The sequence below is a fragment of the Tiliqua scincoides genome, chromosome 3 (assembly GCF_035046505.1).
Source record: "Tiliqua scincoides isolate rTilSci1 chromosome 3, rTilSci1.hap2, whole genome shotgun sequence".
Lineage (NCBI taxonomy): Eukaryota > Metazoa > Chordata > Lepidosauria > Squamata > Scincidae > Tiliqua > Tiliqua scincoides.
The window spans coordinates 128,397,081-128,541,259 of record NC_089823.1 but is presented as its reverse complement, the minus strand read 5'-3'; the positions used below and the strand labels follow the sequence as shown (position 1 = coordinate 128,541,259).

Genomic DNA, 144,179 nt, shown 5'->3' with positions numbered 1-144,179 from the left:
TTGAAACCTGATTACAAATGAAAAGAGTTCCATTTCTTTTCTCAATCGCATGAGAGAATTGTTAGTGCATTTGCAGCAAATGCTTAAAGCAATTGTTCCTCTTAGACAATTTTTAAAAGTGCTGGCAGAAATCTTGATCTGTGGATGATGCGGCAGTAATTTGCATTGACAGATCTTTCTTGTTTGCCAAAGGGCAAATGGAAGCTACTAATGTGATAGCAAAGAAACCTAGGAGATCATAAGATGATCTGGGATTCTGTGTAGGAAATCAGATTGACCTGAAGCAGACTGAAGGAGTTTTACACTGCAATTTTATTCTCAAGTTACACCCCTCTGCACAGTGGGCAGGATTTCTACCAAACTCCCTTGCACAAGTTGCACTTGCAGACTACAAAGCTTCAATAGATACTAGATTTACAGTGGCATAGTGATATATTTGGGCAAACATTATATTTTGCAAGTGCTATACTCATGCTACAGTGGCAACATACAACATATAAAATCTAATATTCTCAGGGATGTCAGTGGGGAACCCAGATGACTGCCTCCATTCCCCCTCCAAATCATAAGAGAAAATGAGGATTTTGACTAATCCTACAGCCCATTGTAGTGCACCGCAAGCAGTACATAAGCCCTAACCAAGTAATGTACACTTTATTTTGTTTTTGATGTCTTGGCTTTTTAAAAATTTAAATGCTACAAGCTACTTTGGAACACTTTGGTTTAAAGGGAAGGATAGAAATATTTTTACAACATCATATTGAGGTGTGTGGGTGCAGGATGGAGTTGCATTGTAGACGTCTAGAGAACTCGCATGGCACAGAAGTAGAAAATCTGTTGGTAGGAACTCTGGTGAAGGGCACCTTTCCCATATAACAAGCTGGCAAGTGTGACAGCAAATAGAGGAAGATTCCTGTCTTCTCAGAACCCCTTACAAGGCCTTTGCCTCCAGCAACAAACACACTTTTCAACTCTACTCCTGCAACTGTGGCTGAAATTACAAGGCCTCTCACACAGGTAAGCAAAGAAAGGGGCACAGTAGAGGAGGGGACCATGTCTCAAGGTGGGACTTTACCCATCCTCTATTCATCTTTTCAAGCACACTGAGAAAACAGGTGAATGAGCAGACCACTCAAAAACTCACATTGACAGAGTTTCCTCATTACCATCTCCATGCTCAACAACCTGTCTTTAGGTTGAAATGGGTTGTAGCAATGTCCTCTCCCCAATGGATATGGTATGTGTGCAGTTTGCAGTCAGGGTATCCCAAATGCTAAGTAAGATCCCGCCATGCATCCGTGAAAGCAGATGTTACATTCACTGTAGAACAGCAGGCACGTTATGTCCCTTATTGCCTCTGCTAGCCAGAATACAGTACATCATATTCTTTCTTGCAGGATCCAAGGCAGACAACATGGAACTAAACCAAGTTTGGAGTTCCTGTGTGACTCTCTGTACTGGATTGATGAATATTGTCTCCACATCAGGTGAATCCCAAGCTGCCAATGGCAGGGGGGAACCAGATGAGGCTTGCAGAATGAAAGGGTGCCACGTCCTAACTGCTTTTGAAATACACCCTTGTCAGCCCCTAATGAACATCAAGTCAAAGACACTATCTGTTGTAGCTGCTTCCCATGACTCATTTTCCCTCCTGTGTTTCTCTTATTTCCTTACAGCCATTCAAGGAGTAGAGGCAAGATTTTTCCCCACTTGAGTGCCAAGCAGACCATAAACAAGACCTGCAGTAGCAGTCATAAGTGGCAAACCAACTGATCAGCGGTGGGGTTGCCATTTTTTTTGTTCTAGCAAAGCTCCTGTGTCTTCTCAGAGCTCATGACAATCTGTAGTATAATGAGTACAGCAGAACCCAGCACAAGGATGCAGTGATGCACCTGTTATTCTTCTGTCTGCAGGAGGCCAGCAGGAAGGAACAGTTTGGCTACCTCTGTGTTGCTTTCAAAACAGTAATGGCTGAATCCACCACTCCTTGGCTTCCAATTGCAGTGATATCCTGAGCAGGGCCCTATCTGAAGATTGTAGGGGACATGCAGGATTATATGGGAGAAGGTGGTCTTCGAGGTACCCTGGACCTACACTGTATATGGTTTTATGATCATCAACAACACCGTGAATTGGGTTCAAAATGGAATGGGCAGTATTTCATTTCATAAGAACAGCCCTAGTGGATCAGGCCATAGGCCCATCTAGTCCAGCTTCCTGTATCTCACAGCGGCCCACCAAATGCCCCAGGGAGTGCACCAGATAACAAGAGACCTCATTCTGGTGCACTCCCTGGCATCTGGCATTCTGACATAGCCCATTTCTAAAATCAGGAGGTTGCGCATGCACATCATGGCTTGTAACCCATAATGGATTTTCCTCCAGAAACTTGTCCAATCCCCTTTTAAAGGCGCCCAGGCCAGATGCTATCACCACATCCTGTGGCAATGGGTTCCATAGACTGACCACATGCTAAGTAAAGAAATATTTTCTTTTGTCTGTCCTAACTCTCCCAACACTCAATTTTAGTGGATGTCCCCTGGTTCTGGTGTTATGTGAGAGTGTAAAGAGCATCTCCCTATCCACTCTGTCCAACCCCTGCATAATTTTATATGTCTCAATCATGTCCCCCCTCAGGCGCCTCTTTTCTAGGCTGAAGAGGCCCAAACGCCATAGCCTTTCCCCATAAGGAAGGTGCCCCAGCCCAGCAATCATCATAGTTGCCCTCTTTTGCACATTTTCCATTTCCACTATATTTCCATTTCAAGATGCGGTGACCAGAACTGGACACAATACTCCAGGTGTGGCCTTACCATCGATTTGTACAACGGCATTATAATATTAGCCGTTTTGTTCTCAATATCTTTTCTAATGATCCCAAGCATAGAATTGGCCTTCTTTATTGCCACTGCACATTGGGTCGACACTCATCAACCTGTCCACTACCACCCCAAGATCTCTCTCCTGATCTGTCACAGACAGCTCAGAACCCATCAGACTATATGTAAAGTTTTGATTTTTTTGCCCCAAGATGTATGACCTTACAATGCTTTTCAGACTAATGTAAACAAGAAAAAAAGTTGGAGTGTGGGTTGCATTACAGATCCAACCTTGTTATACACTGATTTTTTTATACATGGATTTGACTCAGCATGAATGGCTGCTGCAAATGAGAAGGAATGTGCTGGTCTCTGGAGAAGGGGAAAAATGCATCCCTTTAAAATCAGTTTAAAAAACTGCTTTTCTTACTGTTATAGAGACAGTCATGCAGGCGATTACAGATATAACCTAATTGGTTGGCAACCTTCAGTCTCGAAAGACTATGGTATAAGCCTACAGCACCTGGTATTCCCAAGTGGTCTCCCATCCAAGTACTAACCAGGCCTGACCCTGCTTAGCTTCCGAGATCAGACAAGATCAGGCATGTGCAGGGTAACAGTTGCTGCTCCCATTGGTTTTTCACCCATAGAAAAATCCATGGATTTTTCCATCTCAACATGATGAGAAAGGCCCTTTAAATTAAAGGAAAACTGTTGTTTAACAATAGCCTCATTAATGCAAGAGAGGGCAGCTGGCTGACAATCTATCAATCATTCTCTCTCCAGACACTTACAACACTCCCTTCCCATGAGCATGTGAAAGAAAGATATTAGCTTTGCTCTTAGTGAAGGGAGGAGTGAAACCTTTCTAAGTACCTGGAGAAAGACTGATTGATGGATTGTCTGCTTAATGACTCCATCTTACATCACAAGATCAGCAAGGCTGTTTTTAAATCACCTGGCAAAAGGACATTGTTTTTTAAATGGATTTGCTTTAATGCGATTATGGTCATCCACTTGGGTTTTGCCATCCACAAGGAATGGAACCCTCACAAATACAGGTGGAACCTATTTGTGTTAGTTCCATTCCGTGACTCGGCACGATTAACAAAAAATGTGTTGTGCTAAATGCCATAGAGTTATGCAAACATGCTGCAGCCTGACACTTCTGAATGGAAGGAAACTAAGGCAGCTGTTCTCAATCCCCTCCCCTCCGTACTCAGCTCTCCTGGTGCCAGCTGTCCTGCTTCTTTCACAGTTGGAATGGTGAGCTTGCTTGGGAAGCCTCATCCTCTGTGTCCCAGGAGGCCTCCCAACAGCGCTGCAGGTTCTCCTCCTCCTCTTCACTGCTGCTGCCCCTGCAGCCCTCCCTGGCCACCACCATCATGGAAGCTTCTCTGCCCCGGAGCATTCTGGGATTTGTAGTCCAGCTCTCTGCTCACCCTCACCTGTCTCTCCAAGGCTTCCCAAGGCTTGCTTGGGAAGGCTTGCTGGAGCAGGAGAGCCTGTATGGGGGGGGGGGGGGAGAATTCAGCAAACACTCCCTGGGTTTTTTAAAGCAATCCCTTCCCCTCCCCCCCTCCTGAGCCCTCTCCGTTGCCAGCTGTCGTGTGCGCGTGTGCACGCACTCCACCTTGCTGCATGTGTTCTGGTTACACAGGGTTTTTGGCCCCCCTCTTCAGCCTCTTTGCTGGCTCAGGGGATCCAGGAATGTTACTGTTCCTTCAAAAGGGGAACCTCTTCCAGGGCTCCAAAGCTATTCCCTGCCTGGGTGAGGCAGAGCCTTTTTGCAGTGTTTTGGGCTGCCTGGAAAAGGAGTGAGAGGCCACCACAGGACAAAGGAGGCAAAGGTGTGTACTTTCAGTACCCCCACCTCCATTCGAGTTGAGACAAATCTGCAGATAAAAAGATCTGTGGCTAAATAGACTGCACCTGTAATGGGATTCAGCCTGTATATTCTGGGTGAGATGATAATGAGTGAAGAAAAGAAATGTTCCTCTATGTCATGAGAATTTATCAGAATAACCTGAAAATATTATATTGTTTGTCTCTAAACTGACACTTCCATCACGAGAACTTTCAGTTGCAAAATGTTCCATTGAGAGCAAAGTGAGATTAGGATAAGTTAAAAGCCACACACTTAGGAAGTGCTGGATTTAACCATATGTGACTTCAGGAGCATCAGTTGCCTTAATCCAGGGGTCTCCAAACTTACTGCTGCTGTGATACCCTCAGAACCCAGAAGTGAGTGGTGGAGATGTGAAATGTGTCACATGATGTTGTCACTGCTTCTGAGTTTGGAGGCCTAACTTGAGCCTCAAAACAGCAGTAAGAGGTTCAGGGCAGGCGGAAGGGCTTTTCCCAGCACAGTTTTCACATGCTGCAGCTCTGCATGCCATGTTGAGCCTACTGCTGCTGTTTGGAGATTTGCACAACAGTGCCGCTGCCAGGCAGCAGGGGTCCTGAGACACCCACTAAGGGCCTGAACCTACGCAGTGTCGCAAATGTGCCATTAGAGGTAAGTAGGGGTGTAGGAGGAAGCAGAGGGAGGTGTTCTGGGGTGGGGAAGGGTGGGAAAGGCATGGCAGGGGGAGGGAGCAGGATGGGAGGGGCAGGACTGACTGAGCTCAGCTCTGCTGGATCTGGAGCCCCCATTGGGCCTCTTGGCCTGACACGGGACTTTGTTACTCTGCGCTGGCTAAATAGCTAATGCAGAATTGAATAGCCCCATTGCAGGGCTACTTTCCTTACCCAGGGAATGGGGATGAATGTCCCCTTTGCCCAAGGAGTTGCCGCCAGCTGCCAGACATGCTCAGGGTGCAGTGGCAGCCATTGTGGCACTGCAGCAGCCCAGCGCACTTGGGTGCAAGTGTCTTACAATGCCCCTGGGTGTCGCAACACACACTTTGGGAATCGCTGACTTCATCATAACATGAGATAGTTTGAAAAGTTACACCACTGTAGCGTTCCTGAAAAACACATACCCATGTGAAATAAAGCCAGTGCACCTGAGTCAGCTAGTGACCATACAGTAAAGGGAGGTGAATTGATTGGGAATGCTGTGTAATGACGGTACTTTGTAAAGGTACACCATGTTTTTAATTTGTGTTTCTAATCATTGTAAGCTGCCTTGGATCCCTTCAGGGAGAAAGGCAGGGTATAAATAAGGGTAGCTACAGAGTTGAATAAGGTATGTGACCCCTACTCTTTCACAACTTCATGATGGTGCACGGAATTAAAGCTGTTATGCTAGGCTGTCACTGAGGGTGGGAATTGTTCAGTTTTGAATTTCCTTAGAGTGTTTTTGGGAATCTGATTTTTCTAACCATTTGCCTTTATTCTTCATTTAGTTCTACCATTTAATTCTGCCTTTACCTTTTACAGATTCCAAATATCCTTCCCACCAGTAGTATAATACAATTCTTATATGTCTGATTTTTAATTATGAAAGATACAGATAATTTTGTTGCCTATGAACAAATTCAACTCTGTCCAAAATATACTAAACACAAAGCAAAAGAACACAACTAGGATCATCAGAAATGAATATTATTAGTGGTTGACTATGTAGGTTATGGGGTTCATTAAATGTTAACTGCACCAGATGTACAGTTCAGTTCCACTGACAACATATGAACAGTGGAGGAGGGAATATATCTAGACACACACACAGTGGAGTTGTATTATCATGATGATTCGTACAATTTATGCATTAACCAAGAAATATTGTAGTTTTATCCAAATCCAATTATCCCATATTGGTGTTTTTCATTCGCTTGGTTTAAAAAGAACTGAGAATCTAGGTGATGGAGAAGGGTAATTGTGTAGGACCTTTAAGACAGGTTTCAATCAGACTTGGACAGTAAGTGAATAAGGTGACTTCAACAGTCTGTGGAAGACATTTGTCCACATGAAAAACCTGGCATAGACTTAAGGACAATTGAAAATAACAGGTGAAGAGTTGCTCCAATTTTATGAATGCTCAAATATATCTTTTCTCCATGTTCATACAGGAATAATTATATTAAATAGAAAAAAAAATCCAATTGTTTGTATTTGAAGGATTAGAGCTGCTTTTGCTTTTCATCTTGGAAACACTTGATTACCAGCATGAATAAATGTTCTGCTTTCTGATGAAGGTGACCCAGAGCACAATCCTAAACTGAAGCTCAGCTGGTAAAGCAGTCCCTGCACCTATGGAAGGTGTTGCAAACATGAGGCAAGGTAAAGCATATCATGACACCAGAGAGTAAGCAGCACTGGTGAGGAGACCTGCCAGTGCTGTATCCACAGGCTTGGCTGCCAGTGGAGGTAAGTATGCCACCAGGCAGCACGGGGCAGGGGGGCTGGGTTGTGGGAGGGCATCCTGGAGAGTGTTTCTGGGTGAAGAAGGGTAGAATTGGGGTGGGTGGGTCAGGCCTGGGTGGGAGCAGAAATGGTAGAACATGCTTCTGTCATATCTTAACCCCCTTCCTGGGTCTTGCTGTGCTACCCTGGGCCTCCCAGATTTGTGCCAGCTAAATAGCTGGCACAGATCCAAGAAGCCCCATAGGGCAGACTAACGCTTCACCCAGTGTAAGGGGAACAATACCCCCTTACCCCAAATAGACCTCCACCCGCCTTTAACCTGTGCTGGATACAGCTCAGGCTGTGCAACCTGGTTGTACCAGCCCAGGCTAGGATTGGGCTGTCAGTAATGTAAGTTCTGGGAAAGGCACAAACTTTAACCTTTCTGGGTCATGGATCTTAGATGTGATGAAGCTGAGATGAGCACAGGCCTGTTCCTTCTAGGATGTCTTTATTATTGAAATAGCTTACCTAATTATCTGTGGTGGAGCTGCTTTCGTTTTCTCACCTTTGGTTTTCAAGAAGAGCAACTTGAAATCAAGGTAACATTTTTGCAGTTTATCTTAGTCACAACAATATCTGTTATGAATAGTGAACTTTTTCATTGGAGATATAAAACACATCCACAAGACAAGCAACTACAGTACTTCCCTGTTACACAGGCAAGTTGCCTTGAACATTGCTGCCCCCAACGTTTCTTACAAGCTTGTACTATAGTCACACCTCCTTCTGTTTTTACTTTCAAAAATATTATCAAGTTGGTTTTCAAGTAGATGAGTATCCATCTCTTCTGGACAAAAGAACCAGGCAAAATATCCAATAGTTTCTGGCACAATCAACAGCTTGAATCCTTTTAGTGCAGAGATGGCCAGCATCTTCAGGCCAGGAAACCAGATACTCAGCAAAGCTACTCACGGCAGGATACTAATTAATTTGATGCCCCCCACACACACCCTGGCCAGAGAGCAACCTGCCCTCCATGCTCAGGCAGAAGCATCTTTTAAATGTCAGAGGACATACTCAAGACTTCTGTCTTGATATCCTCCTTTCCTTTAGTGCTGAAAGGAGTGTTGGCCTGGTGAGAGAGATACCAGAGAGCAGAACAACCTTTGTCTCACCCAAAACTTCAACCTTCACCAGTGACACTTCTACCTCTAGAATGGAGACTTTCCATAAGGCCCGCATCCACTCCACTGCTGGGAATATTAAAGGTCAGCCCCACTGCAATGGATGCTCCATTGAGCTAGGCTTGTACCACTCTCAAAGCAACACAGTCCAAGCTCATTGCAGCATGCCTCACCTCATGTGCTGCTTATGTCATGTCCTGTCCCTTGGTCTTGTGAGTCCCTGGTGTTTGTTTATTTAAAATATCTTTGTGCCCCCTTTTCTCCATCATGGGAGGCACCCAAGGTAACTAACAATTATCTAATTAACCCTAAGAGGTTATAAGAGCAACATTAAATTTTAGAAACTGTCGATAAAAAACAATCAGCAGGAACAAAAGAGGAACCCCATGAGAATAGAATCAACTGCACCTTGTTTACTTGAAAAAAATTAATAGGTTTTGAACCCAGAGCCCCACAAAATATGTTTCCAATTGGGCCCCACAACTCCTAAGGCCAGCCCTGTCACTGGCCCTAGTGGCTGCAAAATTTCCCAGAGCCATAAGGCCTTTTTGACCCTGTAGCTATGTTTTGGAACTCAGGGGCTCTTGTGTCTGATGCTAAAACCTTGTCCATTAATTTACTTATTTCAGACACTGGTATGATTTTAAGATACTGACAGCAACTTATGACATTAAGTTCTGGCATAATTTAAGATTTGGTGTTATAGCCTGCAAGCCTATGTGTATTTACTATGTGCGTTACAGTGAGAATAGGTCTCACTGAACTTGGTGGGATTTCTTTCTGAGTAAAAATGATTAGAGTTGAGTTCTAGGACTGTAATCCTATGCATACTTGGGAACAGGCTCCAGTGGACATGGCTTAACTGCACAGTCCTATACAAGTCTATTCAAAAGTAAGTCCCATTGTGTTCAATGGGATCTACTCCCACGTGTGTATAGGACTGCAGCGTAAGTAATGCATAGAATTTGACTTTAATTTGAGCTTCTACTGTTGCTGTTGAGTAAAATCAATATCACTTTCCTGAATGCCAGGACTGGTATTTGGAAATGACCTTAAAAGAGTCTGCTCCCCTCTTAAACTCAATCATGACGATAACCTATATGTGAAGCTCACCGATAGGACACTGAAAATAACCCATTTTATACAAGGATGCAATAAAACAACTATAACAATTACTTAGTATGTAGATGAGCTAACATAGTGCTGCTATTAACTATTTTATGTTCATTAAACAATTTCTTCATTAGTGCCAAAGTGTTTATCCAATTAAGCATTAATTAAGCTATTTGTTTTTAATTCCAGTGTTCAGTGGTGATGGGTTTTGTTCACTGAATTGCTGAGAAGCACAAGGGAATTTTGCAGGACGTAAAATGGACCCAGTAGATTTGTGAAACATTTCATGATTGTTCCAACATTTTCATAGCTTTGTGATGCTAGGCAAATATTAATCCAAATTAACAATAATACCAGTACATATCATTCCCTTTATTTTTTAGACCAAAGGTCATATCAAAGACAAAATACATAACTTCCAAAAAGTCACTTCAAAAACAACTTCACAGACAAAGGCTTTAACAATGGCATATAGCCCCATTAACTATAAATAGTCTCCCAAATAATTAACTCACATAAAGTTGTATAATGTTTTGGTGAATGTTTTTGAGTTACCAGTGAAACTGGGCAGTTAAAGCCACCCTGTAGTTAGTTTTTAAGCAACAACCTTATGGTTAAGAGTGATCTGAACGCGCCATTAATGGAGCAGCATCTCAGGTCATTGTCTTTCAGTAGCCAACTACAAATTTGGCAAGTTGTATAAATTTCATGAACCTTAAGGGGAAGGTTTGGACATAACAGCAACTATCCTTTCATGTCTTGCAGGCTACCATTATGATGGCATTCCATTCATATTGTCCCAGTAAGGTCAGTAAGGTATCAGCTTATACCTACCGTTCTTTGCCAGTGAAATCTTACAATAAGTTTATTTATGTTTAGAAGCTCTGCAGAAATTTGGAGTTTCTGTTGAACTCTTTGCCTAGTTCAATGCAGAATGTTGTTTCATTCATTTCCCTTTGACCCCATTGTTCCTTTGAGAAGTTCATGTCTGCTTACATGGGGCTTCCAAGTCAGTCTACCAGTCACATGCTTAGAAGAGCCATGTGCACATGCTGAAATTATTGGATGCCTGAGAACTACTGTGTCAGAGCTGCAAGGTCTGTGTGTGTTCCCTACAGGAGCAGTGGATTGATTTCATTAAAAGCCTGGAATGACCATGCTAGAAAATGATGTTCATGTGTGTGGGGAGCCTATAGAACTGTGTAATTGATGAGAAAACATATGTTATCAATATTCTCTATCTATTCCTGCTATTGTCAATGCAATCACTTTTTATTGATTAAAAGAGAGAGCTTACTTAAGGAAGCACACTGGTGAGCGCAGCAGTATTGTCAGTGGCTTGTTTGTCAGTGCCCTTGATAAATGAATGAGATCAGTGACCCTCATTTTCCTGTTCATGGAGATGATCTTTTACATAAAGATGCAAATATAATTCTGCAACAACATTCTCTTTTCTTGTGGATGGGCATAATTGCCCAGAGGTACACTCTGTTCCTTAAACTTGTCGCATTGAACATTTTCCACATAATTTCATTGGTAATCCACTTTTATTTCAAAGGCTGTTCAAGAAATTTGACATAAATCACATCAGCAAATTAATGAATGAATTAATTTAAGGTGCTGCAGAGCTTTAAATGATTCTGTAGCTTTTGACTTAGCTTTCCAAACGTATCTGGTGCCTATGAAAAGCGTATGTTGTAATAAACCAGTTAGTCATGGTACTTTTCATGTTCTGTTGGCTAGGGAACTCCTCCTTTAGAAAGTATTAGGACAGTAGTTTTCAAACTTTTTCAGAGGACACTGACTGGTCAGATGAGGAACTTCTGCATGTGTGCAATAAACCCTACCTTGCATTGCTGAGGACTTGGAGGCATTCTCTAAGGCAGTGTTTCTCAGACTGTGGATCGGGACCCACTAGGTGGGTTGCGAGCCAATGAATGTCCCCATTCATTTCAATATTTCTTTTTTTAATATATTAGACATGATGCTACTATGGTATGTGACTTCATTTGGGGAAATGTTACAGATCTGTACTTTTAACAGGCTACTCTGTATAAGCTTTTAGTAATGGGACATTTAGTACTGAGATAGTAAATGGGACTTACTCCTGGGTAAGTGTGGGTAGGATTGCAGCCTAGGATTGTTAAAAATTTTCCTGCTTGATGATGTCACTTCCAATTATGACATCAATTCCAGTGGATCCTGACAGATTCTCATTCTAAAAAGTGGGTCCTGGTGCTAAAACTTTGAGAATGACTGCTCTAAGGTACATACTTGGTTCATGGGGAGAGGTGGCTGGGCCTGTTGTGCCTCAGTCTTGTTCTGCATGAACTGAGAGTGCACCGTAGAACACCCCAATGCTCCCCACAGTTGTGCAGGAGCCAAGCACAGCTCATCTGGAATGTTTGTCTGCTATTGCTAACTTTCTTATTAAGGAAACCATGATATGGTTCCTCTGGAATCAGACATGCATAGGGCTTCAACTGTTAGGCTATTAAAGTTACACCAAAAAATCATTGAAACGAATGTGTCTTGTGCAAGAACACTTATTTGCCCTTTCATTTGAGGGAGAGGGGTGGAGATTGTGCTGAAGTCCTTATCAGTGAGTTGTGGCCAAAGAGTTTTTCAACTGACCTTAGAACTTGGTATAAATCATGCATATAGGAAATGAATTCGTTCTGGTTATACGAAATGAATTGGCTCTCAAACTGTGGGTCACGACCAAATTTTTGGTGGTTTGCAGGCTGGTGCTACCCAGAAGCCACAAGGCATTTTGGGGTACAGAGTGGCACTGTGGTCGACAGTGTGGGTCACAGCAGTAAAAAGATTGAGAAGCACTGAATTAGTTTGCTCAGTACTATGATATCATTTTGCTATGTTAATAAGTGTGTATGTATATCAATGGAGACAAACGGGTATATGTACCTGTGTACTGGTAGAAAGAAATACTATGCACGGACCCCTTACTCCCCATATTACAGAAGTCCAAGTAATGGGTGGCTCTGGCAGCCATTTTGAACAGTGGCATGTTCTTTGGTGGTGCTTTCTTGCAGGCAGAAAACAGCTGGGCTAGTTAAGAATTGTATGTTTTGACTAAAGTTGGGACTTGGTGTATCATATCCTTTCAGAAGATGGACTTTTTGTGTCCTTCCATGAGTGTCCCAAGTCACTCTAAAGTCATAACTCCAAGTCATAACCAAAACCCTATGCAGACATTCATGTAGCATGTAGAAGAATGCATTTTGGCAAATAACACTTTTTTGTTTCGTTTTTCTTTCTCATTTTATTCTCCTCTATTCATTGATTCATTGTGTTGCTTGTTCTTGCTATTGTTATTGTTATTGTTGTTGTATGATTTTCTTACATTTTAATACTTTTATGTAGCCACTTTAAGAACGTAAGAAGAGCCCTGCTGGATCAGGCCAAAGGCCCATCTAGTCCAGCTTCCTGTATCTCACAGTGGCCCACCAGATGCCTCAGGGAGCACAGTGGACAAGATACCTGCATCCTGGTGCCCTCCCTTGCATCTGGCATTCTGACATAGCCCATTTCTAAAATCAGGAGGTTGCACATACACATCATGGCTTGTACCCTGTAATGGATTTTTCCTCCAGAAACTTGTCCAATCCCCTTTTAAAGACATCTAGGCCAGATACCTAGGCCAAGGATAACCAAGAGTCAGACACGACTGAATGGATAATTTAATTTGAGGCCAGATACCATCACCATATCCTGAGGTAAGGAGTTCCACAGACTAATATGCTGGGTAAAGAAACATTTTCTTTTGTCTGTTTTAACTCTCCCAACACTCAGTTTTAGTGGATGTTGCCTAGTTCTGGTGTTGTGTGAGAGGGAAATGAACATCCCTCTATTTATCTATATCTCCTGCATAATTTTGTACATCTCAATCTTATTTCCCCTCAGGTGCCATTTTTCTAGACTGAAGGGTCCCAAACACTGTAGCCATTCCTCATAAGGGAGGTGTCCCAGCCCAGTAATCATTTTGGTTGCTCTCTTCTGCACCTTTTCTAGTTCCACTATGTCCTTTTTGAGATGTGGTGACCAGAACTGGACGCAGTACTCAAGATGGCCATTTTATTCTCAATCCCCTTCTTAATTATCCCAAGCATGGTATTGGCCTTCTTCACCGCACACTGGTTGACATTTTTATCGAGCTGTCTAGCAGAACCCCAAGGTATCTCTCCTGATTCATCACAGACAGCTCAGAACCCATTAGCCCATATCTGAAGTTTTGATTTTTTTTTTTTTTTGCCCCAACGTGCATTACTTTACACTTTCTTTGAAACACATCTGCCATTTTGCAGACCATTCTCCCAGTTTGGAGAGATCCTTCCAGAGTTCTTCATGATCGCTTCTGGTCTACACCACCCAGAAAAGTTCAGTATCATCCGCAAACTTGGCCACCTCACTACTTATCCATGTCTTCAAGTCATTTATGAACAAAGCTTTGAGTGCCTTGGAAACAAATGGGAAGGCGGGATAAAAATTTTAAAAAATAAGGTTACTCACAAGTGCACTCTTAAGCATCTCTAAGCATGGGGAGAATCTCTTCCAAAGGACAACATTGTCTAGCAGACCAACACTAGACAACAATGGAAGAGGGTAGGGCTTCAGCATGCCTCAATATGAGAATTGGACTTGCCGGTGTGCTCTCACTGCACTCCCCATCATGTGTTTTACTCCATTCGATGTGAAAATATGCAAAGGGTGAAAGTGTCATTTATTTCAATGGGACTTCGTCATGACTAATTCAACTTGGGAATTAACAGAATCCCACAGCTTGAACAGCAAATCCTGCTGCATAGTCAAAATGTCTATCATTTTTGATGAGTGACACTAGAGATGAACATTGTACTGGTTCTAAGAGGCAAGACATCTAGTGCTCGTTCTTGTTCAAGGTGTTGGAATGTACAGAACACTGAAGTTGCAGCATTAGGCTCTTATTAGAGCCAGGTTTCTAACTACAGGAAACTGTATGTGAATGGCAGGATGGAATTAACAATTCAGGGCTCAAAACAATCACAATTAAGCACTTTTGACTCTCATTGATTTCAAGGAGAGAGAATTAAGCAAGTGCTTAATTCTAGCTGACTGAAATCAATGGTACTTAATAATGTGTAACTTTAGCTGGATCATGTCCTTGGATTGCAGGGTTCTTAGCATACAGTTATTGCATAAGTGGGCTCTACTTACAGTCCTATCCCAAGCTCAGAACGTATTTCTCTGTGCAGTGTGCTGCTTCATGCTAACTGTTAATACATAGCTGCAATGGAGAATCTAAATGGGTGAACCTAAATTTAAAGAGAATAAAATATAAGAGGCAATTTTAGTAGCCCCACTTCAGTATTTTAAAATTCATAATTTCATTTGCCTGGATCCAAAGTTGCCCTTTTGCTAGCATATTTCTCCCACTCATGGAAGGGTTTCTAAGTTAATGGAAGAGCACTGCATGAGAGAGAGAATCCCAAATCTAGAGTGCTTCTGTTTACACAAGATTTTGCACAGGCTGCTTTTAAAATCTTTGCATTGTCCACAAGACTATATATCATACCTGACCCATATCATGGAGGCTTGGGGTGCAATCCTAATCCTTATGTTAGTGCAATTCTTATGTCGGTGCTTTCAAGCACTGACATAAGGGCAATGAACAAACATTCCCTTACTTTGAGGAGGCTTCCGTGAGTGACACCCAACTGCAGGATGCAGCACATGTCCCATTAGCATTGCTATGAGAGTGCTGGAGAGCACTGACATAAGGGGTTAGAATTGCACCCTTGGTTGAATAAAGCTGGAGGGGTTGGTCTTCCTCAGTTTTGTCCTCTAGGTTGCAGAGTTCAGCAGCATGCTCATCCCAGGACTTGGAGGTGGAGATGCAATAATCTTATTATGATTCTTATTATGATTTACCTCTTGCTAGGTAAATGCCTTGTCAGGCAGCTCCTAGAGTTTTGATGATTACATCTGAAGGTGGGTGTTCAGGATGACACTGAGCTTCTGCTGGTGTACACCAACATTCACACTGAGGTCCCCTTGCAGTCTCAATATTTCATGACCACCATGAACCTATCTCAATAGTGTGTCCCTTATAGGTTGAGGTGTGTTTTTTCAGTGATAACTAAATAAAAACACATGACACATGTTTCCTCACTTCTCATTTTTGTAAAAAAAAAAAACTGTGGGGAAAAATAAAACCATTTTCTAACACCTCTGCATATTGGTCACTGTAGGCTCCCCAGACCAGCCCTTACTTACCAGGTCGTGGGCTGGATATGGCATTCATCCATGTGCTGACTCAACATCCATGTGCTGACTCAACTGGCTGTTGTCATTACAGATGTGTCACATTTGCGACACACCTAGGCCTGCGCAAGGGACTTGCGCCTTCCCAAAGAGCACTCTGGATTGTGCTTTAAGTGTGGCTGAAAGTCATGTGGTCATGTAGCTGCACTTGAGGCAGCTTCTCTCCATGCTCCAGGGCTGAGTGATAACACTCAGACCTACTCCACACAGCAACCATAGAGCTCTATGTGCTCCTAAGAGAGAATTACCAGGAACACAGTTTCCAAATCACAAAAACATTGTTATATACAACTCCCAGCAAAACTGGAAAGCGACCCAGTGGTGGTCCATTGTGGTCAGTTTGCACAACACTTTGCAGATAAAATAGCTCAGGAGTACCAACCTAGACTTCAGATTATTTCCAGTGTCTGTGGCTGTGCTTTTGGCACTGGCTTGTTCAGTTTTCTGCAATACGGTGCCACCGGCACCGTGCGACCTTGAAGCAGCTGACAAGCTGAGCCAAGCTATTCCATCTGCTCTGAGCGTGGGAGGATGGAGGCCAGAATGTGCAACCAGATCAAGATATAAACATCTGAATGTTGTGGTTTCTTGAAAGATAGAAACCTTCTTTCAAATTGTAAAAATCCCTACAGGGATTTAAATAGCCTGTCTATGTAAAGCGCCTTGAATAAAGTCTAAGGAGAAATCTGAGGACCAAGAAAGGCAGTATAGAAATACCTGTATTATTATTACTACTACTACTACTACTACTACTACTACTACTACTACTACTACTACTACTACTTTCTATCAGGTTTGAAGAAGGTGGTGGTAATCATGTTGTTCAAAAATCCATTTTGGAATCTCTCCAATCTTGATAATTACCATCTGGTTTCTAATTTCTCATTCTGGGACAAGTCTTTGAGCATGTGGTGGTGACAACTCCAGATAATTTTTGAACCATTTGGGATCCCTACTGTTTCATCATGTCCCATATATTTTTTTTACATCTAAATGAAATCACTGGGGGAGGTTATCAGGAAGTCTGCACTGCAGTGCCACCAATATGCAGATAACACAGTTCTCATTCATTATTGATTTAAAATAGTGTTTCTCAAACTGTGATTGTGACCCACTAGATGGGTCGCAAGCCAATTTCAGGTGGGTCCCCATTCATTTCAATATTTTATTAATATATTAGACTTGATGCTACCCTGGTATGTGACTGTATTTGGGGAAACGTTACAGATCTGTACTTTTCACAGGCTACTATGTATATGCTTTTAACAATGATTGAAGTTACTCCTGGGTAGGATTGCAGTTTAGGATTGTTAAAAATTTTCCTGCTTGATGATGTCACTTCTGGTCATGATATCACTTCCAGTGGGTCCTGATAGATTCTCATTTTTAAAAGTGGGTCGTGGTGCTAAAAGTTTGAGAACCACTGATTTAGAATATTTATATCTTGCTAATACACCCCCCCCCAAATAAAAGATATTCAAGGCAGCTAATTATTAGAACAGAATAAAGGCACATTCAAGCATACAAAAACAGCAGCAAAACAAATTTAACAGAGAAGGCCCAATTCTATCCACCTTTCCAGTGCTATGCCAATGGGGCATGTGCTGCATCCTGTAGTGGTGGAGCAGTCATGGAAACCTGCACTGTGGCTATATCAGTGCTGGAAATTTGGATAAGACTGGGCCCAAAAGCAGACAAAGCCAAAGAAAGCAGAATCAGGCACTGCCAGAACATCTGTAAAGAGAAGACCAACTGCAATTCTCAAGGGAGAGGGAATTTCTCATCTGTGGTGCAACCATCAAGAAGGCCCTCCCTAACATCAACACCTATTACTCCTCAAAGAATGGTGGCATTCCCGGGAAGGTGGCTCCAGTTGATTTTAAGGTCTGTTGAACAAGCTACATCAGCTTTGTTGGGATTTAATTTTAATTTATTGGTCCTTATCCAGTTCCTCACTAACTGCAGACAGCCATTCATAATGTCCACAGCATTCCTACCAATAGATGGAATGGAGATATGGAGCAGGGCATCATCCATCTATTTATTGGTAACACCCGGGGATGGGAACTTAAGTCAAGTGACTCGAGTCCGAGTTCTGAAACACACATTTTTCATTGACTCATGTAGACTCATGTCAAACACTTGAGTCTGGAGCTGCTGACACAGGAGTCATCATGGAGTGATAAAAGGGGGCACCTATGCCTTGTGTGCTCATTCATCGATTGCGTACTCCAGCACAGCAGTAGTTGGTCTATCTGTACACTCTCTCTATTGTGCATGTCTGTGATGTGAAGGGGAGTGGTTTTCGTCATGGCTGGGATGGGATCGTACGGAAGCAAGGAACCAACTGGCACGTTCTGCACTGCTGCGCTCACAGCATGGCTTTTGCTTACAGATGGCCAGGGACAGCAGGGGAGTGTTTAAAGAGAACTCTGACACACCAGCAGCAGATCCTTTTTTTCCACAGAGCTTCGGCTTTCTTTTTAAAGAACAAGACTCATTACTCAAGTCTTTTCAAGTTACGAAAACACTCTGGGAAACTTGGAAAGTCCACCAGTTAGGATTTGTTTTTGAATTGAGTCACAGAGAGTGGAGACTCATGACTTGGCTTGAATCAAGCTGTGCTGGATTTTCCCATCCCTGGTAACACCACCCCAAATTCCCTGATGACCTATCCCAGCATTCTCATATGGATATTGAATAACTTGAGGTATAGAATAGAGCTCCATGGAACACCATAAGCCAGAGGTCAAGGCAAAGGGAAGGAGTTCTCCAGTACAACCATCTGGTATCTGTTGACCAGAAAGAATTAACCACAGCAAAACAGTGCCTCCAAGCATTAATCCAGCCCAATGACCCAGAAGGACTGAAGACTGATGTAAAGCCGCCTGTCTCCCTTGCCTTCAGAGCCATTCGGAGCAGGGAGAGAGAAGCAGAGGACAGGCCCTATGAGATAAATTTTAGCAGGGGGTACAAAGTTTCTTCTGGGCCCCTTCCCATAGGGGAAGGGGCAAAATAGGGCAGGGGGAGGCCCTGACAGCCACCATAGTCTTTGGAGCTCAGGTCTACTAGGCTTCTTGATGCAGAGCCCAGATCTACCTGAACATGCGACATTGGCAGCTAGATAAAGTAATATGAAAAACCAAACACATTCCTAAGTCTCTCTAAAATTTTTGAAATACAGAAAACCGATTGCATAAAATTAGCATCATCGTATTTAGGCTCACACTAGAATGGATCAAAATGAACTTCTGCAGTAGCTGTAGCCCCACACTTTGGTCTCTGAGCTTCTATACACTCCTTCATGGTTATGGGATGCACAAGATAAAGAGCTACTCTACTGGCCAGTTTCCTCCCAGATTTGACACTAATATTCAGGAGGGTCATGGATGCTTTCCATGGATACTTTTTACACACCTGGTGTGTAAAAGGCCTGGTGTGTATGGCTTGCAGCAGCAATTAACACTGCATGCATGTGATTGTGCCCCAGCATTATGCACTGGCAGCAAGTTCAGGTGAGATAGGAAAATGTCAGGTCCCAGGAACTTTCTGGGCCCTCTCCTTTGGCTCCTGAGACCCCTTTCTGACCATGGGCCTGGGTGCAAATTACCCCCTTCACTCCCCCTCTCCTAGGCCCTGGCAGAGGAGACACCTCTGCTTCATTCTTGCTGCTTTGAATGGCTCTGCAGACAAGAGGGAGGGGCTTCTTTACACTGGCATTCAGGTGCCTGAAAAAGCATTTTGCTCCCCCTTCCAAGAATGCCAGTGATGGGAGCTCTAGAATTTACCTTCCACACAGCTTTTCTGATAGTTTTTACTGTTGGTTTATTGTTTAATGGATTTTCTAAAAAAAAATTGTAGTTGTGTGTTTAAGCTGGCTTGGGTCATTTGTCAAAAAGGAAAATATATAAACAAGCAAACAAAGGCTACAGCCTTTATCTACCTTATTCACCATATTTCTCATACTGTAATGTATCTTCCGATATGGCCCTGTGAAAATATTGGGAGGGGGAACTCCTGCACAAGAGTTCACAGATTTGCAAGAATGCATCTTTGCCTTCCACTCACAGTTCTTTGGATCCAAGCCATTGACTGGAGTGTGTTGTGAAATCTGATGATGTTATATTGCTCACCAGCTGAAACTTCTTCTGCTCTAGTATAAATTTATTAGCATCATCAAGAATCCCCTTTTCCTGCCTGTTAGATGAAAAACTGTTTTCTCAAGTCTTCATTTTCCATAGTATGAATAGCAAATAAAAAGCACATTGAACTATATTGGGAAGGGAAAATGTATGGTGTCAGGGTTTATTTATGAATAGTTGTTGGGGGGAGGAAGTTTCCATCTCCTTCAGTATCTTCTAGTTGAATCATTTAGTTCTACACTAAAGATAACTAAAACTACAACAAAGGTATGTTTTAAATTATTGAAATACTTGATCATGCTCTGATATCCATGCAGCAAATGTGGAAAGCTTCCGGGGAAACAATTGGAATGTATTTGATTAGAGATCACTAGCTACATCTCCAGTCAGGTAAATTATTAGGCCCTTAAGTGCACGGCCATTATGAGTTAATTGTATTCTTCATAGATCCCTTCCACATATAGTGTAGTGTGTACTGCATTATGCAAGTCAGCTGACCCAGCCAGGCTTTAGAGCTGAACAAAATCTTTAGTTTGACATCTGACTCCTGAGCTTTTCTGATAAAGCCAATAAACCTCATTGGTGGCAGTTTTTCTTTTCAGATGCATTTGTTTATGAATCTTTCCTGAGTGCACATTTTAAAGAAACAGTGTTCAAGGCCACACAAAAGGTGCTTTGATTAGAGTCATCTTATGCATTTTCTATAATCTTACTTTTTATTAGATTTTTTTTAACTAGTTACATCCCACTTGTAGCCTCAAGACAACAAAGTGGCTTACAACAACATAGGATATAAAAACAAGATCATATAAAGTAGTTGAGGCAAAAGCTAAAAAAACAGCCATTTAAACAGTTATATTGGACACAAGACAGAGCCCAGTCCTATCCAACTTTCAGGTGCCAGTGCAACCACAATGCAGCCCTGAGGAAAGGGAACAAATGTTCCCTTACCTGGAGAAGGTCTCTGTGACTATGTCCCTACTACAGGATGAGCCATACCTCATTGGCACGGCTGCACCAATGCTGGAAAATTTGATAGGATTTGGCCCACAGGCCAACACCCATTTTGCTGTCTTAAACCTATTCCTGGGCATATTTGGAGTGCCGAGTCCAAAAATGGTTGACCATTTGGTCAACCCTATCATGATAGATTTGCCTTATCATGTCTAGTTTTGAAGATACAGCATAGCCTTGTTAGTGAATGGATGAAGCAGCACCTTCCTTGTGAGGAAACCTACACCATGGCTTCCTCACAACGAAGCTACTTGAACCATTCACTAAAAAGGCTATGCCTTATCTCTGAAACTAGACATGATAGGGAAAACTGACACCATTTTTGGAATCAGCACCCCAAATTCATATAAAACCACCATAAATTTTGAAAAAAGGTTTTCTGACCCTCAATTTTGCAGGCCTGTGTTCACATAACCAAACATCTTCTGAATGTTTAAAAAAAAAAGTCTTACAGTGCAATTCTGTTCACATGTACTTGGAAATCAGTCCCATATTGTTCACTGGGGCTTACTCCCAGGTAAGTGTGCATAGCATTGTGTTGTTAAAGTTCCTTCTAAAAATTGCTAGAGGGAACCAGCCACATCTCCCAGGGAAGAGAATGCTGCAGAGCAGGGGTGCTCAAACTTTCAACTTTAGGGATGCTGGACCTTTAACAAGTGTATAGAAGAGAGAATTTCAGCAGGTGCAACTTTTCCTCCCACAGATGACAAGCTGCACCTGCTGAAATTATCTCTCCTACACAATTTTAAAGGTCCAGGATCCCTAAAGTTGAAAGTTTGAGCACCCCTGCTGCAGAGAGTAGTGCAACACTAACAAGGCTATCAGCTCAATCCTATCCACACTTGCCTGGGAGTAAGACCCATTGACTCTTATGGAACTTACTTCTGAGTAGGCATGCATAGGCTTGGGTTGCATGTCTCTTCAATTGCCAATCAAATTTATGTCAACGATGGGCCAGTGAGCCAGTCATCTAAGGATGATTTTAAGGGCAGACAAATCTGTAAGACAGGAGGTGGTTCTTATGGTTCCATTTGTTAAAATATCATAGTTGTCTAAATAAAAGCAGAAACAAGAATGAAATTAGTATTTTTCATTTAGTATTTAGTATAAAGGGATATTGCTTTTTTTTTTGCTTTAATTTTGTTTTTAATTTGGAAGAGGTGTCTATCTGTTCTGCTCTGTACTTCTGAGTGGAGATAGTTCACAGTCTCTCCTGCCAAAGGTGTTGCTTTATCAGCTCACACCGACTTCCTTATGAAATGGGCAAAGGAAATTGTTTCTTTTTTAGAAGTTCTGTGGAAGTGTGATGGATTGTACTGCTTCCTATCATTATATTTGTGCTGTTTTTATTTACTGTGCTCACATAATTTCCAGCCACCTTAAGCAGGGGAAGCACTTGGGGAAAAACGCAGGGGGGGGGACTTGTGAGGGGGAAAGAAGAAAGGCAAAAATAGATTGTGTCCATTTTTCATCTATCAGCGTTTAGCGAAGAGCTGCAGCTAGTAACTAGCTGCTCATTCAGCAGCTGCAACTTGAGCTGCAGTCACTTACCAGTTCTGCCAGCAGTGCTCAACAGTGTGTGTGTGTGAGTGTGTGTGTGTGAGAGAGAGATTTTGCACAAGGTGCTTGCCCAGCCTTGCCTCCTGTATCAGGAGCTCTTGGCTCAAGTCCCACTGAAAATACGGAAGACTGCAAAGCAGCAGTGTTGACTGATGTCAGATGGGCCTCCCAACCTACTCTTATTCATTCAAATCTAAATTGTCAAGGGTATGAAAGGATGACTTTTGTACACACAGACAAAAACACTTGTTTGTGTATCATACCCATGGCAGTACCTTGATTGTTTGGTGAAAAACTTTCCTGAAGATCAGGGAGGAGAGCAGGTCCTTTTTTTCTAGAAAGAATGATAGACAGTCAGCTGAAACACTTTGTTCATCTTCAACCTCTTTAAAAAACAAAAATCAATGTAACATATAGACCAAAAGTTTATAAATTCCCACCCGGCATGTACAGTAGAACTAGAGATTTTCTTCCAGTTTTTTTGTTTATTTTTTTTTTGGGGGGGGGGGTAGTACTCAAATATTTCTGGTTTGGTAGAAGCTACTTGCAAACCACAAGCACTTTGCACAGACATCTGAATTGGTGCTTTTAAACTATATACAGCAGGGGGTGTCAAACTCTTTTCATACCAAGGGCCAAATGGCAATGATGCCTGCTGAGGGCCGGAAGTGATGTCATTAGGCCGGAAGTGATGTCATTAAACAACTCATAACCAAAAATGAGCACTTTTTCTCACTTAGGAGTTCATTAACTACAAATGACAGAAGAGAAAACACGCAAATCTTTATCATATTTCAAGATATGGGAGAGCCCAATTTTCGTAGTGGCTGCCCTTTTAGCAGTAACACCTCAGCACTACTCAGCAGTTGAGGCTGGATAAAAAGCTTCCACGGGCCGCATCCAGCCCCCAGGTCTTATGTTTGACACCCTGATACTGAACCAGGGTAGGGAAGGCTGGTGGGTGGACCAGGCCTGGGAGGGCGGTAGTGCCAGGATCTGGCATTTAGGCCGGATCCAAACCCCCCCTCCCAAGCAGGCTGGCCTCACACCAGCTTGCTTGGATCTGTGCGACCGATTTCAGTGGTACAGATCCAAGTAGCCCCATTGGGGCAGCTACTGTGCGACACAGGGAATTGATTCCCCTTATTCTGAGTTGTGCCACAGCCAGCCCCAACCCTGTGATGGCTATAGCACAGGTTAGCTGACCTGTCTGTTCCAGCGCAGATTAGGACTGGACTATAATTGTAGGAGTGTACTCTTCACAATTTCTTTGCAATTAAATATTTTTTGTGCAGTAAAAGATGGGTGCTGCAGTTCTTAAGAAACTTAATTGTGATTCAACTCCCTTACAGATATTTAGTAAGAATGCTACAAGATTTTCTGATAACTACATCCTGTTGCTGTACTTGTGTCTGAAAGATTTTATAAGCTGATTATTTCTCATGGCTATATTTCTTCCATCATTTGCCTAACACTGGACTGTTATACTGTGAAATAAAGACATAGCTATTGCTCAGTTGTTCAGTGGGATCCAGATCCTTTTCCTATAGAGAACCTAAGGCCCAATCCTATCCAACTTTCCTGCATCAGTGCAGCCACAGTGCAGCCCCACGGTAAGGGAACAAATGTTCTTGCATATCTTCAGGGGTTGTAAAACATGTTAAGTCAGTTATGACTTACCATGTTTTACAACCCCTGAAGCTATGCAAGAACTGCTTGGCTGAATTGTAGATCAGAGTCCATCTGATCTAGCATTCTGTTTCCAACAGAGGCCAGCAAGACGTTCTTGGAAGGTCACATGAAGGTGATGACCATCTCCTGTTTGTCTCCAGCATCTGGCATTTACAAAGACTAGGCAGTGTGCCCCTGAATACAAGTCTTATTTAGATGTCCTCTTAAATTGGGATTCCCATAAAAGGAAACTAATCCCTTTTAGATCCCCACTTCTTGTGACAGCGAATTCCAAAAGTTAATTATGCATTATGTGGTGGCTAAGGTAGAGCAAGGAAGTCCTTGGTTCCATGGTTCCTTGCATGAACTCACACTAGATGGCCTTATTCAAATCAAATTCACTAGTTGGCCTTAGGCAAATCAAATTCTCTCATCCTCATTCCCCAGTCAGTAGTATGAAGATAATAAAGCTCATCTACCATATAAAGTTCTTGTTAGGATTATAACATAGTGAATATGAAGCACTTTGAACACTCTGAAATACTATAAATGCAATTTATACGAAGTAGTTGTTTGAATGTTTCATACTTTGGCTGTGTTTATTGATCTCATGTTAATTTTTGTCACTGAAAATGCATTTCCCTACTCACTGCATACTGCTGGCTCTTATAGAGCCTGCCTTCTAATTTTGGGCACAGCACTCTAATTGTGGTTCCAATGATTATGTGCACCATGCAGGCAAGAGTTTGAGAAACAACCCAATTTGATGAAAAATGGCATTTTCCTGAGCCCTTTTTCTCATTTCTAAATGACTGTGCACATTTCTTCCACAGCACTGTAATGCACAATATCCATTAAAAAGAAGCTACAGCCTTAGGTGGTGTCTTGGAAAGATCCTCACCTCAGTGTGATGCTAACCGGTGGCAATAAGATGATGGTGATTCATTTAGAGAGGTCAGCTCCACGGTTCCATCCAAATGTGCTCTGTCTTTAAATAAGATTTTCGGTCTCTCACCCATAACTGCTAATCAGGTATGAGAGGAGGCAAATGCACTGTAACACTTCTTGTTTTATCTGAAGAGAAAGAAAGACATCGCTACTAAGAACATGCTAACAAGATTATAAGGAGTACTTTTATGTGGTCTGTCACACATCTCATTTCACAGTGGTACAAAATTATAGGTTTTGGTCCTCGAATACAAGATCAAGTGTCAATTGTGTGGACAGAATGCATAGTTTCTTCTTTGAGATTACACACACAAAAATGTAGTATAAAGGAGGTATAGATATTTTGCTGGCAGCTCAATCCTAAATTGAAGTTGAGCCTGCGCAGCCATCCCCACACCGTCTCAGAGTGTTGCACATGTGCTGTAAGGTATGTTTGTGGCTATTCGGCACAAAGGCCAGCACTGGCCTGCCAGCACCACATACAGACTCAGTGCTGGCAGGCATGGATTGTGGTGGGCAGCATGGGGCGTGGGAAGGGTGGCAGGAGGGTGTGTTGGAAGTGCTGAAGGGGGTTTTGGGGCAGGGAGAGGATTGGGCCCAGGAGGGGGCTGGAATGGCAACAGCAGCGCATGCCATATCTGCCTGCCTGAAGTTACACCATGCTTCCCTGATCAGCACCAGCTATATAGCTGGTGCAGATTCAAGAAGCCCCATAGGGTGGCTGGGACTTTACCTGGGGTAAGGGAAATATATCCCCATATCCTGAGGAGGCCTCCAGTCTGCTCCTAAACAGCTCTGGATGCAGTGCAGGCCCTGTGCCAGCACAGCTTAGGATTGGGCTGTCAGGGCCCAGTCCTATCCAACTTTGCAGTGCCAATGCAGCCACAATGCAGCCCCTGAGTAAGGGAACAAATGTTCTCTTACCTTGAGGAGGCCTCTGGAAAGTTGGATAGGAGTGGGCCCTTAGTTGTGCAACTGGAACACATCTGCCTAATTGCTTCCCAGATCAACAATAGTGTAAGAGCAGAGGCACTTTCTGTCCTTGGATGTTTAAGCTACTGTTTCTGCTGTGCAACTTTCTCCCACCCCTGCAGCAAGCCAAGGGATCATCACAGTGATTAAAATAGTTTTGATTATACAAACTGTGACTGATTTCAAATAACACAAAGCCAATATCAGGCTTTAGACAAGGCAGCCCTCTTCCGGAGGCCTTTTGAGAGGTCTTGGGAGGTATTATTTTTTATGATAATTGGTGCTAACTCTGCTTCTTAGTTGGAATGTTACCTGGAATGTTATTGGGTTGTATTCTAAGAAAGTTAGAATTCCTAAATTATATTGAAATAAATGGAACTTCAGTAATTCACAGCTAACTTTTCTCATTCCTTCCAGTGGTGTTTAGTCAGGAGGACGAACATTCTTAGGAGATAACAGATAATTTTTATTAGTTTGGATGTGTTTTTAATTGATGGGTCAGACGGCACAATTTATTTTGTTAACCACTGCAGAAATGTTAAACTGAAAGCTTGGTTATAAATGTTTCAATCAAATAAATGCATACAAAAATGATGATGGCAGGTGCTCAGTTTAGGGCCCAATCCTATCCAATTTTCCAGTGCCAGTGCAACTGTGCTAATGGGGCATGCACTGCATCTTGTAGTGGGGCAGCAGTCACAGAGGTCTCCTGAAGGTATGGGAACATTTGTTCCCCCTACCATGGGGCTGTATTGTAGTTGCATCGGAGGTGGAAAATTGGATAGGATTGGGCCCTGTCTAGGTGAGCTGTGCCTAATCTAGGCAGGGGCAACACAATGCTAGTCCTTCAACCCCAGGGCTGGACTAGGTAAAGTAAGGAAGAGAGACAGCCTAGGAAGGGGAGGGCTTCATAAGGCACTCAGGGCTGATAATAGAGGTCTCTGCACACAGGCTATCTGAGGGTTGTCCTGTGACTGCTCCCCTGGGGCTGGGGCAAATCTAGAGAAGGAGCCAAGTGGAGGAAGAGGAAGGGTGAAACAACCCCCTCCCCACTGCTGGCTTTTGAGGACTGGTTGGGCCAGCAACACTTCCTTTTGTCTCTACCCCTCTTTCCGGAGAGGGGGAGAGGAAGTACTTGGATCCCAAGTGCACTCCTCTTGTGGCAAACCTGTTGGGGCAGAGGATGGAGAAACTTACAAGGAAGTATTCCCACCATTATGTGTGTAGATGAAGAAAGCCTCTTTGTGGAGGACATTTGCTATCACTGAATTTTGGAAGTACTTTTAAAAATTGTTTCCCAATTCATCTGGAGCAAATTTGTAATTAATCAAAACTTGTAAAAATGGATTAATAAAACAAATTAATTGACAAATGGCCCAATCCTAATCTGCACCGGAAGATTGCGCTATAAATGTTGCAGTTCTAGAGTAAATAGCAACATATTCAAGTCTTTTATAGAATCATAATTTGCCTTTCATTCTGTAGAGACAGAACTAGATGAGATTGGGGATCTGAACATCTGGGTCCAAACTTAGCAATTTCATAGAAATAATTTAATCAATGCTGAAAATACTGTCAGGACCACTAGCAATTTAAGCTATCTAATAATGCAATGGTACTGTATTTGACAGAAAAACATATGAAAAATAACTTTGAAATAGTGTCACTATTAAGTGAAGATTAGATAAGGCCAAATGACTGAGGGCCAAATCCTATCCATTTTTCCAGTGCTGGAGCTGCTGTGCCAATGGGCATGCACTGCATCCTGTGGTGGGGAGGCAGTCATAAAGGCCTCCTCAAGGTATGGGAATATTTGCTTCCTTACCACAGGGCTGCATTGCAGCTGCACCAGTGCTGGAAAGTGAGATAGGATTGGGTCCTGAGTTGGCAAATATTGCCGTGTGTTCTTGGATCCAAATCTACAAGGCTATACTAAGCTCCTGGTTCATAGTCTATGGAAGGCAAAGGTACAATTAAAACTGACTGTGCTAGACATTTCGTTATAATGGTCCTAAACAGTACTGATTCTCTTCCTTTGGATGGCATCAGTGGCCAGTGAGGTTGGAAACTAACCGAAGGCCCACCCAGCTGGGCTGTCCCCTCAGTACTGGTGGTAAAAATAGTACAGTATTAAATATGCCATCAGGCAGGTCAGAAGACACAGGGATCCCAGTATAGTTTTTTTGCCCCAAGGCCCTGTGCAAGCTGACACTGCTTGTCCTCCTCTTGCATGGTTAATACCCACCATCATTTCTGGGATGAGCTAGAAAAGCCATTTTCAACCTTTCTCATCTCATGGCACATTAAAATTGTCAAGACACACCATCAGTCCTTTCAACAACTGACACAGCAATTAAGAGGTGGGAGGCTCACATCCCCCAATGGCCCACTAATAAATGAACCTCCCCCAAACTCCCACAGAGCACATGCAGACCATTTCTGGCAAATCAATGTGGTTGCAAATTGCTGCGCCAGGCACTAAACAGAACAATCATGGGACCATTTCACACCTTGTTGTCTAAGTGTGCACCTCAGGTGGTGTGTTTTTTTAAAAGTCATTTCTGCCCAGTGTTGTATATAAGCAACAGGGACCAAATGTGTTCAGCTGTGGGGCGGGCAAAAATGGGTTAATACTTAAAATGGTATGTCTGAACAGCAAATGAATCACATAGGCTTGGCAGGAAACCAGGATTGGCTAGAGCTCCTGTTAACTGTAGGTGTGTTAGAAAGCTTAGGCTGCAATCCTAAAAGACACACTTTCCTAGGAGTAAGCCCCACAGAACACAATAGGATTTACTTCTGAGTAGATGTGCATAGAATTGTGCTGAAAGATACACTTCATGTAAAATGTGACAGGTTGGTGTACATTAAAGAGGGCATCAAAGGCCTGAACCCATCTCTCCCTCAAGCTAAGCTGAAACAAGCCATGTGTTTGGTCACCCTGCCCTAAGGCATGATAGCTCTCACTTGATTGATTGATTGAATTTATAATCCACCTATCTCACCAAAGTCACCCAAGGTGGCTAACAACAATAAAACATCATATACTAAACCAATAAAAGTCACTTATATTGATAGTGACTATTTCTAGTTACTTATTTCACCCATTCTTCTCTGCTTGCAGAGACCTCCCAGGGGTAGGTGGGTGGGTTATGCCCCCCAAACGGAGAGCAGAAGGATGGTGAGGACGTTTGCTGCAATGCGATCCAGATGTTGGTGTAGACAAGCCCTAAGGTGGACAGACAGCCTTTTCTGCTTGCAAAATTTTTGATGTGTTGGCTTGTCTGCCAGAACCAGTCCCACAGGGCCTAGGAGAGAGGGGTAAAGGGGGTTATTTGTACCTGGGCCCCGAATCAAAAAGGGGGCCCAGGAGCCACAGAAATTTCCTGGGGTCTTACGTTTTCCTGTCTCCTCAGACTTGCTGCCTGCATGGGATGCTGGGGACGCTACCACGAGCTACTGGCAAGCCATATATGCTGGGTGGAGGAATGCATACCCCACACTCCTCAACAGGGGATCAAATCTGGGAGGAAACTGGCCTGCCCCAGTCACTCTTTGGCTTGTGGCTGTGCTTGTCATGGAGCGCTTGGGAGCCCTGTAGGGACCCAGCTGTGGGGCTACAGCTGCTGCAGAAGCAAGTCTTGGTACGCACAGGGCACTTCTGGACATCAGGATGCTCATTTTCTGCATGATTTCAAAGATTTTAGAGAGATTGAGGAGTGTGTTTGGTGATGCCACGTGGGTGGGTAGACCAGGGCTCCGGAGGCTTTTCCTGCTGCCCCCTCCCTTTCCCAAAGGCTTGTTCCAGCTGCCCCCACCCTGCTCCCCCACCCTTTCACCCCTCCCCCTTGGCAAAGAAACTTTGGCGTGCCCTCTCAGAAGCACTGGCGGGGGGGGGAGCGAGAGGAGGTAGGCAGGGCGCGCGCACACTCCGGGTCTACATTTTCCGCCCTCCCGCCCACTCCGCTTTCTCGGCACAGCGCCTGGCAGGAAACAGGAGATTAACGTCGCCTGCCGCCGCCGCCGCCTTGAGCTCCGCCCGCGTCGCCTCGCCTCGCCTCGCCTGTCTCTCCCTGGCAGTGTGTGTGTGGCTCTCCCTCCCTGCCGTGCTGCGCGTGAAGTGCCTCCGCTGCGCTCGGGGGAAGGGGGTGGGGGGGCCGCCGTATGCTTCGGAGCGTCCCCAGGAAAACCCCGCTGGAGTGCAGCCCCTGCAGCGCCTTTCAATGGGCAGCTCCCACTTGCTCAACAAGGGCTTGCCGCTCGGTAAGGAATGCCTGCCCGCCTCGCTTCCTGTGCGGGATACATTGTCGCCTCCTCCGTCCGGGCTCGGCTGCGCGCAGAAGGCCAGCAGCGCAGCGCTCCCCTCCCCCTCCCCCGCTGCTCTGGAGGGCATTGTGTGTCCCTCCCTAGGCTGCCCCCTTTGGGGGGGGGCCCACTGGAGGGGCAGGCCCAGCGCTGGCTCCTCTCCCCAGCAGACCATGGAGGAGGAGGAAGGAGAAGGGGGGACGAACTTGGCTCCAGGGTGAAGGAGGGAGGGGAGGCGTCCATCCTTTGCATGCTCATTTCAGTGCATGCTCTTGGGGGTGGGGGAGACCACCGGCGGGGCAGGCCCAGAGCTGGCTCCTCTCCCCAGCAGAGCTCCTTTTCTCTGCCTTGGAGGAGGAGGAGGAAGGACTCGAACTTGGCGGGGGGGGGAGGCGTCCATCCTTTGCATGCTCATTTCAGTGCATGGTCTGGCGGGGGGAGACCACTGGAGGGGCAGGCCCAGAGCAGCCTCCTTTCCCCAGCAGAGCTCTCTTTCTCTGCTTTGGAGGAGGAAGGACTCGAACTTGGCTCCAGGGGGGAGGGGAGGCGTCTATCCTTTGCATGTTCATTTCATTGCATGCTTTTTGGGGGGAGGGGGGTTGCAGAGAACTTCCCAGTCCCGCATTGAAGCAAGCAGGGAGGATAAAACCCCCCTAACTGGTTCAAGAAGCAGGAAGTTGCATGGGGACCTTTCTGTTCGTGGGCAGTGCTTTCCAGGCCTGCAGATGATCCGGCTGCACCCCTGTGCGGGCTGGTTGCCTTAGCGGCAAGGGAAAAGGGGATTGGGGGTGGCTTTCCCCTCCCGGACGCCTCTTCTCGTGGGATCGGATTGGCACCTTTTATTCTGCTCTCAAAATCGAGCTGCTGGGTGGGGGCAGAGTAGGAGGGGGGGGCGATGGGGGCGGGTGATGCCGAAAATATGCTGGGTGATATAGGCGTTCATGTGGCCGCCTGGGAGGTGTGTTGCTGGTCAAAGCTGCAGTTGCAATGCAATATCGACACCCCCCCCCCATTGGCTTAGAGGTGGAGTGGAAGGCGCTATCCTTTTCCTTATAGATCAAGCAGCACTCTGTGCATGGGGGTCCGCCATAGCGTAGGACTTTTGGCAGCGACGAGGAAGCTTTTCACCCCACTCAGGACCAGCCTGCCCTTGGAAAACAAAAACCCAGCACCGATCTTGTGGCTGAAACCGAAGCACTGGATTTCATCTACATGTACTAACTGTTGAGAGAGACATTCACCTCTCTTCCAAGATGGAGATGCTGCAACATACTAATCTCACCTCTTCTTCCTTTTGGAAATCCTGACTTGCAGTGCGCTCTACATTGGAAGGTGTTCTTGTGTGCCATAAAGTTATCAAAAGTAACCATCGGGAAATGGGTGGTTGTAGTTTTCAAAGCCAAGCATGGTGTATGCTTCTTCCTTATGGAGGGTTTTATGGCCTTTGTCATCAGCAGGGCCTGTGTTCTGCCATAGTATCAACCTTGGCCTTTTCTTCCAGTAACTGTGAACCAGATCTGTTCTAGTTCAGAGATCTGCAGAATCCGCAGGGATTTGGAAGTACCGCATCTAGTCCCTTGACATACTTCAGCTTCTTTAGTAAATAGTGATTGAGGAAGCTAGGTTGGCAGGGAGAGATATTTTGCCTAAGCTGATCAAGTGGCATATCTATCTGACACTCTGAAGGCTATTATTAGCAACACAAAGTTAACTTGGCCACTGTAGAAAAAATGTGCTCGATTATAATATTGTGGTATAATGGATCAAATGAGCAGATTTTATGCTTTTAGTATATTAAGGGAGTGTTTTGATAATGGCTAGACTGGACAGGTGTACATATGCACACTAGCAGCTCACTGCAGCATCATGCACTGTTAATTTATTTTGGTTTTATTGAGCAAAATAATATTTAAACAGTGATTAAAATTCACATTTTATGCTGCTAGTGCTTTTTAATTTTAATTTTTTTTCTTGATGTTTTAAAACATGGATAGCTATTGTGTGATGTGGTGGTTTTGCTGAAGCTACACAGAGTAGTGCCTGCCCCAGCATCTGCACTTTCTGATCTGATGATTTAACTCTGAATGATGATATACAGCTTTCCTTTTAGTTCCAGGATAGTGATGTTGTTGTTTTAAATAAAGGAAATTGGTAACCAATACTTAAGGAAAAGAATTCTAGTTGTTGCAGCTTCTACTTTGGAGGTTGTCCTGTGATTTTTGAAGAAAAGATTATCATGTTTAACAGAGACAAGTGTTTGTATAAAATTACAGCTGAATGCAAATTCTGCTTGTCTCTAAAGAGATGTCATGACTATTGTTATATATGAGGTGATGTTTCAGCCTCTAATGCTGATAATATGTAGACGGTATGAGTGCAATGGTAAGATTTGTTACATTCAAAAAATATGTCTAGTCTAGTTTGTTACATTCAGATGTAGCAATGACTAGTTTGTTACATTCAAAAAATAAAATCTGTCTGAACTGGTGATAGTTGTATTAATATGGAAGTGGATGAGGTTTTGTTGTTGGTTTTTGGCAGGGTTTTGTTTTATGTTTTGGTATTTTAAGTAGCCGACCTGTCTGTGGAAAGAGAATACTTCATTTATTAAGAATTGCATTGCAAGAATTCCTAATTTGTTAGTTGTTTTAATGTTACCTGCATACCCAAACCCTCATTTTATTTTGTGAGTTAGAAGGACACATTGACTACTATAGTTCCACATTTTTACTTTGTTGCCATTTTAAAACCCACTAAAGGAATATATATATTCATCATAATAAAATGGTTTAATAATATGAAGACTGGAAATACCCCTTTCCCATACCCATCACTTGTACTTGCCAATACAGGCCTGTATCGGTCAATCTAGAATAGTCGGAGTATTAAAGGATGACAACACATCTTATATATTAATAAGCAAGAAAAAGTAGTAAGAAAATGGATGAGGAACATATTTGGAAAGGAAAAGAAGATGGCTAGACAGAATATTTTTCCTTGTCAAAACTGTTTCACGGATATTTCATTTGTTCTGTAGTGGTAACCTCAAGATTTCAGTTTTTGACTTTTTTAAAAACACACACAACACCATCAAACAAACCCATTTTTTTTTTTTGTTATGGCTAAGATCCCCATTTTTTAAAGCCAGTCTTGAATATAAAGTTCCTGGGTGATGGTGTGAGAGTAGGGTAGCTTCTGCTTCTTCAAGAAACAGCTACCCAAAGCCATTTGCTGAGATACTGAGAATGTCCAGCTTGTAGGAAAAGAGCCATTGTTCTAAAATTGTTAAATGTTACAAATTGCAGAATGACAGAATCTGAGTGGAGCTTGACATTTGCAGCACTGATTGCAAGGTATATTACTATTTCCCTTGCTCCTGTTGAGTTGAAGATTAAATCAGCTTTTCACTGGCTAGGTTGTATGATGATTCTGGGGACTCTGGCAATACGCAGAGCAAGATTGTTTCACATCAGAGCAAACAGCTGCATTTTAGGTTGCCACGAAATTTCAAATAAAATAGAGAAATTTGGGGTTCCTGTGTTTGAAACAGCTGGTGCACCAAACAGAAGGGACAAGTTTCTGATGAAAATGAAGGGGCTGAAGGATTGTACATTTTCTTAGGGCAATTGATTATTTTGGAGTCTGTTGGCTCCCTCAGTCTTTCTGAAGAAATCTGCTCTATGAATTGCAGTGGCGAGTGGTGTTCTACAGAACTCAAGTACCTGGTTTACCCTTCACTAGATGCATGAGGCCAAACCTCCAGTTTTTTAGTGCCAGACACACCTGACTGTGACAGTTGTGAGTTCCAAAAATTAGTAGTAGGTGCCTTTATAGTTTGAAATAGGACTAATATTATTTCATGATATCTTTGTGTTTGTTTACCTTCACACTGTTGACCAGTTGTGTATCAGAGAGAACTCAGTTCAAGGACAGCATTGGGCTTCAATATCAGGGCTTGGAACACACTGAAGCGGAGACACACTCAGCCTCTAGGTCTTGCGGCATTTCAAGACTGTAGACTCCTGCAGCAGCTGGCAGTGGAAGGAGCACTGCAGTCAGAACCTCCTGGTCCCTGCCAATATTTATTTAATGAAAGTGTAGTAAAGCATTGCCTGGGATGCAGCAGAATCTAGAGCATGAAAATAATAGACACAAAATGGGGACAATAAACAGTGTTAGTCAATTCTATGCGGCAGAAATGAGTTTCCTTTGATAAAGTAATAGAGAACTCCACAACAATTCCTCTTGTGATGTCCTCCAACTGAAAATAAAAACCGAGGATCTGACAAATCTTCAGTCCTGATGGGAAAAAGTCATAAAATAGTAACATAAAAGTAATATTATTGACCTGTTCGTACAAGAACAAAGCACTGGAACACTGCCATTTTTAGTAGAGCTACATAGTTGGTTAATCTCATTGACGCAAGTTAGGAAGTTCTCTGGCAGCTGTTTTTGCAAACAGGGTCCTAGGTTTCTCAGCGTAAACATTTTTTTGAAAGGCAGGGTGTAGAAGGTACTGTAAAGTTTAAACCCACTGCTGCAGCTCTGGTTATGGAACTTCCTCCAGGACTCTCTTTTGTTGTTCTTGTTTGGGACTCTGGAGCAGGGGTGCTCAATAGGTGGATCGCGATCTACCGGTAGATCGCGAAGCAAAATGAGTAGATCGCGGAGTGCCGACCCCCCCTTCAGGTGCCTCTGGGAGGAAACGCCGGGAGTAGGGCCCATTGTACTCAATGGGGCTTACTCCCAGGTAAGTGTGGCTAGGATTGCAGCCTCACAGCCTAATCCTAGGCATGTCTACTCAGGAGTAAGTCCTGTTATACTCAGTGGGGCTCAAGGTACACCAACATACATTGTACACATAAATGTTATATGTTATGATGGCGTGGACATTGTAAAAAAAAACTCTGGTAGATCTCCGGGCCTTGCTGGGTTTCAAAGTAGCTCTCGAGCCAAAAAAGTGTGAGCACCCCTGCTCTGGAGTCTGACAACAGCTGCAGCTTGTCTCACCAGTTCCATTCACCATTCAGATATTTCTGCCCATCACTGCCACTGCTTGAGGCAATGTCCTCTGCCCCTTCCCATGGTCCATTACAAATGAGTATCTGCATGAGTCAGGTTACCTTGAATCAACTGACTTGCCTTTAGGGGCATAGAAGCATGGTTTTCACAGGTAACATATGCTGCTCTAAATGTTTAATACAAACAAAAACTACCATCTTGGTTACAATTTACTATGAAGCCTGTTGGAGCCAGTAATGAAAACTTTAAGCATCACTTAAACACTGGCAAATTGCAGGATGTCTGTCCATACATGTTTTTCTGAAACATAGAGGTGACATAGGAAGACTTGTCTGCTTTCATCCTGCTGTGCTTTTAGTGTAGTAATTAGGCCTGCACTGATTCCCATTTGTTCTCCAGAATTAATGTACATCAGGTGCAAATTAATCATTTTTAACTTTAAACTTGTACTTTAAAAGTCCAGTGTGAATAGCAATCAGTATTTTTCTGTCCTTACATATGCAGAAAGCTGGCTGAAAGATCCCTGAATAGAATCCATGAAAAGCCTTCTGAACCCAATCAGGCCTGCCAGATTTAATAATGAGTGCAAGCAAGCATTGGGCTGTGCCCTGACTAAGCTTTGGGTCATAGGGTCAGTCCTTGCCAAGAGTCAGAACTTCAGCATTGTTTGGTTTGAACTTTCATATGCATTGAGTTTTTTAGTCTTGAGTATCTGGATGTAGAAGGTGTCTTTCTGTATCATACTTCTGATTTGCAGTAGTCCAGATTAAAGGTTGTCCATATGTACTATATTTATAGTAAATTTTGTCAGAGTTATTGCCTTGATGTTCTCTTTTCAGTGCTTTTTTTTGGGGGGGGGGATGAATATTGGACAAAAAGGAGGCCCTTCTCTTATTTTTGAATATGTGTTTAGAGATACACAGACCTTGATCCAAAGAATCATAGAACTAATATGTTGTGCCAAGAGTGGATTTGATTTGTATTTTTTTGATAGTAGCCCTTCATGCAACGTGGCACACCTCTTTTGATCGGAGAAAAGTTTCATATGGAATTTTTGATATGTCTTGGATGGGAGGGGTGCCTGCTTTTTGAAGAGAAAAGGCCCAAAATTGTATTGGGTATGCCTAAAATTGCTTTCTGGATCTGATAAAAATACCACCAGTACTTCTTTAACAACTACAGATTCCATTAGAGGAGTCCTCTCTGTCATTGTGTTTACATGCTACCAGCTGGCTGAGGACAACTTGGTGAAGAGCATAAAGCATAGAAGTAATTTCTCATGGGACATGTGTCCTTTGCTACTGATTTAGGCAACCTTAATTCATTTAACACTAAATAATAATAATGCTTTGTCCACTGATCTACATGTTGTTAAGTTCTAATTGCAGAGCTGAGTATTATTTGAACTTTAACTAATGGGCAGAGGGTTTGCATGTTTATCATGTATCTTCCTTATTTTAATAATTTACCCATTGTTTGAGAGAAGGCTTAGTTGAGGCCATGTTCAGGGAAGAAACAGCTCTGCAGAAGAGTCTCCTATTTTTATGTTGTCCCTAGTCAGTGTTCCTCTTTGTAGGATGAATGAGCCAGGATTTTGCAACACAGTAGTAGGACAAAAATATGACCAGTCCACCCAGAGTGGTCACTGCCTGCAGCAAACAGTCTTGCCTGGGGCAGCATCAATTTGCACTTGTATTTACCATGACTCCTTTTTTTGCAGCAGCAACATTGCTGTTGGTTCATATCCAGTTCAGGGACCTTGGAACCAAGTGAAAGCAATGGCACTGCATCTGTGTCATGGCTAACTAGGGCCTTGGAATGAAGAATGTGTTTTACCTTGCACAGATAAGTTATGATATCTGCCCTTATAGTGAGTTTCCAAATGAGACACGTTTCCTGCTTGGTTTGTTGCTGACATTTTGCTAAGGCTGAAGCCTGAACCCTTGGAGACCTGTCTAAGAAACATAGTTTGGTACAAATAAAATGTCTGTCAGCAGACTCTTGTGACATTAACTTTTTTCTTTTTAAACTTTTGAGGCCAAAAGATTTATTTCAGTTGGATAATAAGCATGCTTATGTTTTGTGCCATGCCAGTTGTCTTCCACAATTTTACACAGGTTGCAGATATTGTTAATGTTTGGCGTTGCTAACTCTTCTAATAGGGTTGGCTTTCCTGTTCATAAAATAAACCAGATCAAGATCAGTAATCTGATTAGCTATACATCTTTATGTGAATTTGCATGCCTTTATCAGATTGACCAGATTGTGTTATAACTGGAAACACACTGAAAGCTGAAGTTGGAGGTGATGCCAGTTTGTCAACTTGGGCCTATAGAAGGCATTGACCAGATTGTGTTATAACTGGAAACACACTGAAAGCTGAAGTTGGAGGTGATGCCAGTTTGTCAACTTGGGCCTATAGAAGGCATTGACCAGATTGTGTTATAACTGGAAACACACTGAAAGCTGAAGTTGGAGGTGATGTCAGTTTGTCAACTTGGGCCTATAGAAGGCATGTGAAAACCTGTGAAAACAGAAACTTAGTTTTCACAGGTAACTTATGCTCCTATAAGTGTTTAAAACAAACAAACAAACCCCAAAACCTACCATCTTGGTTATGATTTACTATGAAGCCTGTTGGAGCCAGTAATGAAAACTTTAAGCATCACAAACACTGGCAAACTGCAGGATGTTTGCCTATGATAACTGAAGTGGAGCTCTCCCCATAAGAACATGCAGAACCTGGAAGTGCTTTGGGACTTGTCCTTGTTGATAAAACTTCATTTATTGCATTTACTCAGCTTCTTCTTGTGTGAAAGTGATTTTCCTATTCTCATGTATGCTTGTGTGTAACTATTGTATTATGCTGTATGTTGAGCTACCCTTGAAATCTACCTGGAAGTTTCAGCTATTGCAGGATGTGATTGTCTGCCTTTTTGTGAATTTTGTGAGGCATCTGAACTGGAACTTGTTAATAAATGATCTGTTGGTTGGAGTAGGCTGTGAGGTGGTTTGTAGAGAATTCCAAGGCCACCAGAATTGCCCTGATCAGATGAACATGGAGCTTAACAAATGCTCTAGAAGGCGCTCCCCATCATAGTATAAAAAACAGAGGCTTGAGCAGCTGGCAAGGCAATTTTTTTGTTTGTTTTAGACTTATGGTGGGTCCTGATAGAGTCTCCTTTTAAAATATGGGTCCTGATGCTAAAAAGTTTGGGAACCACTATACAGATTTATGATGTGCCTGCATCTGGCATATTGTGTATAGTTCTTGTCACTGCATCTCAAAAAGAATACTGTAGTGTTAGAAAAGATGCAGAAAGGGGCAATTAAAAATACAGGAATCGGTGGCAAGAGCATCTTCATTTTGAAGAAAGGTTACAACATTTGAGGCTTTTTAGTTTAGCAGAAAGGCAAAGGAAGACATGATTGAGGCTTATAAAAACTATGCATGATGTGGGAAAAATTTTTTCTCTCTCATGGAATTGAACCAGGAGTCATCCAATGAAAATGGTTGGCAGGAGGTTTAGGTTAGATAGACAATTTGAACTGCTCTTTCACACTGTGCATAATTATGGTATTTGCTACTACAAGATGTGGCAATGGCACTAGCTTATATTGCTTTAAAAACAGTTTAGATCAATTTAAGGAGGACAGGTATCTGTGGCTACATGTTCTACCTCTGCGTTCAGTGGCAGCTTGTCTGCAGTTGCAGGGCAGCAGTGGCAGGAGAGGTGTGTGAATTTTCCAGAGGTGCCTGGCTTCTTTATAACTTTATTTTTCATTTCATGAAAAAACAATTTAAAAAAATCTGAACATAAAAATACACAAAGTAACAAATATACCAATCCAACAAAAAATAAATGCGCGCTCACAAAAATTTAAACTGAGGATATTTTGAGCATTCGTCAACAATATGTTATATACTTCACAATACGTACACGTCAAGGAATGGCTTTAAAATGTTTTCAGATACGTCCATCTGTAATTGACGTCAATAAGCCATTTGCTCAAAAGTGAATGGAATAAAAAGGCTTTCAATCCACTGAGCAATAGGAGGAGGACACTTATCTTCCCAGTTTTTCATTAGCAATCTTTTTGCCATTGTAAGAGCACAGAGTCCATTTTTGTTGGCCCACAGTTAATCTCTAGGACACAGGTAGATAATTCAAGATAGCATCTGGTTAACAATTGTGGGAAACAGGATGCTGGTTCGAAGGGTCTTTGGCTTTTCTTATATTCTTAGATTCCTTCCTTTGCACTCTCTGCCAACATACTCCTGGGCACACTCAGGATGCTGATTCCAACCATATTTCATGGCTTTAGTTCCACCAAATTATTAAAAGGGCCCAATTAATTATCAGGGTCCTTAAGACAGACCCTGGTTTGTATACTCTGTGAAAGTGAAAAACTTGATGGATCTAACTGAACATATCAAGTGAAAAACTTGATGGCTAGCGGAAGGGCCATTAGACAGCATCCCTTGGTTGCTTTTAGGCAGGGTTACAAGATGCTTCTATTCCAACTGGTATTTGGCTAGTCTGGTTAAGGCCTTTCTGTGCAACTGGAGTCAGTGGATGCTATTATTTTGATCATGGTTGTTTCTTTAGGTCTTTCTTTGCCTTTAAACTATATTTTAGCTATAAACCAGTTCAGCTTTGTGGTGAACCAAGCCTATATAAACATTTGGAATTTTTAAAAAATGACCAGTATCTCTAGATGACTAGGGTCCTCCTCATCTCATGCTATTTAGTCTATAGTTAGCCCAAGAGAGTGTTTATGTCCTTCTGGAATGTTTTGAAATTAAACATTCTGCGCCCAGAATCATTTTGAAAACTTTTAAAGAAAAGATTAATTTTATACTTCTAGAGCAGGGGTGCCCAAACCCCGGCCCTGGCACCACATGCAGCCCTCGAGGCCTCTCAATGCAGCCCTCAGGGAGCCCCCAGTCTCCAATGAGCCTCCCAGAGATTTGTGGAAGCCCGCACTGGCCCAACACAACTTCTCTCAGAGTGAGGGTGACTGTTTGACCTCTCGTGTGAGCTGTGAGATGAGGGCTCCCTCCACTGCTTGCTCTTTCACATCTGTGATGCAGCAGCGGCAGCAAAGGAAAGGCCAGCCTTGATTTGAGCAAGGCCTTTTATAGGCCTTGAGCTACTGCAAGACCTTCATTCATTCATATAAGTTCATCTTAAATATATTCATTTATGTAAACTTATGTAAATTTATTCAAATTTTAAGTGTAACTTAATTATTTTTTCCCTGGCCCCCGACACAGTGTCAGAGAGATGATGTGGGCCTCCTGCCAAAAACTTTGAACACCCCTGTTCTAAAGTATTATGGAGTGGGGAGGCTTGTGGCTGTAGAAATCTTGGGAACATGTGAAGTGCAGGGTGTCCGGTGCATTCTGTGACTACTCTCACCCAGCAGAGGTCAGGCCACCCTTGGTTAGGAGGGGTCAGATTTTCCTTCCATGACTGTGCTGGTCCAAGTGCTGTGTGTCTCTTCTGTATTATATGAGGAATGCAAAGGCTGTGTACTCAGTGACAGCATGTGGAAGGGGATGATGTCAGTTTCTTATGGGGGGGGGATTTGCTCTGCACTAACCATCACACCATTATATAACTTAATGGGAGCCATGAAAATCATGTGCGCTTGAAAAGAGAATTGAACCTAGGAACTGGAAACTTATTTCACATTATCTTTTGAATGATGCTTAGCTTTTGCTTATGCTTTGGCTCAGAGCTATGTCTCAAGTTTTTAATATTTTTGTGTGTGGGGGGGTATATGTCCAAAAGTAATATATATTAAATTTTGCCCTCTGGGCACATAGATGATAAATGGCAATGTAACCAACAAGGGATCTGCCGTTTTCTGTGGGGTCATTCAACCAAGTTGGCTCAGTTGGTGGAATACAGCTTCATTTGGAGGGGATTCTTGCCATTTCCTTATTGATACATATGAATCTTGTTTATGTCTTTGCTTACTGCAGTTCCTGGTTGGTGATTTAAACATCAGAACTTTATTTCTTCTTGCCCTGTGGTATCTTTCAACATGATGCAGCTAGACAGGAGATTCTATTATAAGCATAAGTAGTATCTAAGGAAGTAACCTTTTATCTAGGATAGATCTGAATATATTTTAGGCTCAACTGTTCAGATAAAGAGAACACTGCAGCTACAAATGCCAGAGGGGAGAGCTTCCCAATAGTGGCTTTCTTGTACTTGTTCTGCAGGAAGTAACTAATTAGGTACAAGAAAGGTTTGTTTTGAGTGGATTAGATAATTTTCTTGATTCCTCAGTTTCAGTAAAGTTTGTGAAACATTCACAGTGGGATTGAATTTCCCTAAGGATTTCATGTTTGTATTTAGTAACTTTCTTCCAGTCTTTCCAATTATCTGGGTTGGCCAAGATGCAGCAACTTAGGGTGCAATCCTAACCAGCACTGGCATAACTGTGCCAGTGGGGCATGTGCTGCATCCTGCAGTTGGGGGGCAGTCATGGGGGCCTCCTCAAGGTAAGGCAGTGTTTGTTCCCTTACCTCGGAGCTTCATTGCTCTTATGTCAGTCCTGGAAAGTTGTTTAGGATTGCTGCCTTATTATCTCAGAGCCTTTTTGGCTTTTGTCATGTATGGAGTGAAATCTCCTTTTTTTTTTTTTTTTTTTACTGAAAGTGAAAAATTTGACAGCTTATCTATATATCCACAAACATAGATAAGGCTACCTCTCCTTTTTTGCATGGCCTATCCTATTCAAGATCAAGAATATTCCCCTTTAAATTTTTCCCTTAAAAGTGATCTTGACTAGATTGAAATCTTCTTGAATCTGGCTTAATCTACTTCCTACCCCATTTACTTACATTGCACTAGACTAGACAGAAGAAGCTGCAGTACAACTTAGCTAAAACAGAACCTTGCCTGCAACAAGTCTCTCATTTCCCCCATTACAGCTGTAATGTTTTAAAGCTGATTTATAACTGGAACTGATCATCTGAAAGTAGAGAGAGGGGGTTGGCTGACTTGCCATAGTGCTGCTTTCTATTTCCCCAACTGATTGCTGCATGTGCTTCTTTTCTTGCCAAGGAAAGAGAACACATTCATGGAAACCTTAGTTCTCCACATTGTTTCCCAGCTGGAGAAACGCAGTACAGTAGCAGCAAAATCCCTTTTCTTCCTCCCTCCTGCCAAGGATCATTACTAGTAAGTCCAGGCAGAGAGGTGAATGATGTATTGTGCAACTGCAGTTGTCAATTTAGTAGTGTTTGGTGCAGGAATGTGCAATCAGGGGAGGCTGAGCCTCCCCGTCATACAAAGAAAATAACCTCAGCCCTTTCCTGTGATTGCATGTGCGCTCCTTCCACTTTTTAGGGGTTGTGTGATCACAGGGGAGGCTGAATGCTCACTGCCACAGCTCTGTATTCTCCCTGAATAGAGACTGGAGCTGTGATTGTGCTTATGCTGTAGTAAAAATAATGGGGAAGCTTGGTGACCCAGCAGTTTGGCAGTGATGTGGTATTTCCATCCTATCCCTCAAATATGACTGTCATATTTCTGGATCACCAAGCTACATGTGCAGTGCCTTCTTAGCTTTGGACCTCACCTTACCACACATCTCTGATGTGGTGCCATCATCTCAGTGATGCCTTGCAAAGGCTTAGGTGTCATACCTAAGTTCTACTGAAGTTTTTTACTAGGAAAAAAGATTCACACTCAACAAAGAACTTCTTTTTAAGTTAATGGAAACTGTATCTGTAGAGGCTTGAAGTTGTTTCCTTTAAACATTCTTTATAAAGGATCACCTATTTGTGTCCTAATGAGAGATGCTTGCAAATCTGAATGGAGGTTAAATTCTGCAAATTCTCATCCACAGAAGTGGGGGGGAGGGGTTTGATCTTTGATTCTAGTCTATAACTTTCTTTTTCTTGACCTTAATGAGACAATTACCCTGTGGTGTTTCACACTCTTGCATGCACCTATTTACTGGAAGAGTGTTGGGATCATTTTTACCCCAATTGCATTGAATTAGAAACTGAAATCAACATGAAGCTGTTTGTTTCAATTCTGCATGATTTTTTTTTTCTACAATTGCTGCTGTTGATCCCTTTGATGTTTTGTCCTTGCAGGGCCAAAGGAACACAGGCACCCGCCTATAAGTCAATACCACAGATAAGTCAAGGGCAGGTTTTGAACAAATAATTATGGAATTTTCTATGACCCTCGGATGAGTCGGGGGTTAAACTTAGGGAGGTGTCTGGCTATAGTTTTATCTGATTTTACCAGAGGCCAGATCCTGAAAAATAACCTACTACTAATTGTTACCTAAGAACTGTAGTCTCTAATTTATTAAGAACATAGTAAAAGATCATAAGATACATTTTTATTCTTTTTTAAATTCTGGTCTTCACCACCTTTTGGTAAACACTATCAGAGTAAGTGCATTGTAAACAACATACCAGTAAAACAGTGGTTCCCAACCTGGTATTCCTGTACTCCCAGGGACACTCAACAGGACCATTAGGGGTACTTGGAAAAGAATGGAATAATGGTAAAAAAAGGCAGGTTGTGCTCCAGAATGCCTTGCAAGGACCAGCAAGATAGGAAGGGAGGTAGCTAGTTGACTGTGAGAGCCCTACCAGTAGCTAGTTTTTGGTCATCACTTCATGTATGAACCAGTGATTGAAAACCAGCACAGTAAAAAAACTGAAACATAATATGGAAAGTGATCAATCACCCAGAATTTCTCAGGACACTTCTGGTGCAAAACAGTGCAAAGGCAGTCTTCTGTTCTTCAAACAGATAAAAAGAGAAAACACTGTGATGAATACATGAAGTTTTCATAGTGAGGAGATGAGGGTTTGTATTATTATAGACATTTTGCTAATATGAAGGGTACAATTTATGGAAATGGGCTGCCAAGGGATATGCAAGTGAAAAAGGTTGGGAACCACTGCAGGGGAACTATGAATCAAATCCACCTTTAAGGTGTCAGGTGTGTTAAGCCTGAAGCTCTACATACAACATGCAGCCCATAACACATAACTGAGTGTGTGCAATTCAGTTCACAACAGAGAGATGCAGCTGCATCTATTTGCAACACTTTTTTACTCAGAAGTAGACCCACTGCTTTCCATGGGAGTTATTCTTAAGTAATGGTACATTGAATTGTAGTCTGGGACTTTGCTTCAAATGGAAAGGAGGATCCCATCCTGGTGCTAAAAAAAACAGACCTGCTTTGCAAGCATTTGCAAAGCAGAACCAGGCTGCAGCAGCATTTGCAAAAGGTAAAGAAAGAAGGAGAACCACAGGTTAACTTTGGCTTGAATTTCCCAGTGAAGTTGCTGTAGAAACAATCTCTGCATTGCTTCTAAAGAGAGGTGCCTGCCTGCTGCTTGAGAAAGAAACAAAACTTTTCAGAGTTGAAAAGCTCTGCCCTTTGATTGACCCGGATATAAGGCAAAGTGATAATTGGAGCTTTATTACTTGGCAGAAATTTACGTATAGGCGAGTATCTACAGTATTTATTGAAGCATTGACTTAAAAAAAATAGAATTAAAATGTATATATTGCATCTGGTGGCATGATCAAGGCAGGCCTTATTCAAGTAAGAAAAATGAATTTATGCCTATTGGAGGATGTGAGTGCCTGAATGGCAATACAGCATTAGTATTGTGACGACAACCATGCTGAATATACAGTAATAGGGAGGCAGTTGAGCTTGGGTGGTGTGCTGTCTGGCCCCTGTAGTAGCTTTGTTCTTGGTAGCGTCTTGCTGAATGGTGAGTCAGATTTTGTGAAACTGTATTATATTGAGTCAGACTTTTGGTCTGTCTAGTCCAATATTGTCTACATTACAGCTTCTTTAGCTGAAACGACCACCTTTTTGCTTTAATCCTGTTCGGTCTTGTCCTATCCTCATTGGAACTGTTAAGAACTTTATACTACAATACATCCTCTAATGCTGTGGATATATTTCTGGAAAGCAATGTGCTGTGTGAAACAGCGCTATCAGATGCAGTTATAACACTGTTCTGATGTAGATAATGTGCATAGCACTTGCCAGTACATTAGGTCAGAGCCTGTTGCATAATTGATTACTGCTGCCATCACCTCTCCTACATGGCAGAGGTAGAAGATAATGGGAAGAGTTACTTCCAGGAGGATGAGCCAGGTTGTGACTCATCTTTGAGAGCCACCAGCTTCTTGTTTAAGAAGGTGTCTAGGGTAAACGGTCTTGCTCACCCCTTTCCTTTCCCTTTCATTTTATGGTACAAGTGACTGACCCTGTGCTAGCCAGAATAGATCACTCTCATTTTCACAATGCTATCCAAAATACACAACCTTCATTGGTTGAAAACATGGTGAAAACATCTGTATTTTTCTCCACCAAACATTTGAATGATTTTATGATTTGAACCTTTTTCATAGTACAGTGGTGCCTAATAAAGCTTGACTTGACTTGACTTGACTAGTACAGTGGTGCCTCGCAAGACGAAATTAATTCGTTCTGCAAGTCGTTTCGTATTGCGAAAATTTCGTCTTGCGAAGCGCGGTTTCCCATAGGAATGCATTGAAATTTAATTAATGCGTTCCTATAGGCAAAAAAAGTCAGAACAAAGTCAAATTTGGTTTACAAAGTGTTTATTAAGTGCTCCTTAAAGGCATACATACTGTACATCCTGGAATAAGCAGCCCATCCTGCTTATATAAATGCTTTTATGCGAATGCCCGAAGTCTACGAGCAAAGGTGGGAGAACTGGAATGTCTGGTGACAAGGGAAAATATTGACATAGTGGGCATAACGGAAACCTGGTGGAATGCGGAGAATCAGTGGGATACCGCAATCCCGGGCTATAAACTCTACAGGAGGGACAGGCAGGGGCGTGTTGGAGGTGGGGTGGCCCTTTATGTTAAGGAAGGGATAGAATCCAGCAAAGTAGAGATTGAAGGTGGGTCCGACTCCACCGTAGAATCTCTGTGGGTTAAATTACCAGGCTTGTGCAGCGATGTAATACTGGGGGCATGCTATCGTCCTCCAGACCAGAAATCTGATGGGGACCTTGAAATGAGGAAACAGATCAGGGAGGTGACAAGGAGGGACAGGGTTGTAATCATGGGGGACTTCAATTATCCTCATATTGAATGGGTCAATTTGTGTTCTGGTCACGATAAGGAAACCGGATTTCTTGACGTGCTAAATGACTGTGGCTTAGATCAGCTAGTCACGGAGCCCACCAGAGGACAGGTGACTCTGGATTTAATATTGTGCGGTATGCAGGACCTGGTTAGAGATGTAAATGTTACTGAGCCATTGGGGAACAGTGATCATGCTGCGATCCGTTTTGACGTGCACGTTGGGGAAGAATACCAGGCAAATCTCTAACAAAAACTCTTGACTTCCGACAGGCGGACTTCCCTCAAATGAGGAGGCTGGTTAGAAGGAGGTTGAAAGGGAGGGTAAAAAGAGTCCAATCTCTCCAGAGTGCATGGAGGCTGCTTAAAACAACAGTAATAGAGGCCCAGCAGAGGTGTATACCGCAAAGAAAGAAGGGTTCCACTAAATCCAGGAGGGTGCCCGCATGGCTAACCAGCCAAGTTAGAGAGGCTGTGAAGGGCAAGGAAGCTTCCTTCCGTAAATGGAAGTCTTGCCCTAATGAGGAGAATAAAAAGGAACATAAACTGTGGCAAAAGAAATGTAAGAAGGTGATACTGGAGGCCAAGCGAGACTATGAGGAACACATGGCCGGCAACATTAAGGGGAATAATAAAAGCTTCTTCAAATATGTTAGAAGCAGGAAACCCGCCAGAGAAGTGGTTGGCCCTCTGGATGGTGAGGGAGGGAAAGGGGAGATAAAAGGAGACTTAGAGATGGCAGAGAAATTAAATGAGTTCTTTGCATCTGTCTTCACGGCAGAAGACCTCGGGCAGATACCGCTGCCCGAATGGCCCCTCCTGACGGAGGAGTTAAGTCAGATAGAGGTTAAAAGAGAAGATGTTTCAGACCTCATTGATAAATTAAAGATAAATAAGTCACCGGGCCCTGATGGCATCCACCCAAGGGTTATTAAGGAATTGAAGAATGAAGTTGCAGACCTCTTGACTAAGATATGCAACTTGTCCCTCAAAATGGCCACGGTGCCAGAAGATTGGAGGATAGCAAATGTCACGCCTATTTTTAAAAAGGGAAAGAGGGGGGACCCGGGAAACTATAGGCCGGTCAGCCTAACATCCATACTGGGTAAGATGGTGGAATGCCTCATCAAAGATAGGATCTCAAAACACATAGATGAACAGGCCTTGCTGAGGGAGAGTCAGCATGGCTTCTGTAAGGGTAAGTCTTGCCTCATGAACCTTATAGAATTCTTTGAAAAGGTCAGCAGGCGTGTGGATGCAGGAGAACCCGTGGACATTATATATCTGGACTTTCAGAAGGCGTTTGACACGGTCCCTCACCAAAGGCTACTGAAAAAACTCCACAGTCAGGGAATTAGAGGACAGGTCCTCTCATGGATTGAGAACTGGTTGGAGGCCAGGAAGCAGAGAGTGGGTGTCAATGGGCAATTTTCACAATGGAGAGAGGTGAAAAGTGGTGTGCCCCAAGGATCTGTCCTGGGACCGGTGCTTTTCAACCTCTTCATAAATGACCTGGAGACAGGGTTGAGCAGTGAAGTGGCTAAGTTTGCAGACGACACCAAACTTTTCTGAGTGGTAAAGACCAGAAGTGATTGTGAGGAGCTCCAGAAGGATCTCTCCAGACTGGCAGAATGGGCAGCAAAATGGAAGATGCGCTTCAATGTCAGTAAGTGTAAAGACATGCACATTGGGGCAAAAAATCAAAACTTTAGATACAGGCTGATGGGTTCTGAGCTGTCTGTGACAGATCAGGAGAGAGATCTTGGGGTGGTGGTGGACAGGTCAATGAAAGTGTTGACTCAATGTGCGGCGGCAGTGAAGAAGGCCAATTCTATGCTTGGGATCATTAGGAAGGGTATTGAGAACAAAACGGTTAGTATTATAATGCCGTTGTACAAATCTATGGTAAGGCCACACCTGGAGTATTGTGTCCAGTTCTGGTCGCCGCATCTCAAAAAAGACATAGTGGAAATGGAAAAGGTGCAAAAGAGAGCAACTAAGATGATTACGGGGCTGGGGCACCTTCCTTATGAGGAAAGGCTACGGCGTTTGGGCCTCTTCAGCCTAGAAAAGAGACGCTTGAGGGGGGACATGATTGAGACATACAAAATTATGCAGGGAATGGACAGAGTGGATAGGGAGATGCTCTTTACACTCTCACATAATACCAGAACCAGGGGACATCCACTAAAATTGAGTGTTGGGCAGTTTAGGACAGACAAAAGAAAATATTTCTTTACTCAGCGTGTGGTCGGTCTGTGGAACTCCTTGCCACAGGATGTGGTGCTGGTGTCTAGCCTAGACGCCTTTAAAAGGGGATTGGACAAGTTTCTGGAGGAAAAATCCATTATGGGGTACAAGCCATGATGTGTATGCGCAACCTCCTGATTTTAGAAATTGGTTATGTCAGAATGCCAGATGCAGGGGAGGGCACCAGGATGAGGTCTCTTGTTATCTGGTGTGCTCCCTGGGGCATTTGGTGGGCCGCTGTGAAATACAGGAAGCTGGACTAGATGGGCCTATGGCCTGATCCAGTGGGACTGTTCTTATGTTCTTACAGAGGATTTCAAAAATTTCAAGCACAAAACTTCAACTTTTTAATTTTAAAAATTCGTCTTGCGAAGCACGGCCATAGAAAAATTCGTCTTGCGAAGCACGGCATAGAAAAATTCGTCTTGCGAGTCACCAGAAAAAATCGCAAAAACGCTTTCGTCTTGTGAGTTTTTCGGTGTGCAATGCATTCGTCTTGCGAGGCACCACTGTACTGTAAAAAATTGCACCCACAATAGAGTGCTATAAATGAAACAGTGTGAAAAGGAAGCAGAGAAGTAATTAGTGTAGTCAGTTCAGTTAGATCCTAGAATTTTGTTGGGAATATTTTTTGTATGGTAAAATGTCTTATCCGTCTGATAAACTTTCTTTGTAAATATATAACATAAACTAATTCAAACTACATATGCTTTTATGTAATATATATTTAAACTATATTTATTTATAATTTATATATGAACTATGTAAGCTAGTGATTCCCAAAAGATGGCTTAGCATCAGTTTCACTTTTAAGAAACATGATTGCAATTAATTGCAGAACACAAGAGGATTTTTGTAATAAGCATGATATCAGTTTTACTTCCTTGAAGATAGCTGTACTTCTGCTAGTGATAGTGTCCCTTACCCCCAAATCATTTGCTAGACTAAATAACTCTTGTTATAAAAGTTGAGTTGATGGAGGGGGGGAAGGGAAATACAGGTTGAGCCTCATTATTCGAGCAGTTCCAAGCACTCATGTGGATGGCTGAAAACACACTATAGCAAATCAATTTAAAAATCAAAGTTTCTTTGCTCCCGTGATTTAAAAACAGCCTTGCTGACCTTTGTGATGTAAGACAAGAGTCATTAAGAAGACAATCCATCAATCAGTCATCCTCCAAGCGCTTACAGAGGAGCTTCAGTCAGCCCCTCCCTTAACCAATGCAAAGTGATCACCTTTCTTTCATGTGCTCAGGGGGAAGGGAGGGGTCGCCTGGAGAGAGAAGGATTGATGGATTGTCAGCCAGCAGCCCCCCCCTCATCAAGGAGGTTATTGTTAAAGGACTGTTCAGTTTTTTAAACTGATTTTAAAGGGGTGCATTTTTCCCCTTCTCCAGGGATCAGCACATTCCTTCTCATTTGCAGTGGCCATTGGTGTTGAGTCAAGTCTGTGTATAAAAAATCCGTGTATAAATAGGCTGGACCTGTATGTGAATTTAAATTTTGAAAAAGGTTTAGGCATATCTTCAGTTTAATGATGAATTCACAGCAGTTCCTTGGGATCTGAATTGGCGGCCAAGAATGTCATGACACACTTCTAATCAACTTTGGCTAAAATGACCCATGATATATAAAGATGTTCTTGTTTTGTCACAGTTGTAACATGCTGTAATAAGTGAAGGAAAAACCTTTTCAGAAACTAATAATCTTTGAAAGTACCTTAGCAAATATTTAGCACAAGATGATCCAACATTCTTGATCATCAAAATTCTTCAGCCCCCCCCCCCCCAAGTGGTTGCTAAGATCTAGTTGTAAAATTCTTTGGATCCAAACCAATATTTTTTAGTTGCTATTATTTATTTATTTTATTTTATTAGATATGTAATCTGCCTTTCTCACCAAAGGGCACCCAAGGCGACTAATACTTAAAATAAATGCAACACATAAAAACACTATGTAATGAGTGTGGCCTCAACTTACTTTTGGCTATAGCCTGTGTGTCACCACTCTTCTTGCACAGAAATAGCAACATCTAAGCATATTTAGAACACTTGCAACCCAATCCTATGGGCTGTAAGTACTGGCAGAATGCTAATTCCAGGCTGCAGTAAAGCAGCCATAAAGTACTTTCTGACAGCAGATTCCCGGCTGCCTGCTGAAGGGGATAAGATGGCAGGGGAGGGTGGAATGTGGGCAGGGAGGGGGTGAAACGGAGTGGGTCAGGGGCATATTGGGGGCAGGAAGGCTGTGGGGCTTGTAGATCCAGCTGTGATGGTGCTTTCCGGGTCCTGTCCTCGTTTTCTGCTGCATCCCCTCCCTCTTTCTCTCCTTGGATGTGCTCTAGTGAAATTGCTAGTGCAGGTCCAAGGAGACACATTGCAAAGCAGGAGTCTTATGCATGGATAAGGAGATCTAAATCCCCTTTCCCTGCTGGGAAAGGGATCTACCTTCCATGCACACTGGATATAGCACACTTGTTTTTGGCGTGGCTGCACCAGTTAGGGGGTGGAAAGGACTGGGAAATCAGTAGTGCAGCCTTGAATATTTGTGTCCCATTGACTACTGGGATGTTGTTGCATCTACTTTTTAAATTGATTTTTCCCATGGTAGATCAAGTGAAAGACAGTCAGGGTCAGTTGGTGAATTCAAACACAGGCTTTTGAACCTCGAAAGACTTTTATTCAAACAGAAGAAAGAAAAGTGAGCCGAGAAACTATAAGAGAGCTTAAACAGGTAGTTCATACCAAACAAATTCATTACAGCGGCAATAATGCTTGGCCTTGTTCTTATGTAACATGCTCCAGAGTAATTGGAGCTTTCCTTTCTTGACTTGACTTGTGTAATGTTTATTCTGTATTATGTTAAAATAAACTTCCTGGCTGAGATGTCATGAGTGATTACTGTTGGGTCCTCTATGGTAGAAAGTGCTTTTGGGTCTATTGTAGAAAGTGCTTCACTCTGCCCCCATGCAGGTTTTTTCTTCTTCTTTAAATAGCACTTCATTTGTTGCATTTTTTCTTCTCAGCAACATGAACTATTTTAATTGTGCTTCTTTTCATTTTTGTAGTGAATTGTTCATATTTTGAATTGGTTGTATTACAGTTATAAGTATTTGGCACCCTCAATTCTGGTGCCTTTCTGGAGTGGGGATGCGTTTAGATTACTCCCATTTGTTCCTGGTTGGCAAGTCCCTGAAGGTGATGCTGGATGACAACCAGCCCTCCCCTTGGTCTTTGGCCTGCTGCTTGTCCTCAGGCTTCTCACAGCTTCATGAAACCTGCTTTGGGTGGTCATCTGGAGATTTGGATTGGGGCATCATGACTATACTGATAAAACACAATTATACTCATATACTTTATGGAAGCAGTGTAAACCCTGAAACAACATCTGGGGCAGGAAGACAGGGGATATAGGAGAAAAAATGCAGAAATAAACCATATAAACCATATAAAATGGAGTTAAAGTTGGTCTGGGGAACAGGCAGTTGGATGTGGTTGCACTCCAATTTGAGGTACATTCTTGCAGTTTATGAAGTACTCCTTGACTCAGCAAGGCTACTGCATGCTGAGAGGATGGGGTGATCATCAGTCACCTAGCAATAGTCTTTCATGCTCTGATAATTCCCAGATGAGACTACTGTAACATTTGCTAATGTTCCAAATGTCAGTCCTGTTGAACAGGACACAACTCTGATATGATGCAATCTTTGCTGGTTACCTGTTCATTTCTGGGCTCCATTCAAACTACTGATTCTTGCCCTTAAAAGCACTAAATGAAATGGAACCTGAGCAGAGCACCTTTTCCTGTATGTTCCTTTCTCTGTGCCTGCATCTGAAGTTCCGCTCTTTGCTCACCTCCCTACTGAACCTTGACAGGTGGCCATCAGCCATAGCAATGTTGGCCTAAGCATGGCTAATTGGCCTCATTATTGTTAGTATTGTGTCACTTGGTAAAACAAATGTCTTGGGGAGATATCTGCTAATCATGGCTGTGTTTTGATGCCCTGTGAGAGTGCTATTGGTATTTTCATAGTATGGGGCAGGTGAACATGATGTCATATGTCTTTTTGTTCTATGATATTTTGGGGTTGTTTTAAATTACAGGTATAACATCATTATCCACCGATTTTTCACCTGTGGTTTTATCTCAATGCGATGAGAAGGGCCGTTTAAATTTAAGGAAAAAAGACATTTAACAACAGCCTTGTCAATGTGGGAGGGGGCAGCCGGCAGACAATCCATCAATCATTCTACCTCCAGATGCTTAGAACAGCTTCACTGCGAGGCAAGCGACCCCCTCCCTTTCCCCTGAGCATGTGGAAGAATGCTAAGTGGAAGTGATGATCACCTCCTCCGTTCTTTCCCTGTGCTGTGGCTCCCGGTGAAGGGCGGGGTTGCAGCCTCAAAGTGAAGCCTTTCTAAGTGCCCGGAGAAAGACCTATTGTCTGCCTGATGCCTCTGTCGTGCATTACAAAGGTCAGCAAGGCTGTTTTTAAATAGCTGAAAAGAGGGACACTTTTTAAAATAGATTAGCTTCAATGCAATTTTTACCATCCTCGTGATTTTTGGGAACAGAACCCTTGTCAATCCCAAGACTCAACCTGTACTTGCATTGTTAGCCAGCTTGGGTTTCTTGGAAAGGAGAGGCATTATTAAAAAAAAAAAATTGAAACATAAATATGATCAAATAATCCATATGGTGAGTACTTGTTAAAATACATAATATAGGTGGAGCCTATGTATCCGCGTTAGTTCCGTTCTGTGACTCGGCGCGATTAACAAAAAACGCGTTGTGCTAAATTCCATAGAGTTACGCAAATACACTGCAGCCTGACACTTCTGGATGGAAGGAAACTAAGGCAGCTGTTCTCAATCCCCTCCCCTCCGTACTCAGCCCTCCCCATTGCTAGCTGCCCAGCTTCTTTCACATGGGATGCTGATCTTTTAAGAGTCCAGCCCTATGCATTTCTACTTAGAAGTAAGCCCCATTGTAGTCATTGGGGCTTACTCCCAGGAAAGTGTGGAGTGGATTGTAGGCTTTATCTCATGCTTTGCTTGGTGGGAAGGCTTGCTTGTGTCCATGATTGCCTGCACCATGGGGGGGGGGGTTGCTTTTGTCTGTGATTGCCTGCACCATCTCAATGGGGGGGGGAATTTGGCAAACACTCCCTGTGTTTTTTAAAGCAATCTCTTCTATTGCTACCACACCTGCCCCTCTGTGTGTGTGTGTGTGTGTGTGTGTGTGTGTGTGAGAGAGAGAGAGAGAGAGAGAGAGCGCGCACACACACACATGCTCCACCTTGCTGCATGTGTTCTAGCTACAGAGATTTTCGGCCCCCCTTCCCCTCTTCAGCCTCTTTGCTGGCTCAGGGGCTCCAGGAGTGTTACCGTTCCTTTGCAAGGGGAACCTCTTCCAGGGTTCCTGGGCTATTTCCCTGCCTGGGCGAGGCAGAGCCTTTTTGCAGTGTTTTGGGCTGCCTGGAAATGCCAGCGCAGGACAAAGGAGGCAAAGTTGTGTGTGACTTTCAGTACCCCCACCCCATTCTCATTGAGCCAAATCTGCAGATAAAAAATCCGTGGATAAATAGGCTGCACCTATATGTGGAAGTTGATGGTATCTGTTTTCAAAATGTTGTAATAAATAAATTAGAAGCAAACCAAATGACAATAATTAACACTGAGTTATTTTTAAGTCTAGTTCTTATTCATTGCATTCACAAGTAACTGCTTTTTAAAGTACAGTATGAAATTAGATTTTAGATTGTAAGTCTCCTCTTCACAAATATCCACCTGCTGCCTTGAGGAGTGTTGTTTGAACATTTGGCTGAAAAACTCATTCCTTCTAAGGGTAGCACAGTTGGCAGAGTGTTAGGTTTGGAGGCAGGAGATCAGGCAAATCTAACGCAACTCTTCTGATGCTGTATGCCTCTCCAACTAACTGGGATACATTAAGTAATGGCTGTATTATGCAGTGACCTACTCTGAGCCCTTGAGACAGGAAAGGAAAGAAATCTAAAGGGGATCCTTTGTAAACAATTTGGAATAAGCACGGAATTTTGTGTTTTACCTTTGTTTAACTTAACCAGGATCCACAAATATCAGCTTGGCTTACTACCCAAGCATCGATCTATCCCCACACACACTTGCATGTTTCTGCCAAGCGAAATGATTGTGCAAAGGACTGTGACTATTTAAAATGCTTGCTTTTTCTAAAGACTTGTTTTGAGATGCATTCTGTCGCTTTCGTGGCCAGCGCTGCTGTTATTACAATTAAAATTATGCAGGTTTAATGGCTGTGTCTAATAAAAACTTATTTTGAGCTTTGGAGAATTGAGAGAAATAGGCAGCCCTGCCCTCTATGATTCTTTGTCTTCTGGGCAAACACAGAGCACACCCTCTGCCTGATTTTTTTAAAGCCTGGAATCCCTGCTATCTCTGATTAGCAAAGATAAAATAATTTAATCTCCTCTCCCCAGATGAGTACTTTGGCCAGCTTGTTCCCTCTTTAGCAGGTGTGCTAAGATCTAAGCAAATAGTATACTTTTTAGGCCTGCGTACTGAATCTCTTCCTCATCAGCTCATTGATTGTCTATTCTAATAGGCAGCGGGTGTCTCCAGAAAGAGTATGGCAAGTGTTTTTTGTAGAAAACTGTCTGTTAACCAGCTATTACAAGGCATGCCAGTGGAATAATAAGTTGTTAATTGACATTCACTTTTAATATTGTGCAGTATTGTAATCTAGAGTTCACTGTTTAATGGATGAATAAATTACAGAGGGCACAGCAAATCTGACTGTAATCCTATGCACTTCACTACGAGTAAAAACAGAACTGTTACAAGAAGTGCCGGGACTTCAATAACATCAACCATATGTTGACTGTCCCTTCCATACTATTAATTTACCCACAAGTCTTGACACCATCACCCAAAGCACTTCACCACCAGAAGCCACCAGTGATGCTTAACAAGGTAGGAAAGTGCAGAGTACAATATGGGGATGTGAAGATGCAGAATATGGTGGTCCAGATATTTCTGAAGGCAGAGAACTCTGTAGGGCAGTGGTTCTCACACATTTAGCACCGGGACCCACTTTGTAGAATGAAAATCTGTCAAGACCCACAGGAAGTTATGTCATGACCAGAAGTGACATCATCAAGCAGGAAAATTTTTAACTATCTTAGGCTGTGATCCTACCCACACTTACCCAGGAGAAAGTCCCATTGACCGTCATTGTTAAAAGAATATACACAGTAGCTTGTTTAAAAGTACAGGTCTTTAACGTTTCCCCAAATGCACTTACATACCATGGGGGCATCAAGTCTAATATATTTTTAAATTGGGACCCACCTGAAATGGGCTTGCAACCCACAGTTTGAGAAACAGCGCTATGGGGAGTTGCTGGCTTTGGTGTTTCTTTTAAGGTTAAATTCTGCTCTAAATCTCATTGAACATCAGTAAATGCTTAGGATTTGGGCTGTACAAGGAATAAAATAACAAGAAAATAATTTAAAAGTATAGAATAAAGCAGCGGTCCCCAAACGTACTGTGGTCATTGGTGCCTTTCCTCCACAGTGCCACCATCTTGGATTGTGCAAAGTCTCACAAGAACTTGTGCAATTTAAGATATTGGCACCAGGAAGGCTGCCAGGGACATCCCACCACAGTGACACGCAGTTTGGGAACCCCTGGAATAACAGAATAGGCAAATATTCTAGTTCGAATCATACCTTGCTTCAAGAGAGGAAAAAGCCCTGCCCTTGTTTTATTCATTTGGTTATTGTAAAAGAACAGATCCACAGCGCAATCTTTAATTTGTATTCAGCATTTGGATCAGAGACTAAAATCTGATGTTGGGAGATGAGGCTCTCTTTGTACATCTGCACTATCCAGGAACAACTGCTTAAATACAGGGTTTTTGTAGGATCCCCCCCCCCCACAAAGTATATAGATGAGTGTAGAATTCCCAACAAACCAGAAGATTTAATGTATCTAAAGAGGTCATGTAACTAAAAGGTGCTCTGGGTGTATTAACAGAGGGTATTGGTTTATGATAAATTGATACCCACTAAATCAGCAGTTGATATTTTATCTTCAAGGTTTTTAAGAGTGCTGCAGTGGAGGACATTAGAATAGGCTAGTTGCTAAAAATAAATATGCTATTGATCCATAATTTTTAGTGATTCCAAATAATGGAATGGCTAAATTGAAATATAAGCCAAAAACCACAGTAACTGTAACACCCATCTTTATCATAACCTTTAAGCAACATCCATCAAACAGCTGTGATCACTGCTGAATAGGGCTTGTCTCCATTTCATTGCTAGTAATATATGTTAATAAAAATACATAGTATATCTGTATATAACACCAAAAGGGATAGTTGTTCAGTGTATCAGAAGTTTTCAGAATTCCTTTTTGTTTTTTAGATGACAGGTAGGCAATTGGCCCCTAATTTTGTGCATACATTATTCAAAATGTACCTAAATGTTCAGTGTTTGAAAAACATGGGCTGCAACAGAAGAATTGGGTGGCCGGATACTGTGTCTTATGCCAAATACTTGCTGTTGCACGTTGCATGCTGAATTGGAGAAGCAGCTCTCTGTGGGATGTAGCGGGATGCCAAACAGATCTTCCACACTCTTGTTATCGGTATAAATATAAAATTATTTCATGTTATCTTTGACTCATTTTCTGATAGTTAAGAAATAAGTATTGACTTTAAGAAGCATGTGAAAAGCGAAATTGCCTAGTAATGGTAATGTGAAGATTGTAATATTTTTTCTTGGTTTCTCACTCTCTAGTCATATTACTTGCTTGAACTGGACAAAAGAATGACTTTATTTTTCTTTCAATTAATCCTGACGCTCCTACAGAACTGGGGAATGGAGATCGTGCAATGCTTACGTATTGGGAGATTGTTCAATGGCTTTCGAGAATCATTGTTAGAATTGAGATTTCATGGCCACTCTTTGCTCTCTGTCTTTAAAGCATGTAATTGAGACCTGTTTCACACAAATGGGCAGGTGAATGGTAGTTGTTTTCAAATGAAACTTGGCGTAAGTTTCTTCACATAGCAAATTGTTTATGTGCTGGACATACCAGACAGAACTGGCATTTTGCATCTTTGCACAGATATACTTTTTGATTTGGCAGTTTGTAGAAACTGGATCAGTGTAGTAATGAACAGCTACTGCTCTTCTGCTCCTTCTTTGTGCAGTCTTGGCCTCAGTGAGATATTCTGTACTTGTGTGTTTTTTGTTTTTATATTAAACTATTTTTCTCAAAATCAGTTTCTAACATTCCGTCGCACTATAGAATGATCAAGAAGCAGAACCAAAGACAGAGTTTTTCATTAGCTTCAGATCAATAGATGTACACTGGTAACACAAGAACCATTCTACTTTGGAAGAGCTTTTATTGAATCTAAAGCCCGTTTCTATTTAAGTTGCATGATTATTTTTGGTTTTTTAAACTTGTTTTGAGCAAATGCCACTGTGGCCAGTTTTGTTTGTTGTCTGTTTTTCCAAGCGCCTGGGAAGATTCAATCTGTCATGGGTGACAAAGAAATTTCAATTAAGCAGGGGAGATGACATTTGTATAACGCATACGCAATTGTGGGCAGATTTCCTAAGTGCAGTTTGAGTACAGATTGATAAATGCAGAGACTAAAATTCATTTTAAACATGAAGCAGGAGTGCAAAAGGCAAAGCAGTCCTATAGAAAAATAGCTGAACTGCAGTCAGCTTGTGGATGTAACCATTGAATTATTGTTCAGAATGTTTCCTGACTAAAATTGGACACTGCATATCCATTTTTAAGTTACAAACAAATATTTTGTGTTACTGGTTTAATTGCTTCAAAACTGCAAATGTGGTATTAATTCCTGCCCTGAAAAGTTTATTCGAAGCCCCTTGCTATGTCACCTTCCATTTGTAAGTTAAATATATTATTGACAAAATAATATTCTGAAAGATAAACATGTTCATAGTAGCATAAGATTTTTGTGGCCAACAGTCCACTTCTTTAAATGCTTGTAATGTGATTTTTGACCCCCATTAGATCTAAGCTAGGTGATATGTTTATTTTGTGATTATCTGCTTCCATGCTTGTTTTTAATGTAGAAATAGATATAGGGGAGTGACCCTGGTTGGAACCATGGTGGTGGAAACTTAACTCTTTGCTCCTGCTACAGTCCTAATCTGGATCAGGCCCCACCCCTGCAATTTCTATTTGCCCTGGAAGAGGAGCTCACATTGGCGCCAACCAAAAAAAGACCCAGCAGTACAAATCCTGTTTTCACAATCCTGCCATTACCAGGTTTCATAATTCAGGGGAAATGCTTGTACAGTTTATGGGAGATCACATGAGGTTTAGAACCAGTGCTAGAGACAGTATCAGTGTAGGCCTGCTCAAGGGACCACAACTTTTCTCTTATTTTATGTACTAGATTAAAAAAATAATACTCAGCTGACTTGGGCCTGAAGACCTTCCATCTTTTCCCCCCAATAAAATCATCAGGCCATTTTTGATTAGCAAGTGACAAGTCCTGATTCAGATTCCCCCCCCCCCCCGTATATATAGGGTTTAGAGACAGTGTAAAGCTACTTGAAAATGTGGACTTTAACCTGATGTGTGAAACAGTTTGAAAAAAGTTTGAAATAATCATAATAATGAAACCTAAATTCTAGACCACATTAGTCACTGGGGTGTGTGGGAAGGAAACATTTGCTTTTCTGAACTGGCAAGTGAGTAAGTCATAATTTTATCTCTCTTTCTGAGCTGTACTTTTAACCCCAAAGTTAATGTAGTGCCCATGTATTTGAAACAGTCTGCATCGTACAGTAATAGGCTCTTTCTTGTTGGAGAGGCTGGCTAGCCTCCTGTCAGGGATGCTGTAGCATTGGGTAAGGGGTTGGACTAGTTGACTTCCAAGGACACCTGACAACTCTTTTGTTCTATGGTGCTGTGAACACTGCTTGTATTTAGCGAAGAGATTTAACTAGAGTATTATATTCTTTATCTTGGATTGTACCGAAAGAAAATGAATCTTGATTAAGCACCATTAACTTCCATGAGGTTAGTTGGTTCTGATTAATTCCATGGTACTTAGTCAAGTTTTGCTTTCTTTGAACACAGTCTCTGTGATTAATATTGCATAATCAAAATCAAGGTTGTCTTAAAACTATTTTCTTTGTTCATTACTCTGTTTCTGGCCTATTCCTGTTTGCTTACTTTTTAGAATGCACAAATAGCAAATACCTTTCCGTGAAGTCTTCACTTAAGTCACATGGGCTTAACTGTTTTACTTTTCTGATCATTCTTTTTTATTATTATTCTAATTGATGGGGAAAGAACAATCATTTTTTGTCTTTAGGAAAGAATGACTTTTTAAAAGTTTTTTAACGGATCTGAAATTGACATGGTTAGACAATTACTAACTGGCAGGAATGAGATTTTAACAACCAACATGGCAAAGTACTTTTATTGTGTATATGTACAAGAATTGTCTCAAGAAGTTGAGTCTAATGTACATGGATATTCTGTTTTACACCCTAGTTTTATTGTTAATGCCAATAAAGGATTGATTGATTGATTGATTGATTGAGAGAGAGAGAGTGCTGTTTTAGAGTAAGACCATTACTGGCTCAAGATGAATACAAAATTTTGCAACTCCTGTACACCTGATATTTTGTAAATTTATCTTTAGCACATTGGAATAAGTTACCAATTGGTAAATAGTAATCTCCTTGTTGTGCAGGGAAGAACAGTGCATTGTAGCACAAGAATGCCTTCACTTCAACTAACAGAAAAACTACACTGTGGCTGATTGTAGAAGATTTTAATATTCAATTCAATTCAACAACCTTTATTGGCATGGAGGATTTTAATATGTTCAGATGACATTGAAGACTGTTGGGGGAATTATAGGTTTACAGTGCAATGCTGTGCATGTAGTCTTGGAAGTAAGTCCCAGTGTGTTTAATGGAACTTGGTCCCTAGGCAGTGAATCTAGGATCGCAGCCTTAGTCAGTCATTTTTAAAAGTAACTTTTTTAATTTTTTTTTTTACTGTTCTGCCAACTGTGCCATGATGTTCTTCCACTGGAAACACTGCTGCCACAAATAGCAAGTTTAGCCAAAGGGGAGATGAATCACAGTGAAAGCTTTGCTGAAAAGAAAGCCTTCAGAAGTTAATGTCTCAAGAAAATAATTCAAGTTAGATAAATTAGCTAAAAGATGAGTTCTGGCAATGACATTCAGAGACATAAAACTAATTGAATTTTTCATAGAGTGTAATTGGAATTCTCAACTTGTTTTCTTTAGAGGACGCAAGTACTGACTTGGGTAGCAGTGGTAGTGTTTGTCAAAATACAAGGTTTGATGCGTAGGCTACTTCCAGTTTTGGGGTGAGAAGCTCCAGTTCATTCTCTAGCTTTTCTGCTAGATTTATGGCTGTGGAAGTTCTGGCCCTGATCCATTTGTTCCTGTGTGCAGCTGCTGGGACTGCACTCTAGGAATTGTCTTTAGAGTAATAGTAACCACACTAATCAGCTGTTTGTCAGACAGGCATGAGAAGCAGGAATGATATCCCAGGTCCTACTTTTTGAAGGGGTTGTTATGCATGTACCTTGAGGACTAAATGGGGGGGGGGGGTCACATTTGTAGCACCAGTTGAATGTGCACTTCCTAACTGAGCCAAGAATGTCTTGTCCCTGTGAATATACGCTTGTAGATGGGCAGAGGAGAGGCATCATAAGTAAGTGTAAAACAGCAAAAATACAGTAATTTTAGCAAATTCATTAATTTTAAATAGAGTTTTATTAAGCAATTTTAAACGTGTCCACCAATTTATTCTGAAAATGAACTCGCAGAAGCTGATGTCTAATAGACTGAATGGCCACTGATGATCAACTAAAGCAAAATGACTGCTTGATCTTACAGATGAGGGCAGGGGTGATAAATTCAGGTTGCCATGGCAACTCAAACTTTGTTCTTTGCACTGGGGGAAGGCCTGCAAAACTTTGGATGAGGGGCAGTCTTTGTTGTAAACAGTTGCTGTGGTTCAGAGAGCCGGCCAGGCTTGGGGAGGGTTGTAGGAGGAGCCAGGAGTCCTGGGAGGAAAGGAGGGAGGAAGGAAGAGAGGGGATTTAGTTAATGGAGGGAGTCTCTCTCACACACTCGGGGCAGGGGTGTCTGGGCAGGGGTGTCGCAAGAAGCCTCCTCCCTCCCCTTCCGGCAGGTCCTCAAGGAACTTTTTTGTGTCTTTTTCCCATACCAGCCTAGCTGCATGTGTCCTTGGAAGTAAACCCATCTGTGTTCAGTTGGACATACTCCTATGTAAGTGTGTATAGGATTTCAGCTTCAGTGTCATAAATTTTAACTTTACATCAATCTTTTTAAATTTCTTTTACTTTTGGATCAATGTCTTGATTTTTTTTTCTTTTTTGCTGTCACCTTGACATTTGCCAGGTTTTCCTACCACCACAGGGTTAGGAAGACTGCTTTCCTTATATGTAAAATCTGATTTATAGTATTAATGGTGCATGAGATTTTTGACAGTGGCATTGTGAGATAAGAACATAAATAAAGCCTGACAGGATTGGGCCAAAAGCCCATCTAGTCCAGCCTCCTGTATCCCACAGTGGCCCACCAGATGCCTCAGGGAGCACACAGGACAATGGGAGACTTGCTTCCCCTTGCATCTGTCATTCATGTTTTTGGCTCGCATTAAAACATAAAACCCTGAAAGCTGAAAAAAATTGCCTGACTCTTCAATCCAAAGCAAACTCGCCAGGCCTTGTGTTAGGGGAAGTTTGGAAATCCCACTCCTTCTCTTGATTGGCAGTCGTGAAAAATAATTGCTTCTCTTGCCTTTTGCATTAATTGTTTGCACATTTGGTAAGGCATATGGGATATCTCTGAGTAAACCCACCTGTAATGTGATTGTTAGCTAAATGTAGATGTAAGTGTATAGAAGTAAGTAATGCACATATTTTGCTGCATTCGTGACGTATCCGAAATCTATGCAGGTAGGATAGAGGCGGAATTTAAATGTGAAGGAGCATGTCTGAAACTGCTGATGTAGTTAAAGGCCTGTCTAGTGTTGTATTTTTATGAGATCAGTGTATGATGTGCTGGGTAGAAGATACCTTACAAGAACATTAGTTGTATTCCTTTTCCTGTGTGTTGCATTACCATTACACTATCCTCTTGTCTGATCCTGAAAATAGCTGCTTTATCAAAATTAGTCAGTTTGTTTATACCCGACCTCTAGATCACTAAGCAGAGGTTGTTGTGTACATTGGATCTTATGCAGATGTATTTTCCTAAAGTATTATACTTCAAACTTGTTTACACATCTATTTGATATTCTGAAAACACACTCAGGAATCTTTCTTTCTGGATCCAAGTGCCTTTGTAGGTGATTGACAGGGCAAACACTTACAAGACAGGTGTCAGCTATGCCATTCACTATGTTGATTGTTGCTAGGCTGAATGTGCTCGCAGAATGGCCATGGGAGGAAACTGCAACCCTCAAGCAAAATCAGAAACATAGTCTACCCCTTTGTAATAGCAGGTTCCTTTCCTATGAGATGTTTTCTGCTTGCATTGAGACTTGCTGGGGAAGCTGACATCTGAAGCACTCTAAAATGGCATAATTGGGAACAAGAGATTGCACCAGATTTTCATTGGTTTTTAGAGCACTTGCATCAACAGCTAAGCAATATTATTATTATTATTATTATTATTATTATTATTATTAACAGCTTTTCAACAAAAAGTTCATAAAGTGGTTTATTACAAACCTGACCTCCCTAGAAATAATTATGGTATGGGCTGTTATAAATGGGATGATATCCATATATCAGAGGGTGCATATTACAAGTTCAAGCTCAAGACTACCTGAGTGTTTTGCATACATCTAGGGTAATTGTGTCATTTAAAAAATGTTTATTTAAAATGTTTAAATACCTTTTGTTAGCATTTTGAAAACAAATTTGGTGACTTGCATAATAAAATTGAAGATTAGCAGGTGTTCAGGTTTTGAAAAAAGCTATGTTCAAAGGGAAATTTTTTTAAGAGTAATTATTTAAAATGCTTGTTTGCTGGGACGTCTTAGCTGCGAGAAACTGAAACTCCTTTCTCCCATTTTACCCCTCCATTTCACACACTTGTTGGTTTGTTGTTTATAGGGTTACTCATGAGTGTTATGCTTTTTTGACATTCATATATTTTTCAGAAGAAGAATTCAAGCATTTGTTTTGAGGAAAAAAGAAAAAAATAAAGAATTACATGGACTTTGCAAACAGATGTTAGAAAATGAAAGGTAGGTCAAATGTTGGGCCTACAAATCATAGACTTGCAGAGTGATGCTTTGAGAAATTACTTACAGTGATAACTCAGCAAATGGCATACAGAGATGCTTCTTAATTTTTAGTTCAAAAAAAAAATGTTGTATTTGAGATGTGGTGATGTTTAGAAAATGCCATTTTTCAACAAACTGTAATGCATACATCTTTAATCTCTTAAATATTGTTAATGTAAAAAGCAGTGCATAAAACACAGTTGGCTTGGGTTCCTGGGGAGATCCTGTAATCCTTCATTGCATCTCAGAGACACAGTATATAAATAAGGATGTTACAATCATATTGGAACGTGATGGGAATTATGTTTGTGAATTTTTCTTGGATGATGAACTGTTTCGTGAAGCACAGTAAGATAACTGTTACAAGTTCACATTCTGGATTGATGGCTTGTAAGATGAAGACTAGTCAAGAGATTTAGCAGGTTTGAACATATCCTGCCTTGTATTTTGTGCCAAAGTGGGAAATAAATCTCTTTCACACTTTGTAACACTTGGGCCAGTCACTTGTACTTCTTGCGCAGGGGTAGCCCAGCAAGAGGCCAATTGAAATGGTTACTTCAAGTGGTGGGCTGGGGAATGTGCCAACTAGCACAGGATGCTCTGCACCCTTTGCCCACCCTCCACCTGCTTGAACCTATTGCCTTGCCTACCCATTGTCCTATCTCCTCCTTGCACATTCCCCTGGGAAAGCGCATAAGAGGTAGATAGAGCTTACAGTCTTTTCCAGTGTTAGGACTGTGGCAGCCGTGCTGCAGGTCGTCACCACAGTGATCCTTTTCCCAAGGTTGCTTCTTCAGGGAGCACGTGGAAGAAAGGTCCACCACCAGCACTCCTCCTGCTGGTTCTAAACTGGCAGGACACTAGCAGGAGAGATGCTGGTGGCAGACAGGTTCAGACCCAGCCAGTTTAGAACCATCAGTGTTGGTCCAGCAAAGGATGGTGATGTGCTTGCTCTGTGGGAACAGTGAGTTAATTGGCTGGCATGGAGTATGGGGGCAGGATTGCAGAAGGAGGTGAATTTGGTGCCATTTGGGGCAGCAGATTGGCTTGAGCTACTCCTGTTCTTGTGCGTAGCTTACCCGTTTTCAGGAGATGGAATTTACATGGATGCTATGAATTAAGCTATGTCAAAGTGTCTTCATAGGCACAGTTGTTGGACCAGCATTAAATATATTATGGCTAAGGAATTAACTACATGAGTTCATTCATCAGAGGTTAAAATTTTGAATTTTAGGCAAAACATCACTTTAAAAAAATTAGCTCCCTGAGAATGACAGTAGTAAAAATCTTTTTGCATCTCTTGACCAGAAAATGTTGAAAATAACTTTCTGAATGTTGTTTGACTGTATTGGTGAAGCGTACTTTGTATCTTTTAATATCTTCAGAATTTTGTCTGATGAAATGTTATACTAAAAATATATATTAAATGGTTAAAGGCAGGTCAAATATGCCTTGAATGGGCTGGTGCACATTAAAGTAGCACTATTTCTCGGTGCAAAGGCATGTTATAATAGTTGGTATCCTTGAGTTATATAGTTACAGGGTAGAGTGTGTTGGTGATCCGTTTCCTCAGTAGCCAGCAGATTAAAGGTTGTTAAATTTTTGAATTATTAGATAAATCATTCAAAATACATCTGGAGAACATTAAGGGCACAAATTCAAAATTAATGTTTCTCACTGGTTTCTCACTTTTAGTTCATGTGTCTGCAGTAAGCTTTCTGCGATCCTACTATCCTCAGGTGCCTACACAACTTAGAGAAAAGACTATTTTTTTTCCAAATTCTTTGGTATACAATACTTCATGACATGCTCATTTCTTATATTTTATATCTTACCACCTTATACTGGTGAATGCACATCATTTGTTCATTTTGCAGTCTCACTGTTGCCCTCAGAATATTTTGCACAGACTTTAAAAAGAGTACATTTTTTAAATAATCTAGTGTTGGCCATGGCTGTCAGCAAAACCTGCTCCTCTTGGTGAGATTGTTCTCTTCTAGTCCATCCAGCAGTTCTTGCCTTGTTCATGTCCATTTCTTACTTAAAGAGGCATTTAAATGCACAGGCAAAGAAATATTGGCAAAGATCTTCAAACAAAATAAGAGTGGGGATAGGGCCAGGAGTTTTAGTTTCCAAGCCATGTGCTCACCACTCTCTTCTTCATGCACGGAATTTCTGTAGGTACCCTGGAGAACAGTGCAAGCCAGTGACAAGGGATATTGCATCCTTATTTGACTGTCTTCATGTTCATGGTGATGGAATGTTAATGGATGATTGGTAACCTGCAAGTGGACAGGAGATTCAGTGAGAACCTTTAAATTTGAACTTCCCAGTTTTCGTGGCTGACGGACCCTTAATGTTGTCTTATTGTATTTTTTGTGTTTTTTAATTTTTAGTAAAAATTTGAACTCGATCCAGGATACAGAGCTTGCAGTGGATAAGAAGTTTTAAAACTTTGGTTCAAGATTGCAGGAGGCTGAACGAAAAGTTAAAGACATGAAAAGGAGGATCAAGTGACAGGTTACTGTATTGCCTTCCAGTACTGAAGATTGTTAATAGCTGAGAAGTGGAATTAATGACTCTGAAACTGAAACCCAGTTTAAGAAATGTCAGGTTGGTTGGGGTTCCTGGAAGTCTGGATTAGTTTACAACTGTTTTTAATCAACTTCACTTCGTATTATAGCAAGTGCTTGTCAAAACATTGAACCTTAAATGGTCATTCATGTTTGTGATTATATAGTTGATCTGGATTTATGGCCTTTACAGTGTAAGAATGTTCTCTTCTAGATAAGGAATAAGCACAGTGCTTCTAAAAGTATTACTGAGATTCTTGGGTTGTTGAATTACTTGGATAAAGTTGCAAAACACACAGCCTTTGTTGCAGCTTTCTGGTTAATGCAATGTTGCTATATTGGCTCTCAAAATTTATTTGGGTATCCAGGAGTCAAAATATTGGAGTCCCGCAGTTGTTGGAGTCAGATTTGGAGGGAGACAAAGGAACATCTATAGAGAACAACTGCCCCAGTTAAAGGCGGCAGTTGGTTCTCTCTGGTACATGATGGTTATGTGCATGCTAATTTGAATGCTTATTCACCATTGCCCCCTTCTAAGTAGGGCTTAATTGAGGGTTTAAGCCTACCTGAAAAGCATAGCTTTTGACTTGGGTCTGATCTTATAACAAGTCCATTTCTGAGCACTACATTTTAAGGAAGACATTGACAAGCTCAAACTGGTTCTGTGGAAGGCAGCAAAGACAAGGGCTCTGGAAATCAAATCTTACAAGGAGTGACTTACAAGGGGTGCCTCTGCAGGGCTCCTCAAGCCTCTGTAATTGTAAAAAAACATCAAAAACTACTTCTGGAAAGAAGGAAAAAGGGCAGTATTGTGGTTGATACAGTAATATTTAAAAAATAAAGCACAAAGGTCCTTTGTTTTTGACTTCAGTTGAAGGGGGAGCCCTTGATATGAAAATATTTAAGGCAACTTCGTAAGTTAGAGCAGGGGTCTCCAAACTTTTTGGCCAGAGGGTCGCATGAAATATCTGGCATGGTGTTGAGGGCCGGAAAAAAATTTGAATATAAAATTTAAATAAATTAGAGATGGAACTTAGATGAGTGAATAAATGAATGGGCTCATTCATTCAACCTCTCTGATCCTCAGAACACCCTCCAGACACAATCAGAGCACAGTTCTGGTCATGTTCAGTTGAGTGGGCCAGAGGCTTTCAAGGGACAAGAGGTTGGCCACGGGCTGGAAAGAGGCTTGCTGCGGGTCGCATCTGGCCCCCGGGCCGGGGTTTGGAGACCTCTGATTTAGCATTATACACTGAATGCATGCACAGTTGGTTCATTCCTTATTCTTCTTTTACTCTAATGAAGTAAACGTGCTTTTTACCATTTCATTGGAATGGTTTATAAACTATAGAGAAGTCTCTCCAGACAGAAGGATTCAAAATGAAGCTTTTAAAGAATTTTCATTATATTCACTTAATAGTATTCATTTAGGATGCAATTCTATACAAGCTACCTAGTTGAACTTGCTTTAGAGTAGATATGCACAGGATTACTCTGTGTGCATTTGATCACCTTCAACCTGGAATGTCCTCAGTTATACCTGATCTCTCTTCCTGCTCAGCCACGTATACCAGCTTCTTTCTTCTAAATTAGCTGCTATGCACAATGAAGACTGGTGCTAGTGGAGCTGGGATTTGTAGAATGGTTGCAGTATCTCTTGGAAATAGGTATTTCCAGCTACTGGAAAAAGACGATTACAAGAGCTGATGCATCCCATTTCATAGTGGTCCTGTAAATATGTCATAAGAAGTTCTTGAGGAAATGTTGTGCTAGCTTGCCTGCCTTCCCCATGCCATTTAGTAATTAGTCAAAAGTGTGTGGGGTAGGGGTTGGTAAAGCTTTTCTGTCCAGTCACCTGCAGGTAACATTTGCTTGCCACAGGTGACCAGGCATATGGCTGTTTTTGTATGTCTTATCCAAAACCTGTGTTTTCAGTGCCATGAGAAATGTAATTTTTAGCTTTCTGCTGCACAGTGTTTGGGGTCTGTTCCAGTATTGATGATCAGTGCAGTGTGTTAAATTTAGCCAGTATTGGATCTGAAAACCTCTTTTGTGCCGCTAATCAGAATTCTATCTCCGTTACCTTTCCCCTAGTGTTGCTGCTAATTCTTCTAGAAAAGCAATTGTTTACATCATTCTGTTTTTGCTAGGTAGTCAGAAGACCAGGAGCCCTCCACGCCACCCCCAGAATAGCTGCCATATTCAGAATTGCTGCCTGTTCCACATACAGGAACAGCTGTGCCCAAGTAGCTGAGGGGTTTAAGATGGCAAATGTGGTTCAGTGTAAATAACTGTAAAGCGATGCACTTGTGGGGTAAAATATCTCAACTTCACAAATACCCTGACGGAATCAGAGCAATGAAGAAGAGAAGGGAAGAGACCTTGGAGTCATGGTAGATAGCGCAATGAAAACATTGATCCAGTACGTGGCAGCTGTGAAGAATGCAAATTCTGTGCTGGGGTCATTGGGAAGGGGAAGGCAAGTAAGAGCCCGATCCTGAGGTCTGCGGTGCGGCTCCGCACCACAGACCTCAGTTACAAACGTGCCATAAGACGCATTTGTGGGGCTTACCGCTGGGCTCCCGCCAGAGCTAGCCCAGCACCAGCCAGAGCTGGGCTGGCATGCGGTGGGAGCCCGGGTTCAGTGGCTTGGTGGTCCCCTGGACCGCTGGGCTGCAGAACAAGAGGTGAGGGCGTGGCTGGGGCTGTGGGGGAGGCGCTCTGGGGAGGGGGGGAGGCCAGCAGGAGGCATGGCCGAAAGTGGGTGGGAAGCATGTCAGTGGGAGGATGAGAGGCGGATCCGTGGAGCCGAGCTCCACAGGATCCAAGGCGCTCGAACAGGGTTACTTGCCATACACGAGCGCCTTTACTTTAGCGTCAACCTTTTGGTCGCTGCTAAAGTGAGTAGCCCCATTGCGGGGCTGCTTACCTTACGCGGGGGAGGGGGGCGATCGTCCCCTTCTCCTGAGGAGCCTCCTGCAGTTGCTCAAGAGGCGCAGGATCCGGCAGCAGCCCTCTGTGGAGCCGCCAGGTCCGGGAGCTCCGGGCAGCTCAGCATTGGGCTGTAAGACTGCTAATATTAGCATGCATAAATCTATGGTGAGGCACATTTGGAGTACTGTGTACAATTCTGCTCACCACACCTCAAGAAAAATCCTGTAGAACTGGAAAAGGTGCAAAAGAGGGTCAGCCAAGATAACTGGAAGGCACGAGCACCTTTCTTACAGGAAAAGGCTAAAAGATTTGGGAAATCTTTTTGGGAAAGATTAGCTTGGGAAAGAGGAAAGGGGAGGATGTGATTGAGACTATAAACTTATGTGTGGTGTTGAAAGATCGATTAGAGAGAGTTTTTCTCCCTCTCTCATAGTATTAGAACCAGGGGTCATCCAATGAAACTAATTTGTGGGAATTTTCGGATAAACGAAAGGAGATAACTTCACATGACTGATTGGTCTGTGGAATTCGTTGCCACAGGGTATTGTGATGGCCACTGACTTATCAGTGGCTACTAGTCACAATGGCTATGCATTACTTTCAGGTTCAGTGGCAGTATGCCTCTGAATATCCCTTGCAAGGGATCAATGGAGGGAAAGAAGTACAGTAATACTTCTTGGGTGTCTTTCGGGGAGAAAGACGGATTACAAATCCAATTATTAATAATAATAATAATAATTTCCCATAATGCCACTTCCTTCAACATTGTTTTGTTGCAGTGCTCTTCATCCTGGGTACGATTGTCAGCTGTTGTGGCCAATGGGAGCAGTTCATTCTGGGTAGAGCAGGGCCAAACAGCGCCAATTTCCAGCCTCATTATCAACAATGTCTCCTATAGCACTGTATCACACCGACTTTCTAGGGAGGTATTTCCCCGCAATATTGGAGGTGTTACTTTATGACTTTCTCTCCTGCTTGTGGGCTTCTCAGAGGCAGCTGGAGGGCTACTGTGGGAAACAGGATGCTGGACTACGTAGATGCATCAGAGCTATTATGGTCTTATGAGAAGATATTTACTGTGTATATAAAAGATGTTTTCTTAATTTATTTTAGGCATTCGACCACCAATCATGAATGGGCCTATGCACCCACGGCCTTTGGTAGCATTGCTGGATGGCAGGGATTGTACAGTAGAAATGCCAATCCTGAAGGATGTAGCCACAGTGGCATTTTGTGATGCACAGTCCACACAAGAAATTCATGAAAAGGTAAACCTGAACACTTGCTTTAAATATTTCTGTAATATTCAGAGGGTGTAATATGCTCTTAGTTCTGCAACAGCACATCTTGCAGTCGTGCTAGTTTCTCATATTCTGCGGTATATCTGAAAAGGCTCCCAATTAGTGAGCCTTTATATTCTCTCATGTGTGTAATTTGGAAAAAGTGCCTGTTCTGGATTCATAACCCTCAGCACTGTTGCTTCCTACAGCTCTGGCCCTTCAGCCTTGGCAAACCATAACCATCCCTGGTGCCCACAAATAGCTTGATCTTGATGATAAAGCTGCTCCCTTCTGGCTGGAAGGCCCTGATCCCTGACTAATACCCTGTGATTTCTCCAGCCTTAAAAGCTTGAGAAGCCAGAATAAAATGAGAATTCTAAGTTGATTTCAGTAATTTATGTGTTTTGTTTTGTTTTTAAAAAAGGATTATTCTGGCTTAATTAACACATACCTCCCTGCTGGGCCTCGTAAGGTTTTTTCCTAATGTTATTTATAACAACCTTACCTAATAACCTACCTTATAAGAGCTATTGTAGAAATGACTGAGAATATACATAAAGTGCTTTGAGCACTTGGAATGAATTATATAAAGGCTAAACGCTTGCCTTTTTAACAGCCCAACAATCATTGGATCAACCTGAAGAACCTTTACATGGGTCAACTGTGGAATTGTCCATAACTGCTGTAGCTTGGAATATTAGTGTGATTGGGACTGGGACTATAACTGACTGTAGGTGTTATGGCTGTCTAACTGCTGACCACGGTGTGGTGATACAGGAATGAATGGGCCTATGCACCTCACACATCATGCAAACCTCACTCATCATGCAAACCTCACGCATCATGCTTCCCATGCTGTTTTGAGTTCCTCAAGGGGAGAGCAAGGCATGCCTGTCCCAGCCAGACAAGCAGGATGTTTCAGTCTATGGAAAGAGTTTACTGAAGAGAAAAAGACATAACACCAGATAAGGGAATTAGACAGTTGTGCTCAGAGGCAGTGCAACAGAAACCTAAAGACACAGTCTAACTATGCAGTTCCTGCTCTAAGCATTCCATTAGGCAGATAGAAAATACGGTATCTCTTCTCTAATTACTAGGGAGGTGGTTTGGTTAGCTTTTAAGTAATTGACCCTGTTCTTTCTAAGGCAAAGCCCAATTTAACCTTTTTAAAGGGTGTGTGTGTGTGTGGGGGGGGGGGGTTGACCAGCCTCTTCTCACAGGCTAGTCCAGAGATGAGAGAATCTAGCTCGACCCTAGGATCTTCCCATAGCCTTGGCTGGTTCAGTGGAACCTTCCAAATAGACAAATGGGACCAGAACTCAGCAGCTTACCACAGGTATCTTCCTTGTCCCTTGTTCAGTGCCAGCCAGTGCACTGAAACTGCAGAGAAACAGTGCCAGCCAGTAGTTGTTTTTTGCAACCCCTTTTTCTTCTTGGACAGCCTAAAGGTGTTATCAGGGCTTCTAGACTGGAACATGGTGATGTGAGAGAAATAGAAGTGTTCTTAAATGTGTTCTTATTTTTTTGCTGATTTCAGGGTTGTTGTTTTTTTTTGTTGCTTTACAAAAATGAGAAGTGAAGAAAGCAGTGTTATGTGTTTTTTATTTCGTTATCACCGAAAATCACACCTTCAGGTATAAAGGACACAGTGGTAGTGGAACCAGGCCAGTTTCATTTGGAATACAGGGCAAAGTGTTCCTATTCAACACAACCAGCAAATGACTAGTTTGTAAAGCAGTTTCTCCTTTCAGTCTTGTACCTGCAGGCATGGCTGCATGATGAAATAAATGTGCACCAGTGTTAAACTTAGCATAATTGCTAATCTGCTTGATGTAAAATATCATAAAAACATCAGTTCCTTAGCAGATAAATTAGTATAATTCCTATAAATAGTTGGTGGCTGACCTTTTCAGAGAAATGTCAAATTTATTTTCTGTAATAAATGGAAGTATGCTCTAAATATGTTGACAGAATCTCACAAGACCACTTGTTTTAGATTGTTGCTTGTGAAAAACATTCAAACCTTTTTTCATCCTACATGGGTGACTGACCTTTGAATTGGGGTTTACCAGAGTTTGTCTTTGGCATTTTGAAGAGCTCATTTTCATGAAAGAGTAGCAAATTCAGTTTTCTCATTCACTGGATACTGGTGAAATGTGTTGCTCCATTCTATATAGTATAAACATAGGTCTTCTCTTGGGAGATTGTGCTTCATGTTTCACTCCTGCCTGAAGTATAGTTAGGCATAGTATAGTTGATTTTAGGGCGGCATCATTGCCTTTCTTATTTTATTTATTTATTTTTCACATTTTTATACTGCCCTTCCTCCAAAGAGCTCAGGGAGGTGTTGCTGACCTGGACATGATCTGGGAGTAGGCAGGGTCCTGAATCAGAGTGTCCAGGAGTCCTTTTTATCAGCTTCATCTGATAATGTCATTGTGCCTCTTGTTGGATATCTCCCATGTGCTTGGGAGGCTCAAAGCTACGAAGGTCGCCCAGAAAGTAATGCACCACATTTTTTTTCTTCAACAATTATTTATTGAACACAATGAAACTTACACACAAGAAAGAATAATGTTTCTTCTACACTCCCTATTTTTCCACGTAATCTCCATCCAGTTCTATGGCCTTCCTCCAGCGAGACACAAGGGCATGTATGCCCTGTTGGTACCACTCCTTGTTCTGGTCACGAAGCCATTTCTGCACTGTGCGAATCACCTCTTTGTCATCCTCAAAATGTCTTCCGCGAATGGCATTCTTTAATGGCCCAAACAAGTGCAAGTCTGAGGGAGCTAGGTCAGGGCTGTAGGGTGGATGGGGTAACACACCCTGTTTAGTGATGTGTTCCGAAGTCCTCAAACTTGTGTGAGGCCAAGCGTTATCATGTTGAATCAAACATTCACCTGGGTTGTTATGGCGCCGAAGTTGCTGGAAGCGCTTCTTGAGTTTGGTTAATGTCTTCACATAAGCTTCAGAATTACTGGTGCTGCCTCTTGGCATCACACCAATGAGTATGACGCCCTCACAGTCCCAAAACACAGTGATCATGACCTTACCGGCAGAAGCAGTTACTTTGAATTTTTTCTTCTGTGGAGATTGAGGATGATGCCATTCCATCGAGTGTCGTTTTGTTTCGGGCTCAAAATGGTGAACCCAGGTTTCATCACCTGTCACAATCCTGGACAAGAACGCTTCCCTCTAACAGCAACAGCAACAGCAGATTTATATACTGCTTTTCTTGGTCTTTATTCAAGACATTATTCAAGGCGGTTTACATAGGCAGGCTTTTTATTTAAATCCCTTATTAAATAGGGATTTTTACAATTTGAAAGAAGGTTCTTTCTTTCAAGAACCACTACATTCAAGGTGTTTCGTTCCGATCTGGCTTCACATTCTGGCCTCCATCCTCCCACGCTCAGAGCAGATGGAATGTCTCGGCTTCAGCTTGTCAGCTGCTTCAAGGTCGCACGGTGCCGGTGGCCTCGAACTGGCGACCTTGTGGATGTTATCTTCAGGCAGATGGAGGCTCTACCCTCTAGACCAGACCTCCTGCCCTCATCTTCAAAATGTTTCAGCAACTCAGAAGAAATGTTTTTTCTGAGAGATTTGTGGTCCACTGTAAGACAGCGCGGAACCCATCGTGCACACACTTTTGAGTAATCAAGAGCACGGATGATTGCATCCACACTTCCTTTGCTGATTGACAGCTTCAGCGCCAACTGCCTAGTCGTTTTGCGTCGGTCCTCGCAAATGAGCACATCAGCAAGCTGCGTCCTGTCAGGTGTGACAGCCGTGGATGGCCGCCCCGAATGCTGCAAATCTTGGAGCTCTGCCAAACCGTCTTCTAATGGCCTCACCCTCTGTGCCCAGCGACTAACTGTACTTCTGTCGACTGCGGATTCTCCATAAACTGTACACAAACGTTTGTGAATGTTCCCAACAGTTTCTTTCTCCGCAGTGAGAAATTCAATGACGACACGCTGCTTGTAACGTACATCACTTACAGACGCCATTTCGAAACACTGCTGCAGCTACGCTATCTGCCTGAAGAAACCAAAAATTTGTGTGCGCACTCCTGAAAATTCAAATAATGTATATCTAAAGTTTCGTATTCGTACCATTACTGTAGGCTGAGAAAAAAAATGTGGTGCATTACTTTCTGGGCGACCCTCGTAGTTACTGTAGTGTATCTGTAATGCGTACATGTGTGGGGACTTCCAAAGTCTTCCACTGGAAACTGTTCAAATTCTGCAGCTGCTCCATAATGCAGTTTGCAACCCTTCTGATAAAGTAAGGATGTAAAGAACGTGCCATTCCAGTGGCCCTCTTGGTTTACTCAGTGGTGAATTTCAAATCCATCAATAGCTGGGTTTATCATAATTCTGTATGAACTTTGATGGCATTCGAGATCTTCCTAGAAGGCATCCATTTATATTGCATCTTTTCAGAGAGGTTTGTTTGTAGAGAATGTGTGGTAATTTCATTTTGGCAGAGGTGCTAGAGATGTTGAATGCCCTTTTACAACACTTCTTCCTTCAAACAATCTGTGAAAATATACTCATTTTGCCAAGCGCTTGGATCCAGTTCGCACTTCTTGATCTCCTACTTGTTTGTTGCAATTTTATTGTTGTATTATGACATTTGTATATTGTTTTGTATATTGCCTTGGGTGTTTTAATTGGAGAAGTAAGATATAAATATACAAATACAATAAATAATACTAGAGCTCAAAAGTTCCAGAAGTTGATCCGGATGGAGGTCTGTTTAAAAAAAAAAAAAATCTATCCTGCCCTTCTACCACCTCGAGGGCAGCTTATAAAAAACGTTTTAAATAGGACAATTAATGTCCTCTTGTGTAGCTAACATTGTGAATGCATCAGGTAGGCATATGAAGTAATAAAACAATATTTAGACAGATCATACATAGTAAAATAAGAATTAGGCCTGTGCTGAAAGAAGTGCTTCCTTTCACTTAAGCACAACCAATGTGTCGGCTGAGATCTTGTAGAGAGGTGTGGGAGAATTGTGATATGCTTTCTTGTGCTGTTCTGATTGGTTGCCCACCAGAGAGAGAGAATCACAATAACTTTAGTAGTTCTCCTTCAGCATCTCAGGTGCATGAAAATTGATAGGGTGGCAGAGCCAGGATGGTGTAGTGGTTCTGCAAGATCCAGGTTCAATTCCCCACTCAGCCATAAAGCTTCCTGTGTGACATTGGGCCGTTCACTATCTCTCAGCCTCTCCTACCTCACAGGGTTGTTGTGAGGACAAAAGGAAGGAAGGTACTCTGTACACCACCCTGAACTTCTTGGAGGAAGGGTGGTGTGAAAAATAAAGAAAATAAGCACGGAGGAGGTCCTCTGTGCAGGAATAGATGGTAGGCAGGCAAGAGGCAGGTGGTGCAGTTGCTGCTGTTCAAGCCAGCTAGCTGGTCTTTTCTTGATCTGCAAAGTACAGTGTCTGTATACAGAGTTTGAAAGTGGTGAGGTGGATGGCAGATGCCAAAACCCTGTTTGGGACCATTTGTGCCACTTCATGTGTTTTGCAGCATCTTTGATCCTTATCACATTGGTGTTTTTACTTGCTTTGCAGAATAAGGAAGTTCTTGTCAGTGAGGGAAATGCTCTTGTCAGGGTTCTGCTTTTTGAACGAATTGGAAATTCTTCGCTGCTTAAAAAATTTCTTACTCAAATTAACACCAGCCACTTTGAATAAAACCACTTTGCCTGTCTTGATATGGATGTATGAAGCAGTTTTATATTGAGTCAAGCTATGGGTCCATCTAACTCAGCATTATCTGTGCTGCCAGGCAGTGGCTTGGCAGGGTACTTTTTCCCAGTCCTAACTGGAGATGCTGCTGGGAGTTGAACTTGGGACAGGTATCCACAGGTGCTCTGCTGTTGAACTGCAGTTCCTCTCAGAGTGCTGTTTGGAAAGTGCTTTCCTGTCATTACTGAAAGATTCTTTTCCATGAAAGGATAGATATATGCAGGATTGTCCAGCAATTACAGTGTTTGAATAGTTTGTTATAGTCCTTGTTTTGTTTGTGAAAAGAGTTGAGTATGTTGTCCCTTTTATTTTCTTATTGTATGTGATCCGCCTTACCAACTGAGGCTGACTGACAGGCCACAGTTTCCCCAGGAGTCCCTGCAGCACTTGCAGGCTGGGCTGTGGCCCCCAGGCTCTCTTCGGCTACCACCACTGCTCATGGCCCTCAGTGTCGCCACCCTTGGCTTTTCCGCCACAAGGTCCTCTGAGGCATGCAGTTGGGTTGGCAGCACTAGGGGCACTGGCACCTGAAAGAGAATGGTGTGTTCAGTTCCCGGATTGCGCAATCTCAGCATGCCACTCACAACAAGCGATGCAAAGTGGGCCTCTGGAGGGTGGGGGGGGGACTGGGCAAAGAGGAAAGAGGCTTAGGAGACCATTATTTTAGGGATGACTGGGCAAAAGAGTGGGGCAGCCCCACAGGGAGCCTAGCAGCTAATAAAATCCTGGCAGGCCAGTGAGGAGACCGCTGAAGGCCAGGGTAGCAATCTGCTGGAGCCAAGCCTGAGCACGTTGCCATGATCTAGCTCCATGAGCAAGAGATAGGAGGAACCAGGGTGCCGTAATTACCTTCCCCCAACCCAGTCTGAGGCCTGTCCAGGTTGCCCCAGAGTGTGTCTGCTGCACCTGAGAGCATAAACTTGTATTCATTTTTTAAAAGTATATCAGCCATGTTTCATGGTGCCTATAGAACCCAAGTATACATTTCAATTACACAGTAAAAGATCAAACAAAGAATTCTTGCTCTGCTTTCTGAAATAACTTCTTGTGCTAAAACCTTTCATGAATACCAAGTTTAAACATTATTTTCTTGTTTCCAATTTAAGTTTAAAAAAATAAGCATTTTTTCACGTACTTTTAGAAAAAGGCTGTCAAATGTATCTTCCTGATTGTTTGCAAAATGTAAAAGCCTTTGTTAGGATGTAAAAAAAGATGGCTTTCTGCTGAGATGAAATATAGCGTTTGGAGAGAATTTTTATTAGTCTTTTCATTTGGATAGACTGTTCTGTATCTAAAATTAGGTCTTCTTTAACAAAAGTGTTATTTTTTAACATTTTGCAGTAGGATGCAAAGTATGTTGCATTACTCAGTATGGATAACCCCATATTACCCTACTGTACCGAAACAGCCATTGCTAGGGGCATTTGGAGCATGGCATTGAAAAGGAAAACCCCTGCTAACTGGGCGAGAGGCATTTTTTCAAGTGGTATTCCTCTAATATTTAGCAGGGGGAGAGTAACCATCCCTTTGACCACAGCGGTGTCTTTTCTAGTGACTGTTGCTGGTGGTCTTCATGTTTTACATTGTGAGCCCTTATGGGACCGGAAGCCATTTAATTATATGATTTTACCTGTAACCACTTTGTGAACTTGTTTGTTGAAAAGTGATATATAAACGCTATTAAAAATAATAAATGCAAAAAGCCAAAAAGGCTAGTCACGCAGGCACACTTACCACTGTAGCCACACATGGCAATCCAATATGGCCATACTGAAATCTAAATAACCTTGTCCACCTATTCAGCAAAATCGTGGGCACCAAGATATTTCCCTAAGACACTGATAAATTATCTAAAATAGTCGGCTTTTGGCAGTCTCCCTTGGGTTAGTCAGTTCAGTTGCACTGGGTACGTGTCCCTGGGTGCAGGTTGTTTAGCACCAGGCATAGAGAAACAAAACTCTTGCTCCCAGGAGAAACAATCTTGAGAGAGCTGTCCTGCTAGAGAAGAACTCTGAATTCTGGAATATAATTTTGCCTGACATTAATGGGCCATTTTGTGTTCTACAGGCGGGCTCCTATATCTGCAGGTTCACTTATCCATGGATTAGGTCTGCAGAGGCCGCCCATGCACGCCCTCTCTGGAGACAAGGGGGGGAATGTTCCCTTTGCCTCCGCAGGCTCCTCTGAGCACAGCAGAGAACTCTCCAGAAGCTAGGGGGCTCTGCTAGTCTCAGAGAACCCTCTGGAGGCTGGGGGAGCTCCTGTTGGCTCTGGAGGGTGGCCGGCATTCACTTGTATCCACAGTTTAACTGTAGGCGGTTCAGAGCACAAGGCAGCTTATAGTGTTAAAAAACAAACGCCTAGTCTCACTGATCTAAACAATGCATCAGATAAAAGATAAGACATTGGTAAAGCATCAGAAATAAACATGTTGATTTTATTGCTCCTGTTGAATTTTAATATACTTGATTTAAAATCTAGTTTTAATAAAATCCAGTAGCAGCAATAAAATCAGCATCTCTGTTCATTAAAGGCAATGCAGGGCCAAGGATGAAATTGCTTTCTTTGCTTTCTTTGGCACTTGAAGAAAGAAGCGTTGGTGCAACGTTCAAGAGCGTTGGTGCAAGGCAAGCCTTACTGAGGAAGGAGTTTCATCATTAGGATGTCATGATCAAAAAACTTTTTTTACCTAAAATTGAAAGGCGGCAGCATTTGAAGATGGATCTCTAAAGATTATGTTTGTAGCCAGGCAGGATTGTATGGAAGCAGAAGGGGCCTTACGATACCTAAATCTGAAATCAGAAGGGGGCATTCGGTGTCAAAACCAGCACTTCAAATTGTGGCAAGAAATTACTTGAAAGTCTGGTGAGATGTGTTCTGTGCAACTATTACCAGCCAATCACCTAGTTTGTACCAACTGAAGTTTCTGAGCAGGCTTCAATTGTAGCCCCAAATATACATTTCATTGCATTAATGTAACCTGGATGTTATAAGGGATGCAGATAGCTGTGACAAGCTATCCCAATTCAGAAAGCATAGCAGCTGGCATACCAGCTTAAACTGGTGAAAGGTACTTTGTGCTACAGATGTCACCAGGACATCCAAAGTTAGCTGATTCAAGCTGCTAATCTGCTGCTTCAGAAGAAAGTGCAACCCCACTGACAACAGGTGACCACTGTCTCCCAAGTCAAATGAACTACTGACCACATTATCTTCAGTACTGGTTTCAGATATTCATTTGCCTTACCTGTATCTGATGAAAAGGAGAAACAGAGCTGGGTGTCATCCGCCTACTTAAGATATCTCACCTCAAAATCAACTGTTAATATTATGATTATAGGTGTTTGGCAATGCAGCCCTTTTCGATTATAACCAGAACCCATACATTTGATGCGTGGTCCAAACTTTTTGACCTTTTTCATCATGTTTTGATGACCTTCCATGTGCGTCTGTGACCACAAGCTGCTGGTTCATTTTACTGAACTTGTATATATAGTGTAGTGTTCATAAGAACATAAGAACATAAGAACAGCCCCACTGGATCAGGCCATAGGCCCATCTAGTCCAGCTTCCTGTATCTCACAGCGGCCCACCAAATGCCCCAGGGAGCACACCAGATAACAAGAGACCTCATCCTGGTGCTCTCCCCTACATCTGGCATTCTGACTTAACCCATTCCTAAAATCAGGAGGTTGCGCATACACATCATGGCTTGTACCCCATAATGGATTTTTCCTCCAGAAACTCGTCCAATCCCCTTTTAAAGGCGTCTAGGCTAGACGCCAGCACCACATCCTGTGGCAAGGAGTTCCACAGACCGACCACGCGCTGAGTAAAGAAATATTTTCTTTTGTCTGTCCTAACCCGCCCAACACTCAATTTTAGTGGATGTCCCCTGGTTCTGGTATTATGTGAGAGAGTGGTTCTGGTATTATGTTCAGTGTTCGTGATACATAATTATATTTTTTTGGTGGACAAAATGCAATTACAAGCTAAAAAAAGACTGTGTTCCGCATTTCAATGATTTTTGGTTTTTGTTAGTGCTCTAGTCCCTAACCTGTCCCCCCCTAAATAATCCCTAAATAAGTGGGGGAAGCCTGTATTCTGGAAACCACTTTGGGTCTCAGCCCATTTTGAAAGATTATCTGGAATCTTTAAAAATAAAGCATAAATAATTATCCCCTTTCCCAAAGCTTCATTTCACTTGGCTTAGCATTTAAACAGAATTAAAAAGTGTATATACATGGATTAAAGGGGTAAATTCAAGCCCATGTAGCTTGAAAGGAACTTGAGAGAAAGTCCCACCCCATCCTGGCTCACTGACTTACCCTTTCATGCTCCAGGCAACAGTGGCACTCCTTAGGGCACAATCCAGAGGCACACTTGGGCTAGCCCAGGAGGGTCGCAAATGTGCCATAAGGCACGTTTGTGCCTCTTCAGGAGTCGGCAAGGCTACCGCACAGAGGCACACTGGCCTGCGGAGGCTGACATATACTTCTGTGCTGACAGAGGCACTGAGCCTTGCATTGGCCCAGCTGGGCTGATACAAGGTTCTTGGGTGGGCAGGGAAGAGGCGGGAGGAAGGTGTTCCAGGGCGGGCAGGCTGTGGGCAGCCCTGGGGGCAGGTGGGCAGGGAGTGGGAGGCAGGGCTGGGATCCAGCATTTATACTGGATCCCAACCCCTGTTCCCAGGGAGTTTGGAGAGGCTTCAAGCTGCTCAGACTTGTGCCACCTCCGGAGGTGGCGCACGTCCGAGGAGACCCATAGGGGTCAGGGCACCTTACCTCTGGCTGAGCCGCTTCAGGCCCCTATCCTGCGCTGGATACAGTGCAAGCATCTTGGCTTGCCTGTTCCAGCACAGGGTAGGATTGTGCCCTTAGTCTTGCTTGGTGCCCCTCCCCCATTGTTTGTATGATATGGCACCAGAGTGAGAATAAGAAGTATTGCCTTCACTCTGAAATGGTTTAAACATGTTATTTAGTAAAACCTTGTGGTGTGGACTTGTCATAAGCCAAATTAAAGGGCAATATGTTCTACCCTCACTTCAGTGTTTTGGAGACTGGCAAATGAAGCAAAAACAAACCAGGAAGTTGTGGCCACTGTCACAGGTAAGATAGGTGTATGCTCATATTGGCAGTCTATCCCCTGCAAAATTACTGGAGGGCTCCTTGAAACCAGAGCAGGGTGGCAAAATTGGGGGAAAATGTAGGCATTTCAGTTCAGACCTAGAAATACAGTATATATATGTATGCAGGTGGGGAGAGGGGGGTACAATGAGAAGACTTTTACAAAATGTCTGTTTCACTGAAATGGAGAAACTTCCTTTATTCTGTATTTTTTTTTAGAATTTAGCAAGGAAAGAAATACTTAGTGCTTTGTTTCATCTTGCTATTAAATGGTTATGAGGAATGTATTGACGGTTATGCCTGAGAATATGTGCTCTTCACTGAGTTAACACGGTGACAATTTCAAAACGACAGAACAAGTTGGCAGGTTGGAAGTCGGTCTCCAAATGTTGTTCTTGGGAGAAGTCCCCGTTGAATACAGTGGGATTTATTTCTGAGGGAGCACGTATAGAATTGGACTGCTAGAAGTTAAACAAAAATGAGAACAGCTGTTGTGAAGCTTATTATCCAAGTCTAAATATTGCTAGCACAATCTTATTTTGTCAAGCATGACTAGAATTTTGTTTTTCCTGTTTTTAACAGATTGGACAGAATGGGGGCAAACCTGCTAGTCCAGGCAATATGGCTGAACCTCCCAACAAATGTCAATGAAAGCATTTCTTTCACTAAAATGCTCAAAGATGTATTCTAGGAATCCTTCCCCTGCTTTTTGACTTGCTTCTGCATGCAACTCGGTGTTTTTTGAAAAAAATTAAGATAAAGGAAAATTGAGAAATGTACAGAAAAACACACCTCACTTGCTAAAGCTATATATAACACTTAAGATTTATGAGTACATACAGTTTAAGGTATTGGGCAACTAAATTAAACCTCTGCTCAAACATTGAATTATTTAGTCTTTTTTTTAATCGAGTAATTTTATGTCTCATGTCTAGGTAAAACTTTGAGTACATTTTTCTGCCCATATTTGATGTACAGTGTATCCTCTTAGCATTGTCTTTTATAAGAAAAATAAATAAATGGTCCTTACATCATTTACATTCTTACATTTATAGTCCTTACATCATATACATTTTATTCTGTTCTGTGTTTTAATTTTAGAATAAATCATACCACAAATATTTGCTGATGCTTCTTTTCATTTAGTTCAGCAGTTTAGAGCACCACTTATAATAACAAAACTGTGGATAGTATGTATATGGAACAATGTATGCATATTTAATAAATGTAATAAAATATTAACAATATTCTAATGTTGCAAGTAATTTGAAATGCAAAAAAGTTTATTTCTGTGCTAATGTCACGCACACGTTACTTTTAAGTTAAGGGATTTTTTCAACTGCAGAGAAAATGTAATTATTCCAGCCATATGGAAAAGATAGTGGATGTGATCCATCCCAAGGAAACTTTGAAATCGCATTGATTTCAATAGTTGAGTTAAGCAAGTGCTTAACGATACAATCCTATGCATAAATGTGATTTATTACTCAGAAATAAATCACATTTTGTTTCTTGGGACTTACTATTGGGTAATGCTGCAATTCTGTGTACACTTAACCTGCAAATGGGCACAACTGAACATACACGAATCTGACTTCTGTGTAAACATGCATAGGATTGCAGTCAATCTGTCCCATGGTAATAATCGAGACTTCAACATGCTGATCTGGCTGGGTTATACCTAGATAATTTAAATATACTGGATTTTTTTAAAAAATTGAATCTGCATTAATGTTTCATTAGCAAGAGAACTTCTTAAAATTTAATAAAAGCAGTTTAATACTCTGTATAATCATAATTATTTTAATAATTGCTGTCACTGTTGCATTTGTCTTCATCAGTATTAGGAATGTTAAAACTTTTTTCTCTTGACAAGTAAAAAGTACGTTGGAGACTATTGCTTCTACACAAACTTCAATGCACTTCATACATTGTTTTGCCATTGCAGTGAATCTCATTGAGAAGATTTTCTGGGGCTTGTCATTCCTGGCTCATACATTGCCCATTTGTTTGATGACAGTGTGCATCCTATCCCGCCTGTGCTTTGCAAATGTACTTTCAGATTGTGATACTGAAGAGCTGCTAGAATTGTTTTGTCAACACAAATGAGGTTTCATTTGCTTGCTTCTCCTGCAATCTTAATCTTAATGAAAGAAGATTCTCATTTCTTTTGTGGTTGTAAATTTGAAATGTACCTTATTCCCCAGCTTTTGCTGTCCTTTGGGATGTCTTGTGAGCAAAACAATTGACTGCTCTTGCAGCAGATTTTGTTTGTTCTCTATAATTTTAAAGCCGCAGGTATACCAATACCATCAAAATGAGATTTTGTATGACAACAGAAAATGCAGTGGGTGAATAATATCTGACTTCATCGCTGTTTCTTTTCCCTACCATTCTTTTTGTTCCATATTTTGGCAGAAAGCTTTCTTTTGTGTAAGCTCATTTTTAAGTACAGTTTATAGTTTTGTGTGCAGTGCCCAAAAATGACTTGGCCCCAGTACAAACTTGGTACAAAAAAACTTGAGCATCCTTTGTCTCTTTGAACAATTGCAGGATTAATTGCTGTTCTTTAGTTTTTTTTGTTCCCTTTGTTTAATGTCCCTAAGTTTCTGGCTCTTGTGTATTTGTAGCACATCGTGACAATATAGCGTGTATGTATATTTATCTTATATGCAACTGACAAATGCCCTTTAGATACTGCTTCCGCTCTCTGGGATACAGTGACAGTTCTTCTATGCACTCTGGAGACCAGAGAATCTAACTCATTTACTCACGAAGGCTTTACAACCATAGCAGCAGCAGTGGCCACATTGTTCCTGGGATTGCAATATCCTTAACTATAATGGCACATTTCCCTCCATCCTGATGCCAGTCTATTTCTACACCCTGTTGGCTCACAGACTTGCAAGATGTGAGAAACCAAAACAACGGTGGGAGAATGGAGATGTGTGCAAGAAATACAGAACAAAAGTATCTCAGTATTTAAGAAGCTTGGTGGAAAGCCAGGGAAGATGTTCAAGAAGAGCTGGAGATACCTCCAGAGATATCTGAATGAGGCTTGGAACTGTTTCTATATAGGGAACCACACCTCCTCCTCTAGGCTGTTTCCTTTGGCTGTGATACCACCGCTGGTGCCTGATCTACCTGCTCCAGGTCCACGTTCATGCAGTGATTGTCACATGCTGACTTCTGTTTCGGCTGCTCCTCCCCTCTGACAGCATGAGTGTTCTGGACCACTGAAGAAAGGGGCAGATAAATATGTGTATTTCTGCCCAACAATTAAAGTAGCACTGAGAATGTTGAGTATGGGTTTTGGGGAAGGGACTGAATTGCAAAGCTTGGAATTCTCAGCGCACTACTGCAAATAAACTAGTAATCAACCCATTCACTGCAAATGGTGGTCTGCCTATCCCTAAGTTAGAATTCCTGTGATGAAGTCTGTTGAATGATGTTTCAGCAAACGTATCAGAGACAGTAAAAATGAGCATTGCAGAGTCCTGAATGAGACATGAATTCAGTGCTTCCTCAAAGGTGTTCTCTGCATTTTAGACATCCCATAAAGCCATTAGTCAAATGTTTTGAAATTTAAATGACACTGAAGTTGAAATTATTTTTGATATTTTCTTGAAAACTGCAGGATGTTAGGTAGGGAACTGGTTGGTGGTTGGTCAGAGGAGGGTCGGACTTTTTGAGAAGAAAAACACAGGTGTCATTTGTGATTGACTGGGAGGGATAAACAGAAGACCAGACAATTTCTGGAAAAAGCTGATACAAGCAGATAATGTCAAGTTACTGGTATTGCTGCTTGAACTGCATTAAGTACAGTACAAGTGCTGAGACTTTTTTCTGCCTCCTTGTGGAGCTAACTGATCCTCAGAATGAGGACTGGAGCCCTAATGGGTTCATACCACACAATCAGAGTAGGTGGTAAACTGCTGCTGTTGGTAATGAATTCAAGCGGTGTGCCAAGGGGATTCCTGAGTGCATATTGATAACAGTGAATGATCATTCCATTGCTTAATGATGTTGTTTGAGATTGCAAATACAGACATTACCCAAACTGGAGGCATAATCATTATGGTAATGTGGGCTCAGTTTTGCAGCAAAACACTTTGGTTCGTTTTTTTTAAAGTGAAGAGAAGACTCTCTGTAGCTTATAGAAAGAACCAGCCAAATACAGTATTTGCATGCATTGAAACATTGTTCTATTGAAAACAAGTACATGGTTAAGTCTCAGCAACGGAGGAAAATAGAGATGATGTTCATGCAATCATTTTGCCACATGTTTGCATCTGATGAGTGTAAATTCCTCCTTGCCAAACTATCTGAGGTGACAGAGCATCTGAATGGGCCGAATCTTGCTGAATTGAGTCCATTGTGTTTTGTAGGGAGATATCTCTCTTGCACAGACACGGAGAGAGTAAATATTGCAAAGAGAAGGTAACTGGATTGTGTATTGCTTTGTTTTCCAGGTACTAAATGAAGCTGTGGGTGCTCTTATGTATCACACCATCACTTTAACTCGTGAAGATTTGGAGAAGTTTAAAGCCCTTCGAATAATTGTTCGAATTGGAAGTGGTTTTGATAACATTGATATCAAGTCAGCTGGAGATTTAGGTATTGCATATGACACTATGTAGAAATATAACCTAGGCTTTGCCTTGCACTTCGTTGCCAAATCTTGCACTAACTTTGTCACAGATTTTATTGACGTTATTTCAGTAATGTCAGTGTGAACGTGTTCGGTTGCTTGCATTTAGATGTTTGCTATTTTGAACTGACTTGGATTGCTCGCTCCCAGTATACCAGTGGTTCCCAAACTGTGACATGTGACTTGGGGAACTGTGGAAACCAGCCAAGGGAGCTGCAGAATCCTCAAAAAAAGCCTGCCATCATATACAATGTATAGGATTGTAACCCTAATGGGAAGTCACAGCCAATGATCCAGTAGGTCAGGGGAGCTACCAGTCAAAAATTTTGGGCCTCTCTGCAGTGTTTTGTCATTGCTTATACATACCCCAACTTTTGGCTATGGACCTGCATGAGATAGACTATAAAACATTCTACGATGTTTTATTCTCATACATTCTATTCTCGTACAAATTAATATCAGATGACAATATTGCTAAGAAGTTTTGTATAGATGCATTATATGTTTGTTTTTTCCTCATTGTAGTGCAACTGTCAGGGATTTTGTCTGTCCAGATTGCAGCCTTGAAGCATCTAGAAAGCTCTGCCAGCTGGAAGAGACTCTGGCCTCTTCCTTCAGCAGCACACTTGAATCCAACCTCTCCTTTTCCAGTTTTGCTTCCACACCCCCCCCCCCCCCGGAAGCAAATGATTCCTTTCCAATGCTTTATTTGTGAAGCATTCCTTTTCTTAGATGGTGAGCAAGTACAGACTGGCCATTTTTAATCTTGGCAAGTGTGTCTAGTCTCGTTGGGGTGTGTAGGTCCTAATGATTCTGGGAGCCAGGCCCTTGCTTTTTATTAAAAATACTGAAGAAGTTGGGAAAAGGCATCAATTTGGAGTGGTTCCATGGGGTGTTCTGTGGTACTCTGGAGCCACCCAGAGAGTGGGATTTAAAAAATACCAAGAATCCAGCAGGAAAAGTCCGTCTCATAGATATGTTGCATACCTGCTTTGACTAGACAAGAGCCATGTACATTATAAGAAGCACAAGAGAATATTGGGAAGTATGAAGTTGTATGTTTCACACAGGATTCTTTAGATATCAATGCCAGTGCAAGAAGTATTTCAAGGTTCTGGTTCTTTAAGGATCCAAAATGTGAGCTCACTCTTCCAGAGAGACTGGCCTCTCTTTCTTGGGGTGGGGGGAAGAGAGAGAGAGAATGAGTGTGTGTGTATATGTGCGTTCACAGAAAAACTACAAATGGCCGTTAGGCTGTTTCATTTGTGGTGTTCATCAGCCAACCAAACATTTGATTTCCAGCAACAGAAAGATAATGATTAAAAGCAAGATTTTTAGGCTTTAAAAAAATCTTGCAAGTGTTTCTGACTGTATGAATTTGTGTCATTAACAATCTGGCAATAATTTCTTTAAAATATTTTTTCCTTTTTGAACTGGTGATAAAGCAGTCCTTTGCTCCTACTATATTTGAATTTAAGTTGAAACACATCAATATTGAATTTGTGCACTGTCGATTTCAGTTACTATTCTATCTGTAAAAATTTCTCAGATAGTCTTAGAAACACAGTGCAGTTAAATTGGACTACTGAAAGCACTGTACAGGATAGAGACAAAACCAACCATTGTAGTCCACCACTGAAAGGCATTTTCCTTTTAAAAAGGATAGTAGAGTTTGTATACCGTACATTCAGTGTTCCAAATGTTGCTCTAGGCTCTCTCTACTAACTATGAGCAAAGGTGCCTGAGGTGGCCTTTTTAGACAGCAAAGTGTTTTTCAGTAAACTAAATTTGCAAAAGGCAGGCACTGTTTCCATCTCCGTGCTGGCTGAGGATACAGATTTTGAAGCTCCTTCCACACCCTCCTTTTGAATGTTTCAAGTTTAATGTAGTTTTTGTTTGGCAATACTTAGTTTTGTCAGTTAACAGTTAAAAGTAAAATGTTAAAACTGGGCTGTGTGCAATTACACTAGTAGTTGATGCGCTGTTCATTACAGGGCTTATGCTCTTATCTGCCATGGCTAACAAGAAGGTCAAGAATAGTTTTCCTTCTATACTGGTAAAGAAGTTACAGCTTGTTTAAACCTTTATGTACATAGCCCAATTTGCCCTGACAGTTTCTCAAACTACCAAAAATTGGGTCATGACCCACTGGTGGGTCCTAGACATACAGTTTGAGAACCACTGGTCTAGACTTTCAGGCTACAGATGAATATTCTTTGCTTTAAAATTATCTTCTCAAGCCAACTTTTGAACTTCATAACCAGATTATGAAATTCATTCATTGTGCTTTATTATTTAAGGGATTGCAGTATGTAATGTCCCGGCTGCATCAGTAGAAGAGACAGCAGACTCTACTATGTGCCACATCTTAAACCTGTACAGACGAACCACCTGGCTTCATCAGGCCTTGCGAGAAGGCACAAGAGTACAGAGCGTGGAACAGATCCGGGAAGTTGCTTCTGGAGCTGCAAGAATCAGGGGGGAGACTCTGGGCATTATTGGCTTGGGTATGTCAACTTGGGCAAAGCATTTGATTTGGTTTCCTACTTGGACTGAATTATGGGCATGGCATACAGTTATCTGGTTTCTTTTTTCAGAGTATGTTTCTTTTTACCGGATGTATATTTGCTTCTGGTTTATGCGGACCTCCTATTTGCCTTCTATGCACGTGGCACTTTACAGAGGATAGGCAAATACCCTCAGTGGCTTACTATCTTGAAAACAGATACAAGAAAGGCAAGTGGAGAGGAGGGTGCAAGTGAAAGCTATGGAAAAAATATGCATGTTCAGTAGTTAAGCTGGGCTACATTAGGATACGAAGATAGGGTATTGTGTGAAAGACTTCATGGAAAAAGTAGGAATGGAATTATAAATCATTCAACATGCAACAGTTTTGCATTCTCCTTGCTGATTTGTTAGGTTTTGGCTTATATTCTTGAATAACTTTATTCCAGCTTTGCATAAGAGACTTTCGAGAGGCAGGATTCCTGACTGGTTTTACTTTTTTTGGGTTGGGGAGTGCTGAACAGAATAAGTTAATCCTATAAAAATGTTCTTGTGCTGTATTGTGTGTGTGTGTGTGTGTGTGTGTGTGTGTGTGTGTGTGTGTATTCTGACAGCAGCATAAAAATCTCGTATTTTGGACAGAAATTGTTCCAGAATATTTATGACGCTTTTCTGTAGAGGACAAAAGACAGCCACAAGCCTTGTTTCTAGTTTGGGAGTTGTGGTCAGATAAAATGTATATTGTGTATAAAGCATCTATTGTATGTGTGAGTGAACATGCATACACACCATAGATTTATACCTATATTGCTGAGTAATTAAATGTTTCTGAAATGAATTCCAGAAGAGCAGCTATATCACTCTGGAAATAGAAGAAAATAGTTTAATTGTTGTATGATCTCTAGTGGACAAATACCTATTGCATATGAAGCACATAATTGCTTGAGAGAATAGAGTGAGTGTATCTGTCCTAATGGAACTATTCTTCTCCCCCCCCCCCACTGTGCTTTGTTAGAAATCTAAGCTTGCACCATTGTGTATGTGTTTTACATAGGAACAGTAGCTTGCTTTAACCTTGACCATATTTGACCAAATCTCTCTCTCTCTTTTTTTTCAGGGCGAGTTGGGCAAGCAGTTGCACTTCGTGCAAAAGCCTTTGGCTTTAATGTCATTTTCTATGACCCATACCTCTCAGATGGCATTGAACGTGCTCTTGGACTTCAGCGAGTGAGCACTTTACAGGATCTGCTCTTTCACAGTGACTGCGTCACCCTCCACTGCAGCTTGAATGAACACAATCATCATCTTATTAATGATTTCACCATTAAACAGGTAAATATCTGTCAGAAAGGTTGGGAATGATGAGATCTAATGGACAGCATCTTAGTGATCCTCACAACAGCTCTGTAAAGTAGACCAGTCATTAACCCTTTGCTGCAAGTATAATATTGCAATCTGTCTTGCATCTGGAAACTACACCTTGCTAAAGTGTATGCTTGTATCAGTATCATTTTCATCTGTTGTTGATCAGTAGCTTCTGTTTGATGAGAAAATGACATCGCCTGCCACTGCAACTTAAACGTATTGCTCTTCATTTACATGCAGAGTTAAAAACTGAATTGGATCTTCCAAAATAAATACCAAATATCAAATCTGCAAACGTTTGTAATTTGTAGTCTTCACTTTTAATTTTGAGCCGTTTCATCCTGTTATCTTCTCTTATTACGTTATTCAATATTTCTAGTGTCAAAATAAACAACAATGGTGAAAGTGGACAACCTTGTCTTACTCCTTATTGAATGTTAATCTGTCTCGTCAATTCTCCATTTACTCTTACCTTTGCTTTTTGATCCAAATATATTCCTTGTATCATCTTAGTGTATTTTGGACCAAAATGTAATTCTTGAATTAGCGGCAAGAATATTGTTTGTGCAAAAATGGAAATCTACAGACGTTCCAACTAGAGAAAATTTAATAGACAAAATTTATGCAATAGCAGAAATGGAAGTTTTAACAGAAAGAATGAAAGAGAGAGATTTAGGTAGAGTAAGAGAATATTGGAAGCCTTTTTTTGACTGGATAGATAATTTTAGTTAAACAATATTGAGTGTTTAGATAAATCCAAATTTTTATACTGACAAATATGATAGCTTTTGATTTGTTGACTATTTTGCCTCTTTAAGTCGTTCGATTGCTTTTTTGGAATAATGCATGTTGTAATCTATGGCCAATACCCTCATGTGTAACCTGTGTAGTACCAGCCCCAAGTCTAACCCGTTTTCCTCACCTGTATCTGTAATAAATAAATAAATACTAATTAAAAAATAAATAAAAACGGAACAATTACGCTTTTGAGAAGCTTCTCCAAGCCATAATTCATAGTTTGCAATGAGTAGCTAGTGCCCCCTTGTGCTCATTGCTAATACTCAAACGAATTCCCCCCCCCCCCCATAACATTTGGAGGATAACTTGCAGAGAACAGTACATAAAAAGATTTGGGCATTGACTGTAATTTCCCCAGCCATATCTTTAGATATACTTTACTGATCCCAATCGTCAAAAGTACTTCCCTATCAATGAAAATGACACCAGTGTATTATCTTAGTCCTGGAGGTAGAAGAATGCCAAAAATATATAGGTGGTACTCTTGTAAAGTCATGTCCTAATAAGTGGATTATGCAGCGATCGCTCAGAGATCTGCTGATCATACATCAATGAAATGGGCCCTAGTTCTCACAAGCTTACGCCACAGTAAATCTGTGGGTGTTAAAGAGGTAGCCACAAGAGTCTTTCTTATGTCTACTGAAATGGACCAACATTGTTATCCCCTTTGAAAGTTGCTTTAAGGTGATTATGTGGCACCTTTTTTTGTGAATATTGATGGGAGGTAGTTCATGATTTGTAGCGCATCATGTAGTAGTGATGCTTTGATCTGGTAATGAGCTCTACAGTGATCTGGCCTCTACAGCTTTCAGGGTCTTAAGTTAATTTGGTTTAATTGCTCAGTAATTGCTTAGTAATTTCTATAAACTTTAGTTTTTAAAATGTGCAATAAAAATAGCGCAATTACTTGCAGGAGCTAGTGAAAACAAGTGTTTAGCAAACAGCAGTTATCTTAATGATTTATATTGCTGTCTTAGTGTTTTATATCTTTTTTTATTGGAGTAACATTATTATTGTTTGCTGCGTTAGAAAGATATGTTTTAAAAAGCAGTTTACAAACATCTGAAATCAATAAAATACATTTTATCGAAGCTTTTATAAAAGGAGCCACAATAGTTTTAAAAAAATGTTTGATATTGAATTTCCTCAGTTGAAATTGACAGATTCAGGAGATACATCGCAAATCCAACATCAGGTTAACGGATGGAAAGCATTTAAAAATAAAAAAACTGTCTTTTCTTAAGGTTCTTCTCGGAATCTTGGTAGTTTACAACTGTGCTAAAATGCAAACATGAATTTGTTAGTGTGTTTGTCTTCAGCTTTGTTCACTTTTCCTCACAATAAAGGAGTCAGTTTTTGGTTTGGCTTAGATACTTGCATCTTTTTAGCACATGAAGCTGCAGTAGTGAGAGACTTGCTTTTAAATAATGTGTATTTTCTATTATGTGGGGAGGTCCATGGTCTGTTTCTACAGTCTATGCTAATCATGGATGGTTCCTTTCAGCATAGAATGATAAGAGGATTATGCTGCATGTGTTTAATTGAGTTTCATCCTGCTAAACTTCCTGCAGATGCGACAAGGGGCTTTCCTTGTGAATACAGCTCGAGGAGGACTAGTAGATGAAAAAGCACTTGCACAAGCCTTGAAGGAAGGGAGGATACGAGGAGCAGCCTTGGATGTACATGAGTCAGAACCATTCAGGTACCTGTACTTTTTGCTTTTTTTAAAAAAAGTCTAGTTTTTTAGCAACAGCGCAGCAATAATAATGTTTAAAATTTGCATATAGGTCATCCAAAATGTTCCAAGTTCCTCGCATACTGAGCCAAGGCAGTGCCACTGATGGGGCCTTGTGGAGCATGTCCCAGGGGACTGAGTGGGGGATGGTCAGTCCTCTTCGGGAGCCATTACGCATCATAGCAGTGCCTAAAGTCAACTTTGAAAATCAAATAACAACTCTTGATTTTCATAAGAACTGGTGCTGATCCAAGATCCAGTGCCAAGGAATAGGCGCTGGTATAAGTCACATGATGTCTCTCAAAGATGGTTGCTCCCAAAAGTCGTCTACAAAGGAACTTTGTGAATAACCCCATTGGCATCTGGGGAGGGGAAGAAGGAAGAAAAGCCTGCACAGACTCTTCCTTCCCCTTCTTCTCTGCAAAGGCCATTTTGGCTACAGGAAGCCTGCGTGGGGACTGCCATCTGCTGGCTGCCCAGCTAGCCATCACCTGCACCTGGTAAACCTGGAGGGATAGATTGGGGAATAATGTGTACATATAAGGACCCCAAACATGGGCATGCTTCAGGGCTCTTCGCATTCTGGTGCCATCTGTCTTGAGCAACCCATACTGGAACAATCTGCATCTAGATAGCTCTAGATTAAAAAAATCTCTAGATTAAAAAAGGGAGAGAAGACATTTTTATATTTTAAAAATGGAACAAATTAATCACAGAAATATGACAGTAATGACCTGATCCTATCCTTGACTGGTCCACATGGTGCAGTACTGCTAACAGTCTCCACTGCATCCTATGGGCTGGCTGGGAGAGGTAATGAATATGTTTACTTGTACATTCCCTCCTCCCCATTGCTCTTTTGCTCTCAAAGCTTTGAGGAGCCTTCTGGGGGCACGTCCAGGTCAGGAGGGGGTGTAGGATTTGGCAAGTGCCAATACTGCTGAGATCTACCCCTATCCCACCCCTAATCTTACCTCTCCACGGGCTGGGGTCCATCAGTAACATGTATGCTTCTGGGCCTCACAATAGCAGAAGCACTTGGCAGAGACGCTGCCATGCCAGCGGCCCATGTGGTGCACTGGTGGACCACACAAATAGGACTGGGTTAGGGCAGGGGTGTCAAACATAAGGCCAGTGGGCCAGATAGTATCTGGCCCTTGGACTCTCCCAGCACCACTGTCAGCTGCTCTCAGCTGCTGAGGTGTGCTGGGGGTCAGTGGGCCAGGCCACCCATGTAATAATTGGGCTCTCCCTTATCTTGAAAATTTGATCAAGATTTGAGTATTTTGTCTTGCAGCTAATGTGTTCTTAAGTGAGAAAAAAGTGCTTAGTTCAGGTCATGACTTGCTTAATGACATCATTTCTGGCCCTCAGCAGCCATCTTGAATGCTGATCAGTCCACTGTATGGAAAGGGTTTGACACTCCTGGGTTAGGGTTTAATAGGTTTAAATCTTGACAGGTGAATTAGCAAATATGGGCATAATTAAAAACCCAAATCTCCCCCCCCCCTGCAATTCACATCTTGCTTGTGTACATCTCCTCCTATTGTGAGCAGTCTGCATTCAGAAATTTTGCAATACTTTTTTGTATGTTTGCTTTTTCTCTCAGTTTTAGTCAGGGTCCTCTGAAGGATGCACCAAATCTGATTTGTACCCCTCATGCTGCTTGGTACAGTGAACAAGCCTCGATAGAGATGCGGGAAGAAGCAGCACGGGAGATCCGGAGAGCTATCACAGGTGCCAGCCCCATTTGCCTAGATCAGGGGTCGCCAAACTTTTTAGTGCATGGGCCACATCCTGTATCTGATACAGTGCTGAAGGCTGGAAAATTAAGAAATAAATACATTAGGGGTGGAAGAAGGGGGAATGGATTTTGAAAAGAAAAATTAATTTTGGGAGAACTTGCTTTCAATATGTGTTGGATAGATGGGACTGATTGACCAGCCCATCTGATTGACCAGTCCATCTGGGGAGTTGCGAATCAGGCAGAAGTTACTCTTGCCATGCACGCACACACACAACTCTGCATTCCTGGCCTGTCAGCAGGTTGACAGTCAAGCTTCCCCAACATGTGCCACGAGCCGAATCAATCCTCCCTTGGGCCAGATGTGACCCCCGGGCTAGGGTTTGGAGACCTATGTCCTAGATGTTAACTATGTTCTTGGCTTAACCCATTTCTGCCCAGCCCACAGGTATACACATTTGATCCCTGTATATGCAACATTGAGCAGAAAAGGCTTAATAACAAACAATGTGCAGATAATTCTGGTTTTAGAATAACACTTGTACAAAGTGTGCCTCACTGGCTTAGAATAATTCTTTTTGGAGCACAGCATTATTTGTGGAAGACCCATGATTATGTAAAATTTTAGTGTGCAAAGTGATATACAGTTGACATCTTCTTAATTCTCCAACCATGTTTGTTCTTACTTGGACAGTAGGGGTGGGGATGCCTTTGCCACCCGATAACTTCATGGGTGAGCAGGTTTTGAAAGATTCCCATTTCCAAGATTCTGTCCAATGTGCTGCATTCGGCACATGGTTAACTCTATGAACGGTGACTGGAAAGTATGAGAGAGATTCTTAATTGGTTGCATAACAGGAATGGACTCCTCATGTTTCTTATTAGTTATGAGGAATTCTTCATAGTGAAACAGATACTATACTGATTTGACATTAGTTGAGATGGCCTCTCACGTTTGCCATGTTCAACCTGTCCCCATCGTTGTCTTGCTTTCTCTGGCTCATAGATCATGAAGTTTGTTTATGCTGTAGAATCACAGCAAAGAGTAAAATTCCACTTTGCTTCATGGCATCTAGATTGATGCCATGAACACATGATGTTCTTTGTGTGCTTTGAGGCTGAGGAATTGTGTATTTAAACCCAAGAGGTATAAGTAGAAATCAGTATGCGGAGAACTAGTTTAGAAGCTGCTTGTGTTAAGAAGCCAATGCATATCTTGAGGACACTATCTTTTGAGCAGAATTTTTTTTTATACCTACCAATACGTTTTAAGAAATGCATTGGTTTTTTAAAAAATCACTTATAATTCACAATTCAAACATACACACACTCTTAAGCAGCATGGGAAGTTTCCACAAGAGGGCATAGTGGGAAAGTTCAGATAATTACAGGCATCCCCCCCCCCATATCCATGGTTTTGGTTAGCCATGGTTCTCCGTGGCCTCCATGCCCATTACCTTCCATTTTATTAACAAGCAGGCATGTTTCTTGCTTTTAAAGTGGTTAGACCTGAAACATGACAAGCAGGCAGACAGCATGCATGCTAGGCAGACACAGTCAGACTGTTCAGGAAGGAGGAAGTTTGAAGCTGAAGTTTTTAGCCCCTTTGGACATCCGGAAAATAAGGGTGCAGTAGGGAAGAACTGCTTTAAGGCCTCAGATGCTTCTGGGCTTCCCTTGCTCACCTGGTCCTTTTTCAAGAGTGTGTGTAACCAAGCAATCTAGACAGTATCATGTGTGAAATCTGAATGCAGTGACATAACTCAGAAGGAAATTCTTATTTCATAAAATACAGCAAGGAAAATCATAGTATAAAAACAAATTATATTCTAAATCAATTCATTTCTTCTCTGCTTGGTTTCAGAATAATTGACGAGAAAAATTTATAAATGCTTAGGTCTTTTGTTTGAGACATTTTGAAGAATCCTGTATGGAAATGATGGTGTAGTTACTAGCCTACCTCTTTCCCCAAACTTGTGTCCTAGAGCAGCATTGGCAGACTTACTTTTCTCCTCTGCAGAAATTGAGAAAACTCTCCACCCTGATTCGGCCTCATTTTGTTATTAAACCTAACAACTCCCACCTTGGAATGTTGATTTGCTCGCATGTATCGAGAATGTCTACACTCTCCTCAGTCTAGGTGCAATGTAACAAAGAACAATGGCTCCTTAAGGAAAATGTTTTGAAAAAAGAAGGAATATAGGCATATACGTCAAGGACCTTTATGAAAGTCAAGAACACATAATTTGGTACAATTCTCTTCCAAGGACAACCAACTCTAAATAATAGAGATTTTGAAAAGTGATAAAATTTAAAAACCCAAAGTGGGCACTGATGGTGATGGTGTCAGGTGTAGATCAGGAAACCTTGCCATGGTGGTCTCATACTTTTGTATATTTGTGTATGGCTTTTTAAAAAATTTACTATTTGGCACCATGCTATAATATTTTCCTGTCTACTAGGTCGTATTCCAGACAGCCTGAAAAACTGTGTCAACAAAGAACACTTGACTGCAGCTACGCATTGGGCCAGCATGGATCCAGGAGTAGTTCATCCAGAGCTTAATGGTGCTGCATACAGGTAAGAATGCCCCAGCAGAAATGTCAATCACACCCTGTTTAATCAAGCCGCTGCTGAAAATAATCAACTTCTCACCTTGGTGCTGGTCTCCTTTGACCACTGTAGATGATGTTGCCGTATCTTTGTTGACCTGTAGTGAGTTGGTGTCATGAGTGAAATCTCAAAATGAGTGCTTATTTAGAAAGTTATTTACAACAATGGTAATTCAAATAATGGATATCAGAAATTATGCATGTTCTCCTTTCCGTCTCTCAGCAGGTATCCTCCTGGTGTTGTAAGTGTGGCTCCACCTGGTATACCTACAGCAGTAGAAGGAATAGTCCCCAATGCCATGTCCTTATCACATGGGCTCCCTACTGTTGCCCATCCTCCCCATGCTCCTTCCCCCGGCCAAACAGTCAAACCAGAAGCTGATAGAGACCACCCAAGTGACCAATTGTAGCCTAAGAGAACATCATTCCCAGCACTGGTGGTTGCAAGCTTTGGAAAGCGTGTGGAAGATCAATTGGACTTTGAATAGATGCAAAACCATGAACATACGGAGGAGACCATATATGTTTTAGAAACTGGTCCAATATGCAGTATATGGAGAAATGGTGGGAGATGGAAAGAAGATTTGAAAACTTTATTCCTCCATATAAAATGTAGTTTGTCCCTGTCCAGTGACCTGATTCACTGTTTCTGTGTCCTATGGGTTCTTTGTTAAGCAAGAGAAGTTAGTAGTTAATTATATCATGAATGTACTTGTCTGTGTACAATTTTAGAACATTAACAAGGGTTTGTTTGCTTAGTTGTCAACAAGAAAAAAAAAAACATTAGGGAGGCATTCGACAAACCAATTTTGAGATTTGAGATCCTTTGTTTTTATATGTTTAAAAACATGCCCAAAAGCGAGGCAGTTGGTGAACTTCTCAGGACAACGATTTTTCCCATTTTTCTTTCTATGCCACACAGTGCATTGTTTTTTCTACCTTCTTGTCTTATTTTTTAGAATAATTTAATAAAATAAAAACAATTTTTTTCTCCTAATTTTGGCACAAATTTCCCTTATTTCAGAATGAAGACATTTCAAAGAGATGTTGAGGTGCAAATAGAGGTTTTGTATAAACGAGCATCATGCTTTTTGTCACCAGTTAAAGTATATATTATTGGTGGGATGCAGGCAGAGAGTGAGACTGAGGCACTAGACTACTGAAAAGTAGCAGCATTTCATTGCCTACATGGATTCCTTCCTGATAATGTGGTAGGCTAGCAATATTTTGGGTTAAAATCATGTTTGTGACTGTATCCATTTGTATGAATTATTTTAAAGAAATAAAAATTGCAAACAAATTTCATGTGTACAAGTTTTTTTTATATTTTTGGGAACTGCTCAACTTACCAGGATTCACATCTGCCACCTGGGTTTACTTACATCTGCCACCTGGCATTCCTATTTGTTTTGTAGTGCTCCATTAGAAGAAAAACATTTTTTTTCTAATACATTACTGCACTGGTACTCAAACTTCTCAGGAGTAAATCTCCCAAGAAGTCTTTGCAGGGGAGGGGGGAAGGTAACAACGCAATCCCCAGGATCTCACCACTGTGGGGGAAGGGGGCTATTTTTTAAACTTCCCTTATCTGCTGTCAGAGTTCAGGGAGTCCTGCGGAGCACTCTGTAAGGCTCCCCACGGCTTGTAGAAAGTGAAAGTTGTGAATGCAACCCACTTTTGGTTATACAATTGTAACCCAGAAATGGGTCGTGATTCCAGCTTTCACTTTTTACAAGCTGCGGGAAGCCCTGCAGAGCACTCCATGGGGCTGGACCAGGCAGCAGGTAAGGAATGTTTAAATTAGCCCCCCTTCCCATGCAGTAGTGTGATCCTGTGTATAGTGTCACTACTTTCCCCCTGCCCCCACCCCTTAAAGGGAAAAGGACAGGTATTCTCAGGCTGGTGGGTCACAACACTAGTTTGAGGACCACTGCTTTACTGCATTTTGCAGACTAGAAAAAGTTGAAATGTCCTTTGGAAATACCACTTTTATTTCTTTTTCCTGTGTGCTTTCTGTTTGTCTTTGTGTCTGAAACAGTGTTGAATCTGAAGATCATTCAGCTTTGTAAGAATTCTACTACAGTATAGTCATAGTTTTTATACTTCCCACTGCTGACATTGAAAACATAGATAACAAAAGAATAAATATTTTTGTGCATGCATTACAAAACTAGTCAATATTTTTCAGTAAGAATATTGAAAAATTGTATTAAAGGTGAAGCACAATATTAACCCACTGACGTTAGTCAGAACACTTGCATTGATTCTAAAATTGAACCAACTGTCACTGCATGAACAATTTTAAAAATTAAATACGATGTTTGGAGAATACTAAATACACACTCCTTCATTCTGAAGCCACAAATTGGTGTGCCGTGACATTTTCAACATTGCTGTTCTGTGAATGGTCTACAAATTTGCTGCGGGAGTTTGTGGGAAGATAATTTATTAGTAGGGCCGTTGGGGGATGTAAGCCCTCCCAGCATGATGTGCCTTGTCAAGAGACTGATGGTATTCCTTGATCATTTTTGCATTTTGTCTGTATGCAATGAGATGAAAAAGGTTGAAAATCACTGTTCTAAGGTGAAATGTGTTCCTGAGTAAAAACATTGCCTTTTGCAGCATGATTGCCTTTTGACAGTGTTGTGTTTGGAATGTCTCCTTTAGATGGCTTAAATCTTTGTTTTCCCTATCCCGTTCTCAGATTTTTTTTACCTGCTCATCTATAGATTAAAGGTAATGACATCCTCATTTGTTGGTACAGTATTCTAGGGCTTTGATTCTCCCTTCCATAGCCACCTGCCATCCTCTCTAGCCTCTAGAGCAGTGATTCTCAAATTGGTGGGTTGTAACCCACCAGCCTGAGAACCGTGGCTGTTCCCCACTTAAGGGGTAGGGAAAGAGGGAAGGCAGTGATGCGATCCCCAGGATCGCACCACTTCAGGGGACATAGGGGCTTTTTAAAAACAGTGTCCTGTTTAAACAGTGTTTAAACAGCCCGACAGTGTCCTGGGGAGGTGAAGGGAGCCTTGCGGAGGTCTCTGCAGAGCTCCCTATACCTTAAACACTGTAAAAATGTGATCACAACCCACTTCTGGGTTGCAATTGTGAAACCGGAAGTGGGTTGCAGTTGTGTTTTTGCAGTGTTTAGAGGTGTGGGGAGCCCTGCAGAGGCCTTTGTGGGGCTCTCCAGATACCAGCAGGGACTTGGGTATGTTTAAAAAAAAAAAAAAAAAAGGCCCTATGTCCCCGCAGCAGCACAATACTGGGGATCACATTACTGCTTTCCACCCCAGCCTCGCAAAGATTTAGCCCAGTCCCCAAACTCCCAGAGAGTTTGAGAACCAGTGCTCTAGCCCAGGGGTGTCCAAAGTTTTTGGCAGGAGGGTCACATAGTCTCTCTGACACTGTCAGGGGCTGGGCCGGGGGGGGGGGGGAAGAATTAATTTACATTTAAAATTTGAATAAATGTACATAAGTTTACATAAATGAATATATTAAAGATGAACTTATATGAATGAATGAAGGTCTTGCAATAGCTCAAGGCCTGTAAAAGGGCTTGCACAAAGCAAGGCTGGCCTTTCCTTTGCTGCTGCAGCTGCTGCATCACAGACGTGAAACAATAAGCAGTGGAGGGAGCCCTCATCCCACAGCTCACACGAGAGGTCAAACAGTTGCCCTCATGCTGAGAGCAGTTGCGTCGGGCCAGTGTGGGCTCCAACAAATCTCCAGAGGGCCAGAGGCTCATTGGAGACTGGGGGCTCCCTGAGGGTCGCCTTGAGAGGCCTTGAGGGCCGCGAGTGGCCCCAGGGCTGGGGTTTTGGCACCCCTGCTCTAGATTATTGGGTCTTCAAAGAGTCCTTTGGTAAGCATTGCTTCATGAGTTTTGAACCATATCCCATCCTCTGTTTTACAGAATGTTAGTTGTTTAAAAATTATGTCAGGTTTTTTTTGGCCCTCATCTGGGAACTACTTTTAGCTCTGTGAGTCTTTGATGTGTTCCTTCTCTTGAACTGTTTTGTTGCCTTGGGTGTTTGTGGGACCATCAGAAACTTGATGTGAGGGGAAGAGAATAAGTTGTATTTGGAGAGCCTGAACTCTTCACTGGGAGGTGAGTGATAACTGTCAACACTGAGTGACAGGGTCATTTACTCCAAAGTCTGGCACAAATACAATTCTGCTCACCCATCTAGCAAACAAGGACTCACCTAGGTTCATTTTCTAAACTGGGAATTCTGATTGGAGGTGCAGGTGAGTAGCTAACAGAGGCAAAGTTTCCAAGAGGTTATAGAGGGAAAGAAGCGTGAAGCAAATCTGCCGGGAAAGAAAAGTTGTGACTGGCATTCATTTTGTCAACTGTAGCCTGTCTGTATGACCATACACTTTCTCAGTATTTGAGGGCATCTTGCTAGTTTGATAATATTGTACACTTCTTATCAAAGCAAAAGAGCCAGGATGGTGTAGTAATGGTTCAAGAGTTGGGCTCAGATCTGAAAGATCTAGGGTCAAATCCCTGCTTAGCCATGAAGCTTCCTGGGTGAGCTTGGGGCAGTCACACACTCTCAACCTCACCTGCCTCACCGGGTTGTTGTAATGATAAAACAAGCACACCACTGTGCTCTTTGGAGGAAGGACAGTGCAAAAATGCGAAAACTAAATCAGTAAAATCTACTCTGAGACAAGGAATGCTCTCCTGTCAAATCATCAGTTTCCCTTTTGAGAATGTAAAGTCTTTGAAAAGAGTTGCACCTTCCTACATTTTAATATAGATTTTTATTGACATTTTGGTATGATTAAACAGCTGCTGATGAGGAAACTGTCAAGATCTTTATTATAGGCATCATTAGATGCCTATCTTGAGGCCGTCGGAAGGGCAACTCACACACCCAAAAAATTTGCCAGTCTAGGCTGAAGAGTTTGGAAGAAATTGGGAGGTGGGCATGGTTCAATGGAAAAGGAGAGAAGCAGGAAGCTTAGGGCCACTAACAGAATCATGGTAATTTTTGTGTATAGTACCATCACTGTCCATGGTGCTTTCTGAAGGACAAGAGACAGTCTATGCTTTGGGGAGCTTACAGTTAGAAATTCTCTACGGGGGAGGGAAACAGGCAGGGAAACAAGAAAATTGTGGGGAGTAGGAGCGGCACAAGATGCAGAATGAGCTAAGGAAGACTCAGGCCTAGTCCTGGCCTATATGTTGCGGCCTTCAGAGAGGACAGAAGCTCAAGAACCTGAACACCAGGACCTCTGATTGGAGGAATGGAATTGCTTGCCAGAAGAGCAATGATGATGGGCAAACAGGGTAGGGTGTGAGAACGGTTCATTGAGATATGGCCCTGGTTCTGTAGTACTCATCTGTTGGCAGACATGGCTTTTTGGTGCTTCAGTTTAAACCATCAGCTGGCTTCTCTTTTACCTGTTTAAAAGGTTTAAAATATTTTTTTTCTGTTTGGATGTATTACATGCGTTAATCTTACTATTCTACCTTAAAAAAAAAATCTGTAAAATGCAGCTCTTCTTAAAAATTTAATTTCCTGCTAGTATAGAGTACATCTTGTTGGAAACTTACAACCAGAAAGACTTAAATATCCATACATTCAGATCTGAAGTCAGGAGATCTGTGGCTGTGGTTAGGAAATAAGAATATAATTTGTTTGACAGCAACAGCTCAGGATTCGGAATTGTGTACCTCCACACTGGATAAGAGTCAAAATTCTTACCTGAAGATTATATTGGTGATTTGAACATTATGTGGTAGGTTTCTTTTATAATTGATGCTAGTTCACTTTATTCAAAGCCCACACTTGCTATGGGCATGTTGCCACCAAGGTTAAGCACTTTTGAGACTCATCTCTTCAGTGGAAGAGAAAGAAATACCAGCAAGTCATTTGAATCTCAGTTTTTGCGCACCACTACCCAAACTCATATAAAATTCTGCATCAGTGTAATGCATTAACGCTGCATTTTTTGCCATCTAGCGGTAGTTGCATATAGTCAGTTCCCATAAATTCTTAATCTAGCATCTTCACCTCCATGCCTCAGAACAGAAACTCAAGAATATTTATTCAAAAAATTTATATCCTCCCTTTCCCATGCATGATCCTGCCAGACATTTATTTCTCATTGAGATGAATGAATTTAAAAAGCCCTTATTTATGGCTTGACCATGCCGTGTATTTTTTGAGTTTCTGTACTGAGGCATGAAGATGGAAATGTTAGGATTAACCTACCCTGACTATGGCTTATATGCAGTAACTACCACTAGGTGGCAAAAAATGCAGCATTGATGGATTACTGTTGCAGAGTTATAATTACACATAAATAACAGCAAGGTAACATGCTGGGATGTAATAACATTCAATGACACAAATCTGGATTCAGCACACAATATCTGGGATTAAAATGACTTGTTGGTCCCTTACAATTAACACATTGGGAGGCAGAGAAAGTGATAGAATTCATTGCAGATCAGCAACCCAAGCCCGTGTAGTGTACAGTAGTTATTAAAGTGTTGCACTTGGACCAGGAAAACCCAAGTTCAAATTTCTGTGCAGCCATGAGGGTAGCCCTGGGCTAGTTTCTATCTAACATCCTTACCTGCCTCTTAGGGTGCAGCCCAAAGCAGAATCAATAGCCTGCATTTGACATTAACATATTTGGAAAACAGTGGGATGTACTTATAACATGAGGAACAACAGTGGCAGCCACTCATGGGCTACCAGGTTGATCCCGCTGACTGCAAGAAGATGCTGGTCCTTAAATGATACTTCAAGCAGTTAGTCGACTTCATGGGGTGCTACCTTGGTCCATATTTAGTGTGATGTATCAATACCCTATCCCTGAGGTATTCAATCTGTGCGTCCTGGCTCCCTAGGGAGGTGTGGCTAGCTGCCAGGGGCATCTCCAGGAGAGAGGTGGCCGTAGCTGCAGGACCTAGTAGGAGAGGAGAGGAGTAGAGTAGCTGCTCTGCTCTGCTCAGCTGCACCTGCCCCTCCCTACCTGCTGCTTTTCTTTGGTTGCGAACAAGATGGGTGGGGCATCATGAGGTGGGTGGGGTGTGTGAAACATGGTGTGGGGAGGTGGGAGAAGGCTGGCTGGGCATAGGCAGAGGTGCCTCAACTCATCAGCACAGGGCACGCTCCTGGCAGGTTTCAAACTGGGAGGGAAGAATTAAGTACAGGCAGCGCAGTGCTTTCCTCTGCTTGGAAAGGAGGGAGCCAGCCTGCTCTGGGGGGGGGGGGTGTCCAAATGCCACAGCCTGCATTCCTCTGTCTTGCCTGGGGGGAATAGGGGTGGCATTGCATGTTGGGGTGTATGTGTGTGAGCATGCCCCCATCTACTTTGGGATGAGTTGTAATCTTGCTCTGTGTAGCTGCAATCCTGTCCACACTTTCTTCGGAGTAAGCCCCAAGCCTCCCTACTTGCTCCTTTGGCTGTGAATGAGGTGGGGAGGGAGGGTGTATGAAACATGGTGGGGGGAGGTAGGAGAGAAGGCTGGCTGGGCAGCAGCAGAGGTGCTGCATCTCATCAGCACAGGGTGTGCTCCTGGCAGGCTTCAAACTGGGAGGGAAGCAGCACTTTCCTCTGCTTGGGAAGGAGGGAGCCCAGCCTGCTCTGGGGATGGTGGTGTCCAAATGCCCCAGCCTACATTCCTCTGTCTTGCCTGGGGGGAGTAGGGGAGGCATCTGCATATTGGGGTGTATGTGTGTGAGCAGCCCCCATCTACTTTGGGGGTGAATTGTAATCTTGCTCTGTGTAGCTGCAATCCTGTCCACACTTTCCTGGGAGTAAGCCCCATTGACTCAAATGGGACTTACTTCTGTGTAGACCTACCTAGGCTTGGGGGGTCTGTGTCAGCTTAACCAAGGATCTTCACCTTTCTCTTTTTCCTGCCCCTTCAAAAAAGAGAAAAAAGCTACTCTTGATGGCTTTGTCTCCAAAAATTGATTAAAACATAAAAATACCCATTCCTTTTCAACCATCCCCTTTTACCTCCTGCCTCGTGGGGGGTGGTACTACCCATGATGATGATGCTTATTATTATCATCATCATCATCATCAGTATTTATATACTGCTTTTCAACAAAAAGTTCCCAAAGTGGTTTACAGGAAAAAATCAAATAACTAATGGCTCCCTGTCCCAAAAGGGCTCACAGTCTTAAAAGATGCAAAAGAACACCAGCAGACAACCACTAGAAAAGACACTGCTGGGGTGAGAAGGGCCAGTTACTCTTCCCCTGCTAAATAAAAGAGGAGCAGCCACTTGAAAAAGTGCCTCTTACCAGTTAGCAGGGGTTAACTGTTGTTGGCTGCTATTGTAAGACAAAAGATACAATCCTAGCTAGGTCTACTCAGAAGTAAGTCCTATTGTGTTCAATGGGACTTACTCCCAGGAAAGTGAGGTTAGGATTGCAGCCAAACAGTCTCTGGGTCTCTGCAATTAGCAGATACACACAAAACAAAGTCTTCCCCTCCTGCAAATTCATCACTTCCCCCCCCTTTCCAAAACCCTCCAGGTGTGCTGCTAACAAACTCAGGGCACAATCCTAACCAGGTCTATTCAGAAGTAAGTCCTATTTTGTTCAGTGGGGCTTACTCTCAGGTAAGTGGTTAGGATTGCAAGCCTCAGAGTGCTGGCAGCTGTTTTTTTGTTTCTAGTGTATAATTATAACAACTTCATCCCCATTTTGGGGGTAACTGAGGTGAGGTGTTGTAATGGGGAGCCGTGGCCAATGGCCACAAGGATCAGGGGAGCCTCGGGCTGGAAAAGTATGAGAACCACTGCCCTAACCCCACAAGCTCCTTGCATTCTAGGCATCAGAGGCAAAAGCAACTTCTTTAACTATTTATAATGGTTTAGAATCAGGAAGGGGAGACACACTAACTATCTGGATTTCATGCCTTTACCAATTGTGATACCAGTGGTAGTTTTGCTGTTAAAGGTCAGCAGCCATTTTGGAAGACTTCTCAGCAATCATTTGAAAACATTGTAAAGATTTTTGCTGACCTTGGACTGGGTGCAACACCATCTAATGCATTAGAAAGCAGTTTGTTTGCAGGCAGTGTCCAACTGTCCAAAAATTAATATTTGAAATATCAGATGGGTCGTGTTCCAGAAGAAAATTACTGAGTCAATGTCACCAACACAGTCTGATCTTTGACCTGCTATACTGCAGGTTCATCCTCAATGTGTGGTACGGCAATATAGCATTACTGCTAAATCAGATGTTCCATCTCGGGGTCAGGTTATGAACGAGAAATATAAGCAACATGTTGGCACCCCAAATGACTACAAGGCCACCAGCTCCACTGGCTATTCTAGAGTTAATTCCTAGCCAAATTGTAGAGCTAGTGACAAGTTAATGAAAGGAGTCCAAATGCACTTCAAAACTTGGTGGCTGCCATCACCCTGGAGTTGCAGTGCCCTGACACACAGCTGTATGCAAGTGGATGAGAATGACAGAAGCATAAGAATCAGATGGTGAAAGAATATTAAATGGTGACAATGAATTATATATGACGTGATAGGTCTGCTTTGGGATGAGTTGCACCATATTGGCTGTTGGCATCCTTCAGTCTCGGATGACTATGGTATCGCACTCTGAATAGTGGTTCCAGAACAGTGTCCTCTCCAGTGCGCGAAGCCTGGGTAAGGTAGATATGGAGGATAGACTTACCCATGCAGCAAATCCCCCCTCTCCACGTCGCTGAAATGGTCCAATGGAAAGGCAGAAGCCAGTACGGTTGGTTCCAGCGGCGTCGCAGGAGTTGCCAGAACGTGACTGTGTTCAGCAATGAACTGCCTTATATGGTGCATTTGCGCACCATATAAGATCCATGCAAACTATATGTTGTTATCACTAATGGGTGCATAGTTGTCTTCTTTTGTAGCATGAAATAGCACCCATAGATGTACACATTTGCTCATACCTGCATGTATTGAATGGTAATTAATGATATACTGAGGATGGATTGGTACAATAAATGTATATAATTATGTATGTTAAGTGCTTTAGTAACTTGTATGACAATAATTTCATCCTCTAGATTAGAATAGTGGTTCCTAGGCAAATTTTGTTTAAAGTCATTGCTGAGGTCGTATTTATCACAAAATTTATTATTAAGATGTGGGTTTTCCCACAGGATTTTTGCACTTAGTCTCTTAACACTGGTTAACACAGACCAAAGCTGTAGAGCAGTGGTTCTCACACTTTTAGCACCCACTTTTTAGAATGAGAATCTGTCGGGACCCACTGGAAATGATGTCATGACCAGAAGTGACATCATCAAGCAGGGAATTTTTTAACAATCCTAGGCTGTAATCCTACCCACACTTTCCCAGGAGTAAAAAGCATAAACATAGTAGCCTGTTCAAAGTACAGATCTGTCACATTTCCCCAAATGCAGTCACATACCATGGTAGCATCAAGTCTAATGTATTAAAAATAAAATATTAAAATGAATGGGGACCCAACTGAAATTGGCTTGCGACCCACCTAGTGGGTCCCGGCCCACAGTTTGAGAAACACTGCTGTAGAGGATAAAATACAGGTGATTTGAGAAACAAAAGTTGCTGTATGAACATTAACAAGAGAGAATTGCCTATTTTTTGGACAAAGTTGTGACCGTGTTCAATTTTCTCCATATCCCCCCCCCCCCAGCACTTGTGGGCAAAGTAACATGTGGCTTATGAATCATGGGGGTGGGTGGAGACATCTTCAAAAAAAAAATCCTTACTTCAATATAATAACACATTTTCCACAAAAAACCCCAACTGCTTCCTTGCTAACAGGGATTGCATGGAAGAATTAGACTAAGCCAGTTCACACTGTTACATAATGATTTTGAGTCACGTTAAAATTCCATGATCAAAACCAATAAAACATTTTGCGGTGTGCATTTGCCGAAAAAGCAGTTTAATAATTAAATAGGGATACTTTATTCAGCTGGTGACAAAACTGACATCTTTGTGACTAGAAATAGGCAAAACCTATTTCACACTTTATATAAATCCAATAAATGCAATGATGGTCTTTCAAATAATATTTTATGTGGGTTTTAGATTTTCAAAGCTTACCAACTGTTCTCTAGTAGCAACAGTACAGAGCTGCTCACTACCTGAAAAGAAGGAATGTTTTGGGTAAAGTCAAACTGACATAGCCACCAAACTAGTGTGTAAAGCTGCCACGCTGCACAGAAATGTTGAAATAAATCTTGATTGTAATATATTAGACTGAATGTAAGCTACCTCCGCCAGTTAAATTCAATGGAAAATTTTCCATTAAGTTGAATGGTTGTAGCATAAAGGTTCATTGCCTAAGGTTGGTTGGTTTGTTTTTTATGAATTTTTTCCAGAACCAGGTTGTTCGTTCATTCTTGTCAAGTTCTTTGAAATGTTGGGCTTTTCTGTGGCTATTTTCTGCTTTTCCAAATAATCAGTAGAAATGATGCTGTTTGATATTTTTTATTCATTTATGAACATCTGAAGAAAGGAATATTATTGCAGGGGGGGGGGGTGTTTGGGTGGAAAAAGATCAGTACAACGTAATTATGAGGAAATGGAAAGCCACCTATAGCTACAGGTCGGGTCTCTTATCTGTAGATTCAGTATCCTAGGATTTGCCCCACCACGAAGGCCAAACCCCTGGATAGCTGCCCTGCAGACCTCACAGATGCAACTGGAAACTTGTGGTTGCATCTGGGAGGTTTTCTGAGCCTTTGGAGAGGCCACACGCCACCTCGCACGACCGCTCTGAGGTTCAGAATAGCCCCTGGAGCGCTTTTCAGGTGACTTCCAGAAGTTGCCCGAAAACCTCTCGGAGCACCATTCTGAGCCATAGGAAGGCTATGCATGGCCTTTCCAAGGCTCAGAATGGTTCCGGATGCAACCAGAGCAAATCAGGCAATTAAAACTGTGGATTTCGTTATCTGTGGTTTTCAATGTCAGTGGGGAACAGACAGTGGGGAATTTCCAGGAACAGAACCCCAGCGGATAAAGAGGCTCTACCTGCATTGTGGTGCATGAAGATTGCCTTCACAGAAAGTCTTTGCAGTTTGTAACATGGTGCTGGTGAGAGAGAGCTGTTCATCTCTGCTGTCCTGGTCCTGTAACCTGGCAGGCAGGCCGAAGCAGTTTGGCTGATGTGTATTAGAAGTAAGAGTGTGGCTGAACGTGTCAGGAGTTTAACATCAACTCCCCACTGAGTTAAGCATCCACCTGTCTATTAGCCCATTTTTGCCTGGTCCATAGGTGTACACATTTGGTCCCTGTTGCGTATATGCAAGGTTGAACAGAAATGACTTAATCAGATCCAACCACTAGACCTTGGCCATAGGGAGGGTCAGATGGCTAATTTGGAGCATCCCACCCTTGAAGCACCAATCAGAACAGTAGAATAATTTTGAGCCAGTAGAAAGGTGTATAAAGTACCTGTTAGCTTTTACTAGTCTTAGATATGTTTCAGCACTTTCAGGGTAAATTTGGAAATTGTTGAAGCCCATCCTTTCCTAGCTGGAAGGAGAGCCACTGGAGGAACATCTGAACATTGAATATAAGTTGCTCTAGAAAGGGACACAATCTAGGAAATCAAGGTAAATTTATTGTTCACATTTGCCTCTGTCTTAAGACCAGTTTCTGTCTAATTGTTAGAGGTGGGACAAAATGTGGATAACAAAATAAAAACACATAATGCCGCTTTCTGCACTTCTCATTTTTGCAAAAATAAAAAAAAAAAACCAAAATCTGTAAAAAAACCAACAAAAAACAGTTTTGTTTGGTTTTTATTATTTAATGGGGGGTATGTATGTAGGTGATGACTATGGCTGCATCTGGTGACACTGTACCACCTATATCACCTACATAGTATGCTTTTAATGTGATTATAAATTACAATTTTGAATAAAGGCACATAACACTGCTTTCTGCACTTCTAACTTTGGAAAACACAGAAATCCACAAAGAAAACCTGTTTCTCACACCTCCACAGGTTTCCTTTTGCCTACTTGACCCTTTTCCATTTTCTCTTTTGGTTTTATCTTTATCTTTATCTCTATCTTTCTCTTTCTCTTTCTCTTACTGTTTATAAAGCAGGTGCGCTGGACAGAAAGAAGCAGGCAAAAAGCTATTTCTCCTTGTCCCTGAGCAGGGTCAGGCCAAGATCCCCTGAGGAGACATTGATGCTGCCCCTCCTTACCTATTCCTCCCACTTTCCAGGGCATTCCCTTCTCCTCTACATTTCTACCCCTCTTCCTTTTCCAATTCAGGGATAGAAGGAGGAAGAGGAGCAGTAGAGGCAGAGATGGATGCTGCACCACCCATTTGCTGCCTGAGGTGACTGCTTCAGTTGGCCTCACAGATGGACTAGCCCTGCCCTGTCCATTCAGGGCTTGTGCTAGCCAGGGCAAATGTAGGAGAGCTGTGGCACTGGGGTTTCTCTGGTCAGTTGGCTTTGCAGAACACACCTCTAGTCACCAGCTGCCATGCTGAGGAAGCTCCAGTCTTTGGGGCTTACTCCAGGTGAAAATGAGGATGGGAGAGGAGACCGCAGCTTTGGGATAAAATCTTTCTGATGGCCATGAAAACGACCCATTGTGTGTTTAGAAAGATACCCAAAGGTGTGCAGGAAGGTCAGGCTCATGGGTTGCCATTTCTTTTTCCCTCATCTCTGCTTGGTGGGCTGTGGCAGCCACCCTGGGCTGCCATACATTTCAAACTGCAGAGTAGCAGAAACCAGAGATGGCATAAATCTGATGGTGGGAACAATACATAATATGCACATGCCTGTAACAACCCTGCTGGTCCAGAGGCAAGGGGATCTGTGCCCTGGAGAGCTTCCCTGGCCCTCCTAATGCCTTCTAAAGGCATGAAAACATCATTTCTGGTTTTACGAAAAACCAGAAGTAATTTTTTTTTTGCCTAAATGGCCATTCTGTGGCCCACAGAGACTGTGGGTGGAAGCGCATGGCCTCTGCAGGGCTCAGAAGACCCTCTGAAAGGTGCAAGGGGGCACAGCTGGACCCCGCATCTGCAGTTAAGTGAAAATGTGGATATAGGAGCCACCCTGTACTAAATTATGTTTAGATCAATTTGGTCCATTAATTCACTTACACTTTTTAAGTGCACATTTTGATTGCTTTCCTCCTACCATAGAGATATAAAGTCTATAATAAATTGGCTGTGAACCTGGAGCCATGCAAAAAATGTTTCCAATTGGGCCCTGCAGCTTCCTAAGGCCCTGCAGCTGGCACGGATCAGATGCAGTTGGGAAGTTCCATCCTGAACTAAACCCAAAAGAGGGCAAGTTACAATTTTGCAGAACCCCATCATCAGAATCCCAGAATCAAAAACTTGTTGACAATCTCATTTAGGCCACTTAGAAGGGTCTGTTACTATTGTTACAAGTTTAGAGAAAGTCTCAAGGTCACTTCTATAAGCATCAGAATATCAAATATGTTTTGCAATCAGAACTATCAACAGTTTCTTCCAGCTGTCTCTCTCACTCACTTGTGTCTGTGGCTGTGTCTTGTGTGTGGGTCTACACTCACACACTTGGAGCATCCCTAACTCTGAAAAAAAATGAATTGACTCAAAAGTACATATTCTCCTCTCTACCCACATTTTTTTTTCAAGCTTAACTAAGTTATCAGGGTCACAAAGAAATTCTCTATACTATAGGCAGTTTGGAAACTGGACTGATGTATATCCAATAATTCAGTCATTCGAGATGGGCTTCCCAGAAGATAACCAAAGGGGTTGCTTCTAGGTCAGCTGTAAATCAAGTTCCAGTTGTCAGATGTCATAGCTGTCCTGGTGGGTTTGTTCAATTCAAAAGGTCAGATTGTGTTGCCTGTTTGGCATGTGACCAACAGACAACAAATGAGTTGGTTCCTGTCCCCCCCTTCCCCCCCACATGTTTGAAATGAACTGCTCCAAAATTGATGTGAAAAGGCATAACAGGCATCAAGATACATTACATGTGTCATCTCATGCATAATAGCAATCTTGTTTGTTTTCATTTACAGAATTGCACTTAACTACTCAATATTTAACAATATGCAGTTAAGCTCATGTCTGACCAGATTTGGAGTCTGGTGAACAGATTTGCTACGAAGTGCATATCCCATGTGTGTGAGTAAAAACTATGCAACCCTGCCTAGAGTGTACTTTTAAGGACAGATCTTCAACATCATTTAAGGCAATGCCAGCACCAGAAAAAAAAGAAAACATCTGGGGTCAGAGAAGGGGCAAACGTGCATGTCTGAGGGAGCAAGTTTTGTCCATATGTTAGATTTCTGAAAGAGAAGTCATGGTATATTTCACAATAAAAATCCCATACTAAATGTACTGTATTTTCCATTATTCATTTTGATGAAATTTTCTTTCCCACCCCAATTATGTCACCATCACATTGTGATCCAGTGGAGAATATGTTCTCTCTCTGTCTCGTATATATGTTGCTGATGGTAAAGAAAAGCACATCTCAGTTGTGAGTGAAAATAAGTAGCCCTGTCTAGAATGTTATTTTAGGAAGTTATCTTAAGCATCCATTTCAGCACCTGGAAAAAAAATATATATTCAGGGCAATAGAAGAAGAAAAGTGCATCTTGGAGAGGCAGCCCCCTGGTGTTGCCTGTGTTTCCATGCAGAGAAATATAACATTTCAATTAACTATAATCCATTTTTATTTCAGGAACATGAATGTGGATGAATGCTAGGCTGAGCTATGCTGTTAAAACTCTAAAGGACCTAGATGACTTTTGGGGGCATTTAAGCCAATGAAGAAGACCATCAGGTTGACTATAAAGAACAAACATGTTTCAGAGTGTTTTTCAGAAGATGTTCAGGATATCAGCAGTTTAAAACAAGTTGTTCATATTATGTGCTTGCAGTTGTATAAACAAGTTTGTTTTGTTTGGACTAAATAAGTGTTTATGTGCTGGTCCATCCGTAGTGCAAAAACACTTTCTCATTTTTTAACTATTGTATTTCTTTCATGTGTCTTTTTCCCCCATTATGGACTATTTCTTGCCTGGTTTTGTATCAGGTTCACTCAGCTGGCAGGACCATCACATAAGCACAGTGGCCCAAATGCACTTTGGGAGAGAAGGGCAGAGAGGCACACTGTGAGGTCAAACGATGTGCTAGCGCATGCTCTTGCAAGACTTTTTTCCCCTTAAGATTAGACCACCATTCCATACCACCAAGTTGGAGTAAGTCCCACTGGACTCGGAGGGGCTTACGTTGCAGAAGACATGCATTGATTTAATTAATTTATTTTAATAGTAGCACAGTACTGGCTTTTCTTATTACTGCTATATACGGCTATCAATGTTCACAGTAACAATCATGTCTTTACATGTGCTGTCCTAGTGTTCTTATGCCTTTATTTATTGCAAATAACAGGTGACAAGTATGTTTTACAAATACATTAAAATGTACAAAGTGAGGTACTCAATGTTGTCTGTGACATCAGTTCTGAAATGAAGGAGAAGGAATCTTTAAGCCAGTAGGTCAGTTCTGAGGGGTTTTCCCTCGCATTCTGAAGATATATTATAAAAGGGCTGCAAATTCAGCACTGCTGATACTGGATAAAAAATTTAAAAAAGCAAACAAAAATCAAGCATTGCATTGCCTTTCTTCAGAAAAGTACCTATGTTGTAGGCTGCATGGATATTCATTTCCCTTTAACTGCTCTTTGCTGTGATGACTTGGAAACTATTTCAGTGGGTTTCTCTCTCCCTGGAATGGAGCCCTTTTCCTGTTTCAAGCATTTTGAAAAATATCCACCTTGGCTTTCCTCTCTATTTTTCATGGCAACTAAAAGTGCACTTTGAGGTGAATGAAACCTCCTCAGTAGATCTCTTGATGTCATTTGCATCTGGAGAGCACACTTGGGGCCCTCTGGGACAATCAGCCCTGACTAAAGAAATAATTGTAAGATGAATCTTGCTTTGGAAACTTACTCAACATATGTGCCAGTTGGCCTTCCATAGTTTTAGAAAGTCTCCTTCATAGTATATGATTTGAAAAACAGGCCAGTTATAATATTTAAGACAATGTTGCATGAAGGAAAGTGGACCACAAAGGTAGTGGTTTCAGTGGTTTCAGCAGATTCACTGATAGCATTACCTGAAGATCTGATCTAAACAGTAACAGAAAAGGGACAGATATTCTAAATTAAAGTTGGCCTCCCTCCTCTGAACCCAGTCCTTGTGCCCTTTATTTTGTTCTTGGTGAAGAAAAGCTAGTGATTCTTTAGCCGTATTAATGTTCTAATCATATGCTCACTTCATGCCAGCAGAGCATGTGCTCTGCTGGTGTGCACTGTCATGCATGTTCTGTAAAGCTGGCACCAGCATAAGAAGCAGTGCCCACCAGAATGGGTAAGTGCTGTGTTGTGCAGCACAGGGAAGGGGAAAGGCAAGGCTGGGTGGGCAAGCGACTAAGAATATTACGGGGCTGGGGCACCTTCCTTATGCATTTGGGCCTCTTCAGCCTAGAAAAGAGGCGCTTCAGGGGGCACATGATTGAGACATACGTACAAAATTATGCAGGGAATGGACAGAATGGATAGGGAGATGCTCTTTACACTCTCAAATAACACCAGAACCAGGGGACAGCCACGAAAGTTGAGTGTTGGGAGGGTTAGGGCAGACAAAAGAAAATATTTCTTTACTCAGCATGCAGTTGGTCTGTGGAACTCCTTGCCACAGGATGTAGTGACGGCACCTGGCCTGGATGCCTTTAAAAGGGGATTGGACAAGTTTCTGGAGGAAAAATCCATTACGGGGTACAAGCCATGATGTGTATGCGCAACCTCCTGATTTTAGAAATGGGTTATGTCAGAATGCCAGATGCAAGGGAGGGCACCAGGATGAGGTCTCCTGTTATCTGGTGTGCTCCCTGGGGCATTTGGTGGGCTGCTGTGAGATACAGGAAGCTGGACTAGATGGGCCTATGGCCTGATCCAGTGGGGCTGTTCTTATGTTCTTATGATTTGGCTGTAAATTTCTTTGTCCACTGCAGGCCTCTGAAGCTTGTAAATGTCTTTCTCTTCGAATAAGCAGACTACAGTGTTCTGTGAGCCTTTCTCTGCTGTATCGTTTTGACATGAATGCCACCCTTAATTGTGTACCACAACACGGTGGAACAGAGGAGTCTGTCGTTTGTCCTATGAACATTCATATGATATTTGAAGCTGCCTCACACAGAATCACATTATTTGTCTATAACTCAGGGTGCAGTCCTAACCCCTTATGTCAGTGCTTTCCAGCACTGGCATAGCGGTGCCAATGGGACGTGTGCTGCATCCTACAGTTGGGTGTCACTCATGGAGGCCTCCTCAAAGGAAGGGAATGTTTGTTCCTTTCCCTCAGAGCTGCATTGCCCTTATGGCAGTGCTGGAAAGCACTGACAGAAGGGGTTAGGATTGCGCCCTCAGTCAGTACTGTCTACATGATTTGGCATGGCTCTCCAGCGTCTCAGGAAGGACACTTTCCCAGACTTCCTGGGGATGCCAAGAACTGAACCTGGGACCTTCTGTATGCAAAGCATCTCTTCTACCACCAAGTTATGGTCCTTGCTTCCCTTCCAACCACTGATGAAATTAAAGGCTCTCACAAAAGCAAAACATTCCGCAAAGTAAAATGACATAGTATCATAGGTTAAAGAATTGGAATATTGACTAAGCAATATAGCAAAGTACTACATTAAAATAAAGCTGGAAGCAAACTAGAAACATAATTTACATTGCAACTATAATGTTGCCATAATTTTATTTCAGATGGATGCTAAGGTAAAGTACATACTTGTTTATTGAACATATATCTGCAGGATTTTTTTTTTTTTTTACAGCTACTGCAAATATCACTGCCTTATAAGTGATATTTACCTGAATTGGATAGGTATTGATTTTGTAAGAATCTGATTACCCAGCAGCATCTTGGGGGGAAAAAAATATGAGAAATCTCACTTTTTCCCCTGTGATAAAAATATTACAAATTTGGCTATATACATATACAGGTATTGGCCACATATACAGATAGTGGAATTTTGTTATACCTGCCATCCTTGAATATCAGAAACATTGTCTGAAATCTCAGCAGTATAAAAACTTTCCTCAATGAAGAGAAGTAAGATCATCCCTGAAAATAATTGCAGGACCTTGTCTGCTGGACAAGGTAAGTCCAACACAGGAATGGGGAGGGGGTGAAATGTGGTGGGAGAGGGCAGCAATGAGGGCAAGTGGACGGATTGGGCCCAGAGGGCGGGCAGGATCAGTGGCAATAGCACGCACTGTATCCTATCCCTCTTCCTGGGCCTGATCCCCCCCCCTCATGGGTCAATTCGGACTTGCACCAGGGATATCACTGGTGCAGGTACAGGTTGACTCATTGCGGCTACTGCGGCTTAGCCCAGGGCAAGGGGAACAAATGATCCCTTACCCCAAGGAGACCTCCATCACCCAAAATTTCCCTATGGGATGCAGTCAAGCCTGCGCTACCTTAGTTGGCAACCTTCAGTCTCGAAAGACTATGGTATCGCGCTCTGAAAGGTGGTTCTGGAACAGCGTCTAGTGTGGCTGAAAAGGCTGATTTGGGAGTGACAATCCCTTCCACAACGGGAGCAAGTGCAGTCTGTCCCTGGCCTGCGCTAACATCGATGCATTGCTGCATGGGAATTTAGTTAGTACTGGACAGTTAGTCCCAGATTGCTTAGGGCTTATTTATTTATATGGCAGCCTGTGCAGCATGGCCTCTCCCAGTTTGAAGAGGCACTTGCCCAACAGACTGAGGCAAAGAGGCAAAGAAGGAAGGCCCATAGCCAGGGAGACAGACCAGGGACAGACTGCACTTGCTCCTGGTGTGGAAGGGATTGTCACTCCCGGATTGGCCTTTTCAGCCACACTAGACGCTGTGCCAGAACCACTTTTCAGAGCGCGATACCATAGTCTCTCGAGACTGAAGGATGCCAATGATGTGTATTTTGATTGCTTATTTTATAGTAAAGTTTTGACTTTGAGTTGTGTATGGTTTTGGGAGCCTTCAGAGAAATCTTCAGCAGGAAAGTAGCACCAGAAGTGGGTCGCAAACACTTTCTTTGGATTTTTTTGGAGGTTTGGGGAGCCCTGTAGAGGCCAGCACTGCCTTAGGTAAGTCTAAAACCCTTCTTTGGGCCCCAGCAGTGATGCGATCACAGCTGTCCTGTTGCTGCCTTCAGCATCACCCTGCCTCTTAAGGGGGCAGAGACAGAGCTTCCACTTTGGGAACCTTTTCACTACACCATTCTGGTCCTGAGGAAGACAACATGCTGTAATATAAAATGACAGAGATTGTTTTGAAAATGCGGGAATCTGTATGTGGACCTCCTATGCTGGCTTGGGGTCAAACTAGACATGCACACAAGTTTGTGCTTTTGATTGTGGAATTTTGAGGTGGTATGGAAAATGGCACAAAACCACTGTGGAGAGCAGGGGACTTGGGCATTTAGGGCACAATCCTAACTAGGTCTACTCAGAAGTAAGTCCTATTTTGTTCAATGGGGCTTACTCTCAGGAAAGTGTGGTTAGGATTGCAGCCTTAGTCCCTGCCAGACTCCCTAGCTTGATTGTGCCTCTCCCCCCCCCCCCCCCCCCGCCATGCACCATTTAAAAAAGAAGAAAAGAAACAAGCTTTCTGTTGGCTTTTAAAACTACTTTTTAAAAACTATTTTTTTATAAAACAAGCAGAGCACATGATCAGGCCAGGAACTGCACAAGGACTAAGTGCTGAATGTGCCCTCCTTCTCCCACCATGGTTTTGGGCTGTTTTGCTCACACACATCACACATGTTTTCTGTTAACAAAGACAAACATTCAAGGGTGAAAAGCATTTGTGTGCATGACTAGTTTGACCCTTATGATGAAAGACTGGAAATCCATCTGTTAGCAGAAACCATAGAGTTTTATGCCACAGAAAGCAGTAAATCATCCCTTTTAATTGTTGGAGTTGACAGGGGCTGAAGCAGTATCATTCCCTACCTGGAAATGACTGCAGAGGTCAAAGACAACTCTCCATTAGCCATCCCCCACAAGGGCATGGATCCAAGAACTCTATATCCAGTTGGATGTACCTTGGGGAGCTTTTGATTTGTTTCTGTCAAAGTCTCAATGCCACAGGCGAACCACTTTTGAAACTGAGGGGAGTCTCCAAAACAGTTTCTGATATATCCTGGGGTGGTGGGTCTGCTGAAGTGCCAGAGAAGAGCCTCTCGATAGCCATATTTGTCTATGGTATAGCAAAAACCACTATAAGGTTTGTGTCATCCTTATGTCAAACAAATTTAAGGCGTCAAGACTTTTTGTTGTTTTGGTTTAACAAACTTAGCAGGAAGAAGCAGAGGTAGACACAGACCCCAGAACCGGACCATAATTTAAGGTTTGAGTGGGCCCACACCAATGTGCTGTGTTTCAAAAACATCAACTGCTGGAAACAATTTTGTCAATTGTTCCCTGGTTCAGGCATTTAAATCCTTTGATGCATTTTGGATCCCAGACTTTCCCTCCTCACTTTAATGAGTGCTGAGCTGCCGTATATCATCAACCAATGTTCTGGCAAGCCTTGCACTGGAAAGCTCTGTTGAGTAAACACATCAAGGTATTCTAATTTATTAATGTTTTAGAATATATATCCTACCCTCGAACATCTGGAAAATGAAAAGTGCTACAAAATTACAACTGGTGTGATAACTGTGAAGCATGGCTAACCAGCTGCTTTCTTCTTCAGATGGCTGACTGGGAGCTCAAGAAATCACAGGCACATGGATTGACACATCCAGGGTGCTTCTTACTGGGGGATTTCCAAATAAGATGAAGGAAGGTCTAAGAGCTTGAGCCATGACCTCAGGTGACTTCTACTTGAGAGGAGGGACTGAAGTTAAGACTGAAGATAGGAACCCAATTCCCCCCCCCCCCTTGTGTGGACAGTGTTGGAAAAGAACAAAGGACATATTTTCTTATGGTTTCTAATAGAGACACAGAGAAACTTGGTGTGCTCTGATTCTGAATGGTGGCTAAGGAAGAGAGCCAGTCATGAGCCTGTTGGAATTTGGATGCAATGTTGCCTTCAGGACTCTGAAGGGCAGTATACTATCCAGTCACCTGAGACCATCTACCTGCCCTCTCTGTGGTTCTTACAAAGTGTGTGGTCCTTAATTACTTCTTCCCTCCCCTCCTCACGCTCTCTTTCTCTCCAGACACCAAAAGAGAAGGATGCCCGCAGGTTTATCCTCACTAGACTTCCACACAAAGGAAGCAGCTCTAGCATTTCCTGTTCCTAAAGTACCAAGGCTCTGATTATATTCAGAAGATACATGTATTCAACTATGAATTGTAAGTAAAGTATTTCTTATGAAACCTTAACCAAGTCTCTGCTCCTGTGTATGTTTTATTGATGGTAACTAGGCTGGGAGGTGGGATACATCGTTACCATAGGAAGGGGGACTTTTGCTGATTACTCTGCTACTGCCCCCTCTCCCTTCCAACCTTTTGGGGTGAAAAGCTGCCAGCTGGGGATGTCACCAGACACTGTTTGCAGACCTGCAATCAAACAAATATTGGAAAGTCACTGTACATCTTCACTGACCTCTCCCTACAATGAAAGTCAGAAACATGTATGGAATGTTTCACCGCTTAGGGCAGTGTTTCTCAAACTGTGGGTTGGGACCCACCATGAGCCAATTTCAGGTGGGTCCCCATTCATTTAAATATTTTATTTTTAATATATTAGACTTGATGCTACCGTGGCATGTGACTGCATTTGAGGAAATGTTACAGACCTGTACTTTTAACAAGCTACTATGTGGATTCTTTTAACAATGATAGTCAATGGGACTTACTCCTGGGTAAGCGTGGGTAGGATTGCAGCCTAGGATTGTTAAAAAAAATTTCCTGCTTGATGATGTCATTTCCGGTCATGACATCACTTCCGGTGGGTCCTGACATTCTCATTCTAAAAAGTGGGTCCCAGTGCTAAATGCGTGAGAACCACTGGCTTAGGGAAATGGGGTACAAGCACAACAGTAGGTAGGCCATAAGAACATAAGAACAGCCCTGCTGGATCAGGCCATAAGCCCATCTAGTTCAACTTCCTGTATCTCACAGCGGCCCACCAAATGCCCCAGGAAGCACACCAGATAACAAGAGACCTGCATCCTGGTGCCCTCCCTTGCATCTAGCATTCTGACCTAGCCCATTTCTAAAATCAGGAGGTTGCACATACACATCATGGCTTGTAACCCATAATGGATTTTTCCTCCAGAATGCCAATGCATGATTGATAGCTGTTGGGTGCTGTCATCAGAAGAGTAGAGGACACCATTTAGGAAACTGAGCACAACTTTATTATATAGTAACAGGAAGAGAATTGCAAACAGGAAATTCCTGACTCCACCCTTGATACAATTAAATACAACTTCACCTAGTAACGGAATCAAATAAACACAAATCCACACAAAGGTCTGGACTGAAGAGCAAAGTATTGGCAGGGTCCAGTAGCTCCCCTTGCAACGTACAAGGGCTAAAAATAGCAGTAGCAAGGGTTTATTCTTTTGAGTGTTGAGTATATGTTGCAAGATATTTGTTCTCAGTATTGTCTAGGCATAAATTTTTATGTATTTCTGCTCCCCTGCACAGTGGTCTTGAACAATGAGTGGTTTCAACCTTGGCTGTCTTATTCCTCTGTTTATCATAAGCTTTTTTTGTTGATATAGCTATCATTTATTGGACATTGTTTATGCCGATAAAGGTTAAATGAAATGAAAATTTTTTTCTTTTCTTTGATAATACAAACCTGAGCCTGACCTCTGACTTGGGACAATAGTTGCAAACATAGAGGAGACTTAGGGACCAATCCTATCCAACTTTCTAGTGCCTGTGCAGTCGTAATGCAGCCCTGAGGAAAGGGAACAAGCAATCCTTTACCTGGAGGAGGCCTCCATAACTGCTGCCCTACTGCAGGGTGCAGTACACGCCCTGTTGGCATGACTGCACCAGCACTGGAAAGTTGGAAAGGGTTTGACCCTTAACTAACTTGAACAAATATCCACTCCTAAAACCATCTTTAGCAAGTATACATGATACATTATTTGGAAATGCACGGGCAGCTCATTCATGAAGCGGACTGAACCAGCAGCCTGGATTAGCTGGCTGGAGGAGGCAGCAAGTTGGTGGGGTCTTACCTCATATCTGCTCCAGCCACCCACCTACCCAATCATCATCTTGCTCTCTTGCCTTGTAGATCAAGGAAAAGGAGGAGGTGGGTGCTTATTTCCTTCAGCAGTTGCCAAGGAATGCAGCTGTGGACCCTGATAAGGAGGTTGGTGCCAGTCGTAAAAAGCACTCCGATAGCACGCTAGTCAGTGCACTGCAGGTAGCGCTAGTGGTGAGGCCTGGGTCTTCCCACTAGTGCCAGTGGATCCCCAGACATCTGCTACAATAAAATGGTGAAAATGGTGAAATGGTAGGGGAGGTGGGAGGGCGGAACAAGGGTGAAGGGTGGAATGGGGTGATGACGGGAGTGGGGGATTGGCAGATTGGGTCTGAGAAAGAGGTGTGTTTGGTTGCACCAGTGGCTGCCAAATCCTAATCCCCTTCCCAGATCTGAGTCTATGACACGGGTTCACATGGAGGCACAGGTCTGAGTAGACACACACACCCTGTGCCATGGAGGCTTACCCTCAGGTAAAGGAACAATTGTTCCTCCACAAATGCCCCTTCCCCCACCACAGGATGCAGTGGTAGCTATTTCAGCACAGGTGCACTGATGGGGGGATAGTGGATAGGATTGGGCTGTAAAAAAATGTCCTGTTAAAAAGATTCTCAAACTGACATTTCACAGATGAAGGCAACACCACAAACTTATACTGACAGTGGTCATTTAAGCATATAGGGCACAATCCTAACCAGGTCTGCTTAGAAGCAAGTCCTATTTTGTTCAATGGGGCTTACTCCCAGGAAAGTGTGGTTAGGATTGCGCTCTCATTTACAAGAATGTGCATTTTCCTCAAGAACACACCGCCAAACTTTCACCACTTACAAAGCATTTTTCTTCTTCTCATAAAAAGCCCCTGAAGCAAAACAAGCTCTAATCCAGACAGAAGTTTTTATACCAAAGTGTAACACAGACAGAAAATCTCCTATCAGTTCCAATCAATCCTGGTAATGTCTTCCTAGTAGAAATAAACCCCATTTAATATTTATGCCACATCAAGCTAACTAGTAACTTACTTAATACACAATAATCAAATTTCAGAAATTTAACTCACTGTAACTGCTTAACAGCAACATGCAGCTAAAAATAACATCTTTGCCAAAATCAAGACCAGCTGACTGCAATAAATGCTAAAAGCCTTAAAGTTGTATTGTAACAAGATTTTCAGCAGCCTTTAACAAGCAGGGACCTCATTCTGGGCACAGAAGCCAAATTATAGCTGGTTAGGTTCTGTCTGGAAATCACTGCCTATGGGTGGTCTGGCCTAGCCTAGTTGCTGCTGTGCCTCTATGAATGCTCTCCACTTCCTCCTGAGCTCTGCATGTTTGGAGTAAAATCAAGTCCTTTTTACTTGATGGTTATGAAGGAGATTGTTAAGAGGTTGCACCTGAGTCATATGTCAGCTGTCCTGACAACTTCATTTTTCTCCTAGGGAACATCTGCTTCATCAGGACGTCTTTTTTTCCTAGGCGGACAGGCCAAGATCCAATTCAACTTCCATAAAGGCTCATAAAATTCTAGTTTTTCCTCTTTACATTCTTTTCTGTTTTAATTTAATCAGTGAGCCCTTTGCTTGTGTGTCAGAGAGAGCAGCTGATGTGCATTGGAAAGAGAAGGCTTTGCCACAGTGCCAGCTGCTAATCCATACCAGGAAGCAGAGGATTCAAGAGCACTGCTGAGGGATCTTCCTCTTATTCATCTAGATCACAGAATCTCTCAATGCTTTGGGCAGTCCGATCCTGTGCTGCCTTACCACTGGCGCTGCAGACCCAGCGCCAGGGGATGGGTGTCACAAATGTGCCACCTGATGAGTAAGCAGCGCCAGCAGGGAGGCTTGTGCTGTCCCGTCAACACTGCTGCAGGAGCCCCGGCCAGCGGTGGTGAGGAGGTAAGTGTTGGGTGGCATGCGAACTTGGGGAGAGTGTAGGGAGGGCATGGGGGAGGCATTCAAGGGTGGAGGGAGGGTGGAGACAAGGCAGAATGGGGGGAGGGATGTCCTGGAGGGAGGTGGAACAGTAGGCGCAGACCCAAGAAGCCCCATTGAGTAGGCTGGGGATTTACTTGGAGTAAGGGCATGAATGTCCCCTTCCTCCAAGGAGACCTTCAGCCTCCTTGCTCTTGTGCGGATAGGATTGGGCTCTCAGTGAGTCAGAAGATGGAATTCGGATTGCTTTTCCTCTTCAGGCTCAGCACATAGTTGTAATCAATACTGACAAAACTGAGGTTATCCAATCTCAAAGAACAGCCACCAGTGTCCTATCAAATCAAAAGAAGCCAAACCTGAAATAAAGTGAACCTTTGTAGTGTGTCCAGCAGTAGTTTAAGGATTAGGATGCAGAACAAACCGCAACCCATATAAAAGAAAAATATACAAGTAAATGATCTTTGACAGAGAGAAAAAAATATATAATTTTTAATAAATAATGAATCATGGACTAAAAAGAAGCCTATGTACATTATTGGTTTTTTTTACCTTCGTCAAAGCTGTAGTCTTATTTAGTTATTAGAATTTGAATATTTCATTTGTTCCAGGTCTGAGATCATGAAGCAAGCATTTGGCATCATGGAATGTCAAGTCCTTCGGAAAGACCCATGCAGTCAATCAATCCTCTCCTGTGTGGCAGCTTGCTATTGAAATATTACCAGAATGCTGTGGGATGGACTCCCCCAAAACATGACACTCTCTCATCAGCAGTGAAAACATATATCACTGTTTTGGGGAGGGTATCTCCTTAGATCAGCTTGTGTACTTTAACATGTAGAGTGTCGGATCCTTGACATTTGCTGTTGCCAGATACCTGGCTCTTGTTCTATTAAAAACTCCTGCTTTTAGACAAGTTAATTTGTCTTTGTAAAATGTGTGATTTGTTTAATTTTTTTCACTTGCTTTGGGAATTTCCAGAACGCTTTACAGTTGATCCCAAGCCGTGATTCCTGAGTCATAGTATTGGTTGGTTGAACAGTTTACTCTTTGTGGATGGATTTTTCCTTGATCTGTGTCGCTTGTGCTGCATGCTTTTTGGTGTCATTGTTTTGTAGAATTTGTTACAGATGTATTTATGCCATTAAAGGTTTACTATTACTATTACTACTACATGTACAGTGTACTTATAAAAAAGACAAATCATGGGACTTTTCAAATTGTTTGCTCATTCTTGCAACAGGTTAGCAGTCAGAAATGCTGGCAAACCAGTACCTTTGTCAAGCTAAGAAACCAGGAGGCTATTTAATGGATCTTAACAACTCCTTGATCCTGAATGGGCGCCTCCATTAGGGCCTCAAGTACACCTGTCTGAGAGGGTGGGCTAAGATATACCTTCATTCTTCCCCTTCTTCCTCTCTCTGAGTTAATGCACAAGTCCAAAAACAGTGTGAGCTGACAGATTCTGGGCAAGACTGTGACCAAGGCAGGCAACAGCAGACACCTACTGTTGTACCAGTTGGACAGGATCCTCTGGCTAGTTAAAAGGAAGCAGCAGCAGTGGACGTGAGGTAGGACAGCATGGGACAGGGGGAAGTGCTCATGCTGGCAGTGGAATTTTGTGCTGCTTCAGGTACTGGATTGGCTTGGGCCCCACCTGATTGGGTACAAATGAAATAAATAAAGGTGGCACAAAGTGGCAGCCATTGCACTGCAGGAAATCCTGCACCCACTCCTCAAGGGAAGTAAACCTGTACACAGCCGATGATGAGCACGGTCACTCATGCACCATGGTGAGTTTAGTCACCATAGGTCACTTCCACTGCAATGGAAGCTAAGAGAAGGAACTGGCTGGTAGCAGCTGCAGTTCTGTTCAGAAGACACATGTAGCTGATGTTGCTTTCAGGAGTGTGCTACCAAACCCCATCCAATTCTTAAACCTATATGCAAGGCATCTCAAGAAAATGGACACACGCTTTATAGCATCAAATTTATTATGCTAAAATTCACACATATAATGTTTATGATGTATGCAGAAGCAGTTGCTTGACCCAGGGTCCGATCCTATCCAACTTCCTAGCGTTGTTGCAGCCACAATGCAGCCTCGGGATAAGGGAACAAATATTCCCTTAGCTTGAGGAGGTCTCCAAGACTGTTTTCCCCACCACCACCACCACAGGATGCAGCACACGCCCTGTTGGTACAGCTGTGTCACTTCTGGAAAGTTGGATAGGATTGGGCCCTCAGTTATTTGGTTAATGAATTGTTAGACCAAATGCTTGAAATGTTCCCACTGGTGCCTGAACATAGTTGACTAAGGATCTGCAGGCAGACATTTATTTATACATACATACATACATACATACATACATACATACATACATACGATACTCGCCTATGTTGCAAGGTTCAAGAAAGCAAGACTCAGTACTCAAGGGTGATCGTTTGGAGGCTTTATTTCGTTGCAAGCAATGGGTATCTCATGGGACTAATGTCTCAAAGCATGAGAGCAATTGTCAATGTTAACTGGACCCTTTATACCATTCTGGGTCCTTTGTTTGAAAATCTAAACTTCCCATTGGCTGAAGTTTGACATCATAGATGGGGCAAACTCCTAATAGGCTGTAGATAACCTTAGAGACACCTGATAGGTGTGTTTCAAGTTACAGGTTTCCATAAAAGGTAAACTCAGACATTTAAACATATTGAATTACAAAGTTTTCAGAAACCAGTAAGATGCGCTGTAACATCATTTACTCCGTTTTGAACCTAATTCACATCCATCATTTCAATTAAGAGTATTTTGACATGTCCTCTTACTAACATTAAAAGAGAGCAATATAACACAAAGACAGGTGTGAAGGCCAACTTCATAAGATATTTTCTTGCAGAACTTACTCATCCCTCATTAGGATGGCCTGGTACAAGCAGCCTATCCTATCTCTTCTGCATTCCTTTTCTTTGTGTTAGTCCAAACATTGAACACCTGTGGAGCCTCTCTGCAAACTAAAGCTTCTTGTCTTTTCTTAAGACCTTTCTAAAATCAAGCAAACTTATATTGCTTTACTTGGCGTGTGGTTGGTCTGTGGAACTCCTTGCCGCAAGATGTGGTGATGGCATCTGGCCTGGATGCCTTTAAAAGGGGTTTGGACAAGTTTTGGGAGGAAAAATCCATTACAGGTTACAAGCCATGATGTGTATGTGCAACCTCCTGATTTTAGAAATGGGCTATGTCAGAAGGCTAGATGCAAGGGAGGGCACCAGGATGAGGTCTCTTGTTATCTGGTGTGCTCCCTGGGGCATTTGGTGGGCTGCTGTGAGATACAGGAAGCTGGACTAGATGGGCCTATGGCCTGATCCAGTGGGGCTGTTCTTATGTTCTAACCTTTTGGTTCCTTAAGAACTACTTCTAATGACTACTATGTCAACATATGTGGATTACAATTTAGGGCAAAGATTATTTTGCCCCAGCTCTTGCCTATATATATATGCTTTTTGCTCTGAAAGAATAAAATATAAAGCTGTGCGTGAGCACTGGCAGGCAGGCATAGTGATGTCCTTGGCAAGACGTGTACTTCTGCCAAGATGAAGCCTATCTCTTCATTGCCTTAGTTGCCTTATCTATACCTACTACATTCCAGAGTGTTTACACTCTGAGGGCTGAACACCTGTGAGACTAACAATTTTGTTTTTAAATGAAGTCAAACAGCCTTTTACTATTCTCTGTTTCCATGCTTTAGCCAGACTTTCAAAATGATTATTTCTTAATACCAAGCAGCTTTTTACCATTCTGTGTCTGTACATGTGGGTTACAGCCTAGAGTCAAAAGTCACCTTGCCTCAGACTATAGTACATACTAAATTTTTTGCCAAGTAATCAAGCTCCAATTATCACCTCGCCTTATCTCCTGGTCAATCAGAGGGCAGAGCCTTTCAACTCTGAAAAGTTTCCTTTCTTGCCAAAGCAGGCTCATTTGAAGCAATGCAGAGATCATTTTTTTCTATAGTAACTTTCCTGGGAAATTCCAGCCAAAGTTAACTTTTTATTCTCCTCCATTCCCTTTTGTAAATGCTTCAACCTGGTTCATTTTTGCAAATGCATTTGGCAGAGGTCTTTTTTTTTTTTCAACACCAGGATGGGATCCTCCTTTCCATTTGAAATAAAGTCCCAGGCTACAATTCAGTGCACCATTATTTAAGAATAACACCCATGGAAAGCAGTGGGTCTACTTCTGAGTAAAAAGGGTTGCAAATATAAGCAGCTGCATCTCTCTGCTGTGAATTGAATTGCACACTCCCAGTTATGTGTTATGGGTTGTATGTTGTACTTAGAGCTTCAGGCTTAACACACCAGACACCTTAAAGGTGGATTTGATTCATGGTTCTCCTGCAGTGGTTCCCAATCTTTTTCACTTGCATATCCCTTGGCAGCCCATTTCCATAAATTGTACCCTTCATATTAGCAAAATGTTTGTAATTAATAATACAAGCCCTCGTCTCCTCCATATGAAAGCACAGACTTCATGTATTCATCACATATTTTCTCTTTTCATCTGTTTGAAGAACAGAAGACTCTGCCTTTGCACTGTTTTGCACCAGATGTGTCCTGAGAAATTCTGGGTGATTGATCACTTTCCATATTATGTTTCAGCTTTTCTGCTGTGCTGGTTTTCAATCACTGGTTCATACATGAATTGATGACCAAAAACTAGCTATTGGTGGGGCTTTCACAGTCAGCTAGCTACCTCCCTTCCTGCCCTGCTGGTCCTTGCAAGGCATTCTGGAGCATTGCCTGCCCTTTTCTGCCATTATTTTTCAAGTACCCCTAAAGGTCCTGTTGAGTGTCCCTGGGAGTACAGGAATACCAGGTCGGGAACCACTGGTATGTTGTTTACAGTGCACTTACTCTGATAGTTTTTACAAAAAGGTGGTGACCAGAATTTAAAAAAGAATAAAAATGTATCTTATGATCTTTTACTATGTTCTTAATAAATTAGAGACTACAGTTCTTAGGTAACAATTAGTGGTAGGTTATTTTTCAGAATCTGGCCTAGGGTAAATTCAGACTATAGTCAGACACTCCCCTAAGTTTAACCCCCAACTTATCCGAGGGTCATAGAAAATTCCATGATTTTAAGCCCACCCTCGACTTGTCTGTGGGATCAACTCATAGGCGGGTGCCTGTGGTGCATGCGTGCGTGCGTGCATGCATGCATGCATGCATGCATGCATACATACATACATACGTGCACTGCTTTATCTCCCTCTCAGGCATTCAAAGTGGCTACATCCACCAGCATGTGTGCTGGGCTGTTTCCACATATCTCTTCAATGACTTTCCTTAGATGTAGTGGCATCACTGGGGGGTGCAGGGGGTGTGGGCCGCACCAGGTGATGTGCACGGGGGGGTGACGTGCACGGGGGGACGTGCACGGGGGGGGGTGATGTGCACTGGGGGGTGACATGCTAAAATCGCAGTGGTTAGGAGTAACCCCATCATATTATATACCATTGGATGCGGAATTGTGAGTGGAATGCAAAAAACCAGAGTGAAATATCTCCTTTCTATCAAAGGTTATGGCCAAAAAAACAAAGAACCAAAAATGCATGGAGTCCTATGGAAAGTGAAAGTGAGCTGTATCATGTGTTTACTCACAAGTAGGTGAACTTGCCTTAGTCCATTAGAAAGGGCAGGCTGAGAGGAATCCAATGACACCAGAAGGGTCCTGATCCAATGAATGCAGCCCCCAAAAACACCTGAGAAGGAAGTCCCTCCTTCCCTCCAAGCGGATGAATGTATTGAGCACTATGGAAAGCGAAACTAAGCCTCCCGGTCATGTTTACTCATGAGTAAGCAAAAGTGCCTTGGCTGTTGTGGAAGATCAGGTGAAGGAGTGTGCAAGGCTACCAGAATGGTCCTGATCCTATGCACCTGTAGCTAAACAAGTGCTCCAGAAGGCAGCTCCCCCCCCCCACTAAAAAGGATCAAAACAGAGACTTCAGCTGATAAGGTGAACCTTTTTGAGACTTGCGAAGTCAGGTGGATCCTGACAGTGATCTGGTTTAAACAGAAGTTCTTAAATTGAACTGGGCACTGGGTAGGGCTGAAAACCTTACCAATTTTGGAGGTGGGGTGTTATTACAGGCAAGCTACAGAGGAAATTCACTTGGTGGTACAGGGCTAGATTCTGCTTATTTAATTATTTGTTTTACTTTAATTATTTAAACTTATTTATTTTAATTTGCTTGATGATGTCACTTCCACCATGACATCACTTCTGGTGGGTCTTGGACAGATTGTCATTCTAAAAAGTGGGTCCCAGTGCTAAAAGTTTGAGAATGGCTGCAATAAGGTGTTAGTAAGTTGACACCCTGGGGGTGTGTGACACCACTAGTGACCAAAATCACTAAAATCATAATTTGGAAGAATAATACCAGCATGTTATCTATCAGTCAATGCATAATTTCATGCAGAATGTGTTCTATCTTTTTTCTATCAAAAGCTACAGCCAAAAAACCAGTGGGGGCGGTGTGATGGTACATCACCACACCCACCACCTGGGGTATTGCCCCGCCCACTGCATGGGGGGTGACATGCTGGCATCCCACACCGGGTGACAGGAACACTAGTGATCCCGCTGCTTAGATGTTCGAGTGTTGCAGGTTTTCTACAATGAAGTATAAATTAGAGCTCATTAAAATGTATGTACATTCTTTGAGACACTCTGAATTTATAAACAGAGCAAATATTTGATATATTTGTAATATTTGCTCTATTTATAAATACAGGGTGTCTCAAAAAAATCCACACACATTTTATTCCAGTGCTTTCTCCTCCACAAAAAGCCCAAACCCAGATTGTGCTGCAAATTCTCACCATTGGGAGAAGCAGGGCACAAGCACATATCTCCATGTTCAGTTTAATGTGCTGGCTTCTCCCTCTGGTTTCTTTCCCCTTTTAAAGGTACTGCTGTGTTTTAAACAAAAACGTTTCTTCAACAGCATTATTTATCCTTGCCAGTAAAAGGAATCTGTGTGTGTGTTTTAAATTGAGGTATTGCTCTCCACGTGATCATGAGGCATGTTTATTAACTTTGGCTGAAATCACTTACCTGGGAGAAAATCGAACTGAGATCGGTGGGACTTATTTCTGATTAGACATTCATATGATTGTGCTGTCTGTATCTGCATGATTATGCATTTTTGATAGTATATATCATTCTTTGTATGTTGAACTAGTATATATCTTAGTATATTATTCATATATATATATATATATATATATATATATATATATATATATATATATATATATATATATATATATATATTGATACTATTGCTTCTTGTTATAATTTTTCAATCATTCTTAAGTTGCTTTTTCATTCTTAGACATGTTGCTCTTCTAATTATAGAAATGCTTTTATTTGGTTGCAGTGAGTAATGGAACAGTTGAAAAATCAATAGTGGAGAAGAAAAAATGTATTTTTCTGGAGTTTTTGCACTTCATTTCAGCATTGTCTGCCCATACACATTTCAAGGAAGTTATGCAAGACCCTTTTTGCAAAGATGTTGATTACACTACAGCTAGTAGATCCTTAAAGTGGTCAGCTATGTTTGCACAAGAGATAAGGAGTAAATCAAAGTTTGTCAGACCTGGCAAGGTTTGTGATGCTACCTGTTCCAAGATGCACTCACTTCCATTGTCTAGCCATTTAATCACTGTGTCTCATCTTGACAGGAGATTTATGAGTAAAAATGCAAGCTGCTCATTATTTTTTAGTTTGGGACACAGGCTTCTTGTACAGAGTTATATATTTGTGCAGTTGCCGTCTGCAGTAATACCCACTTGGATTGTGGGTAATACCTCACCATAGGATTGTGTCTCAGAATGCGCCATGTGGGGTAGGCCCCCCTTTAGGACAGCCAGTGGAGCCCCTCTCTCATGTCAGCGCTTTGATCCTCTTTCTGCTGGAGGGAAAAGGGGGGAAGTGTTGTGGGGGCTGCTGTTTATATTGCCCTATGCATGCCTACACAGAAGTAAGTCTCATTGTAAGTAAGTTCAATATTCCCAGCATAGACATACACATGCTTCTGTGTAAAGGCAGCCCCGGCAGAGAGAGGCCATGGCAGGCAACTTTTTTCCCCTCACGTATGCTGCAGTGCCTTTCCATGTGACATTCAAAAATACTCCCATGTAAGTGTAAGGAAGAAATGAAAGCCTAAGAAGAGTAACAGTGCAATCCGATGCATGCTTACTCAGAAGTAAGTCCCATTGTGGTCACTTCCCAAGAAAGTGTGCACAAGTGTGGCCCAGCATGAGGGGGAGGGGGTGCTGCTGTCCCAATCTGATCCTGTTCTCATTTGCCTCTTACCTGTTCAGAAGAGAACAATGGGAACAGACTTCCCTCCGCCTCCTCACCGCTGAGATTCCAACCAGATTCACAGAGCAAGAGAAAGGCAGCACCTTTTCCTCACCAGATAGGGAAAAATGCCTTCTGATGGCAATCCTACACATGCTTACTCAGAAGGACGTCTCATTATGCTCACAGACGTATTCTGCCAGGAAAGTGTGTATACATGTGTATACACACATTGAGAACTGAGATCCCTTGGTCTGTTTTTCTGAGTGCTTCTTCTAAATATTTGCATAGCAACAGTACAAAACTGCTTCCTTTTTCAGAGCCTTTGATTAGGAAAGAACATCAAAGCTGGATGGATTCTTTCCTAGTAACCAAAGGCAAATGGCCAACCACAAGTACTCGGAAATCTCATCAAGGAAATGTGTGGCGTGTTTCACACTACAACTTTGGAAACAATGATTTTAAAGATATTCCAAACATAAAGAGATTTATAGCAAAATTGCAAGCATTAGAACTTTCAACTCCATCAGAATTCTGAACACCATAAGCCTTCCTTAGGGTGCAATCCTATATCACTTTCCTGAGGGTTAACCCCATGGAACACAGTGACTTACTACTGAGTAAACATGCATAGGATTGCACTGTTTCTTTGTGCAGCGCAATCCTAACTACGAGTTAGGCTGGTGCAAGTCCCTTGCGCACCTCCTCTAGAGCAAGCCGGAGGTGTGATGGCACATAGAGGCTGCATTCAGCCTCTGTGGCAGCTTGCAGAGCAAGCCTTGGGTCGGCTCTGTGGTGAGCAAGGAGGAGGCGAGACAGAGGCATTCCGGGGCAGGGGGAGGGCAGGTGGTGTGTGGTCCCGGGGGCAGACAGGCATGCGGGTGGGAAGTGGAAGCTGGGGCTGGAACCTGGCTCTTATGCTGGATCCCAACCCCCATTCTTGAGCAGTGCAGAGTGGCTTCAAGCTGCTCCACTCTCCTTGGACTTACTCCACCTCAGAATGTGGCGCACGTTTGAGGAGATGCATAGGGGCTACAGTGGCTTACCCAGTGGTAAGGGGAAGAGTTTCCCCTTACCTTCGACTGAGCCACTATGGAGCTCTATCTTGCGCTGGATACAGCGCAAGCCTCCTGGCTTGCCTGTTCCAGCGCAAGATAGGTTTGCGCCCTTAGGCTTTCATCTCTTCCTTACACTTACATGTGAGTAAATACTATTGAATTCAATGACGACGACATCTCCTTTATTCCTTCTTTACCCTATATATATATATATATATATATATATATATATAGAGAGAGAGAGAGAGAGAGAGAGAGAGAGAGAGAGAGAGAGAGAACATTTTAATTCAAGTTAAGAATAATCACAGTAATAACTGGAAGCAAAAGAAGAACACACAAATAAAAATCACAATATCACTGGTACTGCCTGCGAAGATCGGGCCCCAACCAGAGGCCTAGGGTCATCACAGGTATCGACGGATAATTGACGCAGTTCCAATAATAGCAGCTCTTTGCAGCTCAGTGAGTGTAATTGCTGGTGCATTCAGTTGTTGCAAATAGTTGTCAAAATTTGCAGAGATGGTTCCTAGTGCGCCTATGATTATTGGCAGCACTTTAGTGTGTTTCATCCACAATTGGGTGGTTTCTAGACACAGTCCGTTGTACTTGTCTATTTTTTCATGTTCCTTTTCTACCACCTTGTGGTCACCAGGGATGGCAATGTCAATGAATGTCACAAGTCGGGAATTGTGGTCAATTAACGTGATATCGGGTGTGTTGGCCTCAATGCATCGATCCGTTTGGATTATAAAGTCCCATTAGATTTTGATCTTCTCGTTCTTCAGGACTTTCTCCGGCTGATGTTGCCAAGCTTTTTCAGACATGTCGAAGCCATATTTTTGGCGTAAGGCCCAGTGTATAAGTTGTGCGACATCATCGTGTCTTCGTTTATTGGCAATTTTGGGACATTCACAAATCAGGTGGTTTACAGTCTCGTCCCATCTTTTGCATAGTCGGCATAGTTTCACAATGGAGAGAGGTGAAAAGCAGCATGCCTGGAGGATCTGTCCTGGGACCAGTGCTCTTCTACATGTTCATCAATGACCTGGACACACGGTTAAGCAGAAAGGTGACCAAGAGTGCAGACAACACTGTACTTTTCCAGGTGGTGAAGAGCAGAAGTGATGGTGAAGAGCTCCAGAAGGATCTCTCCAAACTGGCAGAATGGGTAGCAAAATGGCAGATGCGTTTCAATGTAAGTAAGTGTAAAGTAATGCACACTGGGGCAAAAAATCAAAACTTCGCATATAGGCTAATGGGTTCTGAGCTGTCTGTGACAGATCAGGAGAGAGATCTTGGGGTGGTGGGAGACAGGTCGATGAAAGTGTCGACCCAATGTGCGGCGGCAGTAAAGAAGGCCAATTCTATGCTTGGGATCATTAGAAAAGGTATTGAGAATAAAACGGCTATTATAATGCCATTGTACAAATTGATGGTAAAGTCACACCTGGAGTATTGTGTCCAGGTCTGGTCACCACATCTGAAAAGGACATAGTGGAAATGGAAAAGAGAGTGACTAAAATGACTAGAGGGGGGCAGGAGGTCTGGTCTAGAGGACTGAGCCTCCATTTGCCTGAAGATAACATCCGCAGGTCGCCAGTTTGAGGCCACTGGCACCGTGCGACCTTGAAGCAGTTGACAAGCTAAGCCGAGCTATTCCATCTGCTCTGAGCGTGGGAGGATGGAGGCCAGAATGTGCAACCAGATCAAGAAAGAAACATCTGAATGTTGTGGTTCTTGAAAGATAGAACCTTCTTTCAAATTGTAAAAATCCCTATGGGGATTTAAATAGCCTGCCTATGTAAACCGCCTTGAATAAAGTCTAAGGAGAAATCTGAGGACCAAGAAAGCCGGTATAGAAATACCTGTATTATTATTTTATTATTACTGGTCTGGGGCACATGATTGAGACATACAAAATTATGCACGGCAAAGATAAAGTGGCTAGAGAGATGCTCTTTTCACTCTCACACAACACCAGAACCAGGAGACATCCACTAAAATTGAGCTTTGGGAGAGTCAGGACAGACAAATTAAAATATTTCTTTACTCAGCATGTAGTTGGTCTGTGGAACTCCTTGCCGCAGGATGTGGTGATGGCATCTTGCCTAGATGCTTTTAAAAGGGGATTGGACCAATTTCTGGAGGAAATTGGTTACCAGCCATGTGTATGTGCAAGCTCCTGATTTTAGAAATGGACTATGTCAGAATGCCAGAGGCAAGGGAGGGCACCAGGATTCAGGTCTCTTGTTGTCTTGTGTGCTCCCTGAGGCGTTTGGTGGGCCACTGTGAAATACAGAAAGCTCGACTTTATGGGCCTATGGCCTGATCCAGCGGGGCTGTTCTTATGGGCGCAATCCTAACCCACTTTCCAACACTGGCATAGCTGTGCCAATGGGGCATGTGCTGCATCCTGCAGTTGGGGGGTATATCATGGAGGCCTCCTCAAGGTAAGGCAATGTTTGTTCCCTTACCTCAGAGTTGCATTGCCCTTGCCATGGGACTGGAAAATTGGTTAGGATTCCAGCCTATGTTACCCAGAGGGAGACCTCCAGCAGCTGAAAATTCCCCCCAGGAGGCAGCATAGCCCACTTCGGTGCTGCCACATTGGCACTCATGGATTTAGTTAGGATTGGGCTGCCTGAATATCTGTATGCAGAGTTCTGCTGTCTTGCTCAGATCAGCTAAAACAGCACACTGCAAATATAATTTTACTCTCCAAAAATATTCCAGCCCACTTTGTTATTAGTGTGTTTGCCATTACTTGAAGGAGTTTTTGGGGTTAAGCTCACACATCAGGTTGATGCAACACTGCATCTAAACCCCATACATTAGTGAAGAAATTATGTTCATTTAGGTTTTTGTTTCCCCCCCCCCTTCCCTGCATATTTTTCTCCCTCAAGATAATGAACTTAACACATGTGGGCCTGTCTTCACGGGCCTTGTTTCTTTGTTGACCTCTGTGAATGCAAGTCATAAACTTCATTTGTTTGCCTCCACAATGGCTGTTTGCTGGTCATCATCTCTAGACCACACTGCAGTATGAATGTAGGTTAATTTCCTTGAGTGGGACATTTCTAAAGTCCCCTTTTCCAGATGGACAGAATGATCAGGTTGTCTTACACCAGCCAGAGAAGAGCTTAATCCTAGATTCCTCCAGTTTCCATAAATCTGTCTGTGTTGCACCACTGCTGACATTCTTTGTAGTTTGTGTCATACCTTGTAAAATCTGTTGAGCCTTCTTTGAAAATATTTCCTAAAGAATATAGCCTCCCTAAAACGACTCTTAGTGATTATTATCTTTTCATGCAGGAAATTATGAAGGGTTCCCTCTTTGGGAATATCACTCCAGTGTTTGCTTAACGAATCTGATATCAGATGTCTTTCACTACAGCAACCAAGAAAGGCTCAACTGCCTGGAATATAGAAATGTATGTTTCCTGCGATTCTTCTTTATAGCATAAATGCCCAGAAATGAATGAAAAGCTTGCCTGAGTCATAGTGGGCAAGAAGAAAATGTAAGCTGTGATCTGGTGAAAGCTTTAAAACAAGTGGAAGGGCACAGTGGACTTTTGAATGTTTCACTTTCATCTAACAGCTGTAGGCATCATAGTAATTTTAAATCTAGGTAATTTTACAAGGGATGATTGAGACCTGGCTATAATTACCATTTGAGGGAAGTTTCTTGAAAAAGTGGCGATGGGACAACTCTGGACACTTTTGAATTTTGTCAATTATCCAGATTATCTAAATCAACGATTTTCAACCCTTTTCATCTCATGGCACACTGACAAAGGACTAAAATTTTCAAGGCACACCATCAGTTTTTTTTACAAGTGGTAAAGCAGATAGTGCTGCTGAGAGTGGACACATATCTCCCAATGTCCCTACTAATAAATGACCCTCCCCCAAATTCCTGCTGCATACTTGCAGGCCCATCCAACCGGCACACTAATGAAAATCGCTGATCTAGATTATGTCAATTATCTAGATCAGGGGTGTCTGAACTTTTTGGCAGGAGGGCCACATAACCTCTCTGACACTGTCAGGGGCCAGGGGAAAAAAGATAATTAATTTACATTTCAAATTTGAATAAATTTACATAAATGAATATATTACAGATGGAACTTATATGAATGAGTGAAGATCTAGCAATAGCTCAAGGCCTATAAAACCTTTCCTTCACTGCTGCTGCCGCATCACAGACACAGAAACAGCAAGCAGTGGAGGGAGCCCTCATCCAACAGCTCACTCAGGATGTTGAACAGTTGGCTGAGAGCAGTTGCATCAGGCCAGAGCAGGCTCCAGCAAGTCGCCAGAGGCTCATTGGAGACTGGAGGCTTCCTGAGGGCTGGACTGGGAGTCCTCGAGGGCCGCAAGTGGCCCCAGGGCTGGGGTTTGGGCACCCCTGATCTAGATTTATTGATGCTAATGAAAACTTTCATCCCAAGACTTGTAGTAGGTCCAGGAGGGGAGGATCACAGTACAAAAAGGAAAGGATTAAAGTCTTCCACCCCACATGTGGTCTATTTCAGAGCCCCCTACAGCTGCTATTTTGCTTAAGAATAGACAAGATATATGCAACATTGATGATGCATTTAATGTCATGTGTGGCTTGACACTGAGGGTCACTCATCCTCTTGGATCATGAATATACACTGTGCTGAATCCACTTGACTACAGCAGGGGAGAAGTGGGTGGTGATTTTTTGTGGAGATATAGGTGTCTTATGCCTTCGTCAGAAGAACCGATGACCGCATGCGGGTGCAAAGATGCGGTGTCAGAATGTGCAAGTGTAGGATGCTCACAATGATTTGTTATAGCCTAGGTAAGTTGAAAAAGTGTGTCACAATGCACTTTACAAATCAAGCTCATGACAAATGTAACTTGCACTTCTTACTCACTAATGTATGTGGTTGTTGGACTGCTCTTTTTTAAAATTTCAAATGTTTAAAGCAATGTTTATTTCCTATATTTGTATCATGTCCTTCCTCCAAGCAGCTTACATGTCTCCCACCAATTTTCCTCGAAACAACCCCATGAGGAAAATTAGGCGAAGAGGTGTCATGGATGAGAATCACTTTGAACTCGGTCCTTCCTGCTTCTAGAATAGCATTCTATCTGGTACACCATGCTGGTGGCGATTGTAGTAGGAATATTTCTTCCAGTCTTTCCAATCTAAAAACCACAATCATCAAAAAGAGCTTTCTACATGGACATGTTCAGCAGTTGTCACATGGCCACACCCACATGCCCATCATATTGGTAATTGCTAATTGGGTAACCCTTGCTAATTGGGTGAGAGGCACTTTTTCAAGTGGGCGCTCTTCTTTTATTTAGCAGGAGGAGAGTAACTGGCCCTCCTCACCCCAGCAGTGTCTTTTCTAGTAGCTGCCCGCTGGTGCTCTTTTGCATCTTTTTAATTGTGAGCCCTATTGGGACAAGGAACCATTAGTTATTTCATTTTTCTCTGTAAACCGCTTTGTGAACTTTTGTTGAAAAGCAGTATATAAATACTGTTAATAATAATAATAATAATATAATATTGGAAAATGGGAGCAACAGTTTGACACAGTTGCTCCCACACAGCAACATGACACAGTTTGAGCAATTCTACCCAAATAAATTTTGTACATAACATGGTTCAGAAAAACAAGCAAACTTCAAGGGTTCTCCACCCATCTTCTTTTGCTTATGCAGATCTTTTGTATAATTGTATGACATTATTGAGAGATGACAGCCATGGCTGTTGAAATAAAACATTTTTTTAAAAAACAGCTCTGTCTCACCTCGGTTAATAACATAGAAACAGATGGGCCTCACTAGGCCTGAGCCCAGGCCTTAAATGGTGATGCAGGTCAGTGAGGTCAATGACGCATTACAGCTTGGCAAGCTTAGGCCTGCCTCAGCCCTCCACCGCTTCTCCACACTGGATTCACCCACCCATCATTCAAACTGTAGCAAAGTCAGTAGCTGTCGTGTACTTTTTTGGAATATAAATTATAAAATGAGCCTGATAAGCTGCACGTTCTGCCTGGATCTCTGTGTTTGGTCAACTTGCCCTAGAAACTGAGTACCCTTCAGTCACACCCCAAACTTATAAAACCCTTTTAATGAAGCCGTTCTAATGAATTGACATCACAGCATATTTTAATCTTAATTGAGAAGTTAGCCTGAATAGTGTTCTTGCCATCTGCTCTTCTGTCATTCATGACTGTAAAAAGAACATATTTTACAACTACATCAGTAAAATAAAGCCTTAACGACTGGAATAATGCAACATGGATGTGCGAGTATTCACAAAGAGTGTCACACAGATGGTGATGGTGATGTTTACTCTTTCCTTCAGGCAGAAATGGTTGCTTTCTGACACTTAATATGTCGTAACAGCCATAAATTTATTATGTCAGGAAAGGTTATTCATAGGGAAAGCTTCACTGCACGCAAACCCCTCAATCACAGCATGCTGGCAGGACACCTAGAAGCTAAACTTTTGTTTTACGACCTGAATGAGGGATAAAAATACTAGAGGGCATTAAAGTTAGAAAACCAAACTTTTCTAACCTTTGTTATTTAGCTCCCAGCAACTAAAGCAGCAGCAAGAAAATCAGCAGGATGCCAGGAAGAAGAGCACTTCAAATGTAAATGGAGCAAATGGTCTGAATCAGCTGCACTTTGGTGCAGAAGTGATTCAATGTACAGGCGCTGGAAGAACTCTAATAAAAGCAAACACAAAATACAGTGGTGTTATTATGAGATGTGACTAAACTGGGCAAAACTGAGTTGTATCCCGAGTTGTACTGTTGCACACACAAGGGGCTTGTTATATCATGGGTCCATGAGAATAAAGGAAGGCATAGAGATAACAGCTCAATACGTTTATTCCATCTTCAGAACAGGACCTGCCATTGAATCTGACACAAGGCAAACACCCCTGGCTTTTATACCCTTTAGCTCTGCCCAGACTTCCCATGATTGGTGCAGTTGAAACATTAACTAGAGGGCCAATCAGATGGTAGGATTTCGATCCACCACCTGATTGGCCAGCCAGAAGTCTGGGCCAATCAGTTACGCAGGATTTTGATCCTGCATAATTTGCATACATAACAGGGCTTGCACAAGTGGAAGAGATATTGCAAGGAGCACAGAGATCCAAATGGAATCCTGCCTTGGCCTTGCGCTTGCACAATACCTTTTGCAGAAAATTGCACAAGACATTACCCATGAACTGGTTGTGCAATTTCTTCCTCATGTGCTTGCACAACTGCACATGGAAAACCCCCAAATACCACCTCTATCTGTGGGCACTCCTTAGGATACCACCCACTGAATCGGACAAACTGCATCTTAGTATTTTTCTTTCCTTTGTTTTACCTTTGTGCCTCTTTCTACTTTCAAAAGGCGCTGTCTGCTAGTTTACCACTTGGGCATTTCATTCATCTCTGTCTGCCAGGCAATTCCACTTGATGATGGATTCCACCTTGCATCCAATAGTGGGGAGGGGGCAATCAGATAGCCATCATGAGGTAAGTAAAAATATTAATTCTCCCACCCCGGCTGCATGAATGCCTATGGATCACATAAGGATTTGCTCACATATGTCTGAGGGGAGAAAAGGGGCAGGGCAGCCTGGGAGACAGATCTGGTGCACACAGGGCAGGGCAGCCTAAGATCTGGTGCACACAGGTGCTGCTGAAATCCACCCCTCCCCACTCCCTGCCCCTAACTCCCCTGCCCTCCCCACCCATGCCACACCTCTGCCAACTTACTGGATGATGGCTTTGGAAGCCACTGGTGGACACACTGTGCCACTGCCGTTTGTGGCAGCAGCCTGTAATTGAGCAATGGCAGCCTGGCTGTTGCATCTTCCTAAGGGGCCTTGACCTGCTACCATGCTAGTTCAGGCAGTGCACAGCCCCAAGGGGCCCAAGCCTGGCATGACCAAGGGCAGGAAGTCACCAGGGAAGTGGTGAAAGAAAATGTTGATGAGAGTCTGTTATGTGGACAGAGCACAGGAGCACAACGCCACCCACCCTGCTCTGTTCTCTACTTCTGCCACACTCCTACACAAGCATGATGGAACTGGAAATACTGGAATAAGATTAAAATGGAGAACTGGCTTTTAGGCATCTGGTGACAATGTTTTCATGCTAATAGAGATAGCAGAGGTGACAGTGTTTTCATGCTAACAGAGAGCTCCCTTCTCCTGTAGAAGGCCTGTCAAAATACTCGGCCTCCCACATTAATGTGTGCTGGAGCTTTTTCAATTTGGTTTGCATAGGATACTTTTCTTAACTGTGCCCCTAATTTAGTTTTCCTCAGTACAACTCTTTCCATTTTTATTACTCCAGCATAGGAGCTTGATCATACTGGCTATAACTATTCTTCACAGGCCTCATTGGTAGATGAAATGAAGGCAAAGAAGAGCCAGCTGTGGAGCGACCATGTGGCTTTTTAATAAGCAACATCTTGCTGTATTTTCCCCTAAAGGAAAAATTGTGCTTTTTGTTAAAATAAAGATACCAAATTTTATTTAGGCTACATTTGATTGGCATCTTATTTCATCTCAAGAAATTATTGCACTCTTCAGGCTGATTTATTTGCAGCCTTTGCAAATGTTTCTGTTTGGTTCTATGAATGATACAGATTGTTATATGCTGAATGCCTCTATGAAATAATGCCTTCATTTTCTATCTTAATCATGCTGGTAGGAGATAAGGTAAATTTATCCCAAATGTATTTACTAATTTAAAACATTTGAGTTTCTTTCTCCGCCTATGGCAACTGAAGTTAAAATATTAAAAACAACAAAGCAAGAAAACCATATGTAACAATATATGACAAGCCAAAACAATGCTAGCCGCCAAGAGATACACAGTCTACATGAACAACAAAGAGTATTGTGGCACCTTAAAGAGTAACAAACATATTGTGATGTTAAACTGCACATCACAGCTGTGAAAGCAAAGCAGAGGAGACGCTGATGGAATGCCAGTGGTTGAACCCATTAATATCTGTGGTTAGACCATGTTTATCAGTTCCCCCAACTCTGTGGAGACTGAAAGTTCCTATGAGCACCCTCTACAGGGTGCACTGCAAAGGTGATGCAGATATAACTCGAGCAGCTTCTCTGAGATCTGTGCCAACTATATATAGTTGGTGCAAATCTGGGAAACCCAATATAATGCCGAATGGGCCAGGAGGTAGTTAGGATATGGTGGAGGCCTGCTCTTCTGGTCCCACACCCTCCCCCAGGCCTGATCTGCCCCAAAGGGCAATGTAGCCTTGGTATGCCAGCACTATCTTGGGAGGCCCAGACTGTGTGAAGTTGGGGAGGGTTGGAAGGCACAGGGGCCTGCAACTGAAAAGCCCCCAGCTTCCACATACAAATGGAACACCATCTGTAGGGCTCTTGATCTTCCAGGTTTGTATAAAGGAATGGCATCTCCTATAGCCATCTTACATGATTGCTTACAAAAAGGAAGCATTGTTTGGGAAGTTGTGAACTGGGTCAAAAGAACTAGAACAAAATCTAAACAGTGCAAAGTGTGAGATCATGTGTTTGGGACTAATAGCAAACATATTTGTTATTGACTGGGGACTCATCAGCTGGAAAGAGATGCTTGATCCCTTACTGAGTCATTGTAACTATGATGTGGCTGCAAAGATGTCAAATTCAGTTCTTGGTTATATTAAATGGGATATTTTTGTGGAGGTCAGGGCTGTATTAATGAGTGGTTCTGTTCTTGTTCACATAATTTTTTCAATGAGAATTCATTTAAAGCTCCGGCATTGTCAGATTTTACCCAGGCAGGATATTAGGTACATTGCTGTGACTGGCAACGACAGATCCCTTGTATTATGTGGACCAATATATATGTGATCTCAGACATATGTAATTTTAATTCAGCTTTCATTTTTATTTTTAAAAATGCAGCTGTGGGATTTGCAATTTGGAGAAAAGGGTGAATGCTCCCGGTTCTTGTTTCCATTCCAGAGGGTTTTCTGCTAAAAATTACCTTTCCTCCAAGCTGATGTCCCAACATATGAGAGAAATAATATAGGTACCATATGGATTGGGCAAAAACAATAAAAAAAGTTAAAAAAATAATTAATGGCTACAGTAAAATAAGACAGGGGCAGGAAGCTGCTTTTTTGTTGTTCAGCAAGAGGAGATGGAGATCTTGTTCAGCAAGAGGAGATGGAGGACAATCCCAAACTAATCAGGACAATTGTTTATTATATCATCAGGGACTGTCAGTCCCTAACAACTGTTTATATTAACAAGGGCTGCCAGCCCCTAACAATCAACCATCTTTGACCCTGTCTTCTCCTGCCTCTGGTCCATTTGGTCTTTGTTTGCCTGCTCCCTCTGTCCTGTCTCAACCATGTAATCTGCCTCTGAACCCTTTTGGCAAGTTGGGATGAGGCAAGGCAAGGGAATATTTGTGGCTGCTCTGTATAATGACTTGCCCAGACTAGGAAGCCGAGACTTGAAGAGCTCTTAGACAGGGCCATCTGGACCCCAATTAATTCACCAGGTTACTGGATTTTTCCAGGGCTAATTGGGTATAGTTTCCCTTCTTGTCACGATGATGGGGGTGGGAGAGTGAATGACAACCCTATAAGTTGTCTTGTGGTGGAAGACGTAAGCCACCACAGCAGTGGTGTACCTAGCACCACCGGTACTTGAGATGGACTGCTCCCTCTGCCCCACCCTTGGCTGCTCAAAACCATGGTCTCTGTCTTGAGATCTCAGCCGGGTCTGCATTAAAAGCAGCGAGTAGATCTGGCCTCCACCTTGAGGTTTCCCATAAAGAAGCCCAGGTCTACCATTTGAAGGGGCAGATACGTTGGTACTCCCTGATGGTGTAAACCCAGGGAAGACCACCCCCACCCTACCCATGGTACACTACTACACCACAGACTCGCTGTAGGAGGTCCTGGTCAAGATGCGCACACCCTGGAGCCTTATAGAATCGCAGTAAAAGACACACACTTCCCCCATGCCCTCTTTTAAGCACAAAAATTGGGTGCTGTCTGAAATGAGGCTGCTAAGAGAGACTTTGGATGCCAATTCCCAAGCCCCAGTAGGGAAGTATCTCTGTAGAGAGGTAGCAGATCTTATCCTTCCTGTTAGAATAAGTTCTGGTCCAGACAGTGATGGAAAATAGAGATACATTTTATTGATTTACAGCAAGAGGTGGCTAAGTTCCCTAATTCATCTCATTCTCACACACACAAGCATGCAACTTCTTTTTACCCCTGGCCAGCTAATTACAAATGTGGTGTGGAGATGATTATGCAACCTCTGTTGGGAGAACACATGAGGAAGAGTTCTCTCTCACACACAGGGCCGGCAAGAAATCGATTGAGAGTTGTTACCCCTAACTGG

At 42.4% G+C, this 144,179-nt stretch overlaps 1 protein-coding gene and 1 pseudogene across 10 annotated transcripts; one reads left to right on the top strand and one right to left on the bottom strand.

The window, feature by feature from the left end:
* Positions 1-3,330: 3,330 nt before the first annotated feature.
* On the bottom strand, positions 3,331-3,450 carry LOC136646284 (5S ribosomal RNA; annotated as a pseudogene).
* Positions 3,451-30,071: 26,621 nt separating this feature from the next.
* On the top strand, positions 30,072-108,678 carry CTBP1 (C-terminal binding protein 1). Of its 10 annotated transcripts, XM_066619969.1 has the most exons (11): positions 30,082-30,297; positions 63,980-64,066; positions 66,502-66,718; positions 70,726-70,880; positions 86,260-86,404; positions 88,739-88,945; positions 90,061-90,275; positions 92,678-92,808; positions 94,451-94,578; positions 97,048-97,165; positions 97,421-98,497. In XM_066619969.1, exons 3-11 carry the CDS (start codon positions 66,712-66,714, stop codon positions 97,605-97,607), a joined length of 1,293 nt encoding a protein of 430 aa, XP_066476066.1. In that variant the 5' UTR covers positions 30,082-30,297; positions 63,980-64,066; positions 66,502-66,711; the 3' UTR covers positions 97,608-98,497. The 10 variants fall into 10 exon arrangements, with proteins under 10 accessions (XP_066476071.1, XP_066476073.1, XP_066476066.1 ...); XM_066619974.1 differs by lacking the exons at positions 63,980-64,066; positions 66,502-66,718; positions 97,421-98,497 and adding exons at positions 99,236-99,262; positions 106,726-108,678 and having other exon boundaries at positions 30,072-30,297; XM_066619968.1 differs by lacking the exon at positions 66,502-66,718.
* Positions 108,679-144,179: the final 35,501 nt, after the last annotated feature.

Bases quoted from the DNA above. Each gene is read 5' to 3' on its own strand.
- CTBP1 (XM_066619966.1), top strand. From the start codon at position 30,258: ATGGGCAGCTCCCACTTGCTCAACAAGGGCTTGCCGCTCG. The intron at 70,881-86,259 runs GTAAACCTGAAC...TTTGTTTTCCAG, and splicing joins CACAAGAAATTCATGAAAAG to GTACTAAATGAAGCTGTGGG. The intron at 88,946-90,060 runs GTATGTCAACTT...CTTTTTTTTCAG, and splicing joins TCTGGGCATTATTGGCTTGG to GGCGAGTTGGGCAAGCAGTT.